Source organism: Scleropages formosus, chromosome 4, assembly GCF_900964775.1.
Source record: "Scleropages formosus chromosome 4, fSclFor1.1, whole genome shotgun sequence".
NCBI lineage: Eukaryota > Metazoa > Chordata > Actinopteri > Osteoglossiformes > Osteoglossidae > Scleropages > Scleropages formosus.
In genome coordinates this window covers 6,191,774-6,317,500 of record NC_041809.1, presented here as the reverse complement: position 1 = coordinate 6,317,500, position 125,727 = coordinate 6,191,774, and the positions used below count along the sequence as shown (strand labels likewise).

At 44.4% G+C, this 125,727-nt stretch overlaps 4 protein-coding genes across 8 annotated transcripts in view; 2 read left to right on the top strand and 2 right to left on the bottom strand.

Moving 5' to 3' along the window:
* The window catches only part of acta1b (actin alpha 1, skeletal muscle b), a 3,354-nt gene extending 1,904 nt beyond the window's left edge, over window positions 1-1,450 (bottom strand). The window contains exons 1-2 of the mRNA XM_018749474.2: window positions 1,354-1,450; window positions 142-281 (exon numbers count right to left, since the gene is read on the bottom strand). Coding sequence (XP_018604990.2) covers window positions 142-270 — 129 coding nt within the window. The 5' untranslated portion in view covers window positions 271-281; window positions 1,354-1,450. The remainder of the gene's footprint in view (window positions 1-141; window positions 282-1,353) is intronic.
* An 8,959-nt stretch (window positions 1,451-10,409) lies between these two features.
* Window positions 10,410-20,585, bottom strand: abcb10 (ATP-binding cassette, sub-family B (MDR/TAP), member 10). The gene is made up of 13 exons (XM_018749634.2): window positions 19,593-20,585; window positions 18,397-18,597; window positions 16,531-16,733; window positions 15,283-15,417; window positions 15,049-15,195; window positions 14,593-14,728; window positions 14,282-14,377; window positions 13,413-13,622; window positions 13,209-13,288; window positions 12,700-12,880; window positions 11,632-11,675; window positions 11,481-11,515; window positions 10,410-11,187 (listed from the first exon to the last, which is right to left on the bottom strand). The coding sequence occupies exons 1-13, from the start codon at window positions 20,134-20,136 to the stop codon at window positions 10,938-10,940; spliced, it is 2,262 nt and encodes a 753-aa protein (XP_018605150.2). The 5' UTR covers window positions 20,137-20,585; the 3' UTR covers window positions 10,410-10,937.
* Window positions 20,586-23,266: 2,681 nt separating this feature from the next.
* urb2 (URB2 ribosome biogenesis homolog) lies at window positions 23,267-43,171 on the top strand. Of its 5 annotated transcripts, none has more exons than XM_018749541.2 (11): window positions 23,315-23,370; window positions 23,815-23,907; window positions 25,545-25,689; window positions 26,690-26,866; window positions 27,275-30,623; window positions 31,824-31,981; window positions 33,265-33,375; window positions 35,060-35,302; window positions 37,495-37,591; window positions 41,059-41,198; window positions 42,079-43,171. In XM_018749541.2, the coding sequence occupies exons 3-11, from the start codon at window positions 25,564-25,566 to the stop codon at window positions 42,274-42,276; spliced, it is 4,599 nt and encodes a 1,532-aa protein (XP_018605057.2). In that variant the 5' UTR covers window positions 23,315-23,370; window positions 23,815-23,907; window positions 25,545-25,563; the 3' UTR covers window positions 42,277-43,171. The 5 variants fall into 5 exon arrangements, 4 of the variants coding, with proteins under 4 accessions (XP_018605059.2, XP_018605057.2, XP_018605058.2 ...); XR_003797628.1 differs by lacking the exons at window positions 23,315-23,370; window positions 42,079-43,171 and adding exons at window positions 38,073-38,251; window positions 38,934-39,415 and having other exon boundaries at window positions 23,712-23,907; window positions 41,059-41,133; XM_018749542.2 differs by lacking the exon at window positions 23,815-23,907.
* A 6,437-nt stretch (window positions 43,172-49,608) lies between these two features.
* Window positions 49,609-124,831, top strand: galnt2 (UDP-N-acetyl-alpha-D-galactosamine:polypeptide N-acetylgalactosaminyltransferase 2). The gene is made up of 16 exons (XM_018749546.2): window positions 49,609-49,967; window positions 98,068-98,158; window positions 102,255-102,408; window positions 113,768-113,866; window positions 113,971-114,038; window positions 114,487-114,552; window positions 117,132-117,253; window positions 118,063-118,150; window positions 118,515-118,602; window positions 119,449-119,552; window positions 119,648-119,774; window positions 120,652-120,744; window positions 121,208-121,291; window positions 121,758-121,884; window positions 122,299-122,418; window positions 123,149-124,831. The coding sequence occupies exons 1-16, from the start codon at window positions 49,872-49,874 to the stop codon at window positions 123,302-123,304; spliced, it is 1,683 nt and encodes a 560-aa protein (XP_018605062.2). The 5' UTR covers window positions 49,609-49,871; the 3' UTR covers window positions 123,305-124,831.
* The last annotated feature ends 896 nt before the right edge of the window (window positions 124,832-125,727 follow it).

Here is a 125,727-nt window from a genome sequence, read left to right as displayed (position 1 = left end):
TCAAGATGTCTGGTGTTTTACATGGTGAATGTACACAGAATTTGTTGCTTTTTGTATGAAGAATTTTTAATGATGAGGGTTTCAGTGGCACTTTGTGGCCGATGTGCTCAGACCACGCAGTGGCGCAGGTGTTTTCCGTACCTGGTGACGAGGGCGGCCGACAATGGAGGGGAAGACGGCCCTGGGGGCGTCATCGCCGGCGAAGCCAGCCTTCACCAGGCCTGAGCCATTGTCGCACACCAAGGCGGTGGTCTCCTCGTCGTCGCACATCTTGGTGGGTTCTGAAGGTGCGCAGAGGAGCACGATCACAGAGAGACAGTAACCGGGGCGACGTTGAGCTTAATAGCGCGTTAATCATTTACTGTGATTTAGCGTGACAATAAAAGAGAGGCAGTGAGTCACTCATAAGGTGCAGTACAGCTATATATAAAATATTTTTTTCCAGATCATAACGCATTTCCAGTTATTCTCACATGCAACTTTAATCGTTGGCAAAGCTGGTCTATTATACTAATAATATTATTGAGCGTGATTATTGCGCAAACCCGGCTATAATCATGTGCGTTTTCATAACATCTGAATTAACAAATCAGACCTTCAAGGTTTTGATGAGCAGAACATTGCAGCGAATCATCATCATCATGTGTGCTTGATGTCTGTTTGCTTTCTTATAAATAGTAATTTATTACGATAAACGTTCATATGTACTGCTCCATTGCCAGTTAAGGAATTTTCTCACTGTTGGTTGTTATTATCCTCGTTTGCATGAGTAATTCATCAAGAAACGCTGTACAATGAATGAATGCGCTTTAAGTTTAAACTGTTAACTTTTTCTAATGTAATAAGTGTTTAATCTAATCATGACTACATTCGGCGCGTACTTGAAACGGAACTAATTAATACAAAGTTTCTCTTTGAACTCATGATTGTTCTAAGACATATCATCATGCTTTGTCATGGAATAATTTGTATTTGTAGTAATTTAAAAGTCCTTTTAAAGTGTTTACTTCTTCTAGATGTAGAAAAAGTTACATGATGAGGCTCACGTATGAGCTAGATTCACCACGAAACTTTGAAACGTTTATTAATAACATGATCTCCAAACTCGAGCCACGCGCCGTGTGATTCGGCGCACAGCATCGTTCCCTTCACTGACCGCTTAATATGCTTTTTAAAATGAATTAATTCCACCACGGGTAAAGCCGGAGAGGAGGTCGACGAAACCGTTTCCTCAAAAGACATTTTTTTTTTTTTTTTCTAAAAAAAACGTAAATCCAGTCCTTGGAATCGGGTTAAGAGAGCTCAGCGGGTCCAGCGAGAGAAGCTCAGCCTGAGGCTCAGGTGAGTCCTTACCTTTGGTGTTGCCTTTCCTGGACGAAGCTCAGAGTGCAGAACTCAACCGCTGCTGGTTCCAGCTACAGTGGGACCTGCGACCCCCGGCCCCCTTATATAGCCGGTGTCCGGCGCCCGTATTTCTCAGCCCCCCATTGAGGAGCTCCGCGCCCCCCCACTGGAATTCCTCCCGGCCTTCATCCATATTTGGTACTTGGAGGGCACGCGGACAGTGGCTTCCCTCTCGAGCCGCAGGTTCGAAGTGCGCGGGGGGGGTCCATATATGGAGCGGTGGTCCCGATCCGAGGCCACGCTGCTCGGCCCGTATATGGAGACCCCCACACTTCGCTTCTTGTTCTTCCTTCGCGGCACATGGAGCAGCCCCCCCACCACAGGTTTTTGCCTTATCAGAAAAAAAGACCCCCCCCCACCACACACACACACAGTCGTCGGACTTCACCTGCGATGTGTTTAGATACTTAAAATCACTCCATTCCGACTCAGTACCGAAAGGAAGCAGGTTGTTTAACTTCATTCTTTAATTCTCCTTACTGGTCATAACAGAGTTAAACTAAGTAAGCGGAGATTAATTATTAATATTTAACATGGTGGCGCGTGGGATCGCGTACTACAGGACACGGAGGTGCTGGACGAGATATGAAATAACGGTTAATTTCAGCAGCCCTGTTCGTCCGAATTAGGATTTTGTTATTTTCGTTTTAGTTTTTCATGTATTATCCTTCGGTCTGATTGATCCTGTAGACAACAGGGTGGGAACACGTTTATTTTAGAATCTCGTGTGCGTGTGTGTGTATATCAGAGTAGCATTGCTTTCGTTTTGCAGTGGATAAATGATTGATAAATGTTTTTGGGTCTTCTTTCTCCTCCAGATTATTGTTTGATTCCCTGCTATTGGAGGCAAAGTAACATTCGGTGTTTGATCCGTTATATGCGCCTCCAAATTCGTGTCCAGGGTAAAGGTTAGGAGAATAGATACCGTGAGAACAGCAACCATCACTTCTTGTTGTCCTGTTGAATACTGAGAAGCAGTGTTGGAGGCGTGAATGCTGAGAGGTGCTGAGTTTCCTGGATGTTCATTGATCAATGAGTGGTTGACTTGGGTGGTGGGTCTCCTGGATGGTCACCAGTGAAGGAATGGTTGACTTGGGTGGTGAGACTCCTGGATGGTCACCAGTGAAGGAATGGTTGACTTGGGTGGTGGGACTCCTGGATGGTCACCAGTGAAGGAATGGTTGACTTGGGTGGTGGGACTCCTGGATGGTCACCAGTGAAGGAATGGTTGACTTGGGTGGTGGGACTCCTGGATGGTCACCAATGAAGGAATGGTTGACTTGGGTTGTGGGACTCCAGGATGGTCAGTGATGAAGGAATATTTGGGCAGGTGGTGGGACTCCTGAATGTTGACTGATGAAGGAATGATTGATAATGGGGGTTGGATTCCTGTAAGTTCACTCCTAACTTCTGTGTTTAGTAGTAAAGCTCTGGTTTTGAAAAATGTGGAAGTGGTGATGATGTCTGGTTGGAGGCAGGTTATTTCCATTATCTTTGCCACCAGCTCAACAGCTGCCTGTGAATATGAAGCAATATCTAATTTTTCCAGTTTTCTTTTTAGCTGATTTACATTGTTGTGGTTAAAGGAATCCACAGTTCTTTTTCTTTAGTGTCTATGAGAAAAAAGGTCACATGATCAAAAGTTTCTCTGGCATTTAGGCCGAAGGACGAAAGACCCATTAAATCCACGTACAAGTGATGTAATTTGTCCAGTTGTCATGCATACATAATAAAATGTTTCTCACTTCAGTCAAAACTCATTTTATTTTGAAGTCTTTAATAGTGTCTGTCTGCATATGCACAACAACCCTACAGCAAAAAAAAAAAATTTCTCTTTTAACTGTTGATTCAGATTAGTTTTTTTAAATGACAGCCCACAGCACTTTTGATGTCCAAATCTTTCCTGAAGCCCAAAGAAATTGTACCCATAGGTAACACTAGTCCAGAGGATTATTTCTGCCTAAGAAAGTGTTCAGGAAACACCAAAACCGGTGGAAGGGTGGCACGCCACTCATTTTCAGCCGGACAACACCACTATAAGGGCGTTGAGGAAAGCCATAAAAGTAAAATATATAGTAGATGTCCCTCATTTAGCCCTCTTTCTATTTTAGAAACCTGAAGACACTGCAGCCTTCAGCCACAGCCAAGTCCGCAGGGTGGAGAGCTGCTGACTGGAGCCTGATTTCTGGGAGGACGATTTTGTGGGTGTGGGTGGTCCGGCTCTGACTGCTGAGGTCTGACGTCCAGTCCAGCGTCTCTCGGTGACCTCTTTCGAATCCAATAGAGCGCCATATCGATAAGCGTTGCATAAACCAGCCACTGTCCCTGTCCCCGCCGGGGGAACGTATCGTACAGTCATTAGAGTCGGACTTACCGGGAAATTTTCATCATTCAATCGTTTTCGCAATACTTGGAAACTTCTTTAGCCAGAGTGCAATGGAATCTTGCAGGAACAGATTCTGTAAAAACAAATCTTTAGCATCGTTATGTGCATATTAAGCAGATGGTCACAGATCTGTAAAGTACTGCAAAAACAACACAAAGAAAAAAAATGTTTAAAAATTTTACACAGAGGAAAGCTACGAGAACAGCGCTTGTGTAACTCGTACGCGTGGCAACCCGGACTTCTGATTCGCGTGCGGACGGTGTTTACGTACGCCTCGTGTCACTCACTATTACATTTCGGCTCATCTGACCGAAAAAGGTCTTCAAAGGGAAAAAACTTCCAAAACAGGAAAAAAAATTTTCATATTTGATACTGAGACTGGATAAACAAGAGCTGGCCTGCTTTACGGAAAATGTGAAAATGCTTAATGTTTCTAAAGCCATTATTGTGACCCATTGTTTTACTCCGATTGCTTGCAAATTTTGCGCCTGAAGTGCTGGGATATAAAAATGTCACATTCCGAGGAGTCGCACGGTGGGGTCCTGAAACAGACCACTTTGGATCCTCTTGGCCTTTTTCTCAATGCTATAACAATGACTTCACAATGACGGAATGTCTTCCTCTGCCGAAGCGAAGGGGTCATCGGTGCCATGAGCAGAGGACCAGTTGTTAAGAGTCTTTGGTGTGTTTGGAATCGTTCGCTAGAGTAAATCAACAGAGAGGCCTTTAATAGTCAGCATCCAGGCTCCACCTCCACTGACTAAAAACTAGAGCCCGACGATGAAGAACTTCCATTCATCTATCTGTGGTTTACATCTCATATGCATAGAGAGTGAGTGTACATACTTACCCTGGTCCAGTCCCTCTCCGTGTAATCACAAATCGCATTCACTTACTCAATCATAAACACACTTCTGGAATTTTAAAGTCACTTGAAAAAATATCTTTGGACTGTAGGAGGAAACCAGAGCACCTGGAGGAAACCCACATAGACACAGGAGGAACATGTAAACTCCAAAATATACTGAGCCAAACTTAAACCCACGACTAACCTTTCAGCTCAGAAGCTTTGTGGCACCAGTGCTACCTGCTGTGCCACAACACCACCCACCAAGTCTTTCTCAAAATAAAACAGAGGTGTTCTTATTCCAAGCAGGTGTGGTTGGGGGTGGTCAACATGGTGGGTGGGAAGTAGGATTCCATTGCACAATGTGCCTAGACCCTATGGGGGGTGAGCAGGAAGACTCCCAGGCCAGGAGTAGAAGGCTTCAGCAGGGGTAGGGTATCATTTCCAGGACTTGTGTGTGTGTGTGTGTGTGTGTGTGTGTGTGCTGAAGTCAACATTGAGCCCGGCACTCATCTACCCCCCCCAGCATGGGGAACACATGGACATCTGTAGAGATAATTGGTCACAAGTTAGATGAACGACATGTAGAATCACATGTGGCAATGAGACCGTATCAAATATCTCCATTCCTTCTGTTCCTTCTTCCATCTCACCTTTTGTGTCATTAGTTGAATTTGTGTCTTTTTGAAAAAATTTCTATTCCACAATTGATAAGGCGTTTCGGATATTGGTGTGTTGCTGAGAAGCATCCATCTGCACCCACCAGTACTCGATACGAAAAAAAGAAAGCGTTTTAACAGTTTATTTCAAGGGAGGGATGCTGATCGTTCGTGTTCATCACAGCTCAGCTGACCAGCTCGGGCAAGAGAGAATCTGGGGGCGGGTTGTGAACGCAAGACTTCCTGCGAGAGGGATGAAAACAGAAGATGGACCTCCTTTGATGATGAAGCACCAGACGACTGCAGCTTGATATGGACGTGCAGCAGGTGCTGAGAGCATCTCTGTCATTCTTCTCAGCTGCTGAGAACTGGACAGGTGTGATTAGCTAAATTAGATGCAACAGAAGGCTGTGGGTTTTTTTTTTTTAATTTCAGATTGGTGGTGAGCCTGTTACCATGGCAACTGCTGAGTATCCACTTTTAAGGAGTCAGTCGATTTATTGTTTGTGTATTTTGGTATATTGTAGCGGATGGATGAAGGGAGCCTTCCCATGACTCTTTGTTGAGTCGTGCATATGTTTTAATAGTTTTAAGTTGTTTTTTGTGTATTCTGTTAATGTTTTAGTGCTGAGGATTGCTGGGATACTGAGGTGGGTTCTTATTATTGACTGTTTGTAATACTTGGGTGTACTGCTGTGTTTCGCATCATCTGCCTTCTGACCTGTGGGGGGGAAAATAGTGTGGAAAAGGGTTTTAAACTAAATCCGAACGATGAAGGGAGAGGTTATAAGTCGTAATGGATAGTTATATGATACCAGTTAAAAAAAAAGGTGTGAGCTTGAAACAAAAGAGAAGGATACAAATCAGCGTTCTATGAGTTTTTTTTTTTTTTTTTAACAATCCCAGTGTACATTTTTCATAACTAGTCAAGGTAATAGGTTAAATTATGCTCTGATTTCTTTTTTAACTCTACATTGTTCAGGAAACATAAGGGGGGCACTGCTCTTTCTGAGAGCTGCGCACACCGCATCTGCAGCTCACTGGCGTGACACATGTTGCCAAGATGTTGTGCTAACAGGTGGTTCTGGCCAACTGTGGTCGTAAAGATTTAATAGCATTGTTTACCGGCGGGGGAAGGGGTCACCTTGGCGTCTTGGTAAAGTCCCAGATTTATGTCCAAGTTTGGCCACGCTGTAGCATCCCCACCTAAAGGAGTGTAACGTGACACAGAATAGCACACAAGCCATCAGGGTGTTAGATGCGGGGTGTAGGAATCTTCCTTTTAACAGCGAGGGATCCTGCTGGATTGTGATCAGAGAGTCTGAGGAAGGACAAGTGCAAGGAATGCGATGAGATGGAAAACAAATGTAGTCATGGTCATCTATTGGTGTTGAGATGGCCATCTATCAGTTTCTCGGACAGTTCAACAGGAGTCACAAAAAAAACCATCCAGGATGTTTCAGTTTACAGTGACGTTTATTCCTTTAGCAGATGCTTTTTCCAAAGCGATTTACGAATCAGGGTGAACAAAAATGCATCTCAGTTTTTAACACTTTATTCATGTATCTGAGAATAACTCCTGCGGCGGAATGGAAGCGGCGGGTTCGCACGTATCCCACACGCTCTCGGACGCTGCATCGCGGAAACATTTACGCCTTGCCATGCGAAATACCTGCGACAAATCGCCTAATACGCCAAAACCGGAAAGCAAAAGGTGCTGGAGCGCCAGAGTTAAAATCCGCAGAGCGAAATGTGCAAGAGTTCGCCCGATCTCTGCGGGTTCATTCCCCTTTCCTAAAATGAACACCCCCAGAGTTGATTTAACTCCGCAGATTTGTACTGTGCGTATTTTGCTGTCCCCTCACGTCAGCTCGCTTGCTCCGAGCCCAGGCAGCTAGCGGTACCCAGAATCCTCAACCCTGGGGAGGGCTCTTGTGTGGAAGAAGGTGTCTGAAACCAGTGTGAATGAAAATAATGAGCAGAAACAATCGAGGAGGAGGTGAGGCTGGTGGGGAGGCGACCGGGACCTCAAAGCCTACAAATGGCTTACATAACAGACAGACGCTATATATATCCCACATGCCTCGGTGTGAGTGACAGGGTCAGCACCAAAGCAGAGGGAAGATCTCAGTCTGCAAATCACCCTCGCTGATGGTCTACATATTCCATTATGGGTAAACTGCTCTACATCTCACTCATCCATCAAACCCATGACTGTCCCCAGCGTGGGCAACGGTAGCCGGGTCTGAAATTTTTTGACACCGGGTCATTTAGCGCTGCTTACAAACAGCAGGAGACAATCCCTCCTTGCAGAGGCCCTCGTGGGCAAGTTCATTGTTTGTGCGCCGGGATGCAGCGGGTTTTAACGTGGAAAGGGCGGACGGACGAGAGCAGCAGGCAGATTCCAGGACGCCTGGCCCTGGAGCGGTTCATCTCTGTCTGAGCCCGGCGATGTCATCCTTAAATCCGCCCTCGAAACCATCCGGTCTCCCAGGGTTTCCGCAAAGAGCCCGGGATTAGTCCCAGAACCACGTTATCACTGGGATATCTATACCTCACTGGCTGGCACTTCCCTAAGACCCCCTGGCGCTCAGCACAAGGCAGGTCAGTGCATCTATTTGGGGCGCGTGGGGAGCCATCAGTTTATACCAAAGAAAGGTATACAAGTGAATCAGAACGTTATTGCAGAAATAAATCTTTGGAAAAATATGGAAAGCAGCTACGCGGGCGTGCGTGCTTTAATAGAACAGGAGCTGCCGCTACGGCTCCAGTTTAGACTTTCTTAATATAGATTACTCAACTTGTGCATAATTTTGGTATTGTGTTACCAGCCTGTTGACATACTTGCATTTCTGGGTTCAAAAAGACAAAGCTCCCTTCTGGCAGAGGGTTAATATTGCATGGAAATGCTGTCCATTGCTGCCATGACATGGAATGATGACCTACACAGGTGTGGCAGTTTTGGAAGGCACCTATGCAGGCTGCTCTTATGTCCCTCAAGGGACACCGTACTCATGGACAGGGGGGCATTGTAGCGTATTAAACATTCTTTTCGAACTAATTTCTTTTTTGTTCATACTTCAAGCTATGGTGAAGCAGCAAAACGCACACCGGCCCTTCAGAAAATCAATTATTAAAGGACAAGGGTTTGCATACGAGCTGACACACATGCAAATTAGTAACTTTTTTTTTTAAAATCAACACATGCATAGTGAAAATAATGCAAAATATGTTTCAGTTTCTGTTGCTCTTCATGAGATGTGCATTTTACCCGAGTGCCAGTGGACCTGCTCTGTCAGCTGCGTTTGCTTGTTTCTCAAACTTCATTCTGGCTACATTATAGCGCCCCCTTGTGTGCGCAGGTGGGAATTATTTGCAAAACAGTTTCCATGGCAACAGACTGATAGAAAGGGAGACAGGATGGTCTCAGACCGACCCAAAAATACAAGATTCTGTGATGTAATCAGAGCCAATCAGATCATTTCAATACTTTGACATTTTTTTCTCCTGCTATATATTCATTATGTACTGAGTTACTGGGGTAGTCTAGTGGTTACAGCTGTTACCTTTGGAACCAAGGGTTGTAGGTTTAAATCCCACCCCCCGTACCCTTGAGCAAGGTATTTCCCTAAATTGCTCCAGTAAAATTAGCCAGCTGTAGAAATGGGTAAACAACTGTAAAGCTGCTTTTAGAGAAAAGTACCTGGTAAATGTACTAGTTACCGAGAAAGTGGTTATCATTATACAAGGTAGCAGTCTTTATAATGTTTCTCCTGCTGCACCAATTCAGGGTAATTTCCTTGATCAAGGGTACTACTGGTGGAGTGGGATTCACGCCAGCAACCCTCAGGTTACAAGTGCACATCCTTCATTCCTGCAGTACCTGCTGTAGCTGAAACCTGTTTTTGACCTGCTATCATACAGAATAATTTACAGTACAAGTGCACTTACAGTCAGTCCACTATTTGTACCAGCACAATTTAAATAACAAATACATCAGACATTATAAATTAGCATTTTATAACCCTGTTATTATGTACCCGCTACTTCTCCATCCGAACTGCTCAAAAATAACAATTTTGTCAAAACCAAGCATAAGAGCAGGTGGTAATCTTTGCTTCATCTTAGCAAAAGTTACCTCGAAAGGGTTCTCATTAGAGATATTTACATATACATACCAGTTTTATTGTTTATAATGGAAGGCAGAGTAGGCTGAAAGGTCCAAATACAACTGATACTGTGAAATTTAAGGCAAACAAACCTTTTTGCTTTCTATTCACCATTCGGTTTCTGAGTGAAGTTTTGCTTCTGTGTTAAACTTACCTAAATATAAAAATATCAAGTATATATTAAGCAGAAGACCGACAAAACAAGAACGCCACTGCTGGCGTCAAATAAAAGGTTCCCAAGTCAAACAATATAGTATAATTGCAGGACACAACACAAATATTTAAACTACAGTTCCGATAAAGCTGTACATGTAATCTTTGCGTTTCCCAAGAGTCGAAAGGCACACACATGGATGATGCCTTAAGTAATAAAAATAATTTTTTTTTTTTTTTTTTAAAAAAGGCAGTGCTTTTGCCTTGTGCAGTCAATGTGACCAGATGTGGTTTACAGTTCCAGTTTTAATGTCTTTTGGTTCCCGGTACAAACTCTTCAGAATAATCCCCTTGGCTTCCCGGTATGGTAAAACGAAACAAACAAACCCAACGTGTCCTGGGAGAGAATAATATATTGTTGTGGATGACTTTCCCTTTCAGAGCTCTTCAAGTCTCATGTTGTAATGCTGTAAGGGGAGAGTCTGGTGGAAAGTACGGTACAAGGAAGGGAAATACCAGCAAGTGACAGAACGAAGGCATACGATACGCAATATGAAGAACAGCTATTGTCTGAAACCATATGAAACACCTTTAAGGTAATAGTATAGTGTTACTGTCTACAAGTGTGGGACATTTGATTGCTAAGATAAACAGTAATTAAGTTTATCGGTCTAGCAAAGTTGATACACCGATTGTCCGGATGGTTTGCGGAAAAGGGCGAGCGTCACATGTTCCCTGTCGCACAAGCAATTAAAAGTGAATCAAATCAGTGCAAAAAATTCATGATACGGTACCCTGACTCAGAACTTTAATGCCGCTTTCAAGTTTCTAATCCCGTGTTATAGCACCGTCTCAGCATTGACATTTTGTCAGTCTTTTTTGGAATTCACAACAAGGCCTCCTATTCGGCCTTCAAGTCTGTCGGAAAAACAAACACGCGACCGGACTCATTCGTGGCGTCGAGCGCATCGAGCGGTCATGTCTTGTGACCGTGAGAACGACAGCGCGTGATGGATGGCACTTGTGTGTTACTTTACTGGCTCAGTCAATGCTGGGACAAGGTACCTTGTGGAACGAAACTGTGCCCTTTTAAAAGGTTGTCTTTTTAAAAAAGAAAAAAAAAAAAAAAAAGCTCAGTGCAGTAAAATAATTTTCTTATTAGTCTGCCATTAAAAATCTGAGAGTGCAGTGAGGAGCAGACCCAGGTGTACAGCAGGAGATGGGGACCGGAACTAGCACTTGAGCAGTACTCCTGCCCCCAGCGTAAGGAGGGAGAGGGGTACTTCCTATCTGCCCCGTGCAGTCGCTCTTCCGGACCCTTACAGCTGCAGCTTCTGGCCAACCTGCAGGAAGGACTGCTTCTCCATGAGACGGCGGAAGTGGCCCTTGCTATTGGCTAGCAGCTCAGCCCGCTGGCCGCACTCCACCACACGGCCCTGGTCCAACACGGCCACGGCGTCGGCGCTTTGGACGGTGGAGAGGCGGTGGGCGATGATGAGCACGGTGCGGTTCTGCATCAGGCGCTCCAGGGCCTCCTGCACGAGGAGCTCATTCTCCGCATCCAGGGCACTGCGAGGAGCAGCAGGAGACGGAGCGTTAAGCGGACGAGGCCGCAAGGATTTAGGCGTTCAGCACCGCTCATCGTGCACCAGATTTTGGATCGAGAGCTTCAGATGACATGGTGCAGAAATAAAGGCTGAAGGTCCGACTCATATCAAGACCTCTACGGTTTGTTACTTTTGGAAGAAGATACTTAACCTCCTCGATCTGTAAAACGTATAAATTTGTCATTTTGCAAATGATTATAGAATACCGAGTAACCTCTTCGATGATACATAAGAAGACTGACGTGACAGCCTTACCTTGTGGCCTCATCCAGCAGAAGGATTTTGGGGTTCTGGGTAATTCAAAAAAGGGAAGAAGATTAATATTACATTCAGCGAAAACTTAGTCTTGGTTACCAATGTGAAGAAACTATACAGCAAAATAATTACAAAATTTCAGAAAACTTACCTTGAGCAAAGCTCGAGCAATGGCAATTCTCTGTTTCTGACCACCTAATACAAAAAAAAAAAAAAAAAACAGAAAAAATGCTGCCACTTGATAGCATCTGACTGAAGTTACAGCCCTTCCAATCTGACAACAGACAGGAAATACCACAAGTGCAAAATTCTGATAAAGAATAAAGAAGCATGTTTAAAACTTGTTTTAACATTTCTGAAAGCCAATTTTCTCACTAAAGCCATACCCCGTTTTCTCCCCTCTCTCATCATTCACAATTTCCTCTTCGTTTTGTTTTTTTCATTCTCGTCTTTTATTATACCAATTTTTTAATGCAGATGTTCACTGTAAAATTCTTTCTTCTATACTGTAAAGCACTTTGAGAAGGTGCTTTTAAAGGCACGACATTAAGATTTTTATCTTTCTCCCCTGAAAGCCATCAAACGGAAGCACCAGCTGATCCAATAAACCACGTGAACGATACTGTTACGCCGAACTCCCACGTGCTCGGATGGTCCGAATACCAGTCCGCAGGGCGGCGTTGGCGCACCGAGCCCTGGTGTGGCTCTTTTCCCCGAAGCCTGTCTTTAAAGGCCAACTCCGGAACAAAGAAGCTCTGCCCTGGGAGGCTGGTTAAAGTCCAGCAACCGCAGTCATTAAATGGAACTCCGCACCGGCTACGCGCTCCGCGATGGCACCTAACTGACGACTGGATGTTAAATTAACCACAGCTCCCGCAAGCCAACTATACAACCGGAATTGCAGGAAGCTACGCGACACGCGCACAAAACATGGCGATTTTCGATCAGGGATTTCCCAGGACTGCCGTTCCTTCCGTCATTTATCTGAAGCTGGTTTTCGTGAGCGGCGACGACTTGATGATATAGTTTCGCTTGTAGAATCACTGAATTTGGGACACGAGTTTTAAAAAGCAAACAAAATGTTTGGCGGCCCCTTTCAGACCACGAAAAAAGATTCCTCCACAGCAGCACTGTGAGAGTTTGAAATATCAATGGTGACAAAGGACCTCAGATCAGGGCAATGATTGTTACCATGGCAATCTACTAGTGTCCTACTTACCTGACAGCAGCACCCCCTTCTCCCCTACCACAGTGTCAAAGCCGTTGGGGAAGCCCTGGACAAAGTCATAGGCATTGGCCATTCGGGCAGCGTGATGGATCTCCTGGGAAGTGATCGCGCTGGGGTCCGGGGCTCCGTAAGCGATGTTCTCTGCGATGGAGCAGGAGAACAGAATGGGTTCCTGGGGGAGAGGGGCCAAAGTACCCGGTTAGGATCAGGCCAAAATTCAGTTCCGATCCACCAAAACTCTGGGACTTTGCCCCAGCTGTATAACTTCAACCTCTGCCTAAATCAACATTGTATATTATTATTAAAGTGAAACAAATTAAACACATAAACAGCTACAAATGTCACAACAGCACAGACTGAGCCATGTTCCATCATCGTAACCAGAAAGGCACAAAGGATGTTCATTTTCATTCATTTTTGTCCCGTGACTTCGGCCTTCCTTGGCTGCTCCTCACAGCTGGCTGTTCGAAAGTCTCAGCAGATCCAAGCAGAAGACTGACCTGGCTCACGGTACCAATATGACGTCTCAGCCAATAGGGACTCAGATCTTTCACGTCGTGGCCATCGATGGTGATCATTCCTGGAAGCCCAGCAAACACATCACATACTGTAACACTGGAGTTTGGCAGGACCCAGCTCTGACTGCAGGACCCACAGGCAGAGCGGCTGCCGTGACAGCGGTTGGTCTGTAGGAGGGGGCTCACCAGAGTCGGGGTCATACAGCCTCAGCAGCAGCGAAACCAGAGTGGACTTTCCCGAACCGCTGGGGCCCACCACTGCCATGACGGACCCAGCTCGCACCAACAGGTCCAAGTGCTGGAATATGGGTGCTTCTTTGCGGGTTGGGTAAGCAAAGGACACGTTCCTGAAGGCCAGCTCGCCTCTCAGCTGATCTGTACTGAGCTCCAAACCCTCTGGATGTGGGTGGATCAAAGTCAAAGAAGCAAACGCAAGAGACAAAGTTGACAGGACGTTTAACATGCCTCCACTAAGGCTCAGAACTAGAACTCAGGTCCCACATGTGTGCTGGTCATTTTTCTCCTAAGGTCTGATGTTGAATGAATGATGCATGATGAATGTTTATGCCTAGGAGTGGCGGGCTGCCTAGGACTTGGATCCCAAATCTCAATTTTTCACCCTTTCCTCATATTGGTAGTTTTTGTTTTCCTCTCCTCAGCTGCCAGTTAGCTTACTTTCTGTTTGCAAATCATTATTTTTGTATTTTGCATTTATCACTTTTGGGTCACTTGTTCCCAACAGTTCAGTGCTCTGTGCCACTATTGACAAGCATGCTCTACAAAAATAAAAATTTACTTTTAAGAATACTCTAAAAAAAAAAAATGTCTACCCTCACCTCTCATCAGCTCCTAAATCCAAATATTCATCAACAACAAATTCACAGGAGTGTAATTTTGACGAAAAAAAAAAAAAAAAAAATTGTTCCTTTTTTTGCCCAAAGCAGAAGGATTGCGGCACTTCCTGCTGTTATACACGTACAGGGATGTTGCTTCATTGCGTGACACTCAAAAGCGGAGAGATACGAGACGTCAGGAAGGAGAAGCTGGATGCTCACCAGTGAGGGAAAACTCTGGCTTCCGGTCCAGTAGTTCCCACAATCGGGTTCCTGCTCCTAAGCCCTTCATCAACTCCGAGTAGAAAGAGCTGAGACCTGTGTGGAGAAATGAGAGACTTTTTAGAGCTCCCAGCAGACTGACAGTAACTACAGACAGAAAAATGAACCAAGCCTCTCCAACCCTCCAAAGGCAATTACAGCTGGCATAATATTTATGAGCACAAGCTGCAAGTCGGTTAAGATCTTGACTGCACTGACCAAAAGGCTAGGCAGAACAGAGAAGTGCGGATAAAGACACGTCGTATGCGCACCGGCGACGCTGACGCCCACCCAGAAGGTATACATGAGGAAGGAGGACAGTTGCCCCATGGTCATGTGCTCACTTCCCATGAGCAGCCCCCCTTTATACAGCACGGCGAGCACCATCATGTTCCCATTCAGCCCCATCTGTAACACACACATACAGCCACAGTGAGCAGCGATCCCAGCGCAAGGTGGCGTGCCTTCTTCAGTCACGCGTCAAATGCCCAATTTCCTTTAAATCACTACATCGCACATCTGCTGGTCTAAAGAAATGGCAAATCAGACTAACTGAAGGCAGCAGTGAACTAAAATGGCATTTGCTCTTGAACCGCATTAAATTAAAGAAGCTAAAATTTCATCGAGTTCAAATGTACTGTAAGAAAACAGCTCAAGGTTCAATTTTACTGAGAATCAGAACAAAGAGGTTTCCTTTAGAATCGTGGAAGCGCGCGCTTGACACGCACCAGTCCGTAGAATCCCGCCTGCATCACAGCCTCCTTCTTGGCCAGGCTGAAGACGTAGTTGACCTTCTCGGCGTACTTCTCCACCTCAGTCAGCTCCTTCCCGAAGGCCCGAACCGTCCGCAGGTTGCCGATGCGCTCCTCTGCCAGCTGGGAAGGGAAACGCAGTTGGCCAATGTCAGGCCATGGTCACCGTCAGGTTGTCCCCTGTGGCCACGGGTGTCGTTCGCTTCTCACCTGAGTGGCTTCCGCCAAAGCGTCCTGTGTGCGTTTGGAGATGGAGCGCAGGTATCTCCCGTAGACAACAGCCAGTCCAGTCATCGGGGGTACCACCATCAGGACAAACGCAGCCAAGTTGGGGGAGACATAGAACTGAGAGAAGGAAACGATAAAGATGAGGCTGACTGTAAAATGCTCTGTATTATCATTTAAACACATAGACAACACTTCCATCCAAAGTAACATCACCCACTTCCACAGCCTGATGCTATAGTGGAAGAATTTGAATCAAGTACTTTTCTTCAGGGTACAACAAACCTCTAACCAGGACTTCAAACAGCCGCCTTTAGGTTAGAAGCCTGCACCCTTAACCACTACACTGTGGAAAATAATCAGGTACAATTTTTTAAAAAATGTCATCAGCATAAACTGCTGCAGACCAATTGAAAGCCCATGAAATCCAATGAACCTCGTTCAAATTTTGCTATCAGTACAGCTGAGAGCTGCTGCTGGCAGTCAAAATTTCTCCTCCACCAAAACTGGAAGTTATTCAGATTTTCTCCGAAAAAGTACAACGTTATGCCTGTACACTAAGCTACTTACACCGATTTACCCATTTTTATAGCTGGCTAATTTTTCCGTGAGTAATTTAGGGTAATGTGCTTTTAAACACAATGCTACCTGCTTTCCAGGAAATTATTATATGCACATCTTAACTAATACATAAGTTTCCTTTACTTGTGAATAAAAAAAAAAAATAAATGAGAACTTTAAATTTTCCTGTAAGTCTGAGGTCACCATTGGATTCCAGAATAAGTCAAGTTCAACCGGTTCTGGAATACGCATGGTGTATTACTCACGTCTGGTACGCTGCTGAGAGATTTGCATGCCACTCTGCTATTCATGCACAAAAAAAAAAATTTAAACGTGTTTAGAACAGAATAAGGAAAGAGTACGTACAAACTTCAGCTCGGCGAATTTCTCAAGAAATACGCGCAGGCTGTTTACAGAAAAGCAACAGGGCAAACTCAAGAAACAGGAATTTCAATATCCATTATGCGACGTTGCTAAACAACATGTGACGATAAAGCAAAGGGTACTGGCTTATTTCTGACTGATAAGATAACATAAGCCACTGGTGTCTACTGAACGCCCAGATCCGGTCGCCACTCCTTCATTTTATTACCCACTTTGCAGATTTACATGTTTAAAAGGCAAAGAAAACTTCTGATATGATGCGAAAGGTCAGGAACTCTGATTATTCACCATCATGCCAACTCCAGCTGTTGCCTGGGCAACGGCACGGAGCCCGTCAGAGAGGTTGTCCGTGACGGAGTGACCGAGGCGTGCTGTGTCTGCGGACAAGCGGTTTATGAGCTCGCCGGTACGGGTCTTGTCGAAGAAGCCCAACTCCTGCCTCAAAATCGAGGAGAAAAGGGATTCACGCAATTTTCTCACAATCTGCTGTCCTGAAAAAATGACCAGAAACAAAAACAAAGTTTCATTGAGACCAGCATAGGCAGTCAGAAGGTCAAAAGTAATGGCCTCTTTTTAAATTAAGTTACAATCAGCTCTTTCAAGTACAGGCTTCCCACGTATAACAAGCACAACACGCTCCTGGAAATGTAAACTGAATTCTTGGCAAGTGAATTCCCAATTAAACAGGAAAAATGTGTTACCGAGTACTAAATATCCGCTTGTTTAACTTGCCAAACATCTCAAATTCCTGCTTTAATCTTTTAAATATGAATAAATACAATTGCACACAATCATTCTGGACACCTTTAAATCCAGGCTTAAGACCCACATGTTAAAATCACTTTTACATGACATCTAAATGTCCCTTTTTCTATCTCCTTTCCTTCTCATCCTCTATCTCCCCATTACTTTCGCTTTTTATTTTAAATGCTGTTGATCATTGTTCTTTCGTTAGCTTTAGGGTAGTAATTCATGTGTCTTCTGTGATGTGAAGTGCTTTGAGATGAACCAAAGATTACCATTATTGGAACAGTACAAGAGGCACTTTCTGTAATGTACAGTAAGTACTACAATAACTTGTAATACTCAAATCCCCTGTCTGCTGCACCATCTGAAAAGTATAATTTGTGATACATTAATAATAAAGCAATTCATAATGTTATTGCGCTTCAAGACAATTTTACATGTCAATTCAGTTCGAGTTTTAATCTGATAGGCAAGGTTTTCCTTTTACTTTTCAACTTTAAGGTAATTCTTTAAAACTTTTTATGCTTTAGGGCTGAGTATTATGATAGATAATAGTTTTACACTTTGATAAAAATTCATTTCTCAGTGCTATGAGGCAACTGAGGTGCAAGCTGCTTCCCTTGTGTGGTGCTCAACATCACCAACGCTCGTATTCTGAATTGAAATTTCTGTTCTATTAAGACATTTCCTGTGAGCTGAAAGCTCAGTATGTGTGTTTTAGGGTACAAATTATATGTGCTCATATATGAGGCGACACTATTTGTATGTTACTATGTCTACATTCATGCTTACAGTTAAACCACCAGTATGTGTGCAAAACATCATTAACCCCGTGCAAATTCAGAGAACTCTTGAAGGTGACTATTATTTATGTTTACTCACTCAGCAGACGCCTTTCTCCAAAATGACTTCCAATGAACTCTATTTAGTGTTATGAGCCCACACACCTTATTCACCGCGGTGACTTACACTGGTGGATACACTACTTACAATGGGTCACTCATCCATACATCAGTGGAACACACTCTCTCTGTAACTCACACACTATGGGTGAACCTGAGCAGCACATCTTTGGAGTGTGGGAGGAAACCAGAGCACCCGGAGGAAACCCACGCAGACACGGGGAGAACATGCAAACTCCATACGACTGAGTGGGGATCGAACCCACCTCCTCTTCCACCACCCAGGAGCTGTGAGACAGCAGCGCTACTCGCTGTGCCACTATGCCGCCCGCGGTGTTTACAGATATTATGCATATTACACTGATGCTGCATAACTAAGAACGCTAAACGGCTACCGCCGACATCAAAGACAAATAGCAGCATAAAATTAAAACCATTTGAGAAGGATCTGCGTGACAAGTAGGACCCCCTTCATTGCACAAATTCATGATAAAATGGAGCTCACCTGAGGTTTGAATGAGGTAGATTCTGATGGCGTTGGCAGCAGCCCCTGTGAGGAAGACCCCCGACAGCATGGCACAGAGGGAGGTCAAAGAGGTCTTGAAGTCATCCCCCGGGGTCATGTAGATAGTGTCAATCACCTTTCCCAGGAAGAAGGGAGCTGACATGGTGACGGTGCTGGACACCACCAGGAAGCACAAGGCCGCTGGGGAGCAAATGTGCGGAAAGCAGAGGCCCATTTAATCCGTGGCAAAGCCTTTGTACTGGAACAGATGTGCTTTAATCGAATGAATGACCCATGATTTCAAGAACGTCATTTAAGCAAAGAACTGACGGTGCATCACCAAGAATAAGACAAAACCACTTCAAAAGCTCCAAGGCACTGTTTCCAGAACCCACCAGCTGAACTAAAGAGCCTCAATACAGAACATAAAGCAGAAGAAGAAAACATCTCAGTGGTTAACATTCTTCCATCCTAACATCCTTTGGAGAGATAACCAGGATCAGGGTTTAAGTAAACAAGCGTAATTGTTTTCATGGGACCGGTTCCGAGCTCCTCTGTTTCTAAGCCAACCGCGAGAACCTAGAGATTCACATCTGCTCGCACCGCGAGATACGGCCGAGCTTAAACTGCAGAGCCGCCCGTTCTCTCCGACACCTTCCACGACCGCTAGTGATGGAAGGATGATGATGACTGATGATCAGCGTACAGCAGTCTGGCTTTTTATCATCACATTTCCCACGCGTGCTGCCAAAGGGGAGCCGAGTGCTTCCGAAGGCCCCGGAGCAACTGAGTAACTGCAACTGGCATGGAGGCATAAAGTGAAAGGGAAACAAAGATGCGACTTTCGGTAGAGCGGAGGACGTTTCTCCGAAAAATCACAGATCTGGATAAACAAACACTTGACCACTGATTCCGTCCACTCTGGAGAACATATATTTTAAAGAGCATCTGCAAGGCTGTGTACTTTTCAGTGGCGAGTTCAGATGCACCAGCAGAGGACACTGATTATGTGCTTTATTAATGATTGATGGCATGATGATGATGATGATGTTAGGGGCTAAGGTTGGACATCTTGCGGCCAAAAACCTTTCTGATGAATCTCGGGAGAAGAAACCCCCGAGTAACACTATTTTAACACTTAAAGTGCACCACACAAGAAGAAGTTCACTTGTATTCGAGTGAGGTCGGATACGCACCGGTGAGCCTCCAGCGCTGCGGCCGCGCCAGCTCCATCAGCCTCCGCAGGTCCTCGCCCTGGAGGCGGGGAGACCGGCCGCTCGAGCCGCCGCCGCCGCCACTCGCCACGGGGGTCTCCCGGTCATCTCCGTCGCCGTCCCGCTTCTCCCGGCCTCGCACCGGCGGCTCTGAGCGCGCGGACGTGCTGTAGGCGCAGAGCGAGAGCGGCCGCGAGCTCCACGCGTGACGCCGGCGGGGCGAGCGGAACCCGCGGCAGGGTCGCGCGGCAACCCGCGGGCAGGCGACCCACGGCACGCGCCACTGACAGCGAGACGTCATGATCGCGTGGGACCCGTCGTCGCCGCGCGGTCCTCCGACGCTCCGCCGCTGGAAGAAAGTTCCCCAGGTGGAAGTTCTCGTGCTAAAGCGGGCGATTCCGGGGTCCGGCGAACCGGCGGTGACCCACCGCGCGTTGCAGAGCGCCGCGGGTCGCAGCCTGTCACAGGTCACGTGTTTAGCTCTGACACGCCACACGAGACACCCCGCGAGGATTCGGGCGCTCATCACGCTGGCCACGTGCGGTCTGTTTTTATACGAAAGAGGTTACTTGGATTTTATTTTGATTGTGCGGAAGTCGGAATCTTCCAGAGAGCTCTCCGCATCGAGCTCGCGCGGTCAACGAGGAGGCCGGGCGACAGGGGAGGTCCCAGCGCGCGCCCATCCGTTACTCCACATGATTATGATAATCTATCTTCTCGTGTCAGAGGACAGACAGTCTCGCCTCGGTCTTATCGAGTCCGGCGACACAAGCATCTGTTCAAACACTCTCCCCGATTCAGACCATCGGCCACCGCCCCGCTTATCCGACACCTGCCAAGAAGAACTCGTTTAAACACGACGGAGGTAACCGACCACACACTTTGTGTCAGTATACCTAGTCAGACATGAGTAAACAACCTCCGAATGTGCATTAGACACGCTGACTGACTGAGCCCGGCATAAGTCAACGAACGAGGCGCCTACACTGAGTCAGACATGAGCAAGCAAACGCGACACGTCGATAAAAGTGTACCTCAGTCAGACATGAGCACACGATCCTGCGAGTACGCTGCTTCTCTTGACGTCTTAGCCTTGTTTTTCCTATTTTTTGTACATTTTAACTTATTTACATATTTATTTTCTCGTTTTATTCTCCTTGACATTGATTGTTTGTTGTAAAATCTGGATGTGCGGTTTCTGTGTCTATTTTTAAAAATATTTTTTATTAAACGAACAATTCAAGAATTCACAGTACAAGAAGATGAACACAGAAAAAACCTATCAAGGAGAAGTCAACGGGGGCACACCCAGGACGGGACGCCAGTCCATCGCAAGGCACCCCAAGCGGGACTCGAACCGCAGACCCGCCAAGCCCACCGCGCCACCACGCCCCCCAACAAATAAATAAATAAAAAAAATTAATAAACAAAATAAAATAAATTACAAGTCACTCTAACGACCATACATATTACGTGAAACCTTAAAAATATTAAAGCAAATTACTGTCTTAATTTATAACACTCTTGAGTTTGAACCCGTGTATATGATATTTGGCTACAGCCTATAATTATTAAAATTGATAACATATTGTTTCTTGCTGCTAACAAACGGTCATGCATAATTACAACAGTAATTAAAAAAACTGTAAACAAACATCTACACAACTCCAATTACATTTTTATCAGGGTGTACACGTATATTCCACACAAATTACACAATTCAAACAACAGTGCGTCTTGCTTTTTTATTCTTTATATGTTGTAAAGTCTTAACATATTGTACCAATTCAGTTTTCAAAAGGGCAAAATTAGGTTTAGCATTTGACCATTTTTATTTGTGAATAAGATATTTTCCGAAAATTATCAACTGATTTCTTTAAAAAACACATGCTTTTATTAATGTGGTTTGAATCCCACCTATAGTACCCTGGCCTAAGGTGCATGCCCCAAGCTGGCCCAGTAAAAATGACCCAGCTCTGTAAATGCATAAATAATTGCAAGTCGCTGAAGAAAAGCATCAGCTAAACAGAAAGGAATTTCATTTATCATCATTAAATGCTAATGCTTTAATGTTTTGTGCAGTATTTCTATTGTTTTGTCCATAGTCTGCGGAGAAGCATTCAAGAAGAATTTCATGATACTTGTACACGGTACTATAACAATAAACTTGAAACTTAACTTAAAAATTTGCGCGCTGCTAAATAGATAGTGCAAAAAAAAGTTGCATTTCTCTTCTCCGCCATTAGTTGGCAGCAAAATGCACCCAAGCTATAGGAACATGACGGAGGTAAATGACCTTGTTCATTCAAAGTATTTCCTTTAGAGCCCCTAGTGTGAGGAGGAGCGCTGCATATTTTTGGGCTGAATCGGCTAACAATCTTCATTGAAAATGGGCTTTTATTTTTATGATTATTTAAAAATCAGTTTTCATTTTAACTGAAAGATATGAAAAGTCTTCTAAAGTATTCTTGTTTTCCATAGCTATCTAAGATATTTAAAGAAGCTTTCCTGTAAATAGACCCATAAATATGTTTTTAAAGATTTTATTGATACAGTAGATAGCCCATAACCAATTTAATGTGATGAATCAGTCAACTGCATGGAGATAACATTTTATTTTCAATAATTTTAAGTAAGTTTTAATGTACAGGTGGTCCCCGATTTACGATGGTTCGACTTACGATTTTTTTGACTTTACGATGGTGAGCTGGCGATAGACGTTTAGTAGAAACCGTCCTTCGAATTTTCAATTTTTCCCATGCAAACGATATGTGGTGCGATACTCTCTCGCAATGCTTGGCAGCGACAGCGATCCACATCTCCCAGCACAGGTGTGTATTAAATGCATTTTCAACTTACGATATTTTTGACTTCTGTTTTGAAGTGAATAAAGATGATAAATATATAATAGTGTTATGTGTTGCCATCTTGTTATTCGGTATAACTTGTCTAATACCGTTTTTGGGATAGGACACTAGGGACCCTGCACTGAACAAGCAGTTATCGGACGAATGGAAATGATTTTTTTTTTAAATTTAATTCTCTTTTGTCTAAGGTTTTCACAGAACCGAACCTGTTAAAAAGCATAAGCTGGTATAATATGTATTATTCGGTTTGAGTTAATTACAACAAGTAAAAGCAACTTTCGAGTTACGAACAGATTGCGTTATGAACAGTTATGTCTCTAAGCTGAAGACCAAGTGTACGTATAGTCATCCATCCAGTCAGTCCACCATGGTCTCATCGTCGGCGAACTGGAACTAATTTGTGCCTTTTCAGCAAGATCTTGGAAGAAACCCCCATGCCATGTGGCATATGATATGGTCCATGATGATGATCATGATGATGATCCAAACACGGTGGTCGATCCAGTGATTAAGCGTTCACGTCATCGCTGCTCCATTTCACGCATCACTAACACATCTACGATTTTTCGTACGCCGAGTTTGGCGACTAAAATGTCCATTTTCAATCACACAAATGAAACGTCTAAACTAACGAGCGCCAATACTCTCCATGAAGCAGGCAGCGCCAAGGCAGCCGCATCCACCACCGCCCCTCGCCCGGCGGCGGACCAGCGCATGCGCAAGAGACATCAGTCCGCAATTAGCTACTTCTGTCTGGACGGAAGGACGGCTGCGTAATTCTGTGGGAAATCGATTTGATGTGATTTCGACAAACTATGTCTTCAGAGGGGGGTTCATCTGGGGTGAAAGGTCACAGCTTCTCGCTCGCTAGCGCTTCCACGTGTTTTGTAAACGTAAGTCAGATAGTTGTTCTTTACACTTTTTTAGCGTAATATTTTCAACTTCGTTATGATAGCGACACACTGTTAGACTAATAAGAAAAGAGCTTTACCTTAAAATGGTTTTCCGAGTTTGAATTGGTTGAAATAGCTGCGTTAGAAGTAAGCCAGCGTCGCTAGCGGCTAGTAGTAGCTAATAATAATTAGCAGATGGTTTTAATTAGTAGTAAGTTTCTATGTCTATCATCAGTACAGACATCTCTTGCAGTGTAGCTATTTCCTTATCTTTTACATCTCTGAAAGGTATTTCTGGTCTAGCATCCAGTAGGTATAATCAATGAATCAGGTATGTAAATCATAAATGTTTTACTAATAATCGAATCCCTAGCTACTGTTATTAGTAATTCTTTTTGCTAACCCACTGAACTGAAGTATTTATTCAGGTCATGATTTGTACAGGTGTGAGAGTTTTTCTGGAGCAACATTTCTCAAGGGTTCTAGGGAGTGGGGCTTGAAATCAACAACCTTCCTGCCAGCAAGTACTGCTTGAAAGTATGTGAGCATAAGGGATGGGTATTATTCTTGTAAAAAAAAATATTAAAGTGAACAACTTGTAAAGTCTAAGTCTTAAACTTATAAAAATGAAAGGAGTATGATTTTTTTTTTTTTTTACACACCTGATTCTACTTACTGCACCTACTTGGCTCAGAACAAACAGCACAACTTGGGCTTCGCTTGTTTTTACACCTGCACGACTTGCGTGTTTCTTCTCCATTTATTTATCAGACACTTTTCTCCAAAGCATCTTCCAGTGAACTCTATCTAGTGTTATGAGCCCACACACCTTAGTCACCGCAGTGACTTACACTGCTAGATGCACTACTTACAATGGGTCACTCATCCATACGTCAGTGGAACACACTCTGACTATGGGGAACCTGAACAGCATCTCTTTGGAGTGTGGGGGGAAACCAGAGCACCCAGAGGAAACCCACACAGACCCAGGGAGAACATGCAAACTCTAGGCTCAATGGGGATTGACCCCATGTCCTCTCCCACCACCTAGGCACCGTGAGACGGCAGCACTACTCACTGTGCCACCATACCACACATAAGTCCTTGAAAGCAACACGTGGAATTGGTCATTACAGACCTATTGTGTCAAATTAGAAAGACCTCATTAAATAACAGTTTTGTGGTAAAACTACAAGGCACTGAAATACTGTCAAGCCCCACTGTGAGTCCTTCTCCTTTTCCGCTACCTTCGCCGCTCTAAAATCTGATTGCCTCTATTACTCTGGTTTCTTTATAATACCGTATTTTCCTGCATGTTGTTAAGGGCTTTATGAACTCTGTTTTTCAGAGACGTTTTTCCGGTTCAGCAGGATTTTGTCACCAAAACAAATTCCTTGTATGTGTAAACATACTTTGCAATAAAGCTGATTCTGATTCAGATTTTTCACACACACATTTCACAACACATTTCCGGTGTTTTAATGTAATGTATTTAACTGAGTGTGTTTTCCGACAGCTTGTCCAGAGAACAATATTAATCCTGGTGAATGCATATTCCACTTACATGTGTTCCTTATGTACGGGACTTGAGAGAAGTCAACAGATGAGTTATTTTAAAATATTAATCAGGAGTGAGAGCACAACTTTATAAAATTGCCAACAGGAAACAGAAGTTCACACTTGTGCTGGTTTCTTTCATTTTAACTCAGAAATTAAAGTAACATACTCTGTTTTGTGGATTTTACTCTGATTTCTTGAATTAAGAATTTCTTTAATTAATGTAGCTCAGGTGGGGGGGCGTGGTGGTCCAGTGGGTTGGACCGGGTCCTGCTCTCGGGTGGGTTTGGGGTTCGAGTCCCGCTTGGGGTGCCTTGTGACAGACTGGCATCCTGTCCTGGGTGTGTCCCTTCCCCCTCCAGCCTTACGCCCTTTGTTTCCGGGTTAGTCTCTGGTTCCCCGCGACCCCCATATGGGACAAGCGGTTCAGATGAAGGTAGCTCAGTTCTCTTGCTTTGGAGAAAAGCTTCAGCTAAAGGAATAAGTGTAAATGAATTATTTGTCACTGCTAGAAATCATCTCTCTAGTGCCAAAGTGGTGATAAATTTTTAATAAATGTTGCCATTAATGTAGTAACGACAGAGAGTTTGTTTTCTGCTGACTGTCCTGTCCTCCAGCTGGCTCCAGCCATCGAGAATGGCTGCCATTTACTCCGGTATCCACGTGAAACTCAAGAGCTCGCGAACTCCCTGGGCTGACAAACTGAAGCTGGCCCGCTTCGCCTGGATCTCACCGCAGTGTGTTCTTCCCAACAAGGAACAGGCAGGACATCGCCATTTAGAATGCATTAATACGTGGTTGTTGTCGTTACTCAGAATGTCAGAATTCGGACCCGTTACTTTCTCATGAATGATTTGCCCCTTTTTGGTTGTTCCTCTGGCCCTAAATTTCTGTTGAGTGCTGACTGCTGTTAAAGTCTATTATTTAAGGTGAACGCCCTAGTTACGGTACGAGTTTTGCAGGTTTAAGCTGAGCGTATTTCATTTTCACCACTTTGCAGGAACATCATGCCAGGGAAGCGTTACCTGAGTGGATACAATTTAGTGCAATTAATTCACACTGTCACTTGTTTCATCCACACACACTTTGTGCGCACTGTCTTCTCGTATTCTGAATTTTAAGACATAAAACAACATTTTTCACTTAATTTTTGCAAGCATTTCCTTTACTTGTCCATTTTCTAAAATCACTTTTTGGTTTGGATGGAATGCGACCTGTTTTTACACGTCCGGCCGGTAGGTGTCAAAACACAGTCAGTCAGAACAGGAGCGTGGGACCACGTTAATTCAGTTCACCTCCACGGTGTTTGCTGCTTGTGAGTGTCAGCGATGAATAAAAAGAGCATTAATGTTGCACGTGTCTGTGTCAGGAACTGCTCAACAAACACAACTGAACAGGAGTTTACGGAGACAAAGTGTTTTTCACTTGTTCCAAACGGTTTGTCCAGGTCAGGGTCACAGGGGTCCCAAACCTGTCCAAGAATCACTGGCTGCAAGGCTTGAGAGGGTACACACTGGACAGGGCACCAGTCCATCACAGTATTTTTGTCTTCACCAATTTCATGGCTAATAAAAGTATCATCGCAATAGGTATATGAAGCAATTAACGAACTATATTCAATGTCTTTAGAGAGGTTAAAATAAGTTTTGAATAGACCTTTAGCCTCATTGCATTTGTGAGATGAGTGCGTAGTCAGATTTCAAAGGCAGAAAAGGGGTAGAGAATGAACCTGAGACCTGTGCATTTTCCTCTGCTCCCATAGGTGCTGTTTGACTGGACAAGCCACGCTCTGACCTGTTACTACGGTAAGAAGGCCGAGTTGCCCCTGTCAGTCGTGGAAGGCTTGTGGGCCTACCTGGATGACATCCTGCACAGCAAGAAGCTGCAGAAGGCGCTGAGCCAGGGAAAGGCTCTCAGTCTGCGGCTCGCGCTCGCACAGGTTGGTGTTTTATTCAGGTCCGAATGGGAGCGCCTTTATTATTATTTAACCAGCTTTGCTTTTTAGAAGAACATTCGCAGACTTTAATTTTTAGATGTTGTTTCTCTAAAGCAAGAGTCCCAGACTTGTTTGCCACGCCGGTGTTCTGTGCCTGCTGGCGTTCGCGTTAATGTGCGCACGGCTTAATTGGTGCCGTTGTGAATATTTTATCTGCGCTATTTATACCGATGTGTTTTTCTAAAAACAGAGCATTTTAATACAATATTAATGGAAGTGATTAATTAATTAAGGAAGAGGACCGAAGGAGAACCGATTCATTCAAGCAGCTGGAGACTGAGTGTAAAAGCTGTGCTCTAGGATTTATTTTGGGGTTCGGATTTGCTGCCCGTGTTTGTGTTGTGCTTTCAGGTGATCAGCGAGAGGGTCCTGGAGTGCGTGTCCGGCTCATGCCCTGTTAGCCAGTCCACCGTGCTCAGCATCTGTCAGGGCATACTGTCTTCTCCTGCGCTCGCCACCACCTACACCACCAAATACGAGCTCCTGGTGGAGCTGGTGTCCCGACTCTGTGCCTTGGCGTGTTCCAAGCTCGGCCCGCAGTCAGCCTGGGAGCCCTTAACCGCACAGGTCTTTGAGGTGCTCCTCCAGGCTGTCGGCAGCTATCTGGCGGTCCAGCGGCAGCAGGCTAACCCCAACCGTGTGTTCTCCCAGGTTGCAGCTCACCTCCTTCAGCCTCTTCTCTTATTGCGCCACCTGTTGGCCACCCGGGCGTGGTTGCCGGAGGACGACGGACACGTCAGGCACCATCTGAGTAGGGAGGTTCGCAACAAGGTAGACGCAGTGTTGCAGTCTGCCCTTTTCACAGCTGACCATCTGCCCTCCTATAAGGAGGAGCTCCTGCCGGAAAAGGAAGTTTCCAGCACCAAAAAGGGTCCAACAGCTAAGGGTTTACTCTCTCCTGCTAGTACCATACTAAAGAAACTCTGTGAGTCTGGGTTCTGTGATCCCTCACTGCAGTTTGCAGTGCGGTCGAATTCCCTCCCGTTGCTCTTCAAATTCGCCCTGGATGCCTTCTCCAAAGGCGGCGATGATAACACGGTCTGCTTTCTGCTGCTGACGAGGTTCATCGCCGCCTTGGACATCACCGAAGCGCTGACTCTCAAGGATACATTTGACTCAGGCAACTGGAGCCTGGCGCTGCTCACTTTGGAGAACCTCCTGAACTTGAGCCTCACTGCGGACATTTACAATGTGGCAGCAGACAGAATCCATCATGGGGAGGCACAGTTTAATTTCTACAGGAAAGTGGCTCAGCTGTTGCTGAGCAATGCACAAACTGCCATTCCAGCATGGTATCGGTGCCTCAAGACCCTTCTTGCAATGAACCACATGATCATCGAGCCGGACCTGGACGATTTGGTGTGCTGCAGCTGGATTGATTCCGACTGCGAGGACCTGCGCGTGAACAAAGCCAGGGAAGTGCTCATCTCCTCGGTCTTTCAGACGTATGAAAAATTGCGTCAGCTCCCCAGGTTACTGCAGGAGGCCGTGGAGGTCATCTGCCGGCCTGCAATAGATAAATTTCGACCGCCAGTCCTAACGGCCGCCCTTCAGAAGAGTCTCGGCCAGTGCATCCTGAACAGCCCCCACAGTCAAAGCCTGGAAATGTGCACTCTCATTTTGGGGAGGATGCAGAGATTTCTGCTCCCACATCTACAGGAAGATGAGGACATGGCCCTGAAGCTTTTCTCGCTGACCGTACTCCTTCACTCGATACTCTTCAGCGTGAAGAGTCTGGACGACGGCACGCCTGTACCCATACTTAAACGTGCTCAGAACATCATGGAGGAGATGCTGAAGGTCATCAGATCCTTACTGGGACACCTGGACGCTCACACTCCTGGTTCTCTGTGGTTCGATAAGGCCCTCGAGGCAACCCTGCTGCTTAGCTACACGTGGGTGGAGGTGGACACCCTCTTCAAGATCCACTGCAGCAAGTACGTGTCCCTGGGCACAGAGGACAGCGGTAGCCCCCGCCTTACAGAGCGGCGCATCTGTCTCCTCCCTTGTGTAGCTGTGAAGGAATGGGAAAAAGTTGCCCTCAAGTCCAAGGAGTGCAGCTCTGCCAACCAGCTCCTGCGGGAACTGCTGGCTCTGCAGAGGATGAAGCAGATCCTCCTCAGGACAGACGTCCTCTTAGATGAGAACGTCCAGGAAGTTCTTGGCAAAGTGGCTCGGTTCATTGTTCGGACCGGGGCGAGCAGTCTGACGCAGCCCTTCGGTGCACTGTGGGACGGTCAGATTGGCACTGTGGATGACAGTAACTATCCAGTGGCACACTGGTTTCACGTGACCTCAAATCTGCCACTAGTGGCTCCCTACCTTTCTCAGGAGGACCTTTCTTGCCTAGCAGGGTTTCTTTTGAACTCTCTGCTTCAGGGAGAAATCCGAGATGCTTCTAACCAGGAGAACTGTCTCTCTGTTACCCTCATTTCAAAGCATCTTCTTGACAGTTCGCTTCTCGTGGAGTTAGCTCCGCTGTATTCCCTTGTGGTCAAGAGTTTCTTGCAAAGGATTGTGGGAATCCTCCGCTCATCAGCAGGCCATAGGTGTTGTAAGGCACTTGCGACATTCGAGGAAGCCGTTTCTGCTGAAGCTGAGGAAGAGATGGAAGCATCGGTCGAAGAGTCCAGTGAAGCTTCTCCATCTTTGAGGAGACTGTTGTCCGTATCCCGGGAGACGTTGAGTTTGGTGAGGACTGGTGCTGCTATAAGTTTGTCACGGACTCAAACTGAACATCTTCTTCATTTATTGAAAGTCAGTAGAACCTTGAAGCCAGATGGCATGTCCTCCGAGGATCACTCTGCCTATGTTTTACTCTTGTTTTTCATAGCCTCCACTTTCCAGCGTGACTCTAGTACTGAACCTGCCGAAGCTGTTAGACTGTTGAAGGAAGTCTATAGTCTTATGACATTTTTGCAGACGGGGAAAAATGTGGGTTCTGTCCTGAAGGTGTTGCATGGAAACGAGCTGTTAGAAGCTGCCATCACCTCCCTGTTTTCCCATTGCAGTATGAGTGTCTTAGAAACAGTGGACAGCACTGCTTGGCTGGCCTTTCTCCAGGTAGTCCAGGACTTCCTTAGGTGCCTTATTCAGACGATCATAAACAGAAAAAAGAGTGTCAGGCTCAATTTGGAGAAATTCACCACCTTCATGGTGGAAAACGAGCAGGTGGCCGCCGCCTTGTCCGCCTCTTGTAGCAAGCTGGGGGTTGAGAAGCTGAAGCCTCTCCAGTTGGCACTGGCTGCATTCTGCACCTTGAGCCGAGTGATGACCTCCAGCTTGGGTGAAAGTGAGAAAATGGACGAGACGCTGGCTCCTCTGTTGGAGAAGTGCGTGATCTCCATGGGCCCGGCTGTCCAGAGCAGCCTGAAGGGCGAGGCCTGCAGGCTGCTGGGTCAGTCGTTCACTGTGGAGATTGTAACGGGGATGCTAGAGGCTGAGCTTGCCTGGACCTCATGCCTGGCTTCCTCAGGTGAAGGGGCACCAACCAAGAGCAGACTCTGTCACATGAGCCTCTACAAGACTTTCTCCCAGCAGATTTTGAGGGAGCTCAGTTCCTCTTCCCGCCCAATGGACTTCATCTCCTCCTCCCTGCACTTCCTTTCAGCCTACCACTCTGCTTTAGAAAGCATTCAGGACCCCGGACAGAAGGATCTCTTCCATCTTGTGGTGCAGAACCTGAGAAAGCTTCTGTCAGGTAACATTCTTGCACCCTCAGCTTGGCATGGCTCAGAAAATCTTTCTTCATGTCTTCCGTCATTATTTTGGTTGTGGTGTTTTCATTGCAAAGAGGCTTTTGGGTTTCAGCAGCTCCTGTAGTCGGGGAACATACAGATGGTCAACGACTTATGAAGTCCGTTCCATTGATATTATATTGTTTGGAGTCTCAACATTTGTTTGTAACGTCTAACGAAGAGCTAGATCCGCTGTACAGTAACATTGGTTGGCCGTGCTACCCCATGGCACCGTATTTATAAAGTGTTTTTGTTTGTTCAAGTTGCCTTTTTTTTCTTTTTTTACACAATGACTAGCAAATGACATTATGAGCATTCCGGTGATGTAGAAAAGAAAAAGGGAAAACAGATTTGGAAAGGAAAGTGAAACTAATAGTGTAGTACGGTATTATATAATTACTTTAGAGTAATATTGTTTCAACATGAAAGATGTATCAAAGCCATATGATGTAGCATTCATGCATGTTCATTTATATATTGTCATGGTTTGTTTAATACATACATAAGGGGATTTGCGGCTTGCTTTCAACAAGGTCATTGAAACGGAACCTGATGCAAGTCAAGTTAGCTGGTAGGGTAGTGGTTAGAGCTGCTGCCTTGGGGCCCAAAGGTTGCTGGTTCAAATCATACCAGCAGCTGTAATACTCTTGAGCAAGCTGCTTATCCTAAATTGTTCCAGTACAATGACACAGTAGTATAAATGGGTAAGTAACTTAACATTGTAAGTTTTGGAGAAAATTGCCAGCTAAAGGAATAGATGTAAATATAAGCTGAGCACTCCCTGTGTAGTTAATAGAACGTGAAAAATGGATTTAATCCAAGGTGCAGCTAGGTTGGAAGTGGCCAACCCTGGTCCCAATGGAGATGATTTAGCTCAGTGGGAGGTGCAGTGGTTAAAGGCCTCGTTTTACAACCAGTGGAGCCAGGTTTCAGTCCCTGCTGTAATACTCTTGATAGGGTTCTTACCTTGAATTGCTGTAGCCTGTGGAATGTGTCACAGCACAGTTTAACTGGTTGTCAGTAAATGATCTGTTTCGATTTGCCAAATCCCCTTCATGGGGCACCTTGGATTCAGGGTTTTTTTTTTTTTTTGTCTGAAGATCTTTCGGTGAGAGCCAAACTGCCTCATTGGTGCAATACTGATGTTGGCTGTATTTTTCTAGCTCCTTGGTTGTCCGTGTCAGACATGCAGAAGCTGGAGCCCACAGTGGGGCAGTTACTGGCCCAGCTGGTGACCAGGAGCCCCTTGGAGCAGTTCCAACACCTTCTGGCAGCAGTGGGTGAAGACCTGGGTGCTCAGGTGTCAGGTGGTCGGCACACGGTAAGTTATGGTCATCCCTCACCCGGGAATGAGGTGCTTAAATGTAAATTGCACCACTTATAAATATCCAGATGTGTAAATCAATAGTCACAATCACAAAAGTCACAGTCAATAAAAGATACATAATACAGCCATGCCTCAAATTATTCATGGGTTAGGTTCTGTAAAGGTATCACCTGTAGGTAAAGACTCAGATAGAGGTATTATCAATAATACTCATACTTATTTGAACATTTTCATTAACTTCAAGCTACGTTAATTTTAGAATTAATTTAGAAAGACTGAAAATAAAATGTTTTCTCTCCACAAAATCCAATGAAAAGCCAATTGTTGACTGATTCATCTCATAGACGCATCCAGTGTTCATAACTTTTTTGATTACCAAACACACAGAAATGGGAGACACAAGTTATAAACTTGGTGGAAGTGAGTTGAATTAAGGTGCTCTCACGCTTCATTTAGGTGCGTTTTACTATTGGTTGGACACCTAAATGCAGGTTGCTTTTACTCTACAGCAAGGAAAAATTGCAATTAAAAATAAATAATTTCGGAAGTGTATCTTTGAAATGTAACTCAACTGTTTGGGGCATAAGAAGTCAGTGTGTAATTTACTCCTCTTGTAATGTGGGAACCTTTCAACCCAGGTTAGGGAAAGTGAACTTGAACAAGGAAATGCAAATGAGTGTTTCACTTTCTGTTTATTTAACATCTGAAATACATCAGACCCTCAGTCAGAAAGTTCTAGACATGTGAGTTACAATCTGCCAGTGTCAGATGTCTGTTTATGGGAACCGGCCACCGCGGGGTCCGCATGCACTAATGTGGTCAGTCTGCAAATTGAAGCGGCCTTCTCTGAAAAGGCGCCACCGACCAGATGCACGCTGAACTTGAGATTTGGTGGGACGCGTGCGCAGCAGCACCGTTTGATTTATGAGTGCCATTACATCGCTAACTGTTTGCGAGGCTGGGCTAGCCCTCTCGAGAGGGGGTCGCGGTTGTCTGGCGGGTGGATGATTAAGCCGGGACGCCCGCATGCGTGTGGGTCCTGCCCCAGCTATCAGCACCGCTGACATTTCAGAGTCATGGTGGCGAGCAAGACGCGGAATTGAATAGAGAACTGGAGCGCTGGAGCGTTTAATGTTTGCTTTGATGCAGAGGTGCCATGCAGCCACCCCAGCAGATGATTGAGGTAACATGTACACGGTTTTGAACTCAGAACCAGATACGTCGAGTCTTGAGCTGTATTTTCAGTCACCTTCAGTAACCGGCCACGTCTCTTTCAGGAAGTGCTATCGGCTGTGACGTTGTCTAAGCTGCTCGCCAGCTGCCCTCTTCCAGAAACCCATTCCAAGGCCTTCTGGCTCGTAGCACCTCAGATAACGTCTGCCATAGTTGTAAGTATCCAGCACAGCATTGTGTACACCTTCTTTAACATGCATAGAACAAAGTGTGTGGCTGATTTAATGGGATTTGTGTGTTGGAGGCTCTTCTTGGCCATTCAGTATTTATATGCAAGATGACCCTGTAAGTCGGCTTCGTTGTAAGTCAAAAATCCCCTTATATGAACCGTAAGGATATATAAACAACTAACGCTATGTGGCATAATAGGGCTTCATTTCGGTGCCTTGCGGCAGCACAGCCAGCATCATCATACAGTACGTGGACCGGTCCTCCTTAGACGTTACGATCAAACGTTAATTTAGCTGACCCTTTTCTCCAAGGCAACTTACATACTTAAGTTACTTTTAATTATTTACCTATTAATACAGCTGGGTAATTTTACTGGAGCAATTTAGGGTAAGTAACTTGCTCAAGGGTACTACAGCTAGAAGTGGGATTTGAACATACCACCTTTGGGTCCAAAGGCAGCAGCTGTAATCACTACGTTACAAGCTGCCCCGGTATCTTAGAAATACTTTAACAAGGTCAATGGTATGGCTGTCGTAAGTCACATATGTCATATCTGGAGGAGCACCTGCACAGTGCATTTCCCCAGGCTGTTTAAGGTGTACAACGCTGAGGTGAGAGCAGGATGTGCGGTGTATTTCTGGACGCACCTGTCTGTTTTCCTCTTAGCGCTGCCAGGGCGTTCCGTCCACACCGTTTATAGGCAGTCCTTTGTTTAGCACTTTTCGAAAGTGTTGGGAGAATCTGTTTTCCTGCCTCGGTCAAACCTTCCCAGTCGCTTCCCTACAGAGACTGATTACCTGTCTCTCTCAATCACAGGTGATGAAGTTTCTCTTACCATAGTGTCCCCTTTCCCCAGCACTGCGAATCATTGAGAAATGCTGTCTGAACAGAGACCGGGTTACCGAAAAACATCCCCCCTGTGTTTCACTGCAACGTGTTTTCGTCCAGTATCAGCAATCTCATGTAGGGCTCTGATCAACACGGAGCTCTTACAACAATCATTTGTACATTTACCTGAGGCTTTTCTCCCAATTGATTTACCGTATTAAGCTGCTGACAATGATTTACCCATTTAAACAATAGGGTAATTGTTACCGTATCAATTCAGGGTAAGTGCCTTGAACACCAAGGGTGCTACAGCAGGAGGAGGGATTTGAATGCAAGTGTCCTTGTGTCCTTCAAGTCTAAAAGCGCCGGCTCTAACCACTACGCCACCTGCTGCTGTACCACGGAAGGTTACTTTGTGCCAGTGTACAAAATGCTATGGCTGTAGGCAAAACATCTTGCAAGGTTAATCACACAGGCAGTTGGTAGCCTAATGGTTAGAGCCATCACCTGATCAAGGTTTTTACTCTGAATTGCTGCAGCCTCACTCAAAGGACTTGGGTTAGAATTTCTGCTTCCTCCGCAGTAATCCTGAGCAAAATTCTTAACTTTTACTGTATCAGTTCAGGGTATCTTGCTGTATAAATGGGTAAATTACTGTAAGTGGCTTAGTATGCAAACTCAACACTGCAAGATGCTTTGGACGAAAGTGTCCAAAGAATAATGAATAATGATGACTGTTGCTCAGTCTGGCAAATATGCAGCACCAGGACGCCGGGCTCTGTGGTGCGGTAACATAAATAGACCAATATTGGTGTCTAACCTTACACTCTTACCTTTAAGTCTGCAGTGAAGGAGTGCGGTAAGGATAGGTCCCTGACGGAGTCCCTCACAGTGCCAGCTCTCCAAGCCCTTGCAGCCCTTCTTCGCTGGGGGGAGGGGGTGCTGCAGAACCCCCACCATGTGACCCTGGCCTTCGGGGCCCTGCCCTTCGTGCAGCTGGAGCACCCATCCCCAGCGGGGTACCACTCGGTCTTCGAGGCCGTCCACGAGACTCTGTTCGCTGTGGTCCAGTGCCACCCCCAGGTGAGAGCTCAGCCTCCATGGAGTACGTCCATCTCCCAAAGCTGGATCACTGGGTGCGAGCAGGAGCCGTGAACCACGCCAAACTGACACGTTCGAGTCACATCCATTGTTTTTTGGCCCTTGAAACAAGACGAGTTGTCACGGGGAGACAACTTCAGTCTAAACTTGTCTAGGAAGGTGACGTGCTTACCTAGGAAGCTTACATCTAGTCCAGGGCCATAAAATAAATTTAAGAATAATATTTCAGAGATTTCGAATTGGCAGTGTTGTATTTGTCCTTGACTCGCTGCTTCCAAGTAGTTTTGTTTGCTCAGCCACTGCAATGCTCTCTTTGTTTTCATTCAACTGTGGCGGTGCTTGCCTGAAGCGCAAGGTCGGCACAAGGCCCCTGCACAACGGGAAGCAGAAGGTCCCTCTTCCCACAGCTCCGCTCCCTGCCGGGCCCAGCTTTGCATTCATCAGCCACCTGGTTCCCCTCGTCCACAGGTCCCCGAGGCCAGAGCGAGCGATTCGGGTCACGAACGCCCCTTCATTTTCCTGTCCCTTCCCAGCAGCCCGCTGCTCCGTAAGACTCTGTATGAGTTCAGGTTCACGTGCGCCGGCACCCCGCGTTAGTGTACGCTGCGAAGGGAATGCAGAAGTGGAATGAGGCTCTGAAGGACACACCCTGAGGACCTTCGTGCTGGAGATGTCAGAGTTGGCTGGGGAAGCAAGCAGGGAATTGGATAATGAAGCAGCTTTAAGCACCGTAGGTTTACTGTGGCTCACGCGGAAGCTTGATACAACTTCCACTGCCGTATGCTCATGAAACCGGTCGAATGGTAAAGTAGTAGCAGAACTAAAATGCTCTTGTCTAGGGTTTCCTTTGATGCACACTCTGGCTTCCGCAAGAGCTGGAGAAGATATAACGGGAGACGATATAATGCACACTTTAATTTCTTTGTCTGAAAGTTGCTCTGCAAGATTTGGTTATTCGTAGCCTCGTCTTCAGTGCTGACAAACTGGATTATTGTTTTTCCTCTTTAAAGAGCGTTGTTTAACGTACGCTGTTCCGCAGGAAAGGCTCGATCAGCACTAACAGTCGCCAGCTGCCATCGATTCCGTCCTGTTTGCAGATATTGTTGATGCTGCATCTTGTTGAGTTGCCTCATAGGCTTTTGGAATAGATTTGCTTTTTAATATGATTCTAATAAAGCGCCTCCAGAAGAGGGGCAGCAGGCCCAGTGGGCCCCCTAACCCCCCCTGCCTGTACGGAGACGGAGTTCTTTGGAACGAGCTACAAATTGATACTGGAATAAAGGCCAACGCCCTACAACTCGTGGCGGTACCACAGTGCATTGCGGCAGAAGTGCCCCGCTCTCGGTTTCGTGTCACAGTGAAACGGAGGAAGGGCCCTTGAGTCTAGCCGGCATGACGCCTAAGTGGAGGCAGATGGGAGATGTAGAGGGGCACTTCTTGGCGTGAGCAGCGCTGGGCGCCTGGAAACGATTACCTTGCTAGCTGTTTGTCGGTGACTCACAGACAGAGCCCAGGGCTCGGCAGCCGTCGGCAACGCTGTGCTCCGTCAGATACTAATGCTTTGAGCGTCTGCACAACGATGAGGCCGCTTGGAACCCGGGCCCCACGAGCTCCTCCAGACCTGACAGAGCTCTGCTTCTCAGCTTTAAATGTTATTCCTCAAGACCAAGCGGCTCGTGTGCAGAACAGTATCAGTATCAGAAAAGACTAATCTGACATGCCAGTGGAGACAGTGGAGCGCACGGCTGACGTGGTGCGTCTTCTGTTTCAGCCCTTAGTTTGGCTCTAACTGGTAAACCGGACCAAAGGCTATATGGGTCAGACGTGCACCAATTCATTTATGTTTCTGAAGTCTTTTTTTTATATTTGTCCATGTATTTGACACCTTTGTTCTTGGTTGGTTTTTGTTAGGTTTGTAAACTTCACAAATATTTAACCATAAGCACAGGAGGATAAGTTTTTACTGTATCAGTTCTGGGTAAGTACCTTCATCAATGGTGCTGCAGCAAGTAGGGGATTCTAATCCAAGACCTTTATGTCCAAGGTGACAGTTTGAACTATATCGTCACCAGCTGTCTATTGAGGCAAAGGGAAACCCTGTTGTTTGTTGGGCAGAGGGTGTAAACAGCCTGTTTGTTGATGTCTTCATACAAATGTGTCATAAACTCCCGCAGGTGACTCTGTCGGCTGCCCCTTCCTTCCTGAACTGCTTTTATCGCTTGGTCGTGTCCATCATGCATGAGGGTCGGCAGAGGGGGGACACAGAGAAAGGTACGTGACTCCGGTCTTTAGCCTGGTGGTGGAACCCAATGGATTCTGGGACATGACTTACATGGCTTGAAAGAGATGTGTTTTAAGACCCTCCTGGAAAATCGAAAGGGATTCAGCAGCTCAGAGGGACCTCGTTCCACCACATAGGAGCCGACCCCGAGAACCTGCAAACTTTCGATTTTGGACTCTCTATGAACGGGAGCACTAAGCAGCCAGAGATGGAGAAGCATAGCAGTTTTGCTGGTGTGTAGGGTGTGATCAGGTCCTGTAGGTATCAGGGTGCTGATACTTTTGACTGTCCTGTGGCCTGTAACCAGAGACAAGACAAAGAGAGGACACGCGCTGAATGAGACATGTCAGTCATTGTCATTGCAGCCAGACCTGAATTCTTGTACCTTTCCCTCGTCTGGGGAGGTAACAAATGGTGTATTTTTGTACAAAAGGTTTTTTTCTTCTTTCCCCTTTCCCCGACCTGCTGCAGTCATCCAGTCGGAAAAGGCAGCGCCTCTTTATTTTTGTCGGCAACTCGTGCGCGCGTTGAGACTGTGTCCCTGAGGACGGCTTCTGAGGAAAGATGAAGAAAATCAAAAATTCCCACAGAGGATGACAGGAGTGTCTGACAAACCGTGAAGAGCGCGCAGGCCCGTTTTTCGCCCAGGGGTAGGACATCCTTCAAAGCTCCTGAAAGATCCCCGGTGAATTAGGCAAACTTTAAAGATGAAATCCGACTTTTAGCGCTTTCCCCCCTTCTTGTGATCAATACAGTCAGGAGAATTTTTCGTATTTTTTTTTTTTAATTTGACAGCCAGCTCCAATTCAGTGGTTTAATTTGGGGGGGGAGTTCAGTGTTGCATCATACATTTGGGCAACAAAGCAGAAGGCAAGTTATTTTTGCGTATTAAAATGGTGTGTGTGAAATTGCATCTCTTCAGCCAGACATTCCCCCCCCCCCCGTTCAGCATGGCTGGATATTTGAGACTTTATCACAGTCGCTGGCCATTGCTGTAATAACACGGGACGTTGTGAAGAGGCACCGCTACAGACCAAAGAGTCATCGGGGAAACAATTAAATATTAACATTAAATATGTTCATTCTTCTTCTGGATTTCTTCTTTAGTCTCATCTAAATCCTGACTGCTCAATGAGAAGACTAGTGTCTGGTCACCTAGCAACAACATGACATAGGAGCTAAATATTGTCCCTTTTCTGGATGTTGTAGAAATATTTACATTACATTTTAAATTTTATTTATTTAGCAGATGCCTTTTGTTTTAGAACCTTGGGCTTTGAATAAATATGATAAAAACAATAGAGCCACAGCTATTTTTTAATTTTTTTCCAGGCCGCAACACTTGCGTGGATTTTGTCCCACCGCAATTAATGAGAGAAGCTGAAGACGTGAAGATCATTCCCGTGACTTGTATTCGTCGGCGAGGAATCTGATTTTCCTTTTCTTCCTCCTGTTGTGACGTTTTTGTTGTTAACTGAAGAACTCCGGATCAAATGACAGTTATATTTTTTTGTAAATATTTGTTTGGAAGAAGGAATGCGTTTACTTTTCCACGCATTGCTTCCCTGCCTGGGGTCGAGTGAGGTCAGCTGGACCCGGATTGTCTTTAGAGGCAGGCGCATGGATGGGTTGTCCTTTGTCTTTCATCGCAGGTGGTGTGCGGGCTTCTCGGGTCTCCAGGAAGAATCTGCTTTGACCGCACACCCCGTGTAATGAACACGGCAGGTGGAATTCTGCCGTATAATCGGTTACTTTTCCATCCCGTTTGTTCGCAGGATCGAATCCCATCTCTGGCTGTAGTCCCCCTGAGCAAGGTACTTACCTTAAAATTGCTCGAGTACAATTATCCAGCTGTATAAATGGGTAAATAATTGTAAGTAGCTTAACATTGTAAGTCGCTTTGGAGCAAAGTGTCAGCTAAAGGAGTAAAACCCAGGTAATTTAATAAGCTGTACGCGCGATGAGTTGCTCTGAACCCGCATTGGTTTGAATGCGGATGTCCAGTGTGACTCCTGCTTCGGGGTGGAGAGGGGAGGTGTTTCACTCGGTGCAGGAGGCTCTCGCTCAGTCCCAGGGCAGGTTGAGACATGACTTCAGTCGATGTCATAAAACCGCACTCACTTGGTGGTTTGCCGCTCCCTGCATCACATAGGATGGTATTTTACGCATTAAGGTTTGTTATGCAGCGAAGGAGCAGAGTGAGGATCGCAGCCTGCAGCTGACCTTCCGCTCCAGACCGCTGGTGGCTGAGTGCTCCATGATACATGCTGGGGTGCCGCTGTATTCCAACCGTGTTGCTCGTGTAAACTGTTTATCGTGTTCTTTTTTTGTGTTTTTTTTTTCTTTTTTTGCTGTTGAAGGTCATGCTGAGAGTGAGTCAGTTCAAATTAAGTCTATTTTTATCTCCTTGATTCCTCCTTTCTCCCACTCCGTCTTGTATAAATGGGTTCTTGAGGGTTGCTGCAGTTTTTTTTTTTGTTTTTTTTTTTTTTTTTTTAGTTTTGGTACCAAACATATCCTTGCTCTGCATTTACATTTATTTATCTATCCGAAGGGGGGCGCGGTGGCGCAGCGGGTTTGGCCAGGTCTCGGTCTCTAGCGGGTCTGGGGTTCGAGTCCCGCTTGGGGTACCTTGTGATGGACTAGCGTCCCGTCCTGGGTGTGTTCCCTCCCCCTCCAGCCTCGCGCCATGTGTTGCCGGGTTAGGCTCCGGCTCGCCATGACCCCGCTTGGGACAAGTGGCTTCCGCCAATGTGTGTTTGTGTATTTAGCTGATGCTTTTCTCCAAAGAAACTTATAGCATTGAGCCACTTAGTGTTTCACCCATTTATGTAGCTGGGTAAGTTTTCCTGGAGCAGTTTAGGGTTTTAAAAAAGAAAAAACAAAAGCTTGCTTACGGGTGGTTACAGTAGGAGGTGAGATTCAAACCACAAACCTCTGTTTCCAGAGGTGGCAGTTCTAACCACTACACCACATGCTTTCCTAGTTGGTGAGCAGTTGTGGATTTGGAACTTTGGTTCAGTTTCTGCTTTTCATAATCTGTTTGAAGTATTGCCTTTGAAAGCCTGTTGGCTTTTGGTTGTAGTGCTGATGAGGTGGAATGAGCTCCTTCTGCTCCTCAGAACTGCTGAAGCCCTCCAAGCATTCAAGGAGTGCCTCAAAACACATCTTTCTCAAAGCTATTTCTCTTCTCATGTCCTGGCAGTACAGTACATAAATATAAATGTGATTTCAGTTAAGAACTGCTGCGTAAAATGTTAAGTATATGATGATGAACCACTGGCAGAAATAAGTGTGAACTAAATCAGTGCAGATGGTTTACACTGGTACAGCCTGACATTGTGCCTCCTCGTGTCATCCTGTGGTGATGTGTCCCGAAGCACTTTGCCAAAGCATCACCCTGTATCTGCCAGCGAACCCAGAGATGCCTCTCCACCCTGTTATCCATCCTCCACAGGTTCCGAGGAGGAGACAGACGCACTTCTAAAATGTGCGCGCCTCGTGGAGCGCATGTACTCGCACATCGCCTCCGTGGCCGAGGGTTTCACCGTGCTCTCCTCCTTCGTGGTGGCGCAGTACGTCTGTGAGCTGCAGAAGGTGAGTTCCTCTACATGGGGAGAAACACGTCCCACCCAGGCCGTTCTCTTTACTGTATTTTACATCTTCTTATGAACCTGGTCCAGTTTTGGTTGCAGTGCCCACGCAAATGGTTTATATGGCCATTTAAATGGTTTGTGTATTACCGATGTCCAGATTTTGCTCTCCTCATTGTCTGCTGCCAAAGCTCAGCTTATATAATGAATCCTTACAGTGTCCGTATGGGACTTATAAATTCAGTTTTAGAAACATAGCACTGACCAGTGGGGAATATTTAAAGAAAAATATCATTTATTAACAAATGCAAACAGTTTAAATTCGAATAGTTCTTCAAGGTTTGTTTGAAGGAACCTTATTACAGAGGGTGAAAAGGAACATTGTTGACTGAAAGTTGTGTGTGGCATTTTTGAAATTGTTCTGTAAATAATTCTTTGGGAAAAAGCTTTATGGGATTTATCTTTACCAGCTGCATAAGAGGAAGATTCTTCGAATAAACCCAGAAAACATGTTAGGTCAGGCGAGCAGCACGTTCCCACCCTCAGAGGCCTTTTTATTCAACCCAGATGAGCAGAAAAGCTTTAAAACCTTGTCTTGAAGGTCTTGCATTGTGGTTTTGTGTTATAGTAGATATAATGGTTATGACGTTAATAAATGCGAACACTACGCTTATATTTACTGCCTTTGAAGACCTTCAGTATGTGGAGGATTTTTTTTTCCTTATGAAAATATTTTGTTAAATAAAGCTACATTAAAGTTGGCTATTTCAAGTAAAAGGAACATGGATCTACCTTCTGGGAGCTAGTTTTTAATGTGTTTTTTGCAATTCTTATACCTCAAAGCAAAGAAAAAGAAATTCATATCCCTTCTTTTTGTTTCCAAGGTAACCCTGCAGCCAGAAATCAAGAGCCACCTGACGGAGGGAGTTTACCGGATCCTTGACCTGTGCTCGGAGCAAGACATCCGCTTCCTTAACACCGCGCTGCAGCCCGGGGTCAGGGAGGTCTTTGGCGAGCTCTACGACGGCTACACGCACTACCACAAAACCCAGCGGCAGGGCGAGGAGAAATACACCGTGTGAAGCAGCAGCTCTCCGTTTCCATATCCGTCTCCCCAAGTGGGGAATCGTGGTGTCAGTACCTGCCGTCATTGACGAGCAGGTCAAAGAGCCGCTGTTGGTCATTCTCAGATTGCGGTGCTCTTTTCGGATATTGCCTGGACACGATCACCCTAGGACTTTGCGTCAGTTATAAATTAGGAGTGATTCATCAGACACAAGCAGTATTGATTGGAACCAACATTATTATGAAGACTGTGATATATTATTGTACTTTATTTTCATAAATTCCTTTCATGTTTTCTCTGTGGATCATTTCGTATCAAAGTTTTTCTATGAAAAATATCAGCAATTTCTTCATCAACATTCAAACACATGTCATCCTGATGGTATTTGCCCAAGATATATGAAACTGTATTTAACTTGATGGCACGTTGAGGCTATCTGAATTCGCGATAGTATTGCCATGGTTGACGTAATGGGGATCTTCTATATTGAGCAAGATATGACGTCAGTCCTTTTCCCAACTAGCTATGTTAATGCAACACTACGGACTTACCACAAATTCCCTTAGCAATTAAAGAACTGAAGGAATTCTTTTGTAAATTAAAAGAATTTCTCTGGCTTTAATTGGACAATTAAGCAGTTTTAGGGTTTTTTTTTTTTTTTTTTAAATGTAAAGACCACTTATTTTGTGGTATTTATAATCTGACTTCACCAAAAAGCACCTCCTGTGAGCAAGTCTGGATTTTCAGATTCCGCACACAGGTTTAAAAAGGGTGGTTCTCCTCTCAGTGTAGCCCAACCAGTTATAAAGCAGGTAATGCTGGTGGCTCATACCTCCTGGGCTATAGGCTTAAATTCCACTCAGTCTGTGTGGAGGTTGCAGGTTCTCCCTGTGTTCACGTGGGTTTCCTCCAGGTGCTCCGATTTGTGCAAAGAGCCCGAAGACATGTTTCAGGTGGACTAATGACTCGTATTAAATTGCTTTGTTGTGTGGATGGATTTGATACGAGTGATAGTATTATAACCGATCTACTTGAAAGTTGCCTTCAAGAAAAGCTTCTATTAAATACAAATTAGTCTGTCCTTGTCACTTATTAGCCAAGTGAAAACTGTCCCGAGTCTCTGCAGGGGTGTGGTTTTTGAGACCTCGCCCTATCTCTGCTTCATGCTAGTTTGCATTTGCATGTGAACCACAGGAATTGTGAGATTTTCTAATGTGTTTCCTTGTGTACGAGACTAAAGCGGTATCTCCGGTTTCATAACCAACTCTTCTCTTTTCCCCAGAAGACAGAGCTGTTGCTTTTTTCTCCCTCATTTGTTGGGTTGTGATAAAATACTGCGAGTCACACTGACTTACCATCGTGATTTGAGGAAGGACCTAATTTCTTTGATTCGTCTAGTCCCAGGGGAAGGAATAACTGTCCGAATGGGCCTCCCGGGCAGGCCGGATGCTTCGCCCTCCTAACGTTCACTAATAGACAAGTGTTCCGCAATTTGATTTAATTTAGGTCACAATCCAACAGCCGGACCTGCAGGGTTTCCTGGGTTTTGTTCCAGCTGCCTCTCATTTTGGTTAATTAGACCGATGATTTAATTAGCTCAAATGGGCAGCGCCAAAGCTGCGGACCTTCGTCAGATGGTGGTTGACTGCAGGGAAGCAACGGTAAATCTTCCAGGGAAGCAGCAGGCCCACAACTGGGAGCTTGGAAAGAGCTTTTGCTCATAATAAGAGCTCAGGCAGGGCCTTTCTCAACCCTTCCCCCAGCTTCCTGGCTCCCTCTGTGGGATGTGTTACAGGGTTCCAAAAAGTTTATGCCTAAGCGGGTCTGAAACGTTGGTTGGGGGGCAGGGGGCGAAGAGGTGCTGGCAATTGTTTCCCATCCATCCAAACCTATTGCAGCTGCATAAACTGGAGCCACTAATCTCCCTGGGGTTCTTGTATGACGCAGGGCTATGGGGTGGATCTGAGGGGGTGGGATAGCAGTCATAACACCGCTGCAAGGGGATATGAGGGCTTGAGTGGGGAGGTGGAGGTTCTGTAGATTTCTGTTTATATGGGGATGCTAACCTTTGTCCTTGCTTTCCCCCCACCAAAGGAGGGATGAAAACGAGCCGGCGATGCTCGGCAACAAAAGGACAAACACGGCTCCCACCAAGCACTGAACCGCCCTGCAAATGAATGCAGCACGGCGCATAAAATGCTTACATGTAACAGGCATCTCGTGAAATTGTCTGTGTAATAAAAGATGTTCCCCACCCCCAAATGCATAAATCCATGATGCTTCGCAGCTGAGGCCCTCCTTGAACAGAAAATAAAAAAAGTGGAATAATAATGCACGGCAGCAACCTTTTGAAGCTTGTAGCACATTTCGTACGAGAAAAGGGAGGGAAAGCAAGCAAACAATGGCAGACAGCTGCTGTTAATAGAGCTAATGGAAGGTGAGGAAGCGGCGGTATGTTAACAGGCCGTAATGCGAGGTGAGAAATGGGAGTAAGCAGTGGCGTGACAAGAGCGCGGGAAAAAAAGGGCCTCGCCTGCGATGATGTATTACGGAATTGAGAAATGTCATTGTACACACCACAGTGTACCGCCGTGGGCGAAAAGGGCGGGGAGGAGAATCCTATTTGCCGCACTGCTCTCCTTAAATATCTCTGGCTTGTTGAAATTTAAGACTTTCGCGAAGACGCGCCGTAGGCTGAAACAGCCTGACGTGGAAATCCATCCAGCCGCTGTTTCAGAACGGGTTCGGAATTTTCACTCCATATTTCCTAAACTGCTGTGACACGTCATGCTTCTCCGCCAAATACGTACCTCCGCATTCCTGTTGAGAGAGAATTATAAATAATGGAAACGTGAAGTCGTGTTGGCAGGATGCGGATATTATGCGCCGACTGCTTTTCTTGAAAGAAAATTGGATCGAGATTGACCGCGTTAGAAGAACTATTTTACTGACAAGGCAGTTTTTCCTCTAATATGGTTTTATGCTGAAATATATACTTTTTTGCTTACATTAGATAGGTTACATAATAAAGAGTAAATTATGGAACTCGTTGAATAGCAAAAATAGAGAAATTCTGGAAGAGCTCACTTATGAGACTGTATTTTCCATTTCGCCACCAAGACAAAGTATCCCTGAGCTTTTATTTGCCTAAATCTATGCATTGTCATTCAACACTGGCAGTGTTCACTAGAATTTCCATCCATACTTTTAAAGAAGGAAGAACATGGACATGCTTCCCATTACACGCTCCTAACATCGAAGTGGCAATATGGCCTGATCGTTTTTTATTTTTGTCTACCAGTTCGACTCCGTGAGGAAGGCCAAAGTGCAGCAATAGGTTGGCCTCCAGCTCGGCAGTAAAGCAGTGGCAGCATAAGGATCCGGGTCAAGCAGACAGTTGTTACTGTGGGAAAACGGGAAAACACTGGTGAGATCAGTGGTGGCCAACATCAGCTGAGGTTTTTGAGGAGTGAGGAGACCCTGATACAGGGTGGTGGAGTAAGATGTGATGTTTTGGGTATCGGCTGTAATATCACCGTCAAGCTCACCGAAAGTCCTGCCACGGTGAGGTCCCGGGGACTTGTTCCCCTTGTGCATTTCACTCTCACATGTGAAGAAACACAGATGTTCTCACCCTCCTTATTGCGTCTGAGGTCTTCTTAGGAGAACCACGAATACCATCATAAGCAGAATTCGGCCAGACTGATGTTACTATAACAATATATCGAGATTAATGTTTGGAAAAGCATCACGAACTCTGCCCCCCCCCCGAATAATTGAGATGATTGGATTAATGGCATTCCTTTCACACGCTTAATTACAGAGCTGTCAGGAAAGGAACTAATTACAATCTTTCTCAACCTTCCTTTGCGAATATTGTTCTTGTCGCTTGTCAAAACCGACAGTAAGGAGGCTGACGGTTGTGTGGGTCCAACGGTGACGACATTCACTTCTGTTTGCAGCCAGACACGTTGGGCGAGGACACTTCATCTGCACCGAGTTTGTCTCTGTGGGTAGGCAATAACGAGACATAGATGTTTACTCACCTCCTTAATGCTTAACGCTAAAGCATCTCCTCCGTTGGGTGTTTCCGTGTGCCCGGTGGCGGCCGCAGGCCCTGAAAGCCGGCGTGACACCTCATTAGGCCCCTCTCTCTTCCTAATGAAGTGAACGCTCGTTCTTGTTGGAACCGCCGCCCCCGCCCTCCATTGGTGCCAGTAATTACACGTCGAGAAGAGAGCATCCTCGCCATTTACTGGGTCGAGTCGGAGGCTGGGGATGCCGGAATGAAAAAACGCACTCACCGGCCTCTTTTCTTGTAATTAGAAGTTTGCCGGGGCGTGCTCCTGGAAACGAGGAGCTGGCCGGGCGAGCCACAGCTGGAGGCGCAGGCGGCAGATGTTGACACCAATTCCCTGGAGGTGGCGGGCCGCGCGGTTTCAGACAGAAGAGCCTGCCGCAGCGCTCGCGCGCCGTGTGTTCCTGGGATTTAAAGCGCGTGTCTGGAGAACGCGGATCAGAAAATGCAAAATATTCTCTTTGAAGCTTAGAGACATCCTTTTGTATGCTGTAAAGCAGCGCCCCCCCCCCTTCACCCTGCTCCACAGCACCATGTATGATGTATGATCTCGCCCTGCCTTGAGCTCAGCTGCGGGAGTTTCGATGCTCACGGAACATGTTGTGATTGGTGGCATCTACACAGAGTAACATATTTTAGTCGCAAAGCACCGTAAGACACCCGAAATCTCGGCCTCGTTATCCTAATTCCCGTAAATGATTCGCTGTCCTCCAGACCTTCAAAATAACAGTTATGCGAAGTTCAGTTTGGTGGTCCCATTTTTTTTAAAATTGTAGCCTGAATGTTTGGAGTTGAGGAAAAGGTGTGATTTCTCATTAAATTCAGCTTTTATTAATTGCTGTGATCTGCTCTCTGATGTCAGATGTTTTAAGGACAGAATCGTCTCGCTGTAAGCGACTAAACCGCTCATCCACCGCTCAGTAGACGCTGCAAATATGGTATATAGTATAAATCGTGCCCACAAAGTAAAGCGGACTGGTTTCCATCTGACATTGATAAGGCTGTTATTAATTAAAATCCTTCTCTTGCTGCCTTTATCCGAAATGGAGACAATGTGCTTTGTCGCTTTGTATGGGGGGCTAATGACCTCATTAGGAGATTTGCATGCTAAGCTAAATTAAATGAGATCAATCAGAAGAGGGTGAAATCTGCTATTGTCACACATTCTAAGAAACAGAATTACTCTGTTCTGTGTCCTGCTTGTCATGAATGAATTTGGCTTGACCGTGTATCTTCCGTACCTTTAAAAGGAGTGCTTGGTTGAAAAGGTAGGGGGAAAATATATATAATGATTTATTCTGCATATTAATGCTTCTTTGCAACACTTTCTATGAATAAAATTTCCATTATCGGCACTCGCTAGTCATATGCTTGCTCAATTTTTTGGAATATTACATGCTGGGCAATAATAACCACAAGGTAGAGACTGAAATGTTGTTTGACGTTTAGCTTGACTCTTGATGCCGGGGTGGAAAAAACATTTTTAGGAAGCAAGCCACGAAATAATACTGCTTTAGAACTGCTGTATAATTTTCCATTTATCACAGCTAATCTTCATTATATTATAGATTCAGCTGCTTCCCTAATTACTTTCTGCAGAGTGAGACTAGATTATACTGGTGATCTGATCCCTCTTGAGAGGCAATCATTGTGATACACATTTAGAACCAGCTGGAATATTGATTTGATTGACATTTGACTCTACTGTCTACTTCCAGCAGTGAATTTCCTTCTTTATGTGCATTTCCTCCTTTGCATGAAGAAACCGGTAATTGTCTTTCTTCACAACGCTTTCCATTTTTTGAGGACAGAAGAAGCATAAAGGAAAACAATGTTTCCCCTGTGTGTACCAGGTCTTGACTGATAGCTACAACTGTCTTACATGGCCTCCTCTCAAAAGGGAGAAAAAAGTAAAGGTCAGTTTACATCAGCTGGAGGGGGGGATAATTATGAGAGGTCTTTCAAGGTACATGAACAGCCCGGTATCTTTTACTTTAGTAGCCGTGTTTCTTTGGAGTAGATCTACCCATCTGTAACTTTGTTTGCAGGTTCCCCTCGTGGGCAGGTCAACGCGCCACACCGTCATTCATTAAGGCGACGCCATCTGTGCTCCTTTCGGCAGCAGGATGCAGTCGAAAGCAGAAGGATGTTGAAACAGGTCTCGGCCTCCGAGCCAGAGTGGCAGGTCTTGAACGCTCCTGCCAACAAACGGTTGCGTGCTCTTCGAGATATCTCATTGCACAAAAAGGAAGAGGGACTTTTTTTTTTTTTTTTCTATAACTTAATGTACTGAACATAAACCTTCCAAAATTGTTTGAACTTAAGATCACCGGTTCGTCACTAGACAAAACCATTAGATCTCTGTTCAAACTGTCCCACATTTTACGGAGCACAAAAACACTTGACATTAAGGATGACATCACGGTTTACAGGAACTTATGACGTCACAGATGAAAATTTATAAAACGGTTGAAAACTAAGGCGTCCCCATTGAAGCGGGGAGGCACAGTTGTGAGGTGTCTGTTTTGTCCACATGATAATGTCTTCTGTAGAAAGGAGGTGGAGCACCAGCAGGAGCATCTCATTGACACCAGGACCAACATCTGTGCATGGGATGCTGGTGAGGAGCCACCCTTGCTCTCATGCACTAATTTACTGTGATAAAATCTGATGCAAAACGTGTCTTTTTTTGTGGTTCTGCCTCATCTGCTCTTAGCGGTTACGATTTAAAAACACGCACTCGCGGGTTTAACGGTGCGCTGTGCACAGATCAGACACGCACTCCTGTACTCAACAACTGTGCTGCTTCCGACTGCTGATCTGAGATGATATGGCCACACGTTCAATGCGATTAAATCCGGAGCCGACAGACTGGAATATATACGGGGCAGCAGCTGCGCGCTTTTAAACAAAGAGCAGGACGTCCTACAGCTCGGGGCCACCAGAGCAACCAGCAGCAGCAGCAGCAGCGTGGGCTCCGTGGGCTCAGCTGTGTGTCACTGCATCCACGAAACGATCCGTGCGCCGATGACAGTTTGAAAGAATGAATGTCCATTTCTCCGGAACGAGCCAGTCCTTCACGTCTATACGCGCGCGCTTCTGTCTGTGTGCGTGCGTGCGTGCGCGTGTGTATGTGTGTGTGTGTGTGTGTGTGTGTCTGTCGACCACCGCGCTCAGATGTCCCCGCCCCCCCCGCGTGCGCCCTCCCCCGGCTGCGTGTCTCCGTGTCGGCGCTCGGCGCCGTGTGATTGGACCGCAGGCGGACACCCTTTCCCCTCTAACCCGGTGATGTCGGCGCTTTCCTGCTCTTTCCTGTTCTCGCTGCTCCGTCTGCGCTGCTGCCGGAGCCGCGCCGAGCGCAGTCGCACCGCCGATGTCGGAGGCTCTCTGTGAACGAGCGCTGTGAGAAAGCCCGCCGCGCCGCGCCGCCCTTGCGCGTTCATCGACCGCACGCTGGTTTCGCGGTGATCGCACGGTGTGATCTCGCGCCGATCGCACGCTCATCTCACGGGGAGAGAGAGAGAGCCGCGGCAATGCGGAGGAAGTCCAGGATACTGCTGTGCTTCGCCGTGCTCTGGGTGCTCGGCATCGCGTACTACTTCTACTCGGGGACGACGCTGTCTCGGAAGGTAGGCTTCCCCCCCCCCCTCGCTTTCCCTGTTCCTTCGCTCCCGTTCTCCCCTTCCTCCGGCTGGTTAAGGCATCAGCGCGAGGTTGGAGATCGAGCAGACAACCGCGCGGTCGGTCGGTGTACACTGTACAGTAGTTAGTTCTCCGGGACCAGCGCTCTCTTTCTTTGTCTAAATCATGTCTACTGTTGTATTATGATCATGTTACAATGATAACGCGCAGCTGTTGTTACACTATTAATACCGTTACTATTATGCCCACTGCTGGTGGTATATAAAGTTTGCCCGGGTCCAGTTTTATACTCGAAAAAGTCTGTCGGTCCGGTCGCGCGCACGCAGGTCAGCTCTCGCGGGTCTGCAGCTCTCTCGTGCCGCGCGCCGTCGCGGCCGCGTAACGTTGACCGACATGTTAACGTGCGGCGCGTTTGTTGTAGCTGCTCTGGTGCAACGAATTTTGTTTAAGTAATTTTTTTTTTTTTTAACATACACTTCATTGTTTGTTTGCGTGACTTATTTACGCAGACGTCTCGTGTGATAATATCCGTCATTTCGGATGTGCTCGTCAAATAAGCGCAGTGAGTGAGTGGCCCCGTCGCGCGCGGTCACAAATCAAATGTTCGTCAGGTTCTTCTTAGTTTTTTTTTTTTTTTTTTCTCTCTTTTAAATTCAGTCACAGAAAGCAGTGAAACTGTCCCCCTGCATTTAATTGTGTTATTTTGCCCTGCACGGAGTCCTTTTTCACTTCAACTTCAAGTTCCTCGAGCCAGGTAAACATTTACCTTCTCTGACAGAAGAAGGATGCTATTTTAGAAAAAAAATTGCTTTACTTGACGTACTACCTGTGAAATAATGTAAAAAGGAAAAAAAAAAAATCAGTGTTAAAGTTATTAGCTGAGGACGGCAGGTGGCGTAGTGGTTGGAAATGTCGCAGTGTGAATGTTGTCGACGGGAATCCCTCACAGTTCGGTAGCACCTTAATAACCCTATTGACTGTGAATTTATATAGTGTGTGAATACACACACGCACACTGGCTGAAACGGCCTGTCCTGAGTGGGGTCGCAGCGAACCGGAGCCTAACCCGGTAACACAGGTCGTAAGGCTGGAGGGGGAGGGGGAGGGGACACACCCAGGGCGGCATGCCAGTCCATCTACAGGCACCCCAACAGCAGGACTCGAACCCCAGACCTACCGGAGAGCAGGACGCGGTCGGACCCGGTCAAACCCACTGCGCCACAGCACCCCCAGAGTGTGTGAATACCCCACTGTATAATCAGGTTAACTTAATGTGAAGTTGTTTATCTGAAATAGAAGTTGCCTTTGACAAAGCTGCAGCTGAGTAAAGGATAATAATAATTATCAATAATTACCTCTTGTGTGAATTGCCAGGTGAGGAATAGCATAGTAATTTCCGCTCCGGGGGAGCAAAGTCATGTGTAGGGATGCTGAATATTTGTTTATGTTTTGAAGTTTTCCCATTTTCCTCAAGTTCTTGAGACTGGAAATTGTCTTGGCTGAGGCAGAACTCCTCGTGTCAGTTTGAGCTGGCCAGCATCCTGCGCCACAAAAAGATGCAATCGGCTTGACGCCCAGGTGCTGTATGTGTCACCGTGAAGAGCTGTGACCTTTCAGCTCTCCGCTAGCCGCCGTACTGGCAGATGCTGCGGAAAGATTGCAGCGCATGGAGACTCGCACTTGATCAACCGAGGACTTAATCTCCATTAGGACAGTTATCGCGCATTAGTCTCCCAGCACCTTGGCTGAGGAACATCCTGCAAATCCAGAGCTCCGAAGCACTTGTAGAAATCTGACATTGAGATGCATGGTAGGGGGAAGAAATAAAGACCCTTGACCTCTGTGTAAAAGAAGGATTATTTAATTTAGAAGTGGTAGGAGATGGTGCTGATACCCCTCGGAGAAAAGAGGTGGCTTTTGAGACTGGGATAGACCTGAAAACACAATCTTAAAGCTGTTATTTTTTTTTAATGTGATTTGGAAGGGGGAAAAACGTTTGTAAATATCCCATGTTTTATCCTTGCATCATTGCTACCACGTAATTTGATTTGGGAGTTTGGATACTTTGCCCTAGAGAAATGAGAATGTTGAGGAGCAGGAGGGGGTAGGTGAAGTGTATGGAATGATAGGCAGACCACCTGATTTGCAGCCCCTCTTGCTTTTCGAACCCTGTTTGTACACTGGATCGCTTCTGTGGTGTGGTGTAGTGACATCAAAGCATTCAGGCTATGGTTCCCTGGAAAAGCCGTAACTGAAATCTAGTTATATTCCGCAATGGTAATCGCTTCCCTTGTTAGCTATGAGTTGGTGAGCCGAGTTGCTGCCTTTTGTCCTCAAATCAGACATTGTGCAGAAAAGTATAGTTATGCTTAACCAAGCTTGTGTTTCAGCATGGGGTGTGGTCAAAGGCATTTTGTTTTGGACTGGAAAAAAGTGTCTGCTGCACATGTGATGCAGCAAAGGAGCTGAGAGTCATGAGGTTAATATGGGGTGCTTTCAAGGCCTCTTTGAGACCAGCCATGTCACACCAGGATCAGATTGAAGAAGTCAGTGCTGGAGTCTGTTCCTGGAACCAGCCTACAACAGGGCAGCCCCAGACAGCTGGGGCGCCTTATTAAAACCCGTCTGCACTGGAAGTATGAGGTTTGTGAATGCGCTCACTTTGACCACATACTGTTGAATCTGGTTGTTGTCATATAATTCCCAAGTGACTGGAATACAGGGCTGCTGCTGTGCTTTGCTTTGGGTCTCAACCAAACGTCCTGTAGACATTTGTGTCCTGCTTCTCTCTGGAAGCTGAGCGAGCACACGTGTGTGAGAATCAGAGGTGGGAGGGAAAGATGGGGGTGGCGTAGTGCAAACTGCTACCATGACTTGGCAGAAAAGGGAGACACATTTAGCAGAAAGGGCCCCTGATGTTGGTGCTGTCATTGTGCCTTTTCAGCAGGCAGGATGGGCCATCTGCTGTGTTGCTCTGTCTCCTGCTTTAGATACACTGAGGTTTTTTTTTTTTTTTTTTTTAAAAAAAAAAAAACACAGTGCTCCTAATCAGAAGATGTTTCCACTCGATTGGATTTGTGTGTCAGAATGGATTTTGGTACCATTGGAGCGTCATTTGTTTTGTAAAAGTAGAGTTGCTCTTTACTCCATTTACTTTATTAAAGTAGCTGTATATTTTATTTAATATAGCCCCAGCTTTTGATTTACTGAATATGGTGTCTTGGTGTTTGACATATTGCAAAGTTGCAATAGAGTTGTGACAGAGGAACAATGTCTTGGCAAGTCAGGGGCAGATACAGTAATGGAATAAGGTTTTGGTTGGAAATGCAAGTGCAGGCATTTGAAATTATTCATTTAGCTGACACTTTTCTCCAGAATGACTAACAATGTTAAGATACTTACAACTATTTACCAATTATACAGCCGGGTAATTTTACTGGAGCAATTTTAGAGGCCAAGTACCTTGCTCAAGGGTACTACTGCAGGAGGTGAAATTTGAACCTGCGAGCTTTGGGTCCAAATACAGCCGCTCTAATGCAATTGGCTGTCCAGAGAGATTCCGCTAATACTAGATACACTGTTGTACAAGCAGATAATAGGATCGTGAAAGTGTATTGAATGAAGAATAATGTAAATTTGGACTTTTCTGCAGGTAGCATAGTGTTGAGTGACGCATGCTGGGAAAACAAACATAGAAATGGGACAATGAAGAAAACAAGTCTTCATGACAGGACTCTCTTAGTTTTGTACTATGCTGTGTGAAATATGTTACAGCTGAGAAGACCTAGGAGTAGTTTGCATTATGTAGGGAAAAGAAAATTCAAAGGCTAAAGAATATCAGCTGAGAAGAAATCTCAGATATACTTTGGCAGATTTATAGTGTTTCAAACCCTTTTGTTAATTTGTAAGACTTTAGGCACATTGTCCATAGAGTTGAAGTGTGACTTTCTTGTGACTTTTTACCAGCTTTCCTGAATCCCCCCCCTTTTTTTTAAAACAATGCTAACTGGGTCTTGCTTCAAGAGTCTGAGGTGTTACTATTGTGGCCAGACACTGGCCCTGATGCAAATCTCTTGTAAAGCTTCACAAGAATACACTTTATCACTTCACAATGGGGAAGGACCTTTTCTGCTTCTCCTTTGCAAACACAGTAAGGCAGACAGTTGGCGCTGTTTTCTTACTTTACTCCTTGCAAACATTGTGTTGTGGAGGGACCGGTTTTGGAGGCGTTCTCTCTCCACTAACCTTTAGCTATTTGTCTATGCATGATGTGTATGTAACGTCCCAGGTGCAGAGCATGTAGCGTACTGCTGTTTCTCTCTGACCTTTGTCTTTCACTCAATTTTTATGATGGCACATAAAAATTAAGAGCAGCTTGGCTGTCAGAGGTCTCCTCCCCCAAAGGAAGAGTCCTTCTTGTGTGGGGAGGGCAGGGAGCTTCTGTTGTAGTGTCATTGCTCCTTTTGTTATTTTAGGGTACAACCAACCAATACATCCAACAATGAATGAAGTGCAGACTTTCTAGTTGTGACTTAATGCGTAGGAGACAGAACTGAGATGAGGTTAGATGTTTACATTTTGGAGGAAGGGGGAATAAACCACTGTCCTTTTGTTCCACATGCTGTAATTTCAAGGTGGAGTTTAGGAGCAGCAAAAAGCCCCCAATCCCTGTCTTTCCCTTGAACCTTTACATTTTCCCTCTTCTCCCTTTAATACCTACAAGTGGTGTGGGGGATTGAGCTGGCTTTGTTTTTCCTGAAAAAGGGCACACTACTCAGCAGGCGTGAGTAGGTGATTATGTGCTTTTCCCTGAATTGGGACAATCTGTGTTTGTCCTCTTTCATTCCCATCAACGGGTGACACAAACGGATGTGATGATCATGTTTACCTCTGCAGATGGCGGCACTTGTTGTAAGTGTCCGCATCGGAGAGGGACGGTCAGAGCTACCTGTCAAACAGAGAAAAGTCCTGTCAATATTGGAGGGCTCTGAGCTCTGTCAACAGCTAAATGTTTTGCTACTGTTTCACATTGTGGTTTTGGTTATGGTCTTAAGAGCAATAAAAGTTGAAATTGTTGCCTTCTGGCTTAGTTGGAGGTCTCAGGTCTGTGGATTTTTTTTTTTTTATTTTTAAAAAATACACTGATGCTTTAAAAAGGCCTCTTGAACTATGTCTGCTTGAGTTTCAGTACCACGTGTGTGGATACAATGTCCCTGAACCCCATTTCAGATGCAGATGTTGCAATGGGTTACTCATTAGGCTTGTTGCAAACTCTTCAGTCTACAACAGCCATATGTGGAAGTGGTTCAGGAATGGGAAGTCAGCCTGCTTGAGAGCAAATTCAGAGGTCTACCGAACTTGATGTTGTTTTTTGTGTTGGTGTCTTGTCAGTTTCTGTTCTTCCTAGGGTGCAGTCACCATGCAGACGAAGTGCAAAGGCAGGCAGGCAGGCTCAGTCAACAAGGCACTTGACAAAACCCAGCTGGTGCTTGACATGATTATAACTACAGTTCTCTAATAGAAATAAAGGTGATTTGCTTTAAATTCCATGAAAAGTATTATTCAGGGAAACAGTTTAGAATTTTTTCTTCATTCATCTTGACAAGCTAAGTTTTTTTTTTTTTTTTTTTTTTTTTTCCTTCCCCCCCGTTTTCTTTTGCTAGGACTGACATGCACCTTGTGATGATTTTCTTTGCGTGACATTTTGTGTGCACGTTCAGTACAACTTTAAATTCCATGTTAAAAACTGAGCAGTGTGTATTTTTATCCTTGATCCTTGGCCCTGGTGGTGAGTCGAGTGATGTTATTCACAATATTGTAATTAAGGAAATGATTCTTGTTGTTAATGAGAACATGCATTAACAGATTTTAGTTACTGGTTTGAAGATTGTTGGATTCTTCACATTATGGAAAAAATTATTGCTTTTATATTTCATTTGACTGCCATTTTCAGGTTTTCCTTAAACATGCTTGCTTTGTTGCTTGTTTCATCAGCATAATTCTTGTCTAAAGAGGTTGACCCATCTCATGTGTCATTGTTGACAGCCTGAAGCTGGCACTTTTTGTCTATCTGCACTTTCTGTTTTTTAGTAATGTTGTTCAAAATCCACATGAATGCTGAAGATACAATCCTTTGTGTGTTTTGTCAATGTACAGAGGAAACTGAGGCTTCAGATTTTTTTTGTCAGTGTTTCATAGGTATTTTTTTGTAATGTGATCACTGGTTAGAATTGCTGTACCGGTGTAATGTTATTGGATGAACATTCTGAAATGGTTCTGCTTTGTGCTGGAGCCTTTAATTTGCGCTGGCTGGCTCATTTCCAGAGAAAATAGGACATGCATTGAAACTGACTTCTGCAAATACATTTGGTTCTAGGTCTCTTGGTCTGAGTGTTTCTAAGGCTCCTGTTGTCATGAAAAGCTAGAATGCCCTCACTGTATGTTGAAAATATCTCTATAAGAATGTAAACTGGGCTTTTGTTGTTGGATTGTGTGGTTCTGTCCTACTTTAAAACAGTATGCAGCCCAGGGCCTTGAAGGATGGACCAACTGTCTTGTATCCTGTTGTTTTGTCTACTAACCATGCCAGGAAGATGAGTAGCAAGTTTTTTATATATATATATATATATATATACACACACACACATTTTCAGAACCGCTTGTCCCATACAGGGTCACGGGGAACCGGAGCCTACCCGGGAACACAGGGGCGTAAGGCCGGAGGGGGAGGGGACACACCCAGGACGGGACGCCAGTCCGTCGCAAGGCACCCCAAGCGGGACTTGAACCCCAGACCCACCGGACAGCAATATATATAAAAATCAAGGGTTGTGTGGACAATTGCATCTTTGTTTGCAAAAGTAAAGAATATTGCTCCTCCTAAGTGATGGGTGCTGCATACATACAATTCATTCCAAGAATTTGTAAAAGTAGAAAGTCTCCTAATTTGTGTTCCAAGTGCCTGTTGCATCGAACCAGCAGCACTCACTGGAAATCTTTTCTCTGAAAGCCTTTTAAAATTCTTTGGGGAGAGCGGAACTTCTTAAATGGTCAGATAAAAAGGATTGAATGCTTCGCTGATTGAATCTTCTGGACTTAAATCTGAGCACAATAAAATGCGGCCATGATTCTGCCATTTTTATCAGTGCTACAGCATTATTTTGCATAAGATGTAGTCTACTCCGAGAAGTGCTGTGGCAGGAAAGTTAACTGCTCTGGCAGATGCAATGTGGGTGGTTGAGATGGTTACCTGTGTGACAAGTACTGCAGAGGTCATGTGATGAAATCTTGAAGGCTTGCCTAAGAAGTTTAGAATCTAAAAGTCTTATCTTAGAGTCTTAGAAGTGGAATATAGGAAACAACCCTAGTTCCAATGCAACCCATCTTATTTATAAAATTGGATGAGGATTATTATACAGAGACTCTTGCATCAAGCTGAATGCTGCTCACCTTCTGGAACTGATGATTTGATGGGTTTCTAAGTCTCCCCAGTATCTAAGGAAATAAGTTTTGTTTGTTTTTGTTAAATGACGGCTCTGTTGAAGTGGCCAGTAGTAAAATGCTCGTCAGTGCCTCATCAGATTGAATGCATTGACAATAAATTAAAAGTTGTTAATAAAATTTAAGTTTAATTTCTTCTTCAAAAGTGTCAAAGTATAAGTGCAGTATGTGGCTGCATACCAAGAATGAGATTTATAAATTTTTTTTATGGATATTATCTAGAGAGGACTTAAGAGGACATGATCTCAGAAAAATTGTTTGAAGTGGAAAAGCTCCACTTGTGAAAGCCTTTCATGAGTATTTTTATATTTGTTGTCAAAAAGAGCCATCAGGTCTTGTGAAGCACTGAAACAGTATACGGGGGCACTGTGAGTGCTTAGAAAATCGCCACAATGAGTGTCGGGCTGTAGGCCCCAACAGCCCTCCTGCACCGGAAGAGAATCGTCACACTCCATAAAATGGTGTCTAAACAGCCCTTTACATTAGTTGTCAACAATATACAGTGTGACACGTTTATCTCTAACCCATTTCCTTGCCTGTGGAACTATTGAACATTGTAGTAATGGCGCATAACATTTTTTTTGTATTGTTATCTGACATATTATGATGATATATAGATCAAGCTTTAATGCATGTGAATGTGCTTTAAAATTTTTATTGGCCCTGTGTGCTATCAAATATAATGTCTGATACACAGCCTGGTGGTTTCAAACCATCTGTTTTCCTCTGGGGAGTGTTTTTTTTTTTTTTTTGGGAGCAACGCTTTGTCAGCCTGTGCATAAATGAAATGGTTTTGCAGAGGATTATTGGGGCTGAAGGACAGGCAGGACTTGATCACTCTGAGGCATTGATCGTTTGCTCATGTCCTCGTTCAGATCTCCTGATGTGTGGCTAATGACCTCTGCAGATTGATCATGTGGCCTTTATATGATCATGTGAGACATTAAATGGGTTTTCTGCCAGCTTTTGTCCTCATTCCAAAGGTGCTAAACCTACGGATCCTTGTTTAATAGAGTGCTTTAAGACTGCATGGAAATGGTCTAACCTGTCCCCTGTTCAAATGGCTATTTTTTTGCTGTCTGTCTTATTTTAACTTTTTATTGCTAGTTAATATAGCATGGTTTTAGTAGTCCTTATTGAACAGAAATAGCTGTCACTGGCATCCCCCAAACTCCTGTGCAGCAGCTTATTAATTTTTTGCAGGTCTGAGATTCCAGAGCCATTACAGAGATGATCTGAAAACTCAGCATGATTGTTGCTATGGGCCAAATATGCATATTGCATCATTAAATTTGCGAAATATGGAAAAGGGCTGGTGTTGTTCTGAGCCCTCATCACTGATAATTAGAGCTCAGTTCTGCTGCTTCAATGAACAACGGATTTACAGCGACAGTTTCTGCACAATTTGCTGCATCCCCCCCCCATGCACTTGAGAATGTGGAGGTGCTTATTTCCAAAGAACTCAGAGATGACATGCTTTAAACTGCTTTATTTCTTGTCTTGTTTCTTTGTTGTGTGTATTATAGTTTTTATACATTTGCAGTCTTACAGCTACTTTTTTCCTGAATGATGTTGAAAGGAAAATGAGTAAAAAGGGTGGCAGGGAAAAGTCTCTTCCCACATTAAGATCGTCATGCACATTAAACATGATGAGCACTCCATTACTTTGCATAACACTCCCTTGTGATCACACACTTTGGCAGCCTTTTGTTTGCCTGTAATATAGGCCTTTCTTCCTTATAAGTCCAAGAAGGCACATGGTTGTGAGCATATGAGCTCCAGGGTTGCTTGTAGTATGTACTATTTTTGAAGACCAAACATCTGAAACCAAGGCTGATACAGCCCACAGCTTGGATCCAGTGCCATAAAACCACTATTGTCCTTACAAAGGGGTCATTCACATCTCAGATGTTATGGGTATTAAGGTTCCTTCTGTCCTTTTCCTCTGAATGCACACCCCATCTTCCTTTATATATATATATATAAACCTAGTAACCATGAGCAACAGACTCTTGCAATTTTAGTGAGGTAATAGTGGTTTTGATCTCTCTCTGCTTGTGGAACAGAATATCTGGAAGAATCTGTTAGCAAATATAGCCTGAAACTGAATAAATGCTTCAGCTTGATAAAGAATAACATAGTAAAAGTAATCACTACATGTAGAGAAAGTGAGGACAGTCTAAAAATGGCTGAATCAGAAGTGATAAAATGAAGACCCTTGCAGAGGAAATTTTGTTTTAGCTTCTTAAGGATTTTATTGTAGATTACATTTTCTTCAGCTGACACATGTGCCTGCACTTCAGGCATGCATCTTGTACTGATCATACGCCAATCTAAGTGGAGGAGAATTGGAGAAGCCCTTTTAAAAGAGCATTGCTGTTATAGTGTGCTCTGCACTTTCATCATGAGGGAAGTGAGCTGCTATATGAATCTTATCTTGTGACAGCACTCAACACACACCACATTTTTTATTATGTTTTAAAAAATTTATCTTTGAAGCATTGGGTGCATGGTTATGACTTCTATAGTCAAAATGTCTGTTAACAGAAACATAAGAAAAGTTGACAGTCCAAAGTGCTTTCACAGGAAGATGTTCTGATATGGCATCTAGGCTGACGTTCTTCCTTCTTGGATTTCCTTGACTTGTCTGTTGTGCTGATAATTTTACCCCCTTCCTGTTTAATTTATGCCTTCTATAACCGAACATCTGTTTTTTTAAACACTAAAAGAACTTACTGCTTGAGGTACAACATGATACAAGCAGAGCTTTGTGTTACTGCACTTACTAGGTTCTTAGAATTTAAGCTGTAAAGGATTTTAAAAAAATATAGGGACAATTAATCAAAATGGCTGCCAGATTTTTTTTATTTTTGTTTATCCAAACTACTGAGAAATCATTAATGTGTAACTTAATGTTTTTTCATTCTAGAAAAAGTATACCGAATAAATATGTATCCTAATGTATGAATGATCTCAAAACACACTCACTTCAAAGAGCAGCAGTACACCTGTTCACCATTCATGTTATATTTTTTTGACATTTCTGCTATGATCTGGTAATTAAGCTGTTTATTGAAACTGGTGCAGCTCTTGTCTGTTTTGCTTGTGTGCTACTTCATGCAGATTCACAGAGCAGGTTTGTCTCAGATTGAGGCAGGCATCAGTACCCTTATTAGCAGATACTTCTCTTAGCCCCGAATGTCAGAAAACTAGTCCTGTATGAAATTCAGATCATGTATCTCTTCAACCTTTGCTTATCATTGATGCACCCTTTCAACGCATTGCCATTATCAGCCCCTTGGAGAAAATTAGCTCTGGGTTTAGGTACATCCTGGTCATTTGTGACTAAGCTAGCAGGTACCCAGAAGCATTTCCTTTGCATTCCATCACCACCCATAAAATAATCACAGCTCTGGGACAATTGCTGTCTAGATTTGGGTTTCCACAAGAAATTCTTACAGACCAAGGCACTGATATCAGTTTGTAATGTGACAGCTGCTCCAATAATTTGGTATTTCTGGAATTTGTTGGAAGTCCCTACCATCCTCAGACTGATGGCGTGGTACAAAGATTTAATTAAACCCTCAAGTCCACGCTCTGAAAATTTGTTGCAGACATGAGAAAGGATTGAGATAAGTGGTTTCCATTCTTTTTCTTTGCTTATCGTGACGTCCCACAATCATCAACAGGACTTTCACCTTTTGAGCTGTTGTATGGTTAGTCTGTCCAGGGACCAATAAGCTGCTGGCTAAGGGGCAGGGGCAACTTGAAGTGGTCTGGAAAGTTGGTCTAATGACTTAAGTTCTTCATCCTGAAAAAGGAAAGAAGTCACAGATGTATCCTGTAACCTGTTGAAAGAGTGGAAGGAGAGGGAAGACCTAAAGTCCACCTGTTTGGTTCAGAAGGTGGAAGAGGAAATTGAGGCTGACATGAGCAGTCTAAAGATGTGGCCCACTTCTCCACAGGTGAAAATTTAATCAATTAGAAAAGTCTCAACAGTTAGCATTGCAGGCTCTGTTTGTTCAATTCCCTCCAGTGTTTCGTTCACATCCGGGATGGATGACCATGTTCAATCACACCATTCATGTCAAGGATTGCCATCCAGTCCAACTGCATCCATTCCGGGTTCCTGAATGCTTTACGGAGCGTTTGAAAGCAGAGGTATGGACCATGCAAGAGCTGGGTGTCATTGAACCATCCTTCAGCGAATGGTGTAGCCGCTTTGTGATTTGTTCCAAAACAACCTTGAACTGGAACAAGTGCAAATGGGCAAAGGATGAGAGACTACCTGGGTTATGAGCTTAGCCAAGGTCTGATATGATCCAAGTGGATAAAATAGCTGCTGTTCAGGACAGTCCACGTTCACATACCAAAAAGTGAGGTCTTTCCTCAGCTTGATTGGATGGTATCGGCACATCATCCCAGTTTGTTGAGATTGCGGCCCCCCTAACTAACTTAACAGTGAAATTGGTCAGAAACCCAGTGCCATGGACGAATTGATGTGAACAGACTTAACGGACTCAAAGAAGCCTTGTCATCAACTGGTTTTGGTTAGCCCTGATTTTAATAAACCTTTTATAGTCCAGGTGGATGCCTCAGCTGTAGGCATTGGAGTCCTCCTTGCACAAGGAGAAGAACAGCTGGTTCTTTACCTGAGCAGAAAACTGTTGCCCAGAGAGCTACTCACCTGTGGGGGGAAAAGGAAGCTCTGGCCATCAAATGGGCTCTGGACAGCCTCAGGTATTACCTGGTAGGTTGAGATTTCATTTTGGAAACTACCGTGCTTTATCTTGGATTCACACAATGAAAGACCAGAATGCACAGATCACCCACTGGTTTCTTTTCCTACAACAATTCCATTTCAACATCCGTTATAGGTCTGGTCCATGAAATGTCACTGGTGACTACCTTTCCCATTGTGGAAAAACTCAGGGTGGATAGTGTGATGGGGGGGGGAGGCTTGGTGTGACAGAGCAGGTCTGTCTCAGTTCAGGATGAGGAGAGAAATCACTCCTTCATTGTACAGTTAAACGAAGTTAGTGGATGCACACCTTGAGTTGGTTATATTCTTTATATCATACATAAACATTAAACCTGTACAAAATCACAAAATATACACAACTTTTCCTGGTTGTTTCACTGCATCATTTAGTGAACAGTAATGTTTTGCACCTGGCAAAAGACCCCAGAAAGGTTTTAGATGACCTTAAATACTGCTTCTTTTCAGGGTAGCCGGTCCCAGTAAAATGGAAAAAGTTTATTATTGTATTTAATGAAAGACAAAGTCTAATGTAATGGGGGAATAAAATGCATTCGTTGTAACTGGACATGTACATTTGCATTTGCTGAATTCCTGTTTGTATCATTGATACCTCCTTTATTTTGGTGGAAATGGTTCAGTCCTGTGGGGGGCGCAGTGGTGAAGCGGACTTGGCCGGATCCCGGTCTCTGGCGGGTCTCGGGTTCGAGTCCCACTTGGGGTGCCTTGTGACGGACTGGCGCCCCATCCTTGGTGTGTCCCCCTCCAGCCTTGCGCCCTGTGTTGCTGGGTTAGGCTCTAGCTCGCCACAACACCACTTGGGACAAGCGGTTTGTGTGTGTGTGTGTGTGTGTGTGTGTGTGTGTGTGTGTGTGTGTGTGTGTGTGTGTGTGTGTGGGGGGGGGGGGGGGGGGTGGGTCCTTCCTAAAAGAACCAAACTGAGGCTATTTAAAGGTCTCCCTTTGTGTTTTAGAGGAGGGATGTTTACATATGTATGGTGCGCTGCTGCTGATAGCAAATGAGAAGTATTGTGGACTTTCGTGAATGTTGTATGCAGTTGTTTCTCATGTACTTGGGCACTTTATTAAACACTCTTGGCTAGAGGAAGCGCATTCACCCCACACCAAGGTGTGAGGTGTGACACTGTTCATGTAAGGCGTAGAGAGGGCCTTTAAATACTCTGCAGTACCTGCTGGTTTTGGTCCCTTTTAACCCCTTAAAATTAACCATCACATAAGAGAATAATAAGATTAAAAAAATTCATGTTCATGGCTTATACCTAGCTGATTCATTTATCCCAAGTAAGTGTTTTAGCTAGTTATACAGTGGGGTGTTTTGGTGAAGCATATATCTTACTCAGGGGTACAGAACAGGATCAGTCTTCTTGGTGGCAGTAAATGTCTTCAGCTATTACACCAGTTATGTTACTCTGCTCTTCCTTGGCTCTTTGACTGTTCACAGGGCCAATATTTTCAAAGGAATCGTGGTCTAAAGAGTATCATTTGGTAAAGGGTAGATGCAGTTTGTAGCTGACTGAAGGCTCTGAACTCTCTTCAGCGTCCAGTTCGTGAACGATTTTTGTCCGGCAGAAACATTGCAGGTCTCCGTGAGCAATCGTGTGCCTGTTTTTATCTTAATTTTTTTTGACTTCCCTCAATTGCAAAAAATGCCAGAAAGTGCCCCTACCACTTATTCCCCATCTGAATTGAAAACATCAAAGCCATTAGACAAATATGCAAAAATGCTCAATTAATTTATGGAGTGCTAAAATCTCCTTCTCTTAGCCTGTTTTAAAGTATTTCATAAGGTGATATGCTGACACATGGCAGTATTTGCCAACTTTCTGGTGTCTGTAAGCAAAAAATACACCCTCCCCTTTGTCGTCATAAGTCTGCCAGTGCCCACTGCATGTTTTCCAATGTGGGCATTGAAAAACCTCCAAGAATTAAATAAAGAAATGAACATAAAGCACAAGGCCTGCTTGTCAGTATGCAGTTACAAAGGATTCTGGAGAACTTGAAAACTTGCCAGTTGTCACTGCGCTCATTTGCAAGCCAAAATTCTGAAAATCTTCTGTTTTGTGGCATTTCCCGTTTTATTCGCATCCTTTTAGATGCGTTTGCGTTAGGCTTGTCTTCCAGCGCCAGCAATTTTGTCAGTCAAACAGACGGCCATCCTGACTTTCAGGGATGTGGCCTGTAGAATTAAACTCCCCAAACCCTCATGGCATTATAAAGTAAACTGTCCACCATTAAAGCCCAACTTAAAATAGACAAACTGCACATTTTTCTGATGTGACTGTGATGTTTTGCCCAGTTTGTGTGTATTGTTTAATTACTAAGCTGATGCTTTTCTCCAAGGCAGCTTACAGTATTAGGCTTATATACTAAGCTGCTTTATTTACCCATTTATGTAGCAGGGTTATTTTTACTGTATCAGGACTTTGATTGCAAGGTGACAGTTATAACTCCTGTGATCCCTGCTGTTCTTTAACACAGTTACATTTATTCGTTTAGCTGATGCTTTTCTAAAAATGCAACTTATGTTAAGCTATTTAGAACTGTTTACCCATTTATATATCTGGGTCACTTTTTTTCCTGCAGCAATTTAGGGTAAGTACCTTGCTCAAGGGTACTACAGCTGGAGGTGGGAATCGAACCTGCGACTTTTGGGTCCAAAGGCAGCAACGCTAATCACTATGCTACCAGCTGCTCCCAGTGTTCTTATCTAACAATACTACTTTTGTTATATTTTTAAAATCTGTGTTAACATTTATGAATTTTATGTTGTAGGTTTGTATGTAATGGGGGGCCTTGAATTAGTTCTGTAGCCATGATTGTACTGCTGTCCACCTGTAAAATACCCTTTGTACTCCTGCTCAGACCATCCGTCTATCTGATCTCACATTCTCTCTTTGAAATGAAATACATTTTATTATGTGTGATGAAAATGCCACAACAGTCACAACAGTTGTTCTGCCTGTCCCCTTATCAGCTCTTACCTGCGACACAGCACATGAACCTGGTTCACAGCACCTAAACGGTTATTCAGACCTGTCCAGAATCTTGACAATTCAATATTTTGATCGTAGTTTCATGTAAATGCAGCTGCAGGGAGGTGCCTGACTTTGAGTGGCACAGCTTTGCTTTGTTTGGTGTCACAGAAACCATGTTTTGCACAGATGGTGAGTTGCTGGATTGCTGAAACATTCATTTTAATGAATGATGGCTGTTATTCGATTTCCTGACGTTTACTAAAATATCACTGATACCTCCCAGTTGAAATTGTACTAATAAATGATTATGATGCTTGTTTGCTTATTGCAACTAATATATTTTGACCGATTTAAGGGACGAGAAGAGATTGTGGATTGCATTGTGGCGTGAGATCTTGTGCTTGGTATGTCTCGTTAACAATTACACATTTGGACTGAAATGTGAACTCAGTCTTTGTGTGATCACTAAGTGAGAAGGGCGATATTGTGGAGGTATTACAGCAACGTTAGTTCTGGTTCAAATTTGGACCAGACTTGGCTCTGACCGTGGCAGAGGCGCTCTGCTACTTAACCAAGAGATGCGCAGTAAATGACATTAACAATGGTGTTTATGGGGTTTCTTCTGGAGGTTTTTGCTTGGGAGAGATCCTTTCTCTTAAGTGCTGACTCTGCCTTAGTTAAAGTTCAAGCTGTAATTGCAGATGTAAATGGACTGTAATTTGATAAATAGCCTTAATTATGCAGCAATTTACAGTTGAAGGTACTGTTATTGAGTTGCTTTCAAATTTTATTTGCATCAATATTGTAATTTGTGCAAAACAGTTGTAGAAAGTAATTGAATGTGACCCTTTACCTGAGAGGGAGACTAGACTGTTTAATTCTCAGCCCTTATATGGTGGGGTTTTTTTTTAAAAAAAAAAAAAAAAAAAAATTGATTTCTTTATTAGACCTGTGGATTTTTTTTTTTAGTGGGAAGACAGATTCTTGCATTCTGCTTTTTGAGGGGCTTCAATTGAACAAGTGTTTGTTTCTGTAAGAACAGCTGAGTGGCCTGACAAATGGTTTCTGCTGAGTGCTTTCTTTGAGAAGAGCTGAGAAGGCCTGATTCTTAAAATCTTAATCTGCTCATTGAAAGTAACAACCTTTAAATGGTTTGCATTTACTTGCACCAAATGAATCCGCCTCTTCACTTCTGCAACTGTTTTCAGTCCCGTCCTTTGTATATTCATGGAAAGTACACAGACAACTCGGGGGGGGGAACATTTGTATGGGAAGAGTTTGTCAGAAATTCTTGAAAGGATTCTCCTTGTGCAATATCCTCTGTGCTGAGCATCTGTTTCAGGTTGTCTCCTGATATAGGCTCAGTAGAAGCCAAAGAGCAGGGTGGGGTTGGGTGTGGTTAGGTGCACCAGTTATGGGAATGGTCTTGACATTAACAAAGTGTACAATTATGGTAATGAGAAGTGGGTATGTCTTCCAATTAATCAGCAAACTGGTACTCGTACCCCACTATGGAAGAAGCCTGCATGAAACGCCTTAAAATACAAATTGCATGGATTGCCTGGTAATGTTTTGTAGACTCTGGGTGGAGAAACACTTCCACATGTTCTTTTATAATGCTGGTTTAATGTGGTCTGTCAGTCACTTTGCATGACTAATCACTGTGTCAATTTAATAAAAAGAAAAAAACTGCTCAGTCCCACGTTGCAGCAAACTTGACGGGATTAGAGCACCCATTCAGATGGATTACATTATGGAATTAAAACCTTGGATGCCAGGCCTAGTTACTGGGGCTTCGCTGCTGAGTGGAGGACTTCCTTATTGGATTGCATACGCTGTAATCATGGTAGTGTGTGCTGGGACAACACAGAAAGGGGGACTGTACATCTTGGGGACTGCAGAACTACTTGTTAGGTTATGAGGTCTTGAGGTAATGGGTGTACCTCTGCCTCCCCTAAGCAGTCCCTAGTCAGATTTGCACCATGTTGTTAGCATTTCCAGTCATCAAATGACATGAATGAGCTTGGCCCATTCAAAAGAGAGTGCATTGTATCAGGGTGGCGCAGCGGGTTTGGCTGGGTCCTGCTCTCTTGGGGGTCTGGGCTTTGAGTCTTGCTTGGTGTCCTGTCCTGAGTGTGTCCCCTCCAGCCTTGTACCTTGTGTTGCCGGGTTAGGCTCCGGCTCTCCGCGACCCCACTCAGGACAAGCAGCTTCACTCGTGTGTGTGTGTGTGTGTGTGTGTGTGTGTGTGTGTGTGTGTGTGTGTGTGTGTGTGATGCACTGTTAACTTTAACGTGCAGTGGCCGTCTTACAAGTTCAGTTCTCCAGTACCCAAATGTGTTATTTATTATATATTTACAGTATGTATTAACAATATTCCCAGCTGTTAAAATTTAGTGCAGTCAGTCTGACAACCAGCACGATCAAGTGTGAGTACAGCAGAAAACTAATTTAATCTGTTGGTGGACAGATGCTTTCATCCTGTGACATCTAAAAATTACAGTGTACAAAATGCTATCATAAACCTGCACTGTAATAACATCTTGTCTGTATTTGGCATTTATTTGCATGCATATTCTAAACATTGTTTTTCTTAGTTGCATCAAGATTGAACCCTGGTCACTGAGCTGTTTTGCTGTGGTGTCAGCATCCTTGGAATGCATCTGTGCTGTAAAAGATGGATGTCTTCATTTGTTGTTGAGAAAGAGGAGGAGAAGCATGCTACAGCATAGGAGGGAAAGGCCGATGACACATCCCACCCCTTCAAGTTTCCACAAGCATCATGCGGTTTAACTGGCTGTAGTGCAAAGCTGATTTTGCATCACTTCTGTGCGAGGTGCCACCAGCCTCTTGGGGGTCAGTTTGGCCAACTTTAAAAACATTTTCCTGTACACAGACTACATTGATATCTGTTTGCTTTAATTGGAAGAAGTTCTTGGACGAGTGCATTTGTCAATGCTGAGATTTAGTGGTCCAAGGGCTGAATGCCCGCAGCGTGATTTGTGTTATTGTACTTGGGATATCTGAAGATCGGAAACATGGAACATATTTTAATAGGATTTTTAAATTAATACCATCCCATATATTACTGAACTTTGAATTTGTGCTTCAACAGGACCATCTGTTGTATTATAGCATCTGTGCCTTTCGAGGAACTCTGAAGACTTTAGAAGAGTTGTCCTCTATAGGCATCATTACGTTGCCTGTAATAAAATGTAATGACTGTTTCAGGGCTTCATCCTTTTGACATAATAACTTGGGGGAAGGTAAACCTTACAGTACCAGGCTTGCTCTTCTATCATCAAGGTGCGATGAATTGGTGCTAAGATTGCACACGTGTTTGCTCCGTGTGTGATGTTTTTACATGTCAAACTGTGGACAGCTCTGTTCTGTGGTGGAGGACATTCAAGCAAAGGGTTTAGAGAACTGCTTTCTTAACATAGTATTTTTTTTTTTTTTTTTTGTTTAATAGTAATGTAAACCAGTCAGTCATTAATGACATGTAAATTGTAACCTTTTAAATATAGGTAGGTCTTAATAACAATTCCATTCCCCTGTACATTTTTCCATTAAGGCTTCCTAACCCAAACACTGAAGAATGTAGCCCAGTTTTTTTTTTCTGCGTTGCTGATGCATTGTTGTACCCTATTCTGATTTATTTTTGGTTCTGTATACTGTATTTAACAATAAGCTTTACAAGGATTACGGTGTTCCAGTGTGGGCAGGAACATAGTGGATCTGTGAAATTGGGGGACGTTACTCCTGTCACAATAGAGGGATTTGACAGTCACGGATACAGTCTGGTATAGCCAGAATTTCTCACTTCCTTGCAGGTTTAGTCTTATGTTGCATGGTCTGCTGCTGAAGTGTTGCTGCTTTGGCTACAGCGGGGCTCCAGAAACTTACTGTCACCTGTAATCTGCATGCTGTTAAGCCTTGACCTTTCCCATGCCAACACTTAACATCATTAGGATTACACAGACGAACACTGCAAACATTTGTTACGTCTAATGTGAGTGATTCATGGTGAGTTCCTTTTGTTTTTGCTCCATGCGTGAGACGAAGACTTGCATTTTAATGTTTTGCCACCATGCAGTAGCACATATTGTAATGTAATGGTTTTTATTGTACCCTTATGTTATGCTCATGAGGTTGGTGCTCCTTCTCTCTTCCTTGGTAATTAGTAATATTCACAAACGTCATTCATTCTGTTGTCATAGACATTGCTGGTGGACTTTACTGAAATTTACTCAACTTTGAGTCCAAATTTATCAAAGACGCACACATGAAAATTTGTATGGAAGTTATTGCATTTTTGTAACATCAGAGCTACCGTTGCTTAAATGATTAATTGTTTGGGCTGGGGTTTGCTTATTGATGTATGACTTTGTCCCAAATTGAAATTTCAATTTCCTTCATCCTCACGTACTTGCAGACATCAGTAATGGTTTTTTTAAATGCTGAATCCCCCATCCGTGAAAATCCCCCAAGAGCCCCATAGCTCTGCTAAAACACGGGACATATCCTTGACCAGCCTCTTCAGCCTGGTTGTTTTTTGGCTTTTGTAAGTTTCTCTCTGCGGAGGCCTTGTAAAATCCACACTGCTGCCTTCTACAGGTCTTCATTGCTTTATAGCAATGAAGCAGACTTTCCCACCTCCCCGGCTGGGATCTCCCACCGAGTACTAAGTGGCTGCTGGTCTGTGAACAGATCCACAGGCTTCACGTATTCTTCAGTCTTAATCAAACTGGTTCTGCTCAACGAGGAAGTTCCTGACTGTTAAAGTAATATCCTGCTTTGTTTTTAATTTTTCTTTTTCTTTAAATAACCATAAAGTAACTGTCACCATACATTTAATTATGTTTTTGTTCCCTTTATGTAGCTAACAGGTGTCGTAGTGGCTCTATCCTACTCTGAGAACCCATGTTTAAACCCGTTATCTTGCTGTTGTATCCTTGAGCGAGGTACCCACACTGAACTGGTACATTACCCAACTGTAGTGAGGGTTACTCTTTGTAATTAGCTTAACATTCTAAGTTGTTTTGGAGAAAAGCATCAGCTAAACAAAATAATACAAACGGCAATAAGCACCATGCTTAACAACAGCTGTTTGAACATTTCTGCTCACACCTTGAGGAATCGGAGGCCTTGTTGTAGTTATGTTGATAATCGGTGCTGGACCTGGATGCCCCATGTTCTGCAGTTGGTTAGACCAGCTTGAAGTTGCTAATGGCGGCAGTTTAAAGGAGAAACTGGCCTCTGCTCCAGCAATTAAAATCCATTGAATAAATTATTACAAACCCAGATGGTGGTAAATCAGAATCTCTGCTTTTGCAGGGTCTGAAGCATGAGAAGTCTTGTGAAATGCATTTTGCCCGAAGTCTGCATGAATCTTTTCAGAAATTCTGCCTGTCCTCTTCTGGACTCTGTTACACTTATCCTTGTGGTTCGTGTCCTGAAAAGAGTGCAGTGCGTGTTGCGTTCTAGTTGGTGTGTCTTTTTCCCTCCATTGGGCCTGCTGTGTAGCGGGTCTGGGGTTCAAGTCCTGCTTGGGGTGCCTTGCGATGGACTGGCATCCCATTCTGGCTGTGTCCCTTGTGCCCTGTGTTGCCAGGTTAGGCTCCGGTTAGCCCCCACCCAGGGCGAGCGGTTGTAGACTGTGTGTGTGTGTGTGTGTGTGTGTGTGTGTGTGTGTGTGTGTGTGTGTGTGTGGGTTCTCCCCCCCCCCCCTCGCTTTAACCACAGTTTTTAGTGGTGTAACATCATTTATGTAGGTGAAAATTAGTTGCTGATTACATAGTTGGCCAATAATCACAACTCTCCTACCTGAGAAAGCAGGTAAGCAGAGGTTATTTTATGTTATCTAAACAGTGATTTTAATGAGTCTGATCAAAACCCATATAACTTTGGATGCCTCTTTATAAAAAAAAAAAAAAAAAAAAAAAACCCCCCCTGAGTCTACACCCTTTTTAAACTAAGCTGCGATTACAGGTGAACAGTGTTGGTAAAGCTTATCTTACAAAGCTTTCCTGCAAGAAGTTTGTCCACATTTTTCCAGTCTCTCTATGTCTTTGTTTTTAATTTCTGAGTCCTAGGTGAACAAAAGGATAGAGGGTTAGCCAAAAGCCTGGATGTGCTGGCACCCCTTCATTGTAATGACAGGCTCAGTTCTCCTTGATGCACCACTTGGTATTCCAGGAGTCGCCTGCTGCTGCATTAATGAATCTGAGCTTAGGAGACAACTTTGCTGGATGGGTGAAAGACGGTTTTGGGCGCATCTTATTGGATGCGGCATGGCAGAGATGCCTGCTGTTTGCCCTCATTTTTCTCAAATGTAAGAAGAACATTTTGCAAATCCTTCCTCGCCTGCTTGACTTTGTCCTTCCCTTTCCTTTGCCTCATCTTTTTCACCAGATGATGTTCTTTTGGTTATAGTCTATTTGCTTACCTTTGTTTGAGACAGCATGCTTTATTCATCTGTCTGTAATATGGTTTGTTTGCTTTGTTTACCATTAGTCTGCCTGTTTGGTGCCTTTCTTTCATCTGCTGTTTACTTTGTTTTGCCTGCTATGTATTTACTGGGATATGCGTGCTGCCACTTTAGTAGTCAGTGGCAAATTGCTTCTGTGAAGGACAATATGGAATGGCCTTTTCATGCCTCACAAGCTCTGCCTGTAACTGGGCATCTGAATTTTTTTTTTTTTTTTTTTTTTTTGGGGGGGTGGCAGTTGTCAAAGAAGGCATGAAGACAGAAAACTGGCAGAGCCCCTACTTTTCTTTTTGGCTTAAAGTTGTCGCAGCCAACAACTGAAATCAAAAGGCTTTATCAGCATTTAAACTTGCCCACGTATCCCAACCTGCCTATTCAGAATTTTTTTTTTAAATTGAAAAATATGTAAATATAGCAGAAAGTCAGCATTGCTGATGGTAATGATGATGATGATAATGGCAGCTTATCCTCCATCTGCTGTATGAGTGGATAATGGTTAGTCAAAGTGGAACATTTGAACGTACGGTGCCCGTGTGTGCATAACATTGAAAAACACAGTTGTCTACATGGGTGATGTAGAGGAGCAGCAATATGACCGTCAGCTGTCATTGTACATGAAATATAGGCAGGCCTCGGTGCAGAGTAGCGATGACAAGGCTGTATTTACAGCTGGAAATGCAGAGGTCCGGAACCACGGTGCCTCTCGTATTTTTTTTATAGATACAATTTATTTAGGAAGAAGGTGCCACAGTGAGCATGAATGGTTTTTTGGCACTTTATGTCCAGTGAAATAGTCATCGAGGAGAAAAAAAATAAATGAATAATACATGACCTGAGACTACAAACTGGGAGTAGAATGTGCCAGTTTAGGGGATCAGGATGGTCTCTGCTCTTTTGGATTGCATAACAATCCTCACTTCGGGTACACTCGGGTCCTTTGTATCCACTGAGACTTGCTAAGCAGTGATGGAAAGTGACGGCCAAAAAAAGGCCGTGTGGAATACGGATACTATGGGAGAGAATTCGGGCAATGTTAAAAGCAGTAAATCACTTGTGCTCAGCATACTCATCTTTGGCTGCCGAAGAGGAGTGATTCATAAAGACAGGATTTTTTTTTCAAGCACAAGAACATGGAGACAGCAACGATTGATGAATAGCTGCTCTCTTCCTCTTGGCTGGAGCTTGCTTTGACCGCTGTGAAACACAGATGCCAACAAGAAAAAGCCAGCATGTGTTTCCACTTTAGTAATTACAAGGAAATACCTAGAGACCTCCTGTATTTATTTATTTTTCTTTGACTCATTCCCAGATTGATACATAGAAATCAAGTGCCTCATAACAATCTGTATTTCTTGAAAGATCTTTTTAAAAGGCATCATTGACAACGGGGCTCTGGAAATGTGTGCAGCCAGCAGCTTTGTACTTTTGCATGACTGTATTATGTCTTTTTGGTTTCTTTAAAACAATCTCCAAGTTTCTACAGACTTTTGTTCGTAAATCTGAAAGAGAATTCAGAAAAGGGAAGAAAGAAAATGCATAAAAGTTTAATGTATCATAATGCATCTTTTGGGTGTAATGAGAGAAAGCTCCACAGGTAAACTTTCCCAAAATGCCTTATCAGCGTTCCGGAAAGCAAAAGCATCGTTCGCTGCTTAACCAATCCTAGAACTCTTGGAAAGTTTCTCCATCCCTGCATAATGCTTCAGAATTATAAAATGCCTTTTTTGTTTTTTTATTTTGTCCTAGTCTACTTTCTAACTTTTTTCCAAGGGTTTAAAAGTTGTGCTTCCTCCTTTGCCACAAACTAGGAATAAAAGGTTAGCTTTGTGTTTAAAATGAGTGAAAAAGACTGGTGGCTTCAATTCCTCTGGGAAATGACACACAATCTTTTTAAGCCTTGGGGAAAATGTGCCACACTTTTTTTTTTCCTCTCCCTCCCCTTCTCCCCCCTGCCTCCACCCCCAACCCCCCAATTTCTTTTGTTTGTGAGTTCAGAATTTGACCCCTGGGGCTGCTGTTGTCAGCTACATAGTCAGAAATGCTTGAGAGGAAAAAGAGGTAACACTGAATAAATAACGGAAAAGCATTTCTTCTAGCTCTTATACAGAGAGATCTATTTTTATAGCTTCTGTCAGTCATTTGTCTTATAGAAATAGCTTGGAGCTCATATCTCCCTGCATATTCTTGCTTTTTGAGGGGTGAATAGCAGTCAGTTGGCTGTCAAGGAAGTTAACCATTGATGCTTGTTTTCTGTCACTCCCTTAATCTATGGTTTTACATTTATTCACTTAGCAGATACTTTTATCCAAAGCAACTTACAGTGGATACTATGTAGTGTTACCAGCCCACACACCTTATTCACCAAGGTGACTTACACTGCTAGATACACTACTTACAAGGGGTTACTCTTCCATGCATCTGTGAAACACACTCATTCCGTGACCCTCACACACTATGGGAGGAAACTAGAGGAATCCCATGCAGGCACAGGGAGAACATGCAAACTCCACACAGACTGAGCGGGGATCGAACCCACGTTCTCTTGCACCGCCCAGGCGCTTTGAGACAGCAGCGATACTTGCTGTGCCACCGTGCCGTTTTAGTTTTAATGAAGTTACTATAATTTGTTTATGACTGACAGTGCACCCATATATCTTTCAGTCTTAAAGGTCCTTGCCTACACATGTTTCTCTGGTTAAGGTTCAAGGATCAAACTGTATTATCTAATAGACTGGATTGATCATATTAAACTCTTTTCTAAAGCTGTAGAAAGGAACCAGCAAGTATAGTTTCGTAGGTGTGTGGCTTACATGGCATATTGATCATGACACTATGTACATACTGTGGATCAGCAGGTGGCCCACTAGTTATAAATGTCACCATGCACTGAAAGGATTTGGGTTTGTATCGTGCGGCTGTAGTACCCTCGAGCAAGGTTGCATTTTCTGAAAAAAATTTGCCAGTAAAATTTGCTCCTGAAAAATTGCCAGTAAATAAGTTGCATAGTATGCAATCATAACACTGCAAGTTGTCTTGGAGAAGGGCATCAGGTAAATGTGGGGTCGGGGGGGACTGTGTACACCATCATTTCAGCTTATGTTTATGTTCAATAAGTAAAATTTGATGGCCTGCCATTCTGTCCAGCTGTTAAGTTTTGTGTATGAATTGTGTTCAAAAAATGAAAAATTGATTATTGTTTTTAGTTTCTCCTGCAGTAGGTTGGGTCACTTGTGAAGCGGTTCCTCCATTGTGAAATATTTTGATGCATCTGCACTGAAGGTTGTCCACAATTTCTCTTACCATCACGGAGCTCTGCACAGCTCATACAGTCAGACCCAGCTCAACAGAGACAATAAAATACGTGAATTAGGCGAGCATTGCACTTCTTATCATGCATAGGGACAGCTTGTAGCATAGTGGTTACAGCTATTGCCTTTGGATTCAAAGGTCGCAGGTTTGTTTCCCGCCTCTGGCTGTAGTACCCTTGAATAAGGTTCTTACCCTTAATTGCTTCAGTAAAATTACCCAGCTATGTATATGGGTAAATAATTCAAAGTACCTGAATGCTGTAAGTCACTTTGGAGAAAAGTCCCAGCTAAATAAGTTTGTGTGTATATAATTGGTGCTGTAAATGTTGTGCAATGGGATTATTTACTGTTTGTGGTATGGACAACCAGCCCGCAGATGTTTGGTTATAACTGGTGATGCTTCTCACCTCCTATTGGTGACTTCTTCCTCTCTGACCTTGGTTAGAAGCTGCTGTAGAGGGTAAATAAAAATGTTTCCTTATGTTGAATGCAGCGACTTTTCCTACTTTCCACAATGTTTTTGTGTAAATCATGTCATTCTTTTGGGTTCCTGTGTCCAATAACAGTTGCAACAAATGTGGAATGGTGCTTATATGGCAAAGTAGTTGGCAAATGGGTCTCTGTGATCGGTCTAATGGGTTCCAGCGATGTGCTCCCTTAAAATGCTGACTGGTTGTTGCGTTCAGTGATTGCAGAGGTGAGCAGGCAGTCTGACCCAACCCCGCTTTGTTTCCAGTTCTGCTTCAAGATTCGGTGTGTGCTGGGTACATATTGGTGTTAAGACAGTCATAGAAATCTCTCTTGAAGACTGCAGTCACTGACCAAACTGTTCTCGAGCCCCAGCCACCTGGTTTTGTTACAGGAAAGGTTCTACATTCTTTGCAATGAATGTTTGGATTTGTTATTTTGATTCGATGGCATTGTGACATGCTCCCCCTCATTAGGAGAGAATCCCTTCTTGTGAGCCTAGGTTCAGGCTCCTCCACAGACTTATGTCGTGTGTCATTATTGGATCTCTGCATCTTCTGTCCTATGCCCCCTTTGCTCTGCCTTTAGGCAAAAGACCCACACCATCCATGGACTACTGGGTCTCCATCAGGCATCTGCCAGACCAGAGAAGGACCTCGCAGAAAGTACGTCCAGCCTGAAAGAATCCTGGGGTTGTGCCTGGAATCCAAAACCAATTTCCATATCCCACTTCAGATTTTTTTAATGGTGTGTGAATATTGGGGGGGCAATATTTGTATATCTGTTAGATTCCTCCCCCTCTTCATCCAGACATAAATGTTAGAGGGCTATGTAACTTTGACTTTCTCAGTCATTACTATCCTAAATAACCCAGAGAGTGTGGTTTTGGACTGCAAATATGATCCCACTGGACAACTTTTGACAAACTTCAAACAGATATACTGCAGTGTTTATAAACTTTTCTGGAGAGTGGTAAGGTGTTTCCTGTTAGATAAAAATAGTATTATGCAACCACACGGAAGTGTGGCACAATCTTGGGAAAAACCTCTGTCTTCAGTCTTGATTAATTGGTGACTTGGTTACATGAGGAATGCCTTCTGTCGAAATCCGTCGGGTTTTAGCACGATAAAGGACATCCTTTGTGTTCGCAGTGAGAGCTGTTAATGTCTGGGATTGAAATCGGTTCATGGAGCCTCCTGAGTGTCAGTGACCCAGTTTAAACAGCTGTCAGAACCAGCTGTGAGGATTTTATTTTTTCTTTTTCTTTTGGGCTGCTCATCTGGCCACCTGTCTGTCCACACTGTTCTGAAGTTGGGGCAGGTGAATGCCTTTGTCTTACAGGTGACCTCCCTATAGAGACAGGGGCACCCACTGCTTCTCTCTCACTCACACTTTCTTTTTCTTACGGTGGGTGGGGGGGTCATGGGTGCATCTCAAGTTTTTTGGGTTTTTTTTTTTTTTTTTTTTTTCTTTCTTTTTTGCCCTGCTGCAATGACTGTCTCACTGCAGCCTCCTCACTCATGTCAGTTCCTTACTAGATGCCCTCCTCAGAGGGTGATGCACAAAGAGCTGTGACAGTGAATTGTAATCATGCAGTGCCTTGGTTTAGGCTTTTCAGCATGGGTTCCCCCCCCAAATTGGATAATCTCAGGATTTTTTTTTTTTTTTTTCCCCCACATTAACAGCAGTAAAAGGGAATATAATTAGGGTGAGCATGAATCAGAAATGATTATTTCCAATGGTTAACATGGTGCCAGTCTATGTAACCACAATAGACTTGCTATATCTTTTTTTTTTCTTTCTTTTTCTTTTTTGTAATTACACTGTTGGCTGCTATTACTAACTCCTTGGTGATATTACATTTAGTTTGTGATCAGACCTGTATTCAGTTGGGTTATCAAAACATTTTGTCCACAACCTCCTCTTACTCCATAACTTTCTCTTGGGCATGAAATGGATCTTCAGATAGTGTTTACCTCAGGAAAGCGGAGTTAAATACCTCCCTTGTAGTTTGAATACTATAATAACATTTGACATAACGTGTTCTCCATGATCACCCATTGCTTCGCTTTGACATTGTTCGGATGCAGTCAGCTTGGCAGTATGAATCCGCAGCCAGCTAGGGGCTTTTGTTACTGTACTACATTAGCAACCCAGGTGCTCTCTGTCAGTTCCTTTCAGGGTTTTCTAAGGAGCTTCCTCCATTTGACAATGCATGTTTCTCTAAGTGATGGTGAGGCTGAGTTTAAAGTTATTACCCTACCTTTGTGTATTGATGTTTACAGTTTCACCCAGTGTTATGCAGTGGAGTGCAATACTGGGGCAATTCAGATATATATAATTCAATTTATTTATAGTTATATTGAAACACTTGGGTACAATTCTAAAGACTGCAGTGAGAGCCATCCTGGAACATTAACTGGTTCCTTCTGATAAGTCTTTCAACCTGATCTCAGTGCTACCTGCTGCCCTGGTTGGAAGGTAATAGTACAAATGTTGAGAAACCTGCAGCAGAGTAGCTTATCACACTATCCCATTATGTTATGAACCCTTAGAAGATCCTCTGAACTGAGTTTGTGTGTCACCCAATCCCTTCAGCTTGGCTGGCAAAACTCAAAATGTTCACTCATCCCATCAGCCAGAGGGTTTCTGCTCACTCTGTAATGATGAGCCACCTATAAGTTTTACTCTGCACATTTGCAGCTTGTTTGCTGTGATTTTGGCCAGTTTGTGATGTTTTAGATCAAGCAGTGCTGTTAAATCAGGATCTGGGTTTCTTTCTATTTGCTGCAAGTATTGAAGCAGTTAAGGCAGAGGGGGCTGGATGCCAGACAAGATTTAAATGTAGCACTCAAAAGATGGAGAGTTCCGGGAAGGGACTCATCAAAAAATGAAAACAAAATAAATGGATTCCATAAGCAACAGAAAAAAATAAAATAAATAACATGATGCAAGGTTAACTTTGAAATTGCATGCTGTGTGATCCCAGGCTGATTGGATCGGGTGTGGGTAAGGGGTGGGGGTGGCGAGGTGGCATTTCCCGGCTCAGTCTGTCATTAGTCGTTCTGCAGTCCTCCGCTCCACAGTGGTAATCACGAGCCAACTGCCTGATTGTCGGTGCTGGTGGCTGAGCGAATGATGTTCCGTACGTGAGGAGGGCTCAGATTTAAGTGTAGCCGAGCGTGTCGTGCTTTGTCTTCTGGTGGTGCCAGCTGATGGGCACCACGCTTCCAGAGAGATGGCGCTTTTAGCAAGGGCCTTTCGTTTGGTGAAGGTTGGAACTAGGGGGGAAGTTAAGGCCAGAGCTTCTTCAAATGTCACCAACATCCCCCCCAATGCCATTTCCTAATTTTTTATTTTTTTTTAAATGACTATCTGTTAAAGGGCCTCTGGGGGTATTGTAAAGGCTTGAAATGTCTTTTCTCGCATCTCAAATTGTATTCTGTAGCTATTTAAGACGAGGGAGAAATGTGAATTTCCTGAAAAGATTCTAACTGGAGTTCTGCAGAGGCTGCCAGCGGTAAGCTCTTTGAAAATGCCTGGCTATTAAGGGTCCTGGAGCTCTTGCCAAGAAGCATCCTAGACTGTCACAGATGCGGCATTCTTTGGGTGTTTTGGGGCAGATGGGTGGTTGCGTGAGACGATGCATGCTCGGACTTTGGCCAGTGCAGATAATTGTTTCTTTGGGGGCCTTTGGTCATGGTTGCAGCCCTGTGCAACTTTAACAGTTTGTTCAGTGGAGTGTCACAACATAACAGTGAATTGTGGGTCCGCCCCTCTGCGCTTCCTGCTCCTGCCTGCACATATTCAGAAGGGAGGGAAGTAACTGACTCCAGCTTTTTCATTTTGTCCCTGGTTTGTTTGCCTTCAGGGTCTGCAGGTTCGGTGTGCACTTCTCAACAGCACCTGTTGGCAGGCTCCTGGTTTTATTTGGGATAACTCGTTACCTTCTGGGTGGAGTTATAGTGGGCAACAACTGCCGGTTACATGGTGAACACTGAGGTCTGGTTAAGGGTGCCAAGGGCACCGCTCATACTGAACGTCTACGACATTGTGGACTGTATGGAGATTGTTAGTAATGTAATCTGAGTTTAATGTGCGTTGTGTATTAGTACCGTTATGTAAGTGCTTAAAAGTGGAGTCCTTGGCATACTGCGTGATTCTCATGTTTTGCCATGAAACCACATTTGTGTATGTTTTGCAACCATTCCAACTGAAAATTATACACTGGTGTACTGAAACTTGAGCTCCAATGAGATTTCCATGTTGATGGCAAATCAGTACTGGAGGGTGGCTTGAAAGCAATTATTTTGTCAGTTCAGGAGGTGTTTATATCAATGTTTTCTTGCTGAATGCATTTTCTACATCCACATTTTTTTTACTGGCTTAGGCTTAGAAAAAATGACAATTGCATCTTCTAGAAGCTTTTTCTCAAGTGTTTTCTTTGTTTTTCCAAATGTACACACAGCCATTACCAGTCATCTCAGTTTTTAAACATCTGTCTTTGTTTCTCAGCAGGCTGTCAAACATGAAATTTGATTGGCTGTTCTTTGGCATGCATAAAGGAAAATCAGAATGCCACTGTATGTTTATCAGCCTCATGGAGCCTTTTTGTGCATTTGCTCAGCGCTGTAAAATCTATGATTATCGGAGTTGCTCCTACACGTTTAGTCATGGCAAAACTCAACATTAATGACAAAGACCACATTTTGAAAAACAACGTCCTGGAGTATATCCCAAGGCTGTCAACTATGTGTCATTACTAATGCAGCTCTTTGATATAGATGTTAAGTTTATAGTTGTACTGGCAGCCAATGAGAGTATTGTGAAAGTATGTAATAACAGGTAGTCCTTCTCAAAACAAAATTCTTTTTCTAGAGGATGTAAATAAATTTTCTTGTGACATCACTAATAGTTGCTTCTGTTCTGCAATATTTTTGACAAATTTGGGATTAAGACATGTTTAAAGAACGTGTGGATTTTTTCCTCCATTGTATTGTTTAAAATATGCCACATGTGTTGCTTGTATTACTAGATTCAAAAAGTTTTCTGTTTCTTTGTTGAGAAACAGTTAAAAATGCAGTTTGACTTTGGACTGCTCTTGTTTTCATTGTTACTTTGCATGCTGTAGGTTGGCCTGGAAATGTCAGGGATAACATGAAAAATGCAGCCTGACTGTGGATAGCTCGTTTTCATTTTTGTATTGCAGGCAGGAGTTTGGCCTTAACTTTCAGGGATGACATGTAGCTGTCTATGTGCCCTACTTCCTGTATGTTCTCACTGAAACCCAGACATTAGAGCAACACCAGACTTTAGTTACTTGGGGAAGTGACTGGCTGTGACAAACTGCTTTTGCTTAATTTGAAAGCCATTTTTGAGCGGCCTATGGCAGTTGCCTGTTTTCCGCATCTTTGGTGACGTTTCCTCTGGGAGCGAAGGTTGGGCCCACAGGAAGCCCACAGCTCGACATGGATCACCTCGAAAGAGAGGTCAGAGAGCCCTTCACAACACTGCAGGCTTTCAAACCGCCTGTTGAAATAATTTTCCTGATGAAGTGTGGAGTGACAGTGGGAGGCTTACATTCTCCATATCTCCAAACCTTCTCCACATGGCTCATGCCTGGAGAAGACTTAAGTCCCTGCCAGATTAATGCCACTACAGGGCTTGCTTTTGATGGATTGATTCTCCTGTACATTGCTTTGTGTCTTTGTACTGCGTATAATGTGATTTCCATGAGACTGCTGATGTGGAGTGCAGGGTTGTACTCCCACCCATTAAATGCTTGTGCTTAGAAATAAATCCAATGTTTCTGGTATGGGTTTCTCAGCCTGTGTACTGGAGTTTAAAGCATTTTCAGTCACAGATGTTGGCAGATCTCTAAAAAGAGAATGGGAGGTTGGCTAACCCTTCTTATCAGTTAAAAAGGTATGAAGTACCTGTCTGGCGCAAAAAAAAAAAAAAAACGCTGCATCGTATTGTGTGTCAAAGAGAATTAATTCTCCAAAGGCTGAAGTGAGTGCTTTTGTCCTTTTATTGGATCTAGTTTAAAAAGCTGTACAGGCTACAGTTCATTTTTTGCATACATCACTGTTTATTCTGTAGAGCTTTAGTCAAAGTAATCACTCAGTTTTGCCGAATACAGAGAGGTGGGTTGATTTGAGTGGCTTTTCAGTCCAAATAACCTTTGACCCCTGAACCAGAGCCAGGTTTTCAGGTGTTGTTTTTTTTTTTTTTGTGTGTGTGTGTGCAACTCTGAAATAGCAATAAAGGTGCAAACAGGTTCTTCAAAATGGTGTGTAAAATAGTCTGATAAGTAGACTAATCTATTGTGGACTGTTTGTCAGTCCCTCAGATCTTCTTCACTCAGTTTTCATGTTGGTTCCCTGATCCAGAGCTTTCACTCGTAGTAAGACTTGGATCTTCACTTGTTTGCTAACTGACCCATAGTTTAGTTCTGCATTTGAGTGTGATTCACTGCTGTCAGTGGCTTAATTTTGTTTTGGGTTCATATACTATCAGCTTACCAAAGCTTTACAGCATATGATGGAATAAATGAAGAAAAAAAGAAAGATTACTTGTGAATATTTTCAGCCTTTCAATTTTTTTTCATCTGTCCCTTTGCCACTTTTTTCTTTTTTTTTTTTTTTTGTTTAAAATTAATACAGATAACCTCTTTCTACAAAGAAAGTAGTATTTACTCTTTCCACTGAGAATTTTGGAGTGGTGACGCATCCCAAATGGAGGCTTTGTCAGAACATTGAGAAAAGACACTTTGATGGCAATTAGACGAGTGCAATTACGTGCTAAAGCCTTATTACACGGCTGAGCTTCAGACAGGTTTGTGCTTTGAAATTGTGTATCAGGTGCTTCTTTCAGGCCGAACTGCATGACGGCTAATGGAAACTGCAGGGCTGTTAGCTGGGTGCCAGAAGCTCTTGACGCCTGGATTTGAAGACTGAGTCCATTTTAATGGAAATTCCCTTCAAATTACTTGGTGGTAGTTATTATACGTACACAAACTAGGTCTCCTAACTGCTTGCTCTGCAAGATAGCACTTCTTGCCCGTTCTGTCAGTAGCCATCGCCTTGAATGTAATAGAATTAAAATGATCCTCGTAATGTAACACTCTTGCTGCCAAGAATTTTTTTGTTACTTCATCATAATGAAAATATACTCAAATCATGTAAATGAAGACAGGCACTAGCACTCTCCATTAGTCAGTGCTGTTTTCATTGAGATTAGATGAAAACGGACAGAGGGGAGCTTTCGGCTACAAGAAAATCCGTGTGAGATACTGCTGTCGGAATGAGAAATATTTTTGGGTGAAGTATGTTTATTCACCCTTCTCAAAACCCAGTTTCTTTCTGACATAGTTGCAGTAAGTCTAGGTTTAATTGCTGTGTCCAAGATTTCAAGGTATGAATTTGAATGTCCTTTTTAGTCTTACATACTGAGACATTTAATCAAGTAATTTATGCCATATTGCTTACAGTTGAAGCCAACTTTTGAGCTTGTCTAAATTCTTATGAATTCATAGTAAATATAGCCCACATTAAATTGGACAATAGGTAAGCTTAATATGAAGATTGTGAAAAAGCAATCACAGTTGTATTTACTGAAAGTTCTCAAGTATGTCTTCATAGGCTGCTTTTGCTGTAAAGGTTGCTTACGGTTCTAAGGCTCTCATTCATAGGGGGAATTTCAAAGAGAGCATAGAAATCATTATGTAAATTCATGTTAATTATTAAAGCAAATTAAAATTTGTTGTAAGAAGTTTAAGAACGACCCAAGCAAAGATAATGGCGTAATTTCGTGCACCATGTGGATTTGCCAGATGAGTGGCTCACTTTTGCTTCCTCTTCTAGGATGAGTTCCAAGACCAGAGAGCTTGAGACTTATGTGATACATAGTAATGCAGTGGCTCTTCCGCACAAATTGAGGCGTACACACGTGTGTTTTTGGGGACGCTTAGACGATTGGAATATGAGGGCTGCTTCCTTAGGATCATCTCATCCTTAACTGAACGATTGGTTGCTTAACTAATAGGGGACCGTGTGGGGTAGACCTTTGCCAGTGGTTGATTCCTTGCTGTTCTTCCAGTGTTTAAAAGATTTAGGTGCTCACAGGAAGAACTTTATTGGGAAATTGGAAAGCAACGGGTGGCCTACTGGAATACCAGTGTGTTCGCGCACAGTCGGGGAGCAGGCATAGGAGCGGTAACCATGGTTACCCTGCTGCTCAGTGAGCCTGGTACTACTTGTGGACTTGATCACCCAAGGGGACCAGGGAGCCTGCGCTGTCGAACTCAAGTGACACTGGGATGTTTGCCTGTCCTCTGGGAATGCTGGCGGGGGCGTTGAGGTTGGCATAGGCCTCACATGGAGATTGCAATCAGGTTACTGCTTCACACTTCGTAAATGGGGTGTAAGGAATAGAATCGCGTTCATTTGGACTGGAAAATAATTTTTTTTTTTTTTTTTTTTTTTAGCTCTTCTAGTTGTGATTTTTTTTTTTTTTTGTTCTCGAGATCCACTTGTTTCAATCTGCTCACGCTACCAGGTCCTGTCTGCATTGGCCTCCATGCAAATACAATGCAGATAATGGGGGGGGGACCACACAGAACTGTCTGAATTTGTGTATTGTATCCCATTTTGTATTGTTAACGTGTTTTTAAGCATCTATATTTACCATAGTCAATCTAGCTTGAATTTGACATTTATATCCAGCTATATTAAAGTTAGGAGTCATTGCTTTTCGTTTGAAAATTGAAGAAAGCACCAACAGCAGTATGAAAGCTCCTGTTTCCCACGAACTGGAAAGGCCTCTACCGTAAACTGACAGCCCTCATCTGTCATTCAAGATTTGTTTTTGTAAGGGTGCTAAACATGTTGATTCAATATTATTCATGGTTGTTATTCGCGGCGGTTCATCTTAATGTTCAGTAAATAAATGATGAGCTCTTTTGGCAGACTCCTTAGATTCTGCGAATTTGGTGTGGGATGATTCAATGGCTCGTTTGCCAAGCTGCCCCCCTGACCTCACAATGAAGAGATTCATCTAAGCTCAGCAGGTTTGCTCTCAGCAGTGATGTTTACGCAAAAAAACAACCCTGCTAATGATCCAGTTTATTTGCTTTCTCTCATTATTATTAGCAGGTACATTATAGCAGAGTGCAAACACATAAAATTCTTCAACAGAAAATATAAATAGACTTAACATCTGTATTATGAGAACTGCTGTTTCATATCCATCAACTGACCGCAATCTCCACCCATCTATCTAGGGACTTAACTATACATTCTTGAGCCACGGCTGAAAGGCACTGAGCAGTGAGCTCACTTGGCACTGCACCACTTAAAACTATTATACTACTTTTATTTGATGTAGTATGCCTGTAGTGGTATTTACTTACTTAATTTTTTTTTAAATAATAAAATACAAAAATACTGGTAAAGTAAAGATACACTGTGTTATGCTTAAGCCTTTAATTTAGAGTAACTGCTACTTGAATAGTTGTTAGAAATGCTAACAAAGCATTGCGGGGTAAAGCATTCCATTTATTATAGTTTGAAATATGTTGTTTATTAAATGAAGTTTGATCAAGACAAACTGCAAAAAGCAGCAAGTACAGGAAGTGTCTTTCATCAGAGCTGTGGTGCCAGTAGTTAGTGAGAGGTGTGCCGTAAATTACAAGCCCCATCTTTCAATTATTTATAACTTCACCTGTAATTCTAAACGAGTAGCTGTGGTTGTCGATGGGAGTGTGGCTGAATGTTTTTGTTTGTCTCGTTATTCTCTTACAACTCTAGACACTGTAGTGTGCAAAAATCGTAGGTGTGTGGCTGTTTCTGCTACAACTATGAGTTCTGGCTCCAGAAATATATCACAGTCAGAATCACTTGGATCCTGCATCTTGTCCAGTCTGGTGCTTAGATCAACACTTAAGTGAACCCCTCAGTCCTGTCTGCATGAGTTGCAGCCACTGATTCGCTTTTTGGAGTATTAACCTGCTTGCGTCAATGAGCAGGTGTACGTATTGGAGTGGCCGAGTGTGTATTACAGCCTTTTAAAATGGGGGGGGGGGGACCTTGAGCACACTTTAGACAGGATTACGCTCAAATTTAGTGGCTACTTTTATAAATTGTGTGACTTTTTCAGAGTACTGGTGTCACCCCAACACCACCCCCCGTTCCCTCGCGTAACCCGAATCACAGGTACTACCAGGAGGATTGACAGATGTGAATGGACTCTGATGCACCTCATTGACATTGTGCTGGTTCAGACTGGTTGAACAATGTCTTTCATTCCTTGTACGTTGGGTTGTGTGTTGCAGGTTACGAAGATCCCTCGTTGACGGTTCCTGAGCTGAGCTGGTTGTTTTTTTGGATTTTGGCGTTTTTGTTTTTTTGTCTTCATATCTTGTTCTTGCTTGGCACCTCTCCTTTTTAGGTGTTTCCAGAAATTTGCTGAGATTGTCAGACCTTTGTTTTTTGCATTTTTTGCTTAATGAATCGTAACTATCATTTGACCTTTTACCTCCCACCACAATAATTTTGAATAACTCATATGTGTAATTAGACTGAGGAACATCATGTCATAGGAAAAAGCAAGTGTATTTTCCATGTTCATTCTTTGAGGGGAAAAGCATTTGCCCTCTGCATCTCTACTAGTCTGTCCTTTCTCATGCCCTCGCAGGTGATTAATGCTCAGTTAAGAGCTCTATGTTATCTTTTTGCACCTTACTCAGTTGTCGTCATCATGAGGGATGGTTTGTGGAGCTGCAATGCTATAGGGGTCATCTCCATGCAGAGCAGCAAAAAAGACAAGGTATGAATTGTCACAACGAAGACAACTGCTGTCTTTGGCAACTGTTGTCCTTGTTGTGTTCCAAATGCTGAGTTTTGATTAATTGTATGAATGAAATATAATTGACATTAACCTTTAATCAGTCTTATACTTAAAACTGCAATGACAGTTTTCTCTATTAAGCAGGTTGGTATAATGTATGCACAGAAATTTTTTCAGCGTAACACTTTCTGGCTCTGATGCAATTACGTTCAAATATGTAGGTAGAGGTCATAAATAAAATTGTCAAATGCAGCTTATTAAAAAGACAAATGAAACTTTTTGCATGTTTATTGCTAGATATTTCTTTTTCCGCCTGTCCTTCATGGCAACATTAGTGATATTGCCTTCAGATTCTGGAGTTGAGCACTGTGTAAGGAGGAAAAAGGTAAATGGTAAGGCATCCATGAGTGATTCTCACCCCCCCATCCTTCAGCGCTCAGGGATAAGCTGTGGATATGTGGGGGACTCGAAAGGGAGCACATGCTGCTGTGAAATGGCGAGAAACCACATCCTAGTTTTCAGTTTGTAAGGTAGAATTCTAGGTGTGCCTTCAGCACCCCTTAGGCTGAATTTGCCCCATACTTATTTGAAATCAATGAATAAATAAGTACAATGTCACTGACTCTGAATGGGCTGTGAAAGCAGATATTGAGATGGGAGTCATTGCTTGTCGTCTGGGTTTTTTTTTTTTTTTTAAACCACTCTGCCGGCTTGCCACTAATCTCTGTGAAAGATTGACTGCAAGCAGATTAGAAGGATTTATACATTTTTTCCTCAGTCTGTCCTGCGCTAGAGGATGTTTCAAAAGGCAGATTTCTTGTTTCATGTAGTCCACGTGTTCCTATGCTGCTGCTGGAAGGGCTCCCTGCTCTGGCTGTTTAAATGTTAAAATAAGGAGTTTTCAGGTCAGAAGGCAGACGGGTCAGCCTTCAGATCCATGTGGGCACCCCCACCCCCAAGTCCAGTTCAGAGGACTGTTGAGACTCCACATCCTTGGTCTATAGACACCAAACTGAGCGCAGATGCTTGCACTGGTGTCAGTATAAAAGGCGAGCTGCCCAGGGTTCTAATTAGCTGTGTTTGCATTGATTTTGATTAGGTCTGCTAAGGATTTCTGTGTTGCGTCAACAGCTGAACCGAGGAGAGCCGACGGGAGCGTTCTGTACTTTGGACCGGCAGCCAGAGCTGAGTACCCTTGGAATCCAGGCCCGTCTAAAGCTGGCTCAAGTAGCTGAAAGTGTTGCGCGAAATTTAACCAGTTTACACAGCAAAACAAGGTGACAGTCCCTTTTTTTTTGGTTCTCATTGTGGATACAGCTGTATAGGGTCAAAACCTTCTAATATGCTTTTGCGTGCGTAAGTGATGCAAACGCTGCAGGTGGTTAAGGAGCAGTTCGCTTGTTTGAAGGAGCCCTCCTTAAGTTGGGTGACCTTCTATTGTCCTCTTTGACAAGCAATGAACTTCAAATCTAGCATGAGCCTAGTTAGTGTAACCCTGAAAGGGTTACCTGCAGGCTGACGGTTAGGCGTGTATTCAGTGGTTTCACTTTGTTGAGGTTTTTAGTGCTGAGGTGACGCTAATACGCATTCCTTGGTGGGAGGGGAGCATGGGCACAGAGAACGAGAATGCCTGCGTCTCCTCCTCTGTGCCCAGGCCAGGTGGTATTTATTACTTAGTCAGCAGCAAAAGTCCGGGCAATAGACTGCTGGTCGTTTTTTCCAATTCCATCGCTCATCAGGGAAGCCAGAAGGAATTAGGTCATTAAACTAGCTGTGCAGCTGCAAACAGTTTTGTGTGTGTGTGTGTGTGTGTTAGGGTGAGGGTGTGGGGCAGACAATGTAGCTGTGTGACTTCAGTTACTCCATATGGATGAAGTTGAGCTTTTCAGCTGTGATTTTTATGAAACTTGAAACACCAGTGTGCCCATCGGTGTCAGTTACGCCTTATTAAAAAAAACCACCACCAGCATCAGTTATCATTTTCTAATGAATTTGGCCGTTGGAAACCCGATCTAAGGTGTTAATGAACGACTTTAACTTGTCTAATGTGACACGTAGTGCAGTAAAATTTATGGACAGCCTGTATTCTCACAGGGTGCTTAAAGCATCTTCCGAGGTTCACGAAAAGCAAATGTGCCAATGGAGGAGCAAAGGACTGCCTTCTGGTCTACCCGGAAGCCCCATTATTGGGATTTGTGGGAAAGAGTTGCATCTCCCCAGGGGGGCAACATTCCTCCCCATCACAAATGTGCTGGATGAGGTGAGTCATGGACGCGATTGGCTGCGTTTTCTTCAACCGGCCGGCCCTGGCTCAGAACCAGCCTTGGCAGGGGCTGCTGGGAGAACCAGCGATCACGGGCTCCTCCTGTATTGCACTGCGGTTTACAGCCTATTGCGAAATCTTCAAGAGGGAAAACTACATATTGCAATGACGTGGGACTTTCCAGGAGGCCTCTGGGTGTCATCGAATCACCTCCAGAGGGGCACTGGCTGCCGAGCAAGGAAAAGACAGAACTCCAATGGGGCCAAACGAGACATTATGCGAACCTGAGGCCTGTTTTTTTCTTTTTTTTTTTTCATATTCATACCTGTGATTTGAACTCCTGTGAGATGAGGTGAAATCTCCCTCATTAGTGTCGTTTTGTGCCAAGTCAGACACCTGACATGGCCTTGGATTGGTTTTGATTGGTGGTATTATTAAAATTCCTTACCCTTCCTCCTTTCTTTTACTGTCAGCGTGGGTACAGAGGCTTTTGTAAAGGTATGTCTTGAAATGGGTCTAAACTAATAAGCTGGGGAGAGTGTATTAGTTGTGCTGCCTTCTTTGAAAATCCTGTGCTCCTTTTTAGGCAGTTTTGTGAGATCCCTGAATGAAGACCAGCTGTTGTTTTGTGGCCCAACTCTAGAGGTTCTGTAGACCACCCTGGCTGGAGCAGTATGCCATTTTGTTGGCTGTTTTATTTGGCAATTTGGCTTTTAGTTGGCCGTTTCTCACATCATGCCTCTATTGGTCCTGAACACAACCCCCACTATGTGTACGGTGAATGCGTACGATGGTATTCCGTTTTTGTGGTTTGTTTGTTTAATGCTTGTGAGAAGTTCAATAAGTCCGCTGGCATCGTTAGACACTTAATCGGTATTCTTCAGGCAGATGTTGAGGGGCCCTGACGTGCTTTGGAATTTGGAGGTGAGCGCATTAGCATTATTGTGTCCAATTACTCTGTCTACCTCTAGCATGTTTCAGTAGGCAACATTCTCATCACTGCATCCTGGAGGGGTGAACCAGGGGCTGGATGACGCTCCAGATTCTGAATCAGCTATTTGAGACCATCTAGAACTCCCTGGAGCACAATAAAAATAGAGTATCCCACATCTGTAATTAACTTTGAGGCTCCGAATGGTGCTTTTCGATGGCTGGATTCGCATCCTGGAGAGGCAATGCTGATGAATGTCATGGGAATGCCAAAGAGGAGTCTGGGGAGCATTTTAACCGAAGGAAAGCGGCTAGGGTAGATTGGGCCACTTCTGGTAGCTGTTACGACTTCCAATGTCGGCTCCCTTCACGGGAAACTGACTTTTCCTTCATGAGCTTGTATTGCTGGCTAACCCATCTGTCTTGAATCAGTGGCAGAAGAGAAGTGAAGTTCAACTGACTGCTGAAATTTGGACAAGCTGAGACGTGTAGTACGTGTATAACCCTAAACGTCTTTACTTTTGTGCCAGTAGTCTGCTTTAGTATCAGGTTGACTTTTTTTTTGCCATTGCTTCTTAATTGTGCAGTTTTGGTGAACCCTACAGTGGTTCACCCGCCTGCCGGTGCAAGTGTAGTCTTCAGTGAACTTCAAACAAAAAAAAAAGTTGCCTTTTTTTGGCATCCGTGGTAACGCGCAGTAGGAATGCCCGGTCCTGGGGCCTGGTGGTTGTAGCTACGGGCCGTCGCTCTAATGGGTTTTTCCATCTTCACTGAGCCCGGCGGAGGTAATCCAGCACCTGCTATGACTTAGTCCACCTCAGCAGAGACTCAGGAAACAATGAGCTCAACCAGTCTAAGAAACAGGCAAATTGCTGATGGGGCTAAATGCCCTGAGCTGTTCTGACTTCCAAAATAAATTCACACACTGTCAGAGTTCCTCATTTGCATCTTAGCTTTTGTAAATATAAACTCATTTCGGTGCTGCATTTTCAGGTCATTTGTTTAATTGTGCTTCCCCTCCAAGTTACTTTCTCATCTTTTTTTATTCAGAGCAAAAAGTTTATGGTATTGTGGAATTGTAAAATTGTTAACTCAAGTACTAGCAGTGCTTGTTGTCTTTGAGTGAAATAACCTTGTGAAATTTATTCAGTGCCTGAGGGTGTTAACAAGGCTTCGGATGACCGTCTTAGAAGTCCTCCACCTCAAAGTGTGCTGGGTGAAGCAGTAACCATAGTGAAGCGTAGAAGAGGAGTGTCGCCTGAACGCAAAGCCCAGCTGTAAGAACTGGAATGGGGAGCAAAACCTTTGTCGGTTCTCTTCTCACAGTGGAATTGCCCGAGCTCTGCTAGGTGACCTTGCACAATAGTATCCAAGACAAGTTATAGAATCAGCCATCTGAACAATGGATTAATGACTGTCGCTCTTGTTATAGCTGCTACCAAGGAGCCTCAACACTGCGTACACCTGAAATTGACACTCGTACCACTTTCTATAAGGATCTATTCCAGTACTTCAGTATTCATCTGGCAATTTTATCCAAGGTCAGTTACAACGTAAGGTTTGTATTCCAAGTTGATTGCAATGTTTTATCTATATATATAAAGATCTATATATGAATATCATGATGATCAGTGTAAATACCTTGATTGAGGGTATGTGGATTTGAACTCTGGACTTTCTCGCTACCTTAACGACTGCGAACGTGAAGATTTTGTGACAGTTTTCCTTTGTGATGACCCTGTCATAAGTTCACTTTGTGGTTAGTTGAAAATCCCGTTTTACAGTTTTATATGAACCATTAGGTTATATACATAATTCACATGCATGAATGCTATGTTTTCTAATAGGGCTTTGTTATATTTTTCACACGTTACTCGTTGTGATACCAACACGGTAATATAAAAACAGTATAGTGATTTTCTGTACTGTGTCTGGGCAGAGTGAGAGGACATGAGTTCAATCACTGCTCAGTCTGTAGTTTGAATATTCTCCCCATATTCATGTGGGTTAGCATTTGTATCACCTTTTGTGAGGCGTCAGCTAAATACTACATAGTGTTGATCACAAACGACCAAATAAATAAATGTAATGGTAATTGCAATGGGGGCGTGGTGACGCAGTGGGTTTGGCCAGGGTCTGCCATGTGGGGGGTCTGGGGTTCAAGTCCTGCTTGGGGTGCCTTGTGACATCTGCCGTCCCACCCCGGGTGGGTCCCCCTCCAGCCTTGCGGTCTGTGTTGCCGGGTTAAGCTCCGGTTTGCCACAGCCCCGCTTGGGATAAGCGGTTGTAGCCATCGTCTCTGTGTGTGGGTTATTATAAAATCAAATGCAGTACAGCTAAGTACTTGTGAAAACTGTAGTTGATACCAAGCAGTATTCATTAATGAATACTGACTTTTTCTTGCTAGCCATTTTAAATATTTTATGAATTTCCCTGCAGGGGTTAAGTATTTCCCTCTCAACAAAACGCCATCTCTGGGAGGCATCCGAACAATGATAGATATGGTACCTTGTGACAGCGCAGCCATCCGATGTTGTCATATGGCAGACGGAGTGGTCGTCATTCAACCAAATGTCGAGATTACAAAAATAAGAGCAGGTTAACGAGATTGCTGTCGTAAGTCTGGGTGGTCGTAAGTCACATATGTCATAACTCAAGGACCACCTGTTCTCCTTTTTCTGCAGCAGTTGCAGCTCTGAAACAACAGTTTTTATGGTGGTGGGGAAAAACAAAACTAAAAAAGTACTTTTTGCCACACCATTGAATGTAGTGCTCTGAGGTCACAGCTGGCAGCCATGAGAGAGAATCGACTTCTCGGGCTCCCAGAATCCCACCTTCCAGCAGACCCCCTCATAGGTGAGATCTCATTATGAAGTTTTTGTGAAGCAGCAGACTGAAACCAAGTTGATGGTTGGGAGAGGGGGTGGTGCCCCCCCCCCCCACTTCTGATCATTCTGGGTATTGGCTTTCCTGGAAAACTTAGTTGACTGCGGCTGGTACTCTGAGCAGTGTACTGTTTGCCCTGCATTCCACATAGATTTATTTTCACTCATTTTACTTTCCTAATGTTAAGGTTTTTTTTTTTTTTTTTTTTTTTTTTTTTTCCCCCCCCCCCCTCACCTTTAAAGCAAATTATTTTTATTTGTTCCCCTGGTGTGACAATTTTGGTTCCCAGCTCTTCATTCCTCAGAGTTATGAGGAAACTAATCCGTTCTGCTCCGAAGCACTGGGTAATAAAGGAGTGACATGGACACTTTTGTGCCTCTGAAATTAAATTAAAATGAAAGCAAATATTCCTCTGCGACTTTTGCGGGGTAGCCTGGGCTATTACTGAAGGCCTTCAATCTTTCTGGTCCACCATGTTGGTAAATATTTTAATGGTTTTACCGTTGACGTGGCAGATGCCTGCAGGCGGGATCTGGCGTGGAGATGGAGATTGCTCAGCCCAATGGGAGGATGTCACCTGGGAATTCAGAAAGGGGGAGAAAGAGATTCCCCTTTCCGAAGGATCCCCTCTATTTGCTGCCTTTTTAGTTCTGCTGTTTTTTTGCAAGCAGCTGTGAGTAGCCCCGGCAAACGGGAATGGGAATCCCAGCTGTGGACTTGTGCTATTATAGTGCTTGGCGATGAGGGAGAGGACTTTGTTGAAGCTGAGAGGCCAGTGTTCCCCTTTGCACATGCCCAGATGGTCCTCCCCTGCTAATGACCACCCACTACTGGGGCTTCATTGTATTTTTTTATTAAAAAAAAAAAAGCAGCATCTTTCTATTCATCTTGCTCTGGCTCCCTATTCTGATAGTGGATTGTGCCAGATGACCCGGAAGACTGTTGTCAGTTTGGGTCCCCTAGTCCCCCATGTCAGATTTAAGTGGTGCATGTGTTGTTGAGGTACTGTCAACCTGTGGTTTAAAGTGCTTTCCACTGATCATCCTGAGATGCCCCACATTGGTGCCACTCTTTTACATGGTTAGGGAGCCGTTAGCCAGACTTGGGAGTCTTCCAGATGCTCACGCTCTCCGGTGACTTCTGTGGTCAAGACAGTGACATCTCCCTCAGTGGAATTTCAGTCAGCAAGGGTGGAAAATGCATTTTGAAACTGAATTAATTTTACTCCACGTGTGTAACAAAAAAAAAAGGAAAAAAAACAGACAAATGACTAAGATCATCAGTTTGCTTGTGAGATGTCTCTCAGAGGTTTGGTGGTACACTTTACCCTCTTGTGCAGCAGGATTTATAGAGGCAAGTTCAGTTAAGTACCATATAATTAACAAAGGTTAATTAGGATGATAATCTATGTCTATTATTAAAACAGTTTGTTCCCTTTGAGTCTGCTAATACATCTCATTAGTGTGACGGTTAAATCTGATCTTGGTCAGTCTTATGGAAAGGAGTGATGGACTAAAGTTCTGTCAAGCATATTTCTCTTGTAGGTACCTTGTCCCATTCATGTTGTAATTTGTAATGCAGTTTATGATCTGTGAGGCATCGTTAATTTTGCGTGCAATACATACGCAGGACTGTTATTACCCTTTTCAGATTATAATTGTCACTGCTAAAAGCCCATGTCTCGCTTTCATGTACTGTATAGGAAAGTATCTTCTTCCCATAATTACCTTTTAGTGTCATGGGTATTTTGCTAGCACAACATTTGTTTAAGAATGAAGGTGTATGTGAACATGAGAAGGGAAAAGAGAGGCTGAAACCTTTTGGATGGTGCTTCATTGCACACGAACGCAGAATCTCTTATTGAATATGCATAGAAAAAATGTGTCTGGTTTTTCTCCTGCTGTCATATTTCTCCTGACTGCTGCAACATGTTATCTCTGAATGAAATCGGAGGTACTGCTGATGTCCGTCTGTCTGTCCTACGGGAAGTCATGACCACACGGATCCTTATTCTTGATGCCACATTAAAAAGTAAATAAAGCAGAGCACTTGCAGCGTGATGTGTGCTGCACGTGCACTGGGTAAGGATGGAGAAAGGCTGAAGTACCTCAAACTGTTCCAGTGATTTAGGGTTTGATGGAATTCAGCTCCACTCATAGATGGACACTTCTGTTTATTGCCTTTTTTAATCTGTTTACTTTACTTTTCCTTTCAGGATTTTTCATTTTCCTCCTCCTTTTGGTTTCTTGGATTTAAAAAAAAAAAAAAAAAGAGAACACAACAGTGAAAATATGGGGGAACATTTAAAGTATTCATCATGGTCTGTGCTTATTTATCAATGTCAGTATTAAGTGTTTGTCCCCTCAGGAAACCAGAATTCCAGTCTCTGACCCGCCGAGGAAATGCTGCATCCTGTCAAGTGCTACTGGTAGAATTTGGGCAGAATTCCAGTTTCACACCCTTTCCCTTTTCTCCTCAGTTTAGTGGTCTTTTGGAGGATGGCGAAATGAATCGATAGTGTACTCTTCCAGATGAACACAGGCACGTGTACAGGTCCTAATTAAAGCTGAAAGGGAGCTTGGACTGAAGTCTGAGCAATGCTATCAATGTCGACTTGCGGAAGACAAATGAGCAGTCAGCAGATTTAACTTAAACATATAGTCTTTGACTCCCTAGACAGACATCCTCCATTTTTTTTTCTTACTTTGGATGCTCTTGTTGTACAAACCTGTCCACACTCAAATAATGTTGGAGAAACAGCCATCTCCAGAGCTCTGGTAACAATCAAATGAATAATATGGGAATTATCTAGGACTCTGGGACTGCTACAAGGGATGAGTGTCAGTTGCTGTGTCCAGTCCTTCAGCCTGGGTGTGTCTATCAGTTGGCACTCAACCCTGGTGACCAGGAGATGTGTCAAGTGGTGCTCTGTAGATGTGGAACACCACAGCTCAGACACAAGGAGCCTTTTGGGCACCAAAGAGCCGTTGTTTATAAGGCACCCAGCTGGCCCTACTCATCCATCGGCTGTTCTAACTTGTCTTAATGTTTGCGTTGGCAGGATGGAGAGGGACCTGCAGCTCCTCTGGCAGCTGAGACAGACTGAAGCCTTTATTTTTTGTTGATAGAAGCACCATGAGTGTAATGGCTTCGACTCGTTACAGGGGAGCCTTCGTAGTACGAGGCAGCAGAGCGAGCGGAGCATGGGGCTGACTGGCTGTTGTCAAGGTTGTCAGAGGCATTACCGTGTGTCAGACTCAACGAGCGTTTGTATTCCCGTCATCCCCTTTCGAGTGCAATGCCGTCAGCATGCTTCGACATACAAATCGCTCAACTATTGAATAATTCTGAGGCCTGCATTGAATAATACATGTACTCTGTCCATCTAATCTGATTTTGATCTAGAACAAAGGGGTTGGAGAGAAAGTCACAAATACTATTGGCGTTCTTGAATTTAAATTGAATTTGGCTTACATATGAAATGTCCTCATTTCTTCCCCTGCTCTTTGCTAAACTCCTTGAGCGGATTTCTGAAAATGTACGGTTCTGGTGCTGTTAAGTGCTTCCAGGTTACAGGGCATCTGGTTGCCATCATGACTTGTAAAGAGCCAATGCCGTTTAATAAGAAAACAGTGTTGGAATAAGTGAAACTTTGTTTTCTGCAACTTCCATTTGGTAGCATCTTTGGGTTTTTTCAATTCCAAGGATAATTTTATCGCTTCATTTAAGGTTTCAAGTACAGAAAGACTGATATGTTCCCCAACCAGAGAGATTCTTATTTGTGGATTTTGTGCTGAAATGTTGATATAACAATAAGGCAGTCATGACATTAATGTAGCAGCTGTAAGGATACAGTTTGAGATATTTTCAAATGAACATCCTATACCTGTAATAAGAGTTCATATAATTTTTAAATGATCTTGAAGGAGAAGGAGGGAGCAACATTCATCACTGCATATTGGTGTGACAGTGGTGGAGAGAGTGAGCAGCTTCAGATTCCTGGGTCTTCACATTACTTAAGATCTCACCTGGTCTCGCAACACTGCACATCTGGTCAAGAAATCGTGTCAGCGTCTGCACTTCTTGAGAAGGCTGAGGAAATTTGGCATGCCAAGCCGAATCCTCAGAAGCTTCTATAGGTGTGCGATCGAGAGCGTCCTCACCAGCTCGATCACAGTGCGGTTTGGAAGCTGCGCGGTACAGGATCGTAAGGCGCTACAGCGAGAGGTGAAAGCTGCTCAAACCATCACTGGAACCTCCTTACCATCACTGGAGAGCCTATACCAGGCTAGAACCATCAGAAGAGCTAGTAACATCATCAAGGACAATAGTCATCCCCAGCACAGCCTTTTCGCACCCTTACCATCAGGCAGACGCTACAGGGAGCGTTAAAGCCGGAACTTCAAGGTCGAAAAACAGTTTTTGCCCACCGGCCATCAGGCTTGTGAACGATACCCATCCGCTGCCTCTCCACCCATCACGGCAGACACATATTACTCTCTGAGCCTGAGAGGTGTCAACTACCCCCATCCTTCCCACATACACGTCCACAACGCCAATAACATACAGACCCCCTTTCAACTGCGAATAGACCCAATCTACCTCTGCAGGACTTTGCACATGTACGACTTACATCTTTACATTGCTCACTATACACTTTATATACGTATATAACTTCGCTTCTTGGTTTTTTGCACTGATAGTAATTTTTGTCATTTGTGAGTTACGCCTTGTTTTTCTTTCCTTATGTCCTTACAATTTATTTCATAGGCTGCTGAGAGGATTCACAGAGTAAGAATTTCATTGTATGGTGTAACGAGCCGTTTACTGTACACATGACAAACTCTTGAATCTTGAAAGTCACCAGAACAACAAAGCAACACCAGATACAATTTTTTCTATGGTTGCTTTTTCTGTAGATGTCTTCACATGGTAACTGTTAAATGTTCTTGACTTTCTGGAGAGAATGCATCCACGCAAGTGTATCTCAGATGCACAAATTAGAACCACTTAGCAGTGGCTAAATAGAACTTCTATGTGGATAGAGACTCCAGTGCTATTGTAGCTTAAGTTGAGGCCTCTGGTTTTTGATTTCAAGGCTGAAGATTTTTGGGACATGGCGGTTATAGGTCCAAGGCTTACGTTGTTTTAACACTGTCTATTCTAAACCAAATTGGTGACATTTTCATCCCAGTGCTGGAACAAAGGTCTTTTGAATAGAAAGTGAGATTATAAGAGTAACAGAGTAATTACTCTCTGGGCATCTGCCACAAGAAATGCCAGAACAACAAGAGGAATATAAATGAATGACAACTTTTTTTTTTTTTTTATATATAAATTTCTCCACAGTCTACTGTAATGATGATGCCTGTGGGCACAAGTCGTGGAATTTCAGACATTTATATTTGACACTGTAGCTATGAGATTTGGCTATAGTAGTGGTTCCTCACAACTGTAGCATTAAGCTAATGTGGTGACAGAAGAGTAGATGTGGACAGAGCTGGAAGCATTGCCTCTGATTGGTGACGCCATTGACGCAAAGGGACAGGATAAGTCGGCTATGAAAATACAGCAGATTAAATCTAGGGAGGAGCTGTTGTGCAGTGTGTTAAGACCATCTCCTCATGTTCCTTTTCCCAGGATGACTGGAACAGTGTTGACTCCTCCAACCGGAACTCGGCACACAGCAGTGCAGATGACAAAGCCCACGGCCCGGAGACGCTTCCCCCAGGTACACCAAGTATACCTCACCACACTCCACCTTCCTTTCTTTATTCTAGGCTTCTCACCAGGGGTTTGCTAGCCCAGCCTTCCACTCCATGGGCAGTACAGTTGGTTTATTTGCAAGGCCGCTTCCTCTAGTTATATAAGCACCCGGTTAAAAAAGCATGAAGTGCATCAGACCATATAATGATCCTACAGCCATGTCCGTGATCTTGGTCTCTTGGCCATTCCCTCTCAGGTAAAGGTCCACTTCCCTGGTGGACTAATTTGTGAGCCTTCAAGGTCAGCCCAGATTTCAATTCAGTAGGGCTACTTACTACCGGGCCCCAGGTACAAGCATGTGTTTCTTATGTGAGGAGCTGAATTTTATAGAAAGATATGGGTGAGGGATGGATGGGGTTTGTATGGAGTGAGAATTTGTTCATGAGCTAAACAATGGTAACCTGCTGCATTTAATATCATAAGTAATGAGTTTTACAGCTGTCCTAGGGAAAAGGAAGATTTCTGTTCTTGATCAGTGCCATCTGTCTTGATTACTCTTGTATTCTCCATTTCCTAGTTGGATATGTAAAGTCAGAGTAATGTATTCTAGAAAAATTGCTCTCTTTCATCATACAGTAATTATGGCTCTATAGGCAAGTGAATGCAAGACATTCTGCTCAGAGAAGTGATTTTATTATCCCCCCCCCCATCACAAACATCAATATTAGAGACATTGGCATGTGGCATGTATTTTTTTAAGCACAACTTTTGTATAGAACTTCAGCAGAGAATAATAATGTCAAAGGAAACAGGTTCTCATTTCAATGATAGTGTACAAGACAGATGCTGATATGACTACTCTGGCTGTTTACCAGTTAGTTACTCAGTAGCTTATTTATTGGTGTACAGGGCTCATATGGAGAACGGGTCCTGCTATTTCAGCGGAAGCACACGCCTCCACCTCAGGGGTCTCGTCTTCCCTTTTCGCTAGAAAGCTGATTGGCAGGATTTCGTGCTCAGAGGAAGAAATTTCTGCTCTTCGATTACCAGAGGACGTTTGCATTTTTGTCGTCGCCCCTCACTAGGAATGGGCCCCACTCGGTAAATTATATAAACCCCAGAAATCCTGGCAATGTTGTTTTCTGTCCAAGCAATGATTTAAGTGGTCTTATAATTATGCAGTTGAGGGCAGGGCAGTGACAGAAGCCTGCAGACCCTCTGAAGGTACACCTGAGTCACAGAAACTGCAGCAGAGGGGGGCTTCGTGTTGGATGCCTCAGAGATGACGGAGTTCCAGGCAGACAGTGGCGTCTCCTGCAGTGATGACAGAGGCTCCGCCGTGTTTATTGACCGAGTTGGGAATGGTGCCTCCTAACAGTTGTCTTTGGATGATGTGCGCTGCTGCTTATTGGCTGTGCCATGCGGTCTTCTCTTTTCACAAGTTTCAACTCTTAAAGCTTTTTTCCCACTTCAGAAAATTACTTTTAGTAATGGAACTATAAACGGTAATGAAAATATTGGGAGAATCTGAGTATGGGGACATGGAATAAATGCAGAGGATTCCATTTTTAGTATTTCTCTTCAGTGTTTGGCAGCTCAGAGGTGCACTTTAAATTTGAGCCGCTGGAAAAGACAATGTCTATATAATGTACGTCTCCACAATGCAGGGTGTGTTCAACAATTTTTCTGTTAATCTTCCTTGTTTGTACAGTATGTGTATTCAGTATGGTAAGCAGCTGTGTTATGTTAAGCAGCAGAAGCCATGACCAGTCAGATCCGTTTATATTTGTGCTTCTGATTCAACAGACTTTTCTTTCTTTACCTGTGCATTGAGGTTTTGGGTAGGCACACCTCTGTTTTAGAAATGTAATTAAAGCTACTTGATCTTTATAACTCTGCCTTCCTTGAGTCATAAATATAATTTCAAAGATCTTTTTGTACGTTAACTTAAGTCATGCCTTGTAATTGGATACAAGACCTCTGAACTTATAAGCAAACCTGATTTCCTCCCCCCCCCCTCCATTTTTAAAATACTGTTTACTGCTGGAAAACTCTCAGGTTTAGCCTAAAGCAGCACACCAGACAGGTGGGTGAGAGTTTGGTTTGACTTGGTCCTTCAGTAGTATGGAAACTCTGGCTCATCTGCAGAGTTCTCCTCTTTCAAGTGTGTTGGGCCGTTGGTTAGGCGTCTGCTGGTCCGGAATACTCCTATAGGCTGTGCTCATGAACCAATGGGAGTTTTTGTTTCCGACAGTCCTTTAAAAAAAAATCCAATAAATAATTTGGGTTGCTGAGGGGTAGGAGTCACAAATGACATGATGGGGGGGGGTCATGTGCTGTTACAGACCCTTTTACTGGCAAGTGGAGAGCAGTGTGTTTGACAGTCATTGAATAAACCATAGAACATTTGCCCTTTCACTAAATGACTCCAGGTGGCTGATATCTTAAACTTTGTCTTAAAATTTTTCAGCACTTAGCTTGTGTTCCACATCCTGGCACAGAATCAGTCCCTGTAGTTTCCCCACTTTCTAATGGATCAGGTGCAACCAGTACCAGCTGTTTATTTCTCTCTCGTTCTATGAAACACTTCAGTCTAGAATCTTTTGTGCAAGTGGAACAAGGAGAGCTTCACGTGTGGCCTTCAGCAGCATCTGAGAAGCTATGAGAAACAAATCATTGTGGTTGTTTAGGAGGTGATGTCATCAGACAGACTAATACGTTCCATTAGCATTAGGCTCTGACCATTAAGGCTGAAGGAACCTTTGCTGTGTTAACATGACACACAGTTTGTTCATAAGGGAGAGTATTTAGGCTTCAGCAAGTTTGGCCATAACGACAGGAAGCAGCATAATAGTTGGAGACATCTAAAGGTGCTGGGTTCGAGTCCCTCTCTAACTGCTCTACCCTTGAGGGGATATTTACTTGGAATCAATACAGTAAAAATACCCTGCTGTATAAATGGGCAAATGCTTCTAAAGTTGCAGTTTTTTTTTTTTTTTTTTTAAACTTTGGAAGTTATGTTGGGCAAAGGTGTCACATGAAGGTTAATGACAACCAAATATGGGTAAGATGCAGGATGAAGCAAGTATTTAGCATTTCATGGCTATTGGTTAACCAATTATTAGACCCATACATGAATTTAATCTGCTTCAAATAAGGGTCACCAGAGCCAATCTGTAGTCACGTTTTTATGTATTCCTTCTTACAACTTTGTTACAGTGCCCCTTGTGCACTGCCGGATGGCAATATTCAGCAAGACAATTAGTGTCAGAGACACATTATTCAGAGCCTTTTCTCATTATAACACTATAGATGGACTACCAGAGATCAATAAGATTAATTGCTCTTTTTTTTTTTTTCCCGCCTTTCCTTTTGGTCTCTCCTTGACAGACAATGCAGTCGATGCGTAGTGTATGATTTAGAGGGCTCATTAACATAGGTTAGCAGTTTCTTTTATTTTTTATTTTTAAATCCAAGTGGTGTTGATTTTTAAAGTTTAAAGAAGTGTTTGAGACTGGCCTACATTGAAGTTGGAGATGATCTACCACCTTTGGGACCTACTCATGACATTGTTTAGGAATTGGAGAACTAAAGACTTGTATTTATCTAATTTAAAACCCACAATAAAGCAGATGAACTAACATCTGTCGATTTATTTTTATCAGTTTATTAATTTATGAGAGGTCTTTATCCAGTGAAATTTGGAGTGATCTAGAAAAATCCCCGCCAGTTTAACTACCTCTGATTCTTCTGTATCCAGTCCCTGTCCAAGATATGGATGCTCACTTGAAATAATCTATAACCGAAATCCTTCATGTTCCCACAGCCTTTCTGCCATGATATACCGTGAGAGATATGCATCTGGTTGACTTATACCTGTTGGTTGGGTGCTGTGCAACACATTTACTTTGTAGAGTAGAACATTTGGTGCTCATCTGCAGAGAAAGCCAAAAAAAACTAAGGAGTGTAACTATCTGCTGTCCATCTCCTTTTTGTAGGTTTAACATTGAACAAGTCTAGATACCCTTGAGTACTGCACACCCACTCATCATCTTCCACTCTTTTTTCCCCTTTTTTTTTTTTAAAAAAAAAAAAAAAAAAAAAAAAAAAAAACCCCATAGGGAAGGTGAGGTGGCAGGACTTTGATCAGGACCTGTACGTGGGGGCGACTGTGGTGAGACCAGGGCAGGATCCATACGCCCGCAACAAGTTCAACCAGGTGGAGAGTGACAAGCTCCGCATGGACCGAGCAATCCCCGACACCAGACATGACCAGTAAGTCTCTGAGGCCAGTGAAATCTTTGTCCTCTGCTGTGGTGTCACCTGAAGACGGTGAACATGTGTGTTTTAATACAGTTATCTATGCCCAGATGGAGCAAAGCAATTCAGCTGTGGCTCTGCATTCCAAATATACGTGCTGGTCCGGTGGCAGTCTCTCTTAATTTTGCTTTGAGACGGGAGGTTCATTAGGACACAGTGGTCCTTCTGCACCTCTTTGTGAGGCTTCAGTCCTTGATGTCAATCATTGTCACGTTGTTGTTTCCGGAGCCCTTCATTTTCGAATGGTTTATATGCTCAGGTCATTTAAGGGCAGGTTGCAGTTTTTCACTTTTATCATTGTGACATCTCTTATGGCTATTGCCTCAGTTATTGCGGCATTAAAGCATATAGGTCTTTAAGACAATAGCTCACTCTCTTACAACCATACAAGTCAGTCATTCGGCAGTGAGTCACGTGCCATCCTTGCTTTTACTTCTGAGCTTCACGTTCTGTTAAAACTTCCAGATCTCATATCTTTGTCATGAGATGAGAGAGATGGGTCCCCCCCCCTCCCCTCCTTCTTTTGGGATTGTTTGCGTGTGTGCTCTCATGCTATAACATTGTGGCAACTTGATACTGTAGCGGATAGAACTACTGTTTCCAAATCTGAAGGTACCGCATACTGCTGTAGTACCCTTGAGCAAGGTACTTGCCCTAAATTGCTCCAGTAAAAATTACCCACTGTACAAATGGATAAATAATTCTAGATGGCTTTAACGCTGTAAGTCGATTTGGAGAAAGCTAAATGAATAAGTGTCTGTCTCTCCTTCCCCTGGTTTGCTCATTTGTACAGAATGTAAGACCCCCAGCACTTGTTCCACGTTGCTCTACGTGGCTTGCGTTCCTCAGCTGAGGTTGCTCAGACAGGTTCCCAAGCGCCGCCCACCAATCCCAAATTAAGAGCACGGGCCGTGTGGTTTGGTGACAGGGTGCTTACTTTGCAGAAGGGGAAGAATACATGCAAATGAAGTCGAAGCCGTGCGCTTTCGTCTTAGCTGTGCCCCCCTTCATCGCTCCCCCCCCCTTCATCGCTTTACACTGTGAGCTGCCCTGCTTCTGTCATGAACCTTTTCAGCCTAACAATAAAAGCTGACAGCTTTTTGGACCACTATCTTTCTGCCTGAGACGCTGCCCAGCTGGAATCAATACATCGGCATCTCTTAATTAACTCCCTTCGTTTGGTCGCAAAACATTTTAAGTAAAACCTTCGTCAACAAACTGTAAAATTTAGGGAATGGGAGACTTCCGTTAAACTTTGCGTATGACCATGGGAACGTGAATCTGGTGCAGAAATGCTCAGGTCAAACCACTTACTCAACGATCTGATGAATTGATTGGGTTTGTCTTTTATGGTAATGGTGCACTGTTGTTTTTGTAGGTGATTTATGCCCGCCTTCATGTTATTTGCTCTGTGCACACCAAGTTTAATACACCTTAAATACACCTGGGAGGATATGGAGTGAACTGGAAACGAATTCTTTAGTAGCACCATCTGTTATGCACGTTAGTTTCTGGATATCCAGTTTATTCTCACGATCCTGTTCCAGTATTATGCTTGCATTGCAGATTGCAATTTTCAAATCATTCTCGCAGCGCTGCCTTGCTATATAATGTGGATTTAAAAAATTTGCAACCATGCAAGCCTTGACAGTAATTTACTGCGAATGGTCTTTTTTTCTGTCCTAAGTGGCTTTAACAGACCCGTCATTCCGTCTGACTCCTAACTTCCATTCCCCATTCCTGAGACTGTGAGGTCTGTGTTCTTCCCACCGGCATCTTGTCTGGAAGTGCAACATTCTGCAGTCTCCTTCTGAAACGGTGTGAGACGGGCTAATGCAGCGTGACACGATCTGCAAGCACCCGTCTTCTCCTGTTGGAAGGCAAAGGTCCCACCGGCGTTCGTCCACACGCCAGATTCAGGTCCACGTTGCCCTATTGTGTTACTCCTTCAACCCTTACTAGGTCCAGCCCAAGATCTTGACAGCTAATGAACAGGTTGCTGGAAATGCAAGCAGCCCCACTCCTACATTCTGTGCATGTTACCGAATTTAGGATAAACCATTTGTTTGTTTGCTCTATGGTTATTTTGCTCTCCGGTTTACTTTTCTATGCAGTGCACATTTTATTTGCCATGAGGTGATAATTCACATGTCAGAGTGCCTGTCCATCTCTGCCACATGAAGCTAGGCAAACAGAGCAGATGCCGTTGCCTATTAAAGGCAATCTGAGGTTAATTTGGGACCAGTGCTTTAATCTGATAATCTGATTGCCTTCTAGCCTGTGTATCAAGAAGAGGTTCCAGAAAGGAAAGCTCTAGAAAGAATTCCTGGGACACCAACGGAAAATGGATTGTTGCTGAGGGCATATCCAGGATGAGTCAGGATTGATGGTGAGAAAGAATTATGGGTAGGAAGTGGTTGATCAGTACGGGGGTGCGGTGGCGCAGTGGGTTGGACCACAGTCCTGCTGTCCGGTGGGTCTGGGGTTCAAGTCCCGCTTACGATGCCTTGCGACGGCCTGGCGTCCCGTCCTGGGTGTGTTCCCTTCCCCCTCTGGCCTTACGCCCTGTGTTGCCGGGTAGGCTCCGGTTCCCCGTGACCCCATATGGGACGAGCGGTTCTGCAAATGTGTGTGTGTGTGTGTGTGTGTGTGTGTGTGTGTGTGTGTGTGTGTGTGTGGTTGATCATTAATGGCGTTGTTGGTAGCAAAGTTTTCTCGCTAACTGTGTGGTCAGTGTCTTTGAGGACTTCAGGAGCTGGATGCCCTGAGATCATGCTTGGCTGCCACATCCCACCCTCACACCCACCCAGGAAATGGTTGTCTCGTGGTGTTTGTCGGAAGGAAAGCGCTACACTTGCCTTCTGGAATCATCACTTTAGGAGCCATGTTTTAGGAACGAAGCTGGACAGTCTGTAGCCTCTGGATCCCTAGGGGAAATAACAGAGAATGTATAAAAACATGAATCCCTAACAAGGGCAACAATCTCAGCGTAGCGGACAGTGCAACCAAAAATGGTATGCCTTTGAGTTCTTTGCGTCAAATGCAGCAGTGGAAATGCCAACCTTCAATTCCTTGCGAATCGAAAGTTATGACAGTTTTCTTATGAGAATCGTGAATTATGCCTGAGGTATGGAGAAAGGATTTGCTGATTTTAGTTTCCTTTTTGTGAAGTAATTCACAAGTACAGATTTCATGGTGCAGGGTTAGTACCGTGCAAATTAGTGGCACTAATGCTAACATGTCACAGTTACTTGTTTAGAGCACCTCATTATGCAGAGATCACAAGATAATTTATCTCTGCATCAGAGATGTTAAGGCATGGTGCATGTGAAATCAATTACCTCAAGTAAACAGTACTGAATGCATCTATTTTCTCCTTTTCTTTTTTTGCTGTTAAATGATCTCGTCATCGCCTGTGAATGTGGTGTCCGCACAGGTGACCCACTGTCTATTTTTAAAAAAAAGAAGAAACCCGAACAGCTGCTGTTTGAGGCCCTGACCAGATGTCTTGTCTAATATTTTAAAAAGAAAGTTATGGAAACAACAAATTTTATTCTCAGTTAAGTGGAATTTGCCAAAGGGGTTTGCTGTTCCTCTCTGGTCTTTGTGAGGAATGAAAAAATGTTTTTGAACTCCCACTGCTTTGTGTTGCAAGTAATCCCAGCATGTAATTACAGGCACCATCATTATAATTGTCACTGTAGCATGTGACATATATATAACACAGTATAGTGATTATAAGAACCTTATTTAAATTTTAACATTTGCTTTGATTTAGGTTGCTTGTCACTTCTTTCGAATTGCTCGAGGGATATTTGTTAGATGGAGTCCTGCTGGATGCTCACTGGCCCGTGGAAGGTTTTGCTTGGAGTGAATTCCTCAGGGATCCTGCATGATGCGTCTCCACCCTGAGCAATACACGGATATGAGTACTTCACGGCATTAACAAAACAAACACACATTTGGCCCCCACGCCTCCGGCACATTGTCGCCCTCGGACAGAGGAGGAGACTAGCTCAGCGTCTTTTCCTCGGCCCCGGCTCCATCTCAAGTGCATCCCGGCCTGCTCGCAGGCCCACGATTTCAGGTTGTTTCCCTGCAGGGCTGATGTTAATGTAGTAGTGGGTGGGCACTACACTTCAGTGCTTAGAGGTTGATCCATATTTATGATTCGGTGATGCCTCTAATTAAAGCAAATCACCCAAAGCTTGATGCACGTCCCAACAGAGGGTTTGTCTAAACTTTGTTTTTCCCCTCCATGTAATAGCCTAGCAGATGTTACTAGAGCTAGCTAAAGCACTGGGATAATTTAAAGGTACCAATACAAAATTAGCCCTATTATCCCAAATTTGTGTTTTTCCTTTGGCTGTATTTTTTTAAATTTTTTTTTTGGTCATCTGCAGGAATAAGTCATTTAATTTTTAATTTTTTTTTTTTCCTTTCTTCAGTTCATTGTCCTCTGATTGTCAAGGTGATACATTTGGTTACTGAAGTCATGTGATTATTGTTCTGAGTAAATAAATATGAGCAACACACACACACTGGCTGAAGCCGCTTGTCCTAAGCGGGGTCACGACGAGCCGGAGCCTAACCCAGCAACACGGGGTGTAAGGCTGGAGCAGGAGGGGACGCACCGGGGATGCACCCGGGACACACCCAGAACCCAGTCCATCACAAGGCACCCCAAGCAGGACTCGAACCCCAGACCCGCCAGACAGCAGGACCCGGCCAAACCCGCTGTGCTGCTGCGCCCCCATAATATGAGCAACTGTCCTCTCAAATAATTGATTACTGTTCAAAACAATGCAAAAACCATTAAAATTTGAGCTTTCTGTTTTTATATGTTGATTTTAATTTATATATTTTTTTTTTTTTTTAAAAAAGTGCTTTGACTTATAGTTGGGCTTTTGAAGATTACTAAACTCATTCTGGTCTTTTTTTTATTGTGGTTTTATTCTTGTTTACTTCATAAACAAGAATACGCCATACTTCAATGCAGAAATCGATCTTCTGAAGTGAATTTTAAAGAAAACACTAAGGTAGAGGGAAGAATGCTTCCTCAGAGTTCTGTGAAAATACTTGGGAAGGCACCATCCTTCATGGGTTTAAGGAAGCAAATGCACTTGGTCAGATATCAGTACTTTCTCATTTCTTTTGAAGGGTGTAAAAGTCTCTGAAGCGCTGTCGGAGACATTTAGAGATGTCTTCTATATTGTCTGAAAGAGGCAATTAATCACAGCAGTGTGTGAAACACAAAGTGATTCAGTCTGCATTATACTCCCAGGGCTCTGCAGTTTAATGTTGGCGTTCACCACAGTAAAAGCGCATCCCCACTTGTTTCCCCACACTGGAGTATTCATCAAGGAATGCGGACGTCTGAGAAGTGCTGTACCACCTACCATCCTTTTTCCAGCATTTCCATTTTTTCTTCAAGTGGTACTGAGTGCAAGAAGGGAAAAAGGCAAAGGAACTGCTGCCCGTTGTTGCTCCTCTGACACCTTTTTCTCTGCCTCTATGATAAGAGTTTTTCTTTTGATCGTGATCATCGCTGCCTTATTTCTGAAAAGTACACCCATCACTCCGTCAGTCTGTCTGTTCCTGGTCTTGGAAATGCCTTTGTTCTACCCACTGGTATCCCGTGTGTGCCCAGTGTGAGTGTTTCTGGATGGGATGTTCCATGGTCTGCGCATCCAACTTGGGTCCAGCATGCTGAGCAGTAGTGAGATCTGCTACTTAAGGGCCTCTTGTCTCCCAGGGCATCCAGCATTCCTCCATGGTGCAAATTCAACGTCCCTCTGACTTTGTGTATAGAGAGACACACACACACACACACACACACACACACACACACACACACACACACACACACACACACACACACACACTCACTAGGAGCCCTCTTTCCTTCAGAGTTCCTCCTTCAGCCCTCATTATGGCAAGAACAAGCTCCCCGAGAGCGCTGTACTAATGGACATTGTTCTTGTGCCTGATCAGCGGCCGGCCACCTCTGCCAGCGCTAATGAGCAGAAATACTGTTCCGAGATGAGAATCGAGATTTAACAATCAGCCTGTGCACGCTGAGCGGAGCAGACCAGAGCTGGGCACAAACACAACAGCGACCGCGCTTGAGGGACAGAACCCCCTCGGGGAGATCCCTCACCCAGAGCAACACATGCCGAAAGTCAAGCCCCATTGGCCAAGTGACACTCCAGACAGAACGGTCCTTGGGGGTGGCAGTCTGACAGCTGTTCCAACAACGGGTCCATCACTGTGCCAGTGGGATAACTGTGCGGCTGTAGGGCAGCCAAGCAGAGCGCCTCGCGGCGCAGGGCCCCCCCCAGCTGCCCAAGGAAGATGGATGGCCGTTGACGTCCACGTTGAGCAGCTTTCTGACAGTAACCGGTCAGCGTAGCTCTCTGGTGGTTATTTGCATGTGACAGTTTTGTTAGGCATAAATGCAGTGTGTCATTGTGTAGTCTGGGATTGTCAAGTTTTAATGTTGTTATTTGAGTCCTGCAGGTTAAGCGGAAAAACGGCATAGATGGTCCCAAAAAGAATATACAGGCAAATTGAGGCGTGTTATTGAATGGTTTAAGTCCCTCCAGATGGTCTTCTGTTGTACCTTTGGGTGCGGTGCTTGACCTTAAAGTTTGAGTAAACATCCGGGTCGGCGAGTGGGAGGTTCAAAAACATGCAAATTACCGATGGATAAAACAGGCCACTAATCAACTAAATAATAAATAACTATTATAATTAATGTGGTTGTGAGCTGTTTGCGAATCGTGAAATGAATATGTTAATGACTTTTTTTTTTTTTTTTTTCCATGAAAGTTTGAGTTTATGAATTCGGGCCGAGTGCCAGGTCAGATGTTTGCGTTCCCACAAATCCCCTCCAGGTTTGGAGTACTTTGGCACACTTCACCTTCGTAGATCAAATATGCAGTGCGTTCAGGAATAATGCCTTTGTCTGGTCTCGCTGGTTCTCCGCAAATGTTTTTCCAGATAAATTTCAAAGATTGTTTTTCCCCCAGTATGTTCTTTTAATGTTGATTTCAGCCGAGTTGGGATGATGTCTGCTAATGGGCGCTAAATGAGCAGTTTGCCCATACAGGTTTTAGTGTAGTTTAATGTGGTAATTTTCTTTACTGCTCTCTTTGGACTTGAGGTCCAGACTCTGAACTCCCTGCCCTGAGTATGCGATGAGCTGCGTAGAACTTCCTTGTAGTTTAGAGATTTGTTTGTCGCTCGGAACACGGTGCTTTGGAGAGCTTCTATAAACATGAGGCTGAGTGGATTACGGTCATGTTTTAAGAGTTGCCCTGTTGAAAAGACACCCACAGTAAAACCTGGATGCAGACTTTCAGATTTTTCTTCTTACATTCAGGTCGCCGAATGGCTGTAAAAGGGCTGTCAGATTGAAGTCACGTTCGCGGGTCTTTCTTTTAACGTGGTTTACGTTGTTTGCTCCCAAAGCCTCCTATTACTCTGCAAGTGGCATGAGTAGATGTGGATGTATAACCCAGATTCCTTTGCCTAGTCTCTCCCCCATCCCCTGTGGTGCTGGTGGCGGTGGTAGGATTGCCTGAGGTTGTCTTTTTCACAGAGTAGCTAGACGGGGAAAAAATACCGGCAATGTTGTTCCCTTGCACCCAGTGGGTGAGCTCTCGCAGCGGCGGGATTATGAATAATCCAAGAGCGTCTCTCGTGACCCTTCTACGTTGCTCACCTGCTTCCCAGAGCCCGCGACCAAGTGTCGGGGCTGCAGGTGCAGGAGGTGGAGTCACCAGGCTCTCTGGAGGTTATGTGCCCGACTCTTATTCTTTGCCCCTTTCCGCAGAAATGACTTCAGCCTCCAACCCCACCCTTCCCAAATATTAAAAGGCTGACACCGTGTGCATCTGAGCAAAAGGTGCCCACCGCGTGGAAAATTTGCATACATATTACGCATATATTTAAATAAATTTGCAACTGTTTTGTCCCGCGCAACCGTGAACAAGTGATTGCAGAAATGTCCTTCATTGTAACCACCTTATGTTTTTAATATACCCACTGTTATATGTAATGTGTGCTGACCGAAGGGAACGTTTGGAGCATTAGAGGTTTCACGAGTCACTCAATTTTGCTTTATACATTTCATAACGGCGGTAGTATTAGATTGAGGCAAACTCTAAAGTAGCCTGCTTGGGGTGTATAAACCGTTTTTTTATCTAATCATCAGTAGATCTAGATCCTTTCACCCCGGGTTTTCAGCACTGAATAAAGTCTGATTTTGTTAATGAAAGTAAATGAGGAAAATATTTTATCTTCAGACTTTGCAGGGAAATTCTTCTTCATTCACAATGCAGGGAATGACCTAAGCGGCGTGCGAAGTGAACGTTAGTCTGCGTGTCGAGTCAGAAGCCCGTCTCCTTGTACCACGTCCCAAGGGTCCGTGTCACGCCGAGTCACTGCGGCTGGCCTTCGCAGACATCTGGCGTCAGGAGTCTGAGGCCGTCATCAACTCAGACTGGGTCATTTCCCCCTCCCTTTGTTCCTCTGAGGACACTTAACCACACGCTCTGGCTTATATCCCAGCATGCTCTAGTCTACTTGAGTGCAGAGTGCGTGGCCAGATAGGGGCGCAATTTCACTTTTCCGGAGGGGTTGGGGGCGTAGGCCGAGTGGCGCTCGCCATCCGAAACCGCGTTCTTTTCTCATCGCGCCCCCGCGTCGAATGCTGCTCCCACCACCTCCAAACCCCTCGTTGCTAACGACGTGCTGGAAATAAACGGTATAATTACAGCGAATCGCAGGGCGGACACACTGGAGCATGGCTGCCTGGGTGTCTGGCAGAGCTGGATAATCTTCCCGCTGGGACCGAGGAACGTGTCTCAAGTCACACCTGTGGAGAAGTGACACCTGTCATTTTCGGCGCCGGCTTGGGAACACGCCGAGGCAGCAACGGGACACGCGAGACATCAATGCGGCGCTCCACTTTTCCCACAGCGGTTCGTTAAAGTGGGCCATTTGCCCGTCTCTGTCCTTCCCACGCAGGCGATCGATGATCGCCGGCAAACCCGGCTGCGGAGTTTCTCCTCTGTGAAACGTCTCCAACGCCGAGCCCCGGTGCATCTCGTCCGTAAAAGCCATTGCCGTATTTTTACACGCGTTCTTATCCCAAACTCGCTCGAGAACAGGAGCGCTCTTGGGATCACCCACCTCCCCCCCCCCCCCCCATACCTCACATGGCAGGGGTCCACAACCCCAATGGAAACAGTCCCTGGCACCATGTGTCACTGACCCCGCCAAGGACAGCGCTGCGGTCTGGCACTTCGGACATCCCGCATTATAATTAGCCAGTGGGTACATGAGCTAATTCATATTTAATGCGCGAGATGAGAAGGCGGTATTGTGAACCGACACATGCGGAGGCACACCGGGCAACTGCCTCGCCGTACATTCCTCTCCGCGTGTGCTCCTGCCCGAAGACGCTTCTTGGGGAACTTTTGCTGATTGTACATTACCGGTGCCAGGTAAAAAGTCGGTAGCACCCTAGACAGCCCTGCTGCTCTGAAACCACTAATGGAAAGGGAGCAGCGACTGCGACCGCCGGCAGCAAACGCTACTGGCAGGACTGTTGGTGGGGGTGGAGATTTGAACCAGCCTGCAAAGGGAACACAACAGCTCCCTTGTACGCATCCTCTGAAGTGCGCAGGCTGCTTCTTGTTGCTCGTTTTTTCGGTGGTCTGCGGCAACTCGCTGTCTGGACGCAAGTTGGAAGCTCTCGTAGTGGGCAGAGAACCCGCATCAGCAGGAGCAACGTATGTGGGGAATGAGTTGCCGTTAAATGCTCGATGTCCATCGGGTGAGCGGTAGACGAGCACTCGATGTCCATTGGGTGAGCGTCAACGGAATAGGTCCATTGCATGAAGATGTACGTAATGCTCGATGGCCGTCGGACAAAAGATGCATCGAACGTTTGCCCAATGGACGAGAGTACTCCGAATGCCTTGTAAACTTCGGTTGCGTTGATGGAATTGAGCGATTATTTTTTAACGAAAATCACAAGTCATCTGGTGAAAAAACAGATCATCATCCCCAAAGCAGATGCTCAGTAAGAGGCTACGAGCGAACCGGGGCAGCCCGATCCCTGGATCAGATTTGCAAGCAAGAGACTACAAAATTTAAAATCTGTTTGTCCTTAAGAGAAAGGTACATGGTATAAATTGCATCAGTAATCTAGCGCCATAAAAGGATATAATGAAAGTATAGAATAATAAGCAATATAAATGGTTTTTGACTTTCTGCCACCTGTTTCTGACGAGCAGAACAACTGCCCTGTGCTTACTAGGCGATGTCGAAGTGTCGCTTTGGCTCTTCCAGCGAGCCAGCTTTCGCCTCATTATTAGACTGTTTTATTATCTGGATAATTAGCTTGTATTTTTATTTCTAATTATATGGTCATCACAGTGGATTGGGGCGCTTCGGCGGCGCTCCTTAAAGGATGGCATTAACCAAGGACGATCGATTCTAATCGGATTACTTAAATTAGCTCACGGCGTCGGCGCGAAGCCTTAAGATAATGTCACCAAAAGAGCGGTTCGTATCCGTGCGGAATTTAGTTTCTTTCATCTGTTCGCGTCCCTTCGGCTCCTCCTCGTCGAACGCGAAGGAAATGCGATGCCCTCTAATGGAAAGAAGGAGCGTGCTGTCGTTTCCAGACGGTGTGCCGTTTTTGTGGGAAAAATGTGCAGTCCTTGAGTTCTGCAGTTTTTCTGTCTTGCGTTGTAATTTCTTCGATCGAGACGCTCCATTAAACTGTCAGTCTTGTGAATAAATGTTTCTTAATTGTCCTGATCTTTGATTAGAGCACAGCCTGTAGTAATTCATGTGAAATATTGTACAAATTTAGCGTACTTTTAGTACAACGCTCGGCGTTTCCGCCGGCAATAAGCGGCCGGAAAGTATTCCGAGCGTTGCGCTGTAACCGGGACTGGACTGCGATCAGGGTGGATGCGGAGCACGTAGAGGAGAAGCCTCGTGGAAAGGTCATTTCAGATGTTCCCGGGGAGGGCGTGTTGTGATCCCTGAGGCGGAGGGTATCGGCACTCGAGCATTTTTCTCTGTATGGAGTAGAAGAGGAACCTGTTTTTGTGGAACCTAGATTTGTCTTTTCAGTCCTGGGCATTTCTTGTATGACTCGGAATCGGTACTTTGTTGCGCAGGTGGCTCCGCGCTATTTGTTTAGCAGATATTTGCTCCCTTTCGTTTTACGTAGGAATGTCGGTTCTGGCTTTCCCGTAAGCGATGCGTCTTTCGTGTGTGTCTTAACCAGCTGCCGACATAAACAGTGGAGAACCGACCTGCCGGCCTCCAGCGTGGTCATCACCTTCCACAACGAAGCGCGGTCGGCCCTCCTGCGGACCGTGGTCAGGTACGGCCTGCCGGCGAGCCGAGTCTCTAGAGCGCGTTTGCGAACGGGCTGAATCGAAGGCCGGTCCGGCTCACGTTTCCCTCTTTATCGCCCCCTTCATTCAGTGTCCTGAAGAAGAGCCCCCCTCACCTTGTCAAAGAGATTATCCTGGTGGACGACTACAGCGACAACCGTGAGTATCTGCTGTTCATTCCTGCTGCGCTGCTGTCGGTCCCGCTCCGTCATCGCTTCGGGCCCCCTTGTTCTCCCAGCCCCCGCTTTCACCCAGAGCTCTTGGCGAAACCAGGCTTGAAGGGCAGATCTCCAGCTCCCCTGCAACTCGCTTCTTCATCTCACCAGAGGTGCTGTTTGTTACCACCAGTGAGCATTCGGGACCACTAAACCCTCAGTAATCCTTGTACTGAAGAATTGGCAGTTGGGCCAATTAGTGCCTCTGGAAGCATATTTTGGGTGTTTACCATGTGCGGGGGGTTTATGTAATAATGTCCAAAGCATGTGCTGTTGGCTGTGATTAACGGTGGAAAATGCAGCAGAACATGAAGTAATAACGACGTAATAAAAGTGCTGTCGGTTACAGAACTGTACTTTTAACTCTTTTTTTTTTTTTTTTAATTCTACAGCTGAAGACGGGTCCTTGCTGGGCAAAATAGAGAAAGTGAGGGTCCTTCGAAATGATCGTCGCGAAGGTGAGCAAACGGATGGCGTGAAATGAGAACCCGAGCAGGTTTGTTAGAACACGTAAGAAGAGCAGAGAATCAACTGTGGCTCGAGCATAAACGATAAAAGTGCACCTTTCAATTAAGTTTTTAACTTGTGGAAAAGCTTCTGAATTCCATAAAAATGGGACGATGGCTTCGCCAGCTGTTTTTCCCACTAGTAAACTGACGCTCGCGTATGGGATGGAAGGGACATCAAGTATGGAAATGGTCCAAAACTCCCTGCAGCACAGGGTTGGGCTCTTGTGTACCGAGGGAGTCGGCATGCGTGCGCTTCTAGGGAAACGGGACGTCAAATATCCGTCCGCACGGAGCCGCTCTCCGGCCAGGCCGTCGAGTCCAAAAACTGTTGTTTCGCGCTGAACGTAGCCTTCGAGAGGCATCGAGTCCAGATGAGGATCCGGTTAGCAGCGCAGTGAGACGTAATTAAGAGAGAGGTCAGCTGGAGTGGAAACCAGCGTGCTGGGCCAGCGCCTCAGGCCAGGGTTTAGAAAACCAAGAACGTTTCGGATGTTTCAGATGTTTGGCCGTGCAAGTACGTGCTTCGAGCACAGCTTCTAATGCCGTTTAATTCGGAAGAAGGTTGTAGACGGTTGATCGTAGCGGTCGGTCGTTGCCGACGTGAGCGTTGGGATTCGCGTACGCGCGGTGCGTGGGTGCGTTTCCCGAATGCGAGGCGTCTTGTTGCCGTCGCAATACCTCCGTGGAAGGAGAGGCGTTCTGGGTGGAATCATGCGAGGTCAGAGATTTACGGTTAGTGTCTGGGGATCTTTAGTAAATTCGTCATAATTTGTACTCGAGCTTCTTGGGTTATGAACAATTGAGTTACGAAATTTTGCTGGATATAAACATTTTCCAGTTTGTTTTCTGATTTGTTTTCTTCGTTGTCTACAGCTTCTGTGTACAGCAGAGTAAACGTGAGCTTTTTACCCACTGAGCCCAAAAGATGCCAGGAAAATGCCACTAAATAGAGTAGGAGTGTGTGAGCACCTGAACTCAACTGTCACAGTAGTTACAGCTCATGTCCGGTGTTCCGGAGCACCGATGAGGAATCTTACATGTACGTGTGGGCCGAATTGGTCAATAACCGACACTTATAGGAGTTCATAAAGATATATTTTTTATTTTCAGTCATTGTAAATTAATTTTAATGTAACTCGAAGTTAACAGGTGTTAGTCTTGCAAATTAATTTTTGTTAATTTTAGCCTTTTGGGATTTTAGCATGGAAAATTATCGAAGGACGTCAGTATTAAGCTTGACGGGGACGCTGTGGCGCAGCGGGTTTGTCCGGGTCCTGCTCTCTGGTGGGTCCGGGGTTCGAGTCCCACTTGGGGCGCCTTGCGACAGACTGGTGTCCCATCCTGGGTGTGTCCTCTCCCCCTCCGGCCTTGCATCCTGTGTTGCTGGGTTAGGCTCCGGTTCGCCGTGACCTTGCTTGGGACAAGTGGTTTCAGACTCTGTGTGTGTGTGTGTGTGTGTGTGTGTGTGTGTGTGTGTGAGAGAGAGAGAGAGAGAGTATTAAGCTTTTTCCATTGCAACGTAGTGGTACAAGGGATTTTGTAGTCCAGGCTTCAGATCCCAACTGTGTTTGTGAAAGTTGTGGATCCAGGGTGTCTGTGCCAGCAGCTTTTCCTCTATACTGGAGTGCCGCTTCACTCCTGTGAACTGGTGGTTGCACATTTTGCTTAAACATGGCATGTGCATTTAAATTAGGACATGAATAAATGCACGAAGATGCGTGTTACCCCCGATTCCTCTGCAGGCAGTAGAGAGGGGTTACCCGTGAGGGGAAAAAAAGACTGAAGAAACCCTAATGGAACAAGGAACCATGAAGACAGTGCTTCAAGTCTGATGTGAAAACCAGATGTTGGAAAATAAAGTTGATTCTTGTTCAACATAGTTTTAAATTTATGGATTCATATGCGGGGGAAAATGTCCTTTAAAACATGGTGCAGGAAATATGGTCCGAATATATTTTTGGAATGAATTTTCCTGTACATTCTTTACAGCAGTGCTGAGGTCAGGACAAATGGCTCGAACTACTTGTTCATCTCCATAGCGAGGATTTCCCCGACTCGCACTGAAACAAAAGGACCCTTTTTGTTCTTTTTTTCCCAGCTAATGTATTTTGAGAAATTAGGCTCGTGTCTCCAGATTGTTGCTGTTAATCAAATGTGTTCTACACCACGAATATGAAGCAGTGGGAAATGGTATAGAATAAATGAAATCGATGCCCCAAGGAGTCTTTATGTCCTTGCGCCACTGGAAGGAAAACACAATGACCCAAATAGAAAACCGTAGAGTCTTTTTTGTGCTTATGAGAAGTTATATAAAAACTTTTTTGTGCAAGGGAGTTTTTTCAGGTGCTCTCAAAATGAGTTCACATCTTTTCAAGCAGAAAGTTTTTGCCGGGTTTCATCTTTTTTATGGTTTAATGCTTCAAACATGTCGGTTAGCAGGTGGCTCTCGCAGGCCGCTCTTTCCCGTGTTTAACTGTAGCGTGCGTGCGAGAGCGGTCTCCGCACCAATGCTTCCCCTCCTTCCTCAGGGCTCATGCGGTCCAGGGTCCGAGGAGCCGATGCCGCCACCGCCAGCGTCCTCACCTTCCTGGACAGCCACTGCGAATGCAACGAGCACTGGCTGGAGCCGCTGCTGGAGAGAGTGGCCGAGGTCAGCGCCTTCCCGCAGTCCTGCTGATTGCACCAGGCCGGCTGCCCATTTTCTCTCCCTTCCCTTCCCTTCCCTTCCTCCTCCTTCTTGTTATATCTCTGAACCCCGAAGCCAAGAGAGATGCCACCCCATCCCCACTCGGGCAGAAGAATGCGGAGCCACCTCGGTACTGCCCAGAGTAGTCTGGGCATGCTGGCCTGCCTGGTTCCAGTCGCTGCGTTGCCCTCTCAGGTGTGGGCACGCCTGCCCTGGCTTGCCACTGACAGCGTGCACAAGTTTCCCATTATCAAACCCCAGCGCCAGCTGCTCGGAGCCGCCCGAATTCCGTTCCCACACGCCAGCGGCGCGTGGCCTTGGCGCCCTGTGTATCACTCGAATAACAAAGCAGCGGGGCTTGCAAAACACAGACCCGCACCTTTGGACACGACTCCGTGGGAGCGCAAAACGGATTTACCCGAATCATAATGAAGTCGTCCGACCCTCTTGAATACGTTATTCAGCTGAAAGAGATCAGGCTGACCTTGAAAACCTCGCTCGTGTCCAGGCGGAATAAGCAGAGTTATTAAACACTGAGAAAACAGCAGAACCGACACCCTCGTGTCACGAAAGAGCCGCCCGCCTGCTTTATCCGCTCTATTTATCCACTGAAACATGGAGCCCTATTGAGTTTTCCATGTCGCATCCCTTGCCATGGTAACGACTGCTCCGTGATTGTATCATATGCTTACAGTGAAAGCTTCCAATGTCCAGCAACAATGGGCACATTAAAGAGAAGCTTTCGATCATTCGACTTTTTTCCTCTTCTACAGGACAGAACGAGAGTCGTCTCCCCCATTATTGACGTCATCAACATGGACAATTTCCAGTATGTGGGGGCCTCCGCGGACCTCAAAGGAGGCAAGTTGCTGTTGGCACTATGTAGCAGTTGTTTCCACGACATGTTTTATGCGTATGTTCGTGTGTGTAAGAGAGAGTAAGAGCTGGAGATCAGCCACAGAAAAAAAACCAGCCCTACTGTAATGATCGGCCCGGGACCTGCAGCCTAAACATTGATCATATCTGATTCGTGAAAAGGACTTTTTGTCTTCTTACAAATAGCATAAACAACAAGCAGTTGTGTTGTGAAGATTTTTTTTTTTTTTCTTTTATTTCTAAATTGGCTGTTTTTGAAAATTATACTGTATGGGCTTTGAAAGCATGTAATCAGTTTCCCAGTTTGAACTCTAGTAATACTTTAACATGTATGTTCCCCCTTTGCCAGGTTTTGACTGGAACCTGGTATTCAAGTGGGACTACATGACTCTGGAGCAGAGACGGGCACGTCAGGGGAATCCCATCGCACCCATCAAGTGAGTCACATCCCCAGAACCTGCCCATCCTGCCCCTTGTGTAGCCATATCTGCACAGGGCCAGTTGTCAACATTCATTACCTTAGCTTCCTAGCTGCTCAGCTCTGTGACGGGGCCTCCGTTACAAACCCAAAGGGGTTCTGCCATATCAATCTCCGAGTTCTGCTGCCTCACCTTGGACCCGATAGCAACACACACAGTCTGAAACCGCTTGTCCCGAGTGGGGTTGCGGCGAACTGTCACAAGGCACCCCAAGCGGGACTCGAACCCCAGACCCACTGGAGAGCAGGACCCAGTCCAACCCACTGCACCACCGCGCCCCCCCAACACTCAAACAATGTTTTTATATTTGTCTCACCCCCGATTAGTTGCACTGTCACCACATTTTGTGCTTCCTGAAGTCAAACACTCATTCTCAGGCTTGTTCAGCTTATAACCAGTCTGTGCAGGTTCTCCAGCTGATTTCAAAATGGATCAGAAACGAGAGAGAAGCTCCATTAGTACAATTTTGCTGATGATTAGCTCCGAGCTCAGGTAGACTGCACCGTGTTACTGGGTTACTTCCGTAGACGTGTCGTCTCTTAAACTGAAGCAGAAGGTGGCTTTGCCAGCGTTCCTGTAATTGGGCTAAACTCAGACGGTGCACATTGGCTTCCTCTTTGTAACTCATCCTTATTTGAAGAAACCTTCTTTTGCAGTCTGGTTGAAAATGCAGGTGGTCCACGCTTAAATTCCCACTGTCCTCATTAAGCGATGGAACGACTTCTTCATTTCTGCCCTCTCAGCATCACCTGCTGTTTCCTCTGCTTGTTATTCCAACTCCTCTGCTTGCTCTGCCTCCCCCAGGACTCCTATGATCGCTGGTGGCCTCTTTGTCATGGACAAGAACTACTTTGAAGAGCTTGGGAAGTATGACATGATGATGGATGTGTGGGGAGGGGAGAACTTAGGTAATGTGCTTCTGGAGTCCCCGCATACATGTATACGATTTGCCTTAGTGGGTACATGCATTTCGATGATGTGTTTGTGCGTGTGTGCGCTGCAGAAATCTCCTTCCGTGTGTGGCAGTGCGGGGGCAGTCTAGAAATCATCCCTTGCAGCCGAGTGGGACACGTGTTCCGCAAGCAGCATCCCTACACCTTCCCCGGGGGCAGCGGCACCGTCTTTGCCAGGTGAGCGTCAGCGAGACCTCCCTTGCTGCAGAAGGCACTTCACACAAAGCACTTCAGTGAGTAGGGCACCGATATTAATGAGGAACACAAAGTAAACAGGATACATCGGCTTTATGTGTTGCTACAAAGTTACCTGTTATAGTTGTGTTCTGGGTTTGTAGAGAACCTACCCACTGAATAAATCAGGGGACCTCTATATTAAGGTTTTATTAACTTTCACTTTAGTTACGCATGTCCAACCCCAGCTGTGTGTAAGCTGAGTAGACAATGTAGAATTAAACAGCTTCAGTTGTGCCTTCTATTATTCACATCATCAAATGTGATAGTTATAAATACATCTGAAATTATACTGGCCATGAAAGACCACATTGAGAAACCAAAAACTGAACTTTTTCTATTTTCATATGTAGAGTATCTGTTTTTAATTTCTTGTGTATCCACTCGTTTCTTGTTTTTTTTATGAAGAGAACAGTGACTTTGCAGAGTTGTCAGTGTTTCCTGCTGTTACAGAACCTTTCCGTACAGCTGCGAACAAACTTCGAGTTCTGTTCCTTTTCCCCCCGAATAGCCCCTCACCTTGAGCAGCAGTGCTGTGATGCCACCTAGTGGTCAATTGCCTGTACAAAGGCCAGACAAGATACTTGAAAGCCTTCATTGACAGGGACATGTTCCTGCTTTCCTGTTGTTTGTCTGGGGCCAAAGCAGGAGTGTAAAGGGACAGCGAACGGCTGCACTCGTCCCGTTTGACACTTCAGGCCCAGGAGGTTTATACATCTCCAGTAGTTTCGGCCCTGCGCACGTTGTAAGACACAAAGGCGCGTCCCTGCATGCAAGTCCCTCGTTGGTGCGGGACCCCTAACCTCTGACTTCTCTCCAGGAACACCAGGCGGGCGGCAGAAGTGTGGATGGACGAGTATAAGAACTTCTACTATGCTGCTGTACCCTCAGCTCGAAATGTCCCCTACGGCAAGTAGGTGTCCTAGGGCTGCACCCGTGTTGTGGAAATTAATGTGAAACATTTTGTGCGCATGCAAAACACACACACACACACTTTCGTGTGTTACTCATTTTATCTGTGAGTTGTGGATATCACGTAAGAACACAAGGGACTGACGTTGTGAAGGATTTTTCATGCAGGTCTATTAAACACCTGGAATTACTGTTCTCCTTTAACAATTTCTAGTGAAAAGCTCTCAGTTGTGCAGGTCTTTGTTACTCCCTCTTTTTAACTTTCCTGCCATTAATTACAGCACAAATATGTGTTTGACAATTATAGCTGCAGAACAGCAACTTTGTTTTCCAAATGGTTTGCTGGTTTTTGCTGCATTCTGAGTGTCGTTGCACCTCTTCATTTCTACACACCATGAGCTCAGCTGAGATGAGTCACCATGCAGACCGATGCTCATTCACACCTTGTGATGCCTGCTTGTCAGCATTCAGAGCCGGCTGGAAATGAAGAAGAGGCTCGGGTGCAAGCCGTTCAAGTGGTACTTGGAGAACGTCTATCCGGAGCTAAGGTGAGGAGGTCAAGTCTGAGGCCAGGTCAGGGTTGATGTGTAAGGCTGCCACAGTGCTTTTCTGTCTAGGACTTCAAGCAGCGACTCTGTTCACGTAGTTAGACGGTGAATCTGTATGCTGCTGACCTAAATATAACTGTGGAATGAAGATTATTCTCTGCCACCCTATTTTAATTCTGGCTCCTTTAGCTGATCTAGCTATTTTACTGCAGCCCTTTTTTTTTTCTTCTTATATCCTGCTTTTCTCAAATTTTCTTTGGAACCTTGAAGGCACCCAGTAAAGGAGTTACTGTGGGTGAGAAAGGAAGGGGGACAGAACCCTGGATTTCCTCACCACACATGACCAGGGTGCCATGGTGGGGTCCTGGGTTCAAGCCTTCACCGTGCCACAGTAGCCTTCCATGGCAAGAAGGTGGAGGAAGGTTCCTCTTTGCATTCCAATAACCCCATGTGCTCTGGTCCACAGGGTTCCTGACCACCAAGACATTGCCTTTGGAGCCTTGCAGCAAGGCAGCAACTGCCTGGACACGCTGGGCCATTTTGCAGACGGCGTGGTGGGCGTGTATGAGTGCCACAATGCCGGTGGCAACCAGGTACATTCCCGCGCACAGGTACTGTACCGAGCCCTCCGATCCTGCCCTGACTGCGCACTGGTGATGGAGGAGCAGGGGCCTGCATGAGGGACTTGTTCCACTATGGTGAGGGTTTGGTTGCCCCAGCAACAGGAACACTCTGCTGGGGAAACTATAGCTGATTACCTGATTGATCATTATCAGAGAGCCACTGATTGATGGGTCTGAAAGGCTGGATGAGATGGGCTATGTTGATTTGGAATCTGGGGTGCCCAGGTGTATTCTGTCGTCATATGAGTAAGAAGTGTGCACTGCAGGATAAATATACAGCCTTGTGTTTGACAGTCTTGGTACACAATAGTCCAAGTCCAAAGGGTTTGGGGAGGCGGGGCAACCAGCTGTGTGCATGAGTTCAACTCTGCTTTTCTCTGGCAGGAATGGGCGTTGACCAAGGACAAGTCAGTCAAACACATGGACCTGTGTTTGACCGTGGTGGACCGGACGGCTGGCTCACAAATCAAACTGCAGGGCTGCAGAGAGAATGACAGCAGACAGGTGAGGAGGATGAGCAGAGACCACCAGTAGACACAAGACAGAATGCTGAGTTTAGACAGCACCCTTAAACATATCCAAATGTTCATGTTGTTTTGGCTCTACAGCTCAATTTTGATTTGTTTAAAACTAAGTCACTTGAACCACCACAAGTCATGAAAAAATAATATAGGTGCCCCTTTTGTGGGTTAGGTTCTGCAAAAATTTTGACTATAGCTATAATAAAAAAAAAGAACTTTTAACGAAGCCATAGGTAAAGTAAGTGACTTAAAATAACTAAGTTGTTGCCACAAGCTTTTGTTCAGTGCCAACTGTTGACCAAGTAATGGATTCATCATGCTAGTATTGATCAAAATTCAACACCAGGCACAATGTCTAAACACTGTGGAGGTGAATTGGTGGTTCACTGCCATCTGTTGACTGCCTAGATAAAGTATGTCAAAAGGAACATTTATTTAAGTAGAATGTTAAACAATGAAATGGAAGATGTCTCTTAACTATTCATAACATCAAGATCCACAGTATCGGACTTGAAGGAATGGGGCTTCTTTTATAGATTAATAGAAATTTATTTTAAACATATTTAAAAGTTAGGGATTCCATTGTACAATCCATTCTGCTTCGTCTTGGCTGTAATAATTCTATATCAGCGCTTGTGATCACAAGTAAGGTTTTTGCCTTTTGGCCTGTGCCCCCCCCGTCTCACTGTGTGCTGGCGGACCCGTCTTTGCAGAAGTGGGAGCAGATTGAGAACAACTCCAAGCTCCGGCATGTGGGCAGCAATCTGTGCCTGGACAGCCGCAGCACCCGCAATGGTGGCCTCACCGTGGAGGTGTGCAGCCCGTCACTGACACAGCAGTGGAAGTTCACCCTGAACCTACAGTCCTAGAGAGCACCTGCCCTTCTCTGCCCCCCCTCCAATTCCCAGCCCCCTATCCCCCCACCCACTCCCATACCCCCTACTCCCTCCTCCACTCCCACGCCCTGAGAAGAGGCGCGGTCACCCAAATGAATTCAGCACATACTGAAGACAGGGACCTGAGGAAACGGAACTACAGAGAGAGGCCTGCCATTTAGAGAGAAAATCAAGAAGGAAGTGTGGTGACATTGGTGATTTCCATCCAACTATATACCTCAGTGTTTCATCTTGGTCCAGCTTTTGGGAAGTGAATGCGTGTTTTTTTTCTGATGCAGCAAAATGGAACGATTTTCTTCCTTCTTTCGCTCGTGTTCATTTTATTTCTTTTCTCTGAATTACTCTGCATTCCTTTAATACATATGGACTTTTTTTTGGCAATCTCATTATGTCGAATGTAAAAAAGATCGCTCTCCATGAGGCTCTCTCACCCAGACACCATCCACCCAGTGAGTGGTTTGGTGGCAACATCTCTGGGTTTTGGCCTGGGTTTTCTTTTTTTTTGTCAGGAAACCCTGCAGCTGAGGGAAGCAGACTGTTCCGCACTAGTGCTTCCCAATGGCGTAACCGCAAGCAGCACTCAGTCTGGCTCAGTGATGGAAGGGCGGACGAAGAAAGGCCCTGAGCTTCACTGATTTTGGGGTCGTGGAGCTTTGAGAAAGGTGCAGCATGGAAATAAACGGGCTCTCAGCTCAGGTGCGTGAGGCAAGGAGCTGTCAAGGGCCGTGGATGCACCGCTGCTGGATCGGGGCTCGTAGCACTGGCTGCTACTGGGGTTCAGTGTTCAACTGTCCCTTGTGTCCTTTGTCGCTGTATGAAAAATACACACGCATTTTCATTGATTATTGTTATTACTGATTAATGGAAAACATTACAAGGACGAGACGCAGTGCATTAATTGTTACTGTTGTAACTTTTCTTCTGACATTAAAGTGTTCTGTTTAATTACACAAATGTAGAGTATTGACTGATTAAATACAAACTGTTCTTTGTTTATAATCTCTTTATGCGTCCTGACCTTTATATATATTTTTTTTTGTCTTTGCTTGATGTGGCCCTTGGTGATATCACTGTATTTACCATTTGCAAAGTGACCTCGGAGTGGTGTGTATTACAGGGTAATGAAAAGTTGGGATGATCATGGGAAGAATTGTTTGAAATATGTAAATTGGTGTCATTTGGGGTTTTTTCTTTTTGGTTGTCATTTGAACTTGACAAATTCAAGTCAGAGGCCTGAAACTGGCGGAAGACAGACATCGAGCTGGGGTGGCATGGAATATAATGCTGCAAGCCGAACCATTACTTGAGCATTGCTTTTGTTCTTTAGTCTTTCTGTTTTTGACCTTTTTTTCCGAGTTCAACAAATGCCTTTTAACGGTATGTATCACTGTAAGCGAGAATGTGGCTGTGTGCATATGTACATCTCACAAATTCTTGAAGGAAACACAAACTGCCAGTTGAGTGGACTGATAAAGGGAGAGTAGCAATAAGATACCCTGTCCTGAAGTAACTGCGGTGCTCCAAACCCGTGTGGGCAGAGGAGGGGCCCAGTTCCGTCACACGGGTGTCCCTGTAGAATGTGGTACTTCAAACGGCTCGCCTGAAGAAGTGGAGCCGTCCTTAAATGTGACAGACTGAAGAGGACAAGACCTGGGACAGAAAAGCAGGTTATTGCTGTTACTTTTCTGTCAGATGGAGGAGCGAAAGTTCTAAATGTCCAACCTGGGGATGATTTGCCAGCTGTACTTTTTTTATTCCACATGTATACTGAATTATTTTGTGCTCATGTCACAATCCTGCATCAGCCCATCTTTAGCAGGCCTGTTTGTCAAACTGGAATCATGAATGCAGTCTGTCATAGCTAGGATATTATGGGAACGGGCTGATATTGCATCACCATTGCAGGAACAAATACTAATTTACCTAACTGTGTGTTGTACATTTAAGACAGATAAAGGGTGCCAGATGTTCCTGCAAGAGACTGCATGTCTAATGCCAGGGGAGGGGACTAATCATGTCAACATCAAGCCAGAATACTGTGTGTTTTGAAGAAGGAATTGCTAAGAAATGTTTAATTATAATGAAACAGGCACCACAGGAGCTTTGTTAGCCAAGTGACAGTTGTCAGGTTCAACAGCATAATTTAGCACCCACCATCATAAGGAGATGCAACCTAAGAATTTTGTATGTGTATTAAAGTCTTTTATATGACATTCATGAGAACCAGCTTAAGTTTTCACATTATGGTTAACATACGAAGAAAAACCCAGTCTGTGAATGACAGCTACTTTAACTTTTTTTTTTTTTTAAATTGGATGAAATGTTTACAGAGCACAATGTGCCAAAGTTATTTACTGTCTTATTTATACAGTCAGTACATTTGTGCAACTGTTAGT

Excerpts from the sequence above, each read along its gene's own strand:
- urb2 (XM_018749542.2), top strand. The coding sequence starts at position 25,564 with ATGGCTGCCATTTACTCCGGTATCCACGTGAAACTCAAGAGCTCGCGA. Across the intron at positions 31,982-33,264 it reads TGTCAGGTGGTCGGCACACG|GAAGTGCTATCGGCTGTGAC; the intron begins GTAAGTTATGGT and ends CGTCTCTTTCAG. Across the intron at positions 33,376-35,059 it reads AGATAACGTCTGCCATAGTT|TCTGCAGTGAAGGAGTGCGG; the intron begins GTAAGTATCCAG and ends CTTACCTTTAAG.
- galnt2 (XM_018749546.2), top strand. The coding sequence starts at position 49,872 with ATGCGGAGGAAGTCCAGGATACTGCTGTGCTTCGCCGTGCTCTGGGTG. Across the intron at positions 113,867-113,970 it reads CTCCTGCGGACCGTGGTCAG|TGTCCTGAAGAAGAGCCCCC; the intron begins GTACGGCCTGCC and ends CCCTTCATTCAG. Across the intron at positions 118,603-119,448 it reads AATCCCATCGCACCCATCAA|GACTCCTATGATCGCTGGTG; the intron begins GTGAGTCACATC and ends TGCCTCCCCCAG.
- abcb10 (XM_018749634.2), bottom strand. The coding sequence starts at position 20,136 with ATGAGCGCCCGAATCCTCGCGGGGTGTCTCGTGTGGCGTGTCAGAGCT. Across the intron at positions 13,623-14,281 it reads GCCAGAGTTTTCCCTCACTG|AGGGTTTGGAGCTCAGTACA; the intron begins GTGAGCATCCAG and ends ACCCACATCCAG. Across the intron at positions 12,881-13,208 it reads ATATTGGTACCGTGAGCCAG|GAACCCATTCTGTTCTCCTG; the intron begins GTCAGTCTTCTG and ends CCTCTCCCCCAG.